Raw genomic sequence first — 125,128 nt, 5'->3', positions numbered from 1 at the left:
ACTGAATTATTGCATTAGAAAATCAGCGTGTAAAGCTTGACTAAGAGGAAGGTGATAAGGTAATCAGAAATTTGGCATACAGCTATATAGCTTTTCTTGGAGTTACTCTAATCTATTCTCAGTGTGCTTCTTTTTTGTTTGTGGCTGTGGCTTGCAGGATTTTAGTTCCCCGACCAGGCATGGAACCTGCGCCCCCTGCAGTGGAAGCGTGGAGTCTTAACCACTGAACGGCCAGGTAAGTCCCCACAGTGTGCTGCTTCTTCTTTTTTTTTTTTTTTAACCTTCTTCACCCTTCTCATCTATCTCAATAAACAAGCATCCACATGGAGCCCTATTCCTGCCTCTGTTCAGATACATTTTCTTATGATCGATCTGTATTCCTAGACCATTTAATTTGCCTGGTCAGCCTACTGCACCATCAGATTGTTTTCCATAAAAACATTAATGAACATATATACACTTATTTTTGATAATTTTTTCCAAAATTTTGTTTTTTCCTAAAACAAAAAGCTGAATCCACACTTTCTGATAGCAAGTGGACTAATTATGATTCAGACCCACTTTTGGGGGCCCATTAGTGGTTCATAAAAATCAATTTACTGAGTCACAACCAGCATTTCCAAAAATGAAATAAAATAGAATAGGAAAAACTATTAGAGGGTGTTATACATGGTAGTGGGTAAATACTGATTCATGAAAATTCTATTTAAGTTACTTATATACTGGCATGTACTAGGAGGCAAGATAAAATATTTCTCAATGTGAGCTGTAGTAAAAAATGTCTGAAACCTATTGCTTTAGCAGATATTTTTCTGGTTATTATTGTCTTAATAATTTAGCTACCTATTATTGTGGTTTCTTAGGGAGGAGGGAAAACCGGAAAGATCAAGATTTTAATAATTAGTATTGCTCCTTAAGGTAAAATGAAGAAGTAGAGATAATTCCTCAATGAAGAAATAGAATAAAAACTTCAGTAATTCTTTTTACAATGAAAAACTTTGAAGCCTAGTTCCTACAACATCCATAAAATTCATAAGGAAATGATCACATTGTCCTAAAATTACACTAATACATTAATTTGCTTAATTATTAGCTTTAAAGGTGAACTCACTTTTTAAAAACAGCTTTCTTGAGATATAATTCACATACTATAAAATTTACCCATTGAAGTGTACAACTCAGTAGTTTTTAGTATGTTCAAAGAATTGTGCAGTCATTACTACAACCTAACTTTAGAATATTTTCATCATCACCCAAAGAAAGCCCAAACCCATCAGCAATAACTCCCAATTCCCCACCCTCCCCAGCTCTAAGAAGCCACTATTCTATTTTCTGTCTCTATACATTTGCCTGTTTTGGTCATTTCATATACAGTTGACTCTTGAACAATGTAGGGGTTGGGGACACCTACGTTCCTTGCAGTAGAAAATCCGTGTATAACTTTGCAGCCAACCCTCCCTATATCCAAGTTTCCGCAACCTTGGATTCAATCAATTGCAAATTGTGTATTACTGTAGTACGAATTTATTGAAAAAAATCCATGTATAAGTGGACCCACACAGTTTAAACCCCTGTTGTTCAAGGGTCAACTGTAAATAGTACCATACAACACATGCAGTCACATATACATACATTCTTACTGTCTTTGGGGGCTGGCTTCTTTCACCAAGCATGTTTTCAAGGCTCATCCATGTTGTAACATGTATCAGTATTTCATTCTTTTTTATGGTTGAATAATATTCCATTGTACAGATATACCACATTTTCTTTATTCATCAGTTGATGGACATCTGAGTTGTTTCCACCTTTTGGCTGTTGTCAATAATGCTATTATAAATATTTGTGTACAAGTTTTGTGTAGATATATGTTTTCATTTCTCTTGGGTATATACCTAGGAGTGGAATGAGTCATACAGAAACTCTATATTTAATATTTTGAGGAACGACCAAACTGTCTTCCAAAGTGGCTGCACCATTTTACATTCCTCAGCAACTTATGAGGATACCAGTTTCTCCACATCCTCTCCAACTCTTGTCATTGTCTGTATTTTTATTATAGCTATCCTAGTGGATATGAAATGGCATCATATTATGGTTTTGATTTGCAGTTCCCTAATGATCAATTATACTGAGCATAGTTTCTTGTGCTTATTGGCCATTTGTATATCTTTGGACAAATATCTATTTAAATCCTTGGCACATTTTTTAATTGGGTTATCTTTTTCATTGTTAAATTGTAAGTGCTCTTGATATATTTTGAATACAATTTTCTTACCACAAATGATTTGCAAATATTTTCTCCTATGGATTGCCTTTTTACTTCTTGGTAGTGTCATTTGAAGCAAAAACCTTTTTAATTTTGAAAAATTCCAATTTTCTGCTTTTTCTTTTGTTACTTGCGCTTTTGACGCTGTATCTAAAAAGGCATTGCCTAACCCAGGTTTACAAAGACTTATTCCTATGTTTTCTTCTAAAATTTTTATAGTTTTAGCTCTTACATTTTGGTCTATGATCTATTTTGAGCTAATCTTTGTGTATGCTGTAAGATAAAGATCCAACTTCATTCTTTTGCATGTGGATATCCAGTTGTTCTGGCACCATTTCTAGAAAAGACTATTAATTCGCCCATCCAGTTATCTTGGCACTCTTGCCAACAGTCTGTTTACCATAAATGTAAGTGTTCATTTCTGGAATTTCAATTCTATTCCATTGGTATATATCTCTCTCTTTGTGTCACTACCACCAAGTCTTGATTACTCTAGCTTTGTAGTAAGTTCTGATATTGAGGATTGTGAGTCCTCCAACTTTGTTCTTTTTCAAGATTGTTTCAGCTATTACAGGTGTCTTCCATTTCCTTTTGAATTTTAGAATCAACTTGCCAATTTCTCCAAACAGCCCAGCTTGGATTTTTGATAGGTATTGCATTGAATCTGTAGATCGATTTGAGAAGTACTGCCATTTTAATAATACTGTCTTGTGAGCCACAAACATTGGATGTCTTTCCATTTATTTAAGTTCTAAATTTCTCTTTTTTGGGCTGCTCTTTGCGGCTCATGGAATTTTAGTTCCCCAGGCCCCCGGCAGTGAGAGCACCGAGTGGAGTCCTAACCACTGAACCACCAGGGAATTCCCTAAGTTTTAAATTTCTTTCTAATACTATTTTGTAGCTTTGTACAAAATACTATTTTGTAGTTTTCAGTGTACAAATTTTACACTTTTGTTAAATTTATCCAGAAGTATTTTATTCTTTTTGATGCTATTATAAATACAATAGTTTTCTTAATTTCATTTTGGATTGTTCATTGATAGTGTATAGAAATACATTTGTCTTTTGTATAATGTCTTTGTATCCTGCGATCTTGCTGAATTTATTAGTTCTAATAGTGTGTGATTCTTTAGAATTTTCTATATACAAGATCATGTCTTCTGCAAATAGATAGAGTTTTGTTTTCCTTTTCAATCTGAATGCCTTTTCTTTTTCTTGTCTTGACTGGAATCTCCAGTACAATATAGAACAGAAGTAGTGAGAGCAGACATCCTTGTTTTGCTCTAAGGGAGAAAGCATTGTCTCTGACCATTAAGTATGGTGTTACCTGTGGTTTTTTCTTAAATGCCCTATATTAGGTGAAGAGTTTCCCTTCTATTCTAGTTTGTTGGTTCTTTTTTTTTTTTTTGATATCACAGAAAGGTGTTGAATTTTGTCAAATGCTTTTTCTGTGCGTATTGAGAGGATCATATTTTTTCCCTTTATTCTATTAATATGGTGTATTAAGTTGATTTATTTTTGGATGTTAAACCAACTTTGCATTCTTGGTATAAATCCCACTTTGTCATAGTGTGTAATTCTTCTTATGAATTTCTGGAATTGTTTATCTTTTATTTCATTGAGAATTTTTGCATCTATATTTATGAGGGGTATTAATCTGTGGTTTTCTCTTCTTAAGATGTCTGGTTTTGGTATCAAGGTAATTCTGGCCTCAAAGAATGAAGAGGAAGTATTCCCTCCTATTCTACATTTTTAAAGAGTTTGTGAATGGTTGGTATTAATTCTTCTTTAAATTACCAGTGAAGTAATCTGGGCCTGGGATTTTCTTTGTGGGAAATTTTTAAATTACTAATTCAAAGTCTTTACTTGTTATAGGTTTATTCAGATTTTCTATTTCTTAAGTCAGTTTAGGTAGTTTGTGTCTTCTTAGGAATTCATCTAAGTTATCTAGTTTGTTGGCTGTTCATAGTATTCCCTTATAATCCTTTTTATTTCCATAAGGTTGGTGGTGATATCCCCTTCTTCATTTGCATCTTCTCTTTTTTTTTTCTTGGTCAGTTTAACTAAAAGTTTGTCAATTGATCTTTTGATCAATTTGATCTTTCTGAAGAGCAATTTTTGGCTTCATTGATTTTCTGTGTTTTTCTATTCTGTTTCATTTATTCTATGTTTACTATTTGTTTTTCATATAGTTCATGTCTTTATTTCTCTGTTCTTCAATTATTGCCTGCTTTTGTGTTAGATATTTTCTAGTGTACCAGTTTTATTCCCCTGTCATTTCTTTTACTATATATTTTTCAGTTATTTTCTCAGTGATTGTCCTTGGGATTATAATTAACATCTTAACTGGAAACGATCTAGTTTGGATTAATACTAGCTTAATTTCAATAGTATACAGAAACTTTGTTCCAATATAGCTTTGTTCACTCCATCTTCTTTTGTATAATTATGGTCATATGACATCTTTATATTTTATAAGCTCATGAACATAGTTTTATAATTGTTGCTTTACGCAGCTGTCATTTAAACAATATAGGAAAAGTTACACACACACACAGAACTCCCATTTATACTGTTGTTTATATTCACCTATGCTGTATTTACTTGTGTTCTTCATCCCTCTTTTTTTTTTTTTGTGAGTAGATGCATTCCTGAGAAAATAGGGGAAGCCCAGAAGTGAGAACCAATAAGGAAAACCAAATGTCCCTCCCTATACCGTGCTATTGATCTAGAAGGCAGAGGTAGAAAGTCCTTGGTAGAGCTTCCCTAAATGTGTGGTATGTCTGGCCTTTTCCTCCATATTCTTGGTACTCAGTATGGTCAAGGGTGAGATCTTTATCTTTCTATGTGGATTCAATTACTGTCTAGTGTCTTTTCATGTAGTCTGAAGCCCTTTATTATTTCTTGTGGGGCAGATCTACTAGTGACCGATTCTCTCAGGTTTTGCTTATATTTATTTGAATGTCTTCTCCATTTTGAAAGGATATTTTGCTGGATGTGCAATTCTGGTTTTTTGTTTCAGCGCTTGAAATATGTCATCCCACTGACTGCTGGACTCCATAATTTCAGATGAGAAGTCAGCCATTAATTTCACCAAGGATCTCTTGCACATGATGTGTCATTGTTCTCTTGCTACTTTCAAGATTCTCTCTTCATCTTTGGCTTTAGACAGCTTGACTTTGTGTATTTCAGTGTGGATCTCTTTGAGTTGATCCCACTGGAGTTTGCTGAGTTTCTAGCATGTGCAGATTGATCTTTTCCATCAAGTTTGGGAAATTTTTGGCCATTATTTCTCCAAATATTCTTTCTGCCTCTCTTCTCTCTTTTCTCCTTATGGGACTCCCATCATGCATGTTCTGGTTAATTTTCATTTCCTTATTCAGATTTTTAAATGCAGGCATAAATACTCCTATAGGTATACTCCTGTAGGTGAAACTGCTACGTTATGGTAGTGACATTAAGAACTTTGATAGCTATCACTATTTGCCTTCTCAAAAGTTTATAACAAGGCACTGTATATCAGCAACGTATGAGCAAGCCCATTTCTCTTAGGGACATTTTATTGATTGGAGGTTTTTAAAAATTATTGGATGAGGTGCTTATTTTCAGTTGGGCTGTAGTTCCTTAGCTGTATCTTACTGCCTCTCAGAATCTTTTTATCAATGGTGCTATTATTTCTAGTTCCTTCTAGAATCATCCTCAGAAAACATTCATGAAGAAGAAATGATGGGCATTATTTCCCAATGCTCTTTTGTTCTGTCTAGTTTTATTTCTCACTAAAGAGAAGTCTATTTGTTCTAAATTACATCTGTCTCAAATGCTAGGCAGAGCTGTGGCCTTTCTCTGAGCCCTCAAGGCCACGAGGAGGCTTATATTATAAACACAGTTTTGTTAACTGCTTTTTTTCCCACTCAACCACCTCATGTGAATATTTTCCAGTGAATTCTACAATTTATAATGGCTACAGTCATTCATAACTGCAAAAAGAAACACTAGTATTGCTCGTTTTGTTAGTTTCTGATTCTTCCCTGTAATAAATAACACAGCAATGATTATCAGCAACCTCCAGGCGAGCTGGAGCCCTGTCTATTTTATTCTTCGCTGTGTTGCAGCATCTAGCACAGAGTCTGCCTTATAAAAGACACCAATAAGCGTGTGTAGAATGAATAAGTGGTTGAATAACAAGCTCTTATGTATGTGTTATATGTAACAATACAAATGTGATTATTTCCTTCAAAAAAATAACCCAGAGGAGAAATTGATGGGTGGGTAGATCTATAGTTTTTAAGCCCTTGGCCAATGTTTTCAAATTGCCTACAGAAAGATTTTGCCAATTTACACACCCATTGGTATATAAGAGAACACCTGTTTCTCTACTCTGGCCAACTACTCGTTTGTTTAAATCTATGCAACTGATGGTTGAAGAACAAGGTATTCTTAACAGTTTTAATGTGCATTTCTTTTAGGACAAGTGATGTTGAACTTTTTAATGTCTTTCGCCATTTGCTCCTTTAACCAGCAGAGCTCATCACTCTGGGAGGAAGGCTGGTCTCTTTGAGTCATGGGGGCCACAACCTGGGGCTGCTCAGGGAATGAGAAGGCTGTTCTGTGACCGTCCCAACCCACTTGCTTCTCAGGCAATCTCACAGGGTGTCATCCTCATTGATAGGAAGAAAAGCAGGGAGAGGTCTAATTGTACCTTGCTTCTGGCACCACGACCTGGGCAATTCTGGTTTACCTTCTGGATCTTAGGAACTTAGCGGGAGGGCTCTCACTGCCACCACCTCCACTGACGTTCACCTTCCTCTAGGCAGACAGTCTCCAAGCTTTTTGGGTTTGGCACTCATGTTGGCAAACAATTTTTAAGCATGCCTTTTCAATATATGTCTGTTAACTAATAAAGTCTATATATGTCCAGTAATGTTAATGTATTAAATACATATAAAGCTATCACATGAAACTTAACATTTTAAAGGGTGAGATTAAAAAGATTTACAGAACCAGCAGTTCCAATGTTCCTTCTTGCTCAGTGATATTTCCCTTTGGGCTCCCTGACTTTGGAGTCCAGTGCTCTAGGGTATTTGTGGGAAAGTGGGTTGTCTCCTGTCTGAGCAGGTGAGTTGTTCACACAATTCTTAGGGAGCTAGACTTCCTTCGCCACTGTCCAGTTGGCTATATAGACCAGCACTTTTTATGGGGTGCTGTAGAAGGGCACTTTAATTACTGTTCCGTCAACTGCCCAGTGCCCTCTGATGCAAACATTTTATGAGGGCCAAGTGACAGTACTGGCTGTCTTTCCCACTCTCCTCATTATCTGCCTGCCTTGCAATCAGCAGCTAATCTGCTTATTCAAAGAAGACCATGACATTTGAGTAAAGGAAGGCAGCAGCGGGAGCCTAGTCAGGACCTACGCTTTGCTGTTAGATTTTGCATTACAATGATGGAACTGAGCAAAATATTTATATCACATCATACTGTGTAAACATGTAAGGTCTCTGTACAGAGAAATACACATGCCAAAAAAATTCAACTGAACTAATAAAGGAAACAATATGCAAATAAATATTATGAGACAATTTCTTTGTAGTAAAATTTACCATCAAATGCTTTCACGGAAATAGCTTTCCCCAAAGAAAGAAGAAAAATCCTCTAATAGACTTTAGTTGAAAACTTTGGTGTGGGGCACGGAGCAGTGCAGTGAGAAGGCTGATGTATTTGAAAGACCAAGGAGCTCTGGAGACGGACAACTGGATTTGAACTAGGTCTAGACCCCAAGCTTGCCATGGATTACAGTGTGACCTTTGACATTGAGATTTTTCTTTTAATAAGAGGAGATAATAATCCCCTTACCTTGCAATATTATGAAAATTAAATGAGAGAATGTCCACCAACCATTTTGCTTATGGTATTGCTCGATAAATTTTGGTGTTTTTTTTTTTTTTTGCCAGACCATGCAGAATGTGGGATAGTTCCCTGACCAGGGATCAAACCCACATCCCCTGCAGTGGAAGCACAGAAAGCACGGAGTCTTAACCGCTGGACCACCAGGCAAGTCCCTGCTTGTTTATTCTTTCCTCACCTTTTTTATTGTTTTTTTTTTTTTTTTTTTGCGGTACGCGGGCCTCTCACTGTTGTGGCCTCTCCCGTTGCGGACCACAGGCTCCGGACGCACAGGCTCAGCAGCCATGGCTCACGGGCCCAGCTGCTCCACGGCATGTGGGCTCTTCCCAGACCAGGGCAAGAACCCGTGTCCCCTGCATCGGCAGGCGGACTCTCAACCACTGTGCCACCAGGGAAGCCCCTCCTCACCTTTTTTAGACCATGGGAATTTCTTTCATGCCTGCTTATGCCCTAACTTCAAAGTTTGCCTCTTTTTTATTTCAGCATTAATGATGTAGCACATTTTTCCTAGAGCTGCTTTAACTACTTTAAAAATGTCTTAAATTTGAAACTTCTATTTTAAACGTCTCTGTTCTATTTGACCATTTCTAAGTCTGTAAAATGCAAACACGTGGGTTTATTCTGATGAAAGTTAGTGCATCTGCACTCAGCTACTTCCATAATGCAATTGGCATCAGAATTACTTTTAGCCTCATAAGCTGATTTTTTTTCTTTCTTTAATTATAGGTAACTCTAGTGTTCTAGAAATTCACATATCCAGCAAAACGCACACCCACACCCACTGAAAAACCCCTGTTTTAGGAGAGTGCTTCTCCACCCAGCTCTTTCTGTTCAGCTTTTCTGTGTTCCTTCTTCAGTTCTGCAAATACAGGTTTATATTTAGCCCCCTTTTGATTCTCCATATGTTCCTTCTAAAAACATTTCCTATTAAGGACTTTTCAATGGTTGATCTCTTGGAGAACTACTGAGTGAACATGACCCGGGGTAGGTGTGAGTGAGGTTTGTCCGCAGGTGGCATCCCGACCAAACCATGAGTCAAGGAAGCCCCTCAGGGAAAGTTCTGGCCCACAGCTCTCCCGTTTTTCCGGAAAACTTACTGCTGATGACCAGAGAGGGTCAAACACGGTGTGTGCGGGGTCAGTGTCACTTCCCTTTGCCCGTGTTCTCCACTCTGTGGGGAGAGTGAGTGGACAGCCAGAGGATGGGAAAGGTGGAGTTCCAGCACCACGGACAAGAGGTAGCCAACCTAGTGGCAGGGAGAGGCCAGCATGCCTACCTGCCCAGGTTCAGGGTGGGCAGGGGCTTCCCAGTCTGGGCCCTGGCTCCAGACTGAGGTCCTCTAAGGGAGATGACCCTGGCTGCCTGTTCTCAGGGCAACCATTTACGCTTGGCCTAAAGGACAGGAGGAGCGAGGGGAAGGGTTTTGAAGCCGGTGAGACTAGCCTTGGAGTCCTTCCACTGGGCCTTTGGAGTCACTCTGGGCCTTGGTTTCCTCATCTCTAAAGAGCATACAGTGCATGACTCATATGTGCTTTACTGCGGTGGTCTGGCACTGAACCCGTAATATCTCCAAGGTACACGTGTACTGCAATAAAGCAACTCGTGTGAATTTTTCGGTTTCCCAGTGCATATAAAAGTTATGTTTACATGACACTGCAGTCTATGGATGTGCAATAGCATTATGTCTGAAAAAACAACGTACATACCTTAATTTAAAAAAACTTTATTGCTGAACTTCCCTGGTGCTTCAGTGGTTAGGGCTTCGTGCTTCCACTGCAGGGGGCACGGTGGATCTCCCTGGTCCAGGAACTAAAATCCCGCATGCTGTGCATAGTTCGCCCCCCTCCCCCAAAAAAACAAACCTTTATTGCTAAAAAAAAAAGGATACCCATCATCTGAGCCTTCAGCAAGTTGTAATCTTTTTGCCTGTGGAGGGTCTTTCCTCGTGCTGATGGCTGCTGACGGATCAGGGTGATGGTTGCTGAAGGCTGGGCTGGCTGTGGATGTTTCTTAGATAAGACAACAGGGATGTTTGACACATCGACTGACTTCCTTTCATGAACGATTTCTCTGTAGCACGCAGTGCTGTTTGATGGCATTTTACCCACAGTAGAACTTCAACATTTGAGTCAATCCTCTCAAACCCTACCACTGCTTTATCAACTGAGTTCATGTAATATTCTAAATCTTTTGTTATCATTTCAACAATCTTCACAGCATCTTCACCAGGAGTTGACTCCACTTCAGGAAATCACTTTCTTTGCTCATCCATCAGAAGCAACTCCTCAGCCGTTAAAGTTTTATCAGGAGATTGCAGCAATTCAGTATCATGCTCAGGCTGCACTTCTAACTCTAGTTCTCTCACTATTTCCACCACATCTGCGGTTACTTCCTCCACTGAAATCTTGAACCCCTCAAAGTCATCCAGGAGGGCTGGAATCAACTTCTTCCTGACTCCTGCTGATGTTGATATCTTGGCCTCTTCCTATGAATCACTAACGTCCTTCATGGCCTCTAGAATGGTGAAGCCTTTCCAAAAGGTTTTCAATTGACTTTGCCAAGATCCATCAGAGGAATCACTATCTCTGGCAGCTGTAGCCTTAGGAAATTTCTTAAATAAGACCTGAAAGTTGAAATTGCTCCTTGATCCATGGGCTGCAGAATGGTTGCTATGTTAGCAGGCATGAAAACATCATTAATCTCATTGTACATCCCCATCAGAGCTCTTGGGTGACCAGGTACTTTGTCAATGAGCAATAATAATTTGAAAGGAATCTTTTTTTCTGAGCAGTAGGCCTCGACAGTGGGCTTAAAATATTCAGTAAACCATGTTGTAAACAGATGTGCTGTCATCCGGGCTTTGTTGTTCCGTTTACAGAGCACAGGCAGAGTAGATTTAGCATCATTCTTATGGACCCTAGGATTTTCGAAATGGTAAATGAGCATTGGCTTCAACTTCAAGTCATCAGCTGCAGTAGCCCCTAACAAGAGTGTCAGTCTGTCCTTTGAAGCCAGATATTGACTTCTCTCTAGATATGAAACTTCTAGACGGCATCTTCTTCCAATATATGGCTGTTCCTTCCATACACACAGAAAATCTGTGGTTTAGTGTAGCCACCTTCGTTATCGTAGCTAGATCTCCTGGATAACTTGCTGCAGCTTCTACATCCAGCACTTGCCGCTTCACCTTGCACTTACGTTATGCAGACAGCTTCTTTCCTTAAACCTCACGAACAACCTCCGCAGCTCCCTCACCTCTCTCAGCATTCATAGAATTGAAGAGAGTTAGGGCCATGCTCTGGATTAGGCTTTGGTTTAAGGAATGTTGTGGCCGCTTTGATCCTCTATCCAGACCATTCAAATTTTCTCTACACCAGCAATAAGGCTGTTTCGTTTTCTTACCACCCAGGTGCTCACTGGAGTAGCACTTTTCACTTCCTTCAAGAACTCTTCCTTTGCCTGCATAACCAGGCTAACTGGTGCAAGAGGCCTAGCTTCTTGGCCTCTCTCAGCTTTTGACATGCCTTCCTCACTAAGCTTGTTTCTAGCTTTTGATTTAAAGTGAGAGACGGCGACTCTTCCTTTAACTTGAAAACTTAGAGGCCACTGCAGGGTTATTAATTGGCCTAATTTCAATATAGTTATTTCTCAGGGAATAGGGAGGCCCCAGGAGAGGGAGGGAAATGGGGGAATAGCTGGTCAGTGGAGCAGTCAGAACACACACAATACTTATGGATTAAGTTTGCTGTCTTATATGGTTGAGGTTCGTGGTGCCCCAAAACTATTATAATAATAACATCAAATATCACAGATCACTATAACAAGTATAATAATAACGAAACAGTGTGAAATATTGCAAGAATTACCAAAGCGTGACACAGAGACACAGTGAGCAAATGCTGTTGGAAAAATGGTGCCTATAAACTTGCTCGCACCTATCTCATCAGCACATCTTGGATTCCCTTCCAGTCCTTTGTCTTTATCCTTTTGCCTTCATTTTCAGTTCTTTTCATTCCAGTTGCTTTGTAAAATTTTTGATTAATTAATTTTTAAAATATTTATTTACTTATTTATTTGGTTGCACCAGGTCTTGGTCGCGGCAGGCAGGGTCCTCAGTTGTCGCATTCGAACTCTGAGTTGCGGCATGCATTGTGGGATCTAGTTCCCTGACCAGGGAGCGAACCCGGGCCCCCCGCATTGGGAGCATAGAGTCTTAACCACTGCGCCACCAGGGAAGTCCCTATGATTAATTTATTAATTTATTTATTTGGCTACGTCTGGTCTTAGTTGTGGCACATGGGATCTTTCGTTGCAGCACGCAGGCTTCTCTCTAGTTGTGGCGCGCGGGTTTCGGAGCACGTGATCTCAGTAGTTGCTGCGCGCAGGCTTAGTTGCCCCGCGGCATGTGGGATCTTAGTTCCCCGACCAGGGATCAGGGATCGAATTGAACCTACATCGCCTGCACTGGAAGGTGGATTCTTTACCACTGGACCACCAGGGAAGTCCCTCATGCCAGCTGCTTTGATTCCAGTTTCACCCAGTTGATTCATTCCAATTGACACCAGTAGACAGTGGGTTCTGCTTCTTCCTTTCTAGATACTTTGTTTCCATCTTTGCTGAATGTTACCATATTTATTTACCTAGAGCTAAAAGCCCCTTGAAGAAATCACCACAACCACTGGAGGAGACGGGTGTTCCTGGCCTGGCATGTTCTGGAAACCTCCTTCCTCCAGCCTTCCTCAGCCTCAGTGCCCCGAGGGCCAGGCCAGTGAGCAGTGTTCCCTCCCCTCTCTGGGAGGGGACAACAGTGAGGAAACAGGTAATAGCAAAGTTAGTAAATGCTTCCTGTGTGCAAAGTACTGGTCTAAGCCCTGAGTATGGGGTAACCACCTTCCTCCTCATATCAAGTGGGCAGGGTCATGGTAAGATGCCCATTTTGCAGATGAGGAAAATGAGGCACAAAAATGCTAGTTCATTGGTCAAGGTCATGCAGCTAGAAAGGACACAGTCAGGAGTTAAATCCAGACCTTTGACTCCAAGCCTGTTTTCTTAATCCTTCGCTCTAAGGATACTCAGTAATATCCATTGCAGTGTTCAGTGAGCTCTTCCATACATCTCCTCCTTTGGTGCCCACGGCAGCCCTGTGTGGTGGGCATTGTCATCAACCCCATTTACAGATGAGGAAACCGAAGCTCAAGGCATGGCAGTGACTTGCCCGAGGCCCCGTGACTGGGGACTAGTGCAACTGGGACTCGAGTCCACATCCTGCAACCCCAACACCCCACTCTTCCCCTGCCCCGCCGTGCTGCAGAGCAGAACACTGGGCTTGTGCAGAAGTGGTACTTTCGAATAAACTGAACCCGAAGTTGCAGTAAAGCTAAGTAGGCAAGAGCATAGGAAGGAAGAAAGGCTAGTTTTCTGAGAAGCTGCAGCAGCCTGGGAGCCTGGTGGCTGAGTGGAGGTGGTGGGAAAGGGGCGAGACCAGAGACTGGTGCCCTGGTGGCCCAGACAGAAAGGCCTATTTAAGTCCAATGCCCAGAGAAGTCTGGTGTCCAGGGGAAAGGCAAGAATCTGGCGCTGGCCAGAGTCGCTCAGAGAGAACAGAACATGTCGGTTGGGCGCGGAGAGCAGCCAAGGGCAAGGGCAAGCCTGCATCGCTCTTATAATCTTGAATTTTTAGATAACGGGACTCTTGGACTTGTTTGAAGGCAAAAAGGATAGGCCGTTGGTGGAACAAGTTGGGGAGCAAGGCTCCCCAGAACTGGAGAGGTGACAGAATTCTTAGGGCCGGGTGGGGAGCGGACACCTTTTCATCGTAGGATGGACAAGAAAGGTGCAGCCAGAGATCACGCTTCTCTTTCGCGAACAATTTATCAAGGTGTGTGTGGACTCAAGTCACCTGCTGACTGTGAGTGTAGAGAGGACATTTTTGTCTTTCAAACACAAGTTCATTTAAAGATTAGGATCACAGTTGTTGTTTGGCAAATACAACAGCAAGTTATTATATATGAGGACCTTATAGAACGTTTATATTCTGTTTACATTACCTCCTAAAAACACACAACAAAAATATACCAGCTAAAGTGAAAAAGAGAAATTTATTTTCAGGTTACACCGGCATCTATAGGCCCTGGGAGCCCAAGTGCAGCCAGGAACCAGACACGATGGTTCTCCTGTCCTGGGCATGACAGGAGAACCTTCTCCACACACAGCACACTGAGAAGGACTCTGCACGGGCACGACTTTACTCTCTTTTGTTCAAGGAACCAGCCCAGACTGAAAGTATCAGTATTGTTTTTCTTCTTCAGGGAACAAAAAAGAAGAAAAACTGGCTTCAGGTAATTAGGGAATTTAGCGGCTCAAATAACAAACAATTCCCGGCCCACTGGATGCAGGTGGTCACACGGCACCACAGGAGGCACCTCTCCCTCCACTGGTACCTGTGCTGGCTCCAGTCTCTGCTGGCTCAGCCCTCTTGGGACCAGATGACTAACAGGAACTCTGGTTCTCCGAGAGTCCCAGCAAGTCTCAGGATGGGCTGCGGGTAAGCCCAGCGTTGGTCACATGCCCACTTCTGACCCACTCATGTCCAGATGGAAGGAAATGTTCATTGGCCAGACCTGGGACACGTGCCTGGTCCTAGAGCCACAGCTGAGGTCAGTCCCACCCCAGACACAGAACAGTAAGAGCAAACGCTACAGGAAGTTCACTGTTTTGCTGGGCACGGTTTTAAGTGCTTTAGATAACTCACTTTAACCTCAGCTTACCGTCTTTGTTTACTAATTTAATCAGCACATTATCCCCTTTTTATAGCTGGGGAAATTGAGGTGCAGGTGAACGTGTCTTAGCCAAGGTCTCACAGCTAGTTGCAGCTAAGACGCAGAGCTGGGATTTGACCCAGACTCTTGGGCCCCAGAAGCTGGGCTCTTGACCATTAGCAAAAGGGGACTGCTACCAACAAAATGGGAAATTGACATTGAGCTAACAGAGATAATAACAAGAGATGTCCAATAGCCACCCTGAACTCTCGCTCTGCAGAGGGAATTATTTGTCCAGCCCGAGTTGGGTATCCACCTTGGCCCAGGGCAGGATCACACTGTACCAAGGTGGCTGCATTTACTGTGACCTTGTACATGGACTAGTTCCAGAAAACAGGAGGGATAAAAGAATAAGCTCCCTTCTACCACTACCATTCTCTAGTAAGGTGTCATATGATTGGGGAAAGGCAATTGTAGTCACAGGGATAAAAATAAAAAGCTATCAACTAAAAGACCCTGGGCATAGTTATTCTACCCCTAAATTCTGCTCCCCGCAACGGGTGAGTGGGTAAGAAGGGTCCAAAAGCCTGCAGGTACCTGGGGGAACTGTGGAGCTGGAGGGGATGCCCAAGCATGGTCCGTTTCAGTTGTCTGGGTGCAGGAGAGGACCAGGGAATGAAGCCCAGTCCCGACTGCTATAAAGAAAAAGCACATAGGGTTCCCTGGTGGCGCAGTGGTTGAGAGTCCACCTCCGATGCAGGGGACACGGGTTCGTGCCCCAGTCCAGGAAGATCCCACATGCCGCGGAGCGGCTGGGCCTGTGAGCCATGGCTGCTGAGCCTCCGTGTCCGGAGCCTGTGCTCCGCAACGGGAGAGGCCACAACAGTGAGAGGCCCGCGTACCGCCAAAAAAAAAAAAAAAGAAAAAGCACATTGATTTACAGATGGTTATATTATGATTGAGCCACGTTGTGGATTTACAGATAATCCAAAGTGACACAAAAGCCCCACAAGACTCAGCTTACCGTCTTTAACAAACAATTCCCGCAAGACTTGTTTGCACATCTCCCACAAGACTGTCCTAAGTGGGAAAACATTCTTCAAGCCTTAGAATCACAGTTGGATAAAGGCGGTCAGTAGTTTCAGGTGATGCTGACAAGGGGGAGGGGGACAGGTGTGGGGCAATTAAGGTGTCATCATGAACTAGGGGGGAGCTCCAAAAAAGGATGACTTTACTGAAACTAAGCCACCCGCATTAAATGCTCCTACCTGTTTTGAAATTTCCGTCCCTTTCACACCTGTGTTCTGACAGCTTCTGCTGAGTTATACTACGGAACAAACCCCAGTCTCAATGGTTAGCTCAACAAAGGTTTATTTCTCATTCGTGGCTCACATATTTTATGGGTCGTTTGTGGTTCTGCTCCACCTGGGGATGGGGTTAGGGAGTGCCCCCATCTGGGGCCTGCAGGTCTTTAGCAAAGGGAAAAGGCGCAATCCTGCTGTGGCTCATAGGTGGCAAATGTCATTTCCACCCACTTTCTATTGGCCAAAGCAAGTCATGTGGCCAAGCCTGACTTCAACAGGGTGGGGAGACATCCCTCCTTTGGGAAGGGTCAACTAGGACAGGTCTGTAGAAGGCAGACTGGGTATTAAAAATAATGCAGTCTACCACATGCCCAATTTGTTTTCAAGGATTAAAATTTATTTGCAAGTATTCACGGGGAACCACTGGCTGTTTTGGTTTATTCTGATAAAAACAGAGCTGCATTAAAAAAAAAATAGAGGGCTTCCCTGGTGGCGCAGTGGTTAAGAACCCGCCTGCTAATGCAGGGGACACGGGTTCGAGCCCTGGTCCAGGAAGATACCACATGCCGCGGAGCAACGGGGCCCATGTGCCACAACTACTGAGCCTGCGCTCTAGAGCCCGTGAGCCACAACTACTGAGCCTGTGAGCCACAACTACTGAGGCCGTGAGCCACAACTACTGAACCATGTGCCTAGAGCCCGTGCTCTGCAACAAGAGAAGCCACCGCAATGAGAAGCCCGCACACCGCAACGAAGAGTAGCCCCCGCTCGCCACAACTAGAGAAAGCCCGCACCCAGCAACAAAGACCCAATGCAGCCAAAAATAAATAAATAAAACAAATAAATTAAAAGAAAAATAGAGCTGCACTTAATGTTTACGGAACAAGTAGACACTAAGTGTCTACATGAGTTGCATATGTTCCTAAACATTCTTTCTGGTGCTCCCTGAGCCAAATGCTACCAATCAGAACACTGGCTGGGCTAAAGGACACTCTTGTCTAATACTAACAAGGAAAAGCAAATGAAAACTTTCTAGATAAACTGTGAGTAAATATAATGAGGCAGATGTCCTATGTCAGTTTAGTGGAGTGCTGGAGAGGTTGGGAGGTTCGGTTTTGTTTCGTAAAGTCCTATGTATGATTTCAGCAGAAACCATGGAGAGCGGGGAGAAGGAATGGGGAAGGGGCACAATCTGTGACAGGCTTTATGGATGAGTAACCTGGGATCTTGGGATGTTTATAGTACAGGTAACCCTTAAGCAACAAGAGGGTTAGGGGTGCTGACCCTCTGTGCAATCAAAAATCTGCATATAACTTATAGTCAGCCCTTCCTATCCACAGTTCCCCTGTATTCTCAGGTTCAACAAACTGCAGGTCACGTAGTACTGAAGTATTTACTATTGAAAAAAATCTGACTATAAGTGGACTGGCATGGTACAAACCCATGCTGTTCAAGGGTCAATTGTAATTACTCAAGGTCATACCAATTAAACTGTCAGAGGCAGAATTTAAATTTTCATAGTTCCTCTGGCTCCAAAGCACATCCTTTTTCTTGTGCCCAGTGATGGCTCCCCAAAGGAAAGGAACAAAGAGGAAAAGAGAAAATAAGGAGACGGGAGGTTTAAAAAAAGGAAAGTTGAGAGGGAGAAGCAACACAGAGAGGTAGAGGAGGTAAGAAAGAAAGGAGATACTAGGAGAGAAGAAAGGAGAGGGAGAGAAGACCAAAAAAATACAAAATAAAAAAGGAAAAAATGAATAATAATATTGAAGGAGAAGAATAAAGTTGGAGGACTGATACCATCTGACTTCAAACTTACTGTAAAAATGTAGTAATGAAGACAGTGTGGTATTGGGGTGAAGGAACAGACAAATAGATGGAGGAGAATAGAGAGCCCAGGAATTGACTCATATAAATACAGTCAAGAGATTTTTGACAAAGTGGCAAAGGCAATGCAAGGGAGAAAAAGATAGTCTTTTCAACAAACGGTGCTGGAACAACTGGACATTCACATGCAAAAAATAAATCTAGACACAGACCTACACCCTTCACAAAAGTTAACTGGCTATGGATCACAGACTTAAATCAAAATGTAAAACTATAAAACTCCTAGAAGATAACATAGGAGAAAACCTAGATGACCTTGCATAAAGTGATGCTGTTTTAGGTATAATACCAAAGGCATGATCCATGAAAGAAATAACTGATAAGCTGAACTTCCATTAAAATTAAACATTTCTGGGGACTTCCCTGGTAGTCCAGTGGTTAAGACCCTGCGCTTCCACTGCAGGGGGCGTGGTTTTGATCCCTGGTGGGGTAACTAAGATCCCACATGCCATGTGGTGTGGCCAAAAAAATAAATAAAATAAATCAGGGCTGGAAGCCTAATGAGACACAAAAATGAGAAGTGAAACAAAATTAAACACCTCTGCTCTGTGAAAGAAACTGTCAAGAGAATAAGAAGACAAGCCACAGACTGGGAGAAAATATTTGCAAAAGACACATCTGATAAAGGACTGTTATCCAAAATATACAAAGAACTCTTAAAACTGAACAATAAGGAAACAATCATATTTTAAAATGTCCAAATAACAGGTACATGAAAATGTGCTCAACATCACTAATCATCACAGGAATGCAAATCAATGCCACAATGAGATATCACCTCATACCTGTTGAATGGCTATTATCAAAAAGGTAAGAGATAATAAGTGTTGGTGAGAATGTGGAGAAAAGGAAACCCTTGTGCACTGTTGGCAGGGATGTAAATTGGTACAACCACTATGAAAAACAGTATGGATGTTCCTCTAAAAATTAAAAAGTAGAACAGAATTACCATATAATGCAGCAATCTCACTTCTGGGTACATATATCTCTGAAGGAAATGAAATCACTGTCTTCAAGAGATATCAGCATTCTCGTTTTCAATGCAGCATTATTCACAATAGCCAAGATGTGGGAGCAACGTAAGTTTCATCATCAGATGAATGAATGAAGAAAATGTGGTGTGTATGTATACACACACCTCCCCACAGGGAATATTATTTGGCCATAAAAAAGAAGGAAATCCTGCCATTTTCAACAACATGGATGACCCCGGGGGTATTATGGTAAGTGAAGTAAGTCAGACAGACAAATACTATATGATACAAATACTCACTTAAATGTGGAATCTAAAAAAAAAAAAAAAAGGACTCATAGAGATACAGAACAGATTTTTGGTGGCCAGAAGCAGAGGATGGGAGGTGGGGGAAATGGGTGTAGGTGATCAAAAGGCACGAACTTCCAGTTATAAGTTCTGGGGATGTAATGTACAGAATGGTAACTGTAGTTAACAATACTGTTTTGTACATTTGAAATTTGCTAAGAGAGTAGATCTTAAAAGTTCTCATCACAAGGAAATAAATTGTAACTATGTAAGATGAGGGATATTAACTAAGCTTATTGTGGTAATCATTTTGCAGTATTTACATATATCAAGTCATTATGTTGTATACCATAAACTAATACAATGTTGTATATCAATTACATCTCAACAAAACTGGAAAAAAAAGATGCTCTACATCATATGTCATTAGGGAACTGCAGATTAAAACAACAGCAAGGTACCACTACAAGCCCATTAGAATAGCCAAAATCCAAAACACTGACGACACCAAATGCTGGTAAGGGTGTGAAGCAACAGGAACTCTCATTTCTGGTGGGACTGCAAAATCGTACAGTCACTTTGGAAGACAGTTGGCAGTTTCTTATAAAACTAAACACACTCTTACCATATGACTCAGCAATGATGCTCCTTGGTATCTACCCAAAGGAGCTGAAAACTTATGTCCACAAAGAAGCCTGTACAGGAATGTTTATAGCAGCTTTATTCATAATTGCCAAAACCTGGAAGCAACCAAGACGTCCTTTACTGGGTAAATGGATAAACTGTACTAAATCTATACAATGGAATGTTTGTCATTCAGCACTAAAAAGAAATGACTACCAAACAATGAAAAGACGTGGAAGAACCTTAAATGCACACTAAGCAAAGGAAGCCAATCTGAAAAGGCTACATACTGTATCATTCTAACTACATCACATTCTGTAAAAGGCAAAACTATGGAGAGTTAAAAAAAAAAAGTCAGTGGTTGCCAAAGGTTATGGAGGAAGGACGGATGTGTAGAGGACCGAGGATTTGTAGGAAGTGCAACTACTCTGTATGATACTATAATGCTGGATACATATCTTCTGCGTTTGTCCAAGCTCATAAGGTGTACACCACCAACAGTGAACCCCCATGTGTAAACTGTGGCCTTTGGGTTCTAATAATGTGTCAGTGTAGGTTCATCAATGGTAATAAATGTACCATTCTGGTGGGAGATGTTGAGAAGGGGGAGGCTGTGTATGGGGCAGGGAGTGTTTGGGAAATCTCTGTACAAATCTCTGCCAATTTTGCTGTGAACTTAAAACTGCTCTCAAAAATACATTAAAAAAACTTAAAAATGAATAATTGAGTAAAGCAAAGAAAGAAAAAAAAAGTAAAAGACCTTCACTGGTGACCTTCAAAGTTCACTTCAAACCATCTTTGCAGCCCCAGGTCCCAGTCTTCTAAGACCTGGACAGAGAGCGGGGCACGCCCCCAGCGGGATGCGAGAGGCGAGGAGAGGGGGTGGTCTAGGCCTGGCCTGAGCCTCTTACCGGTGGCTGGCGGGAATCACCCGCGAAGCTCTGAAAAACAGGAATGCTCGGGCCCCACAGCGCACCAGCTGAGCCTTTCCGGTGGCAGCGTCCAGCTCTGCGGAGTTGAAAAGCGCTCCAGTTCATCCTAACGTGCAGGCGGAGCTGAGAATCGCCATGAGAGAGCGGCGGCCGGTGGGGTCGCGGGTCAAGGTCCGAGAGGAAAAAGAAACCTTCCTGGGAGAACGATGAGCCCCCCGCCCCGTCCCCAAGCGCGGTCACATTCTTGGATGTTCACTCCAGCCGCGCGCTTCCCAGGGGCCTGCGGCCAGATGCCACACTCTCAGCAGCTCTCACCTCAAGAACAGGTGTCCCCAGGGCAGGTGCGCTCACCTTCTGCCCCGGAAGGCGGGAGACCCAGTCCGTGACTGGGGCCGACAGTGCGCCCCGCCCCGTATAACAATCCAGTCCCGGGAGCCACGTGCGGGCTCCACGAAGGGCTTGGTCACGTTTCCCACTCTATTGGCGCGGAGCGCGCGATTACACCAATTCGGACTTCACTTTGGTGACACGAATACAGATGGGTGTGACCACGTATTCTTCGGCGGGAGTTTTCTCCTATACCTCCTAACTGACCACCGTTAAAACTAAAAACAAGCAAGCACACACAGTGAAAAACACACACAAAAAAGGCGCGCGCGCGAGAACGAGCACCCATACAAGTGGACCCAGCGCCCGTCCAACGCCAGGCAGGTGGCTTCCGGGTTCCCGGTCGCGATGGCACCCACGGCCTCCGCTCACCACCCACCCCCCGCGCCTCCGCACCTAGCTCTCCCGGCCAGCTCTGCCCTCGGCAGCCAGAGAAACTGACTTGGGGGCCCAAATACCTTGGGGACACACGCGGAGGGAACACCGCCTCCGCCCCGCCGCGGCATCCCCGTTCCGGGGCCCTGCCCCACACCCGCCACTCCGTGTCCCCGGCGCTCAAGGAGCGCTTGTCGTGGGAAGGCGGGGGACCGGAAACGCGTGACCCCGGCGCGGGCCGCCCGCACGCCCGCCGGTCTACTGGCTCTCTGGCCCTTTAAGGCGGAGTTTTCCGCCGTCGACCTGGGGGCGGGGAAAGCGTCGCGCGCACCAGGCGGGGGCCGTCTCCCGAGCCGTAAGTGGAGGCGACGCGGTGCCGCGGATCGTAGGGTGTGGCGGGCCAGCGCCGCTGGAGGGGGGATCCTCTCCGAGCTCCCGCCCCTACCTCGCCTGTTCCCGCAGCTGCGGGCCCGCGGGAAGGACGTGCGTACCTGTCGGCCCTTCAGTGGGGCAGGCGGGGGGGCAGGTTGGGCGACTCTGGGGAGGCCTCCGAGCCGCGGATGCCCGAGTCCACGCGGACCCGGGGTCTCGCTACCCGCGAGCGACTCGGAATCCACGAGTGTCTTTCACGTTCAGTCTCCAGGAAATGGAACTGCGTCGACCGTGTATCTCCAGCCGGTGTCGTAAAGCAGGATAATCATACCGTTAACCCCCAGTTTAAGTTTAGGTTCGAGTCCGTGGTGGTCGCAATTGAACGCACCGATTTAGAGGGAGTGAGGGAAGAACAAAACACGAAAAAATGCCCTGCAGACCGCAGCGGGTTGCAGCCTCAGTCCACGCGGGCCCGGGCAGTTTAGGAAGCGGTACTTTCTCTGCGGCCCCGGGCTGTCACCTCCGCCTCGCTCACTCTTACCACGCTGCAAATTCCCTGAGTGGTTACAGCTGAGTGCATAGCCATCCCGCACCTTTGGCATGAATTCCCAGCGAAATCTCACTTCCCAGGAGAGCCAGGCAAAAGGAATTAGACAAAGGCTTCCCGCAACCGTTTGTTTTGAACTTGTAAAACGGCCTTAAGAAGCATTTGGAGCTACTAGAGAGATAATGCATTTTCTGGCTAGAACCTCACTCAGGATTCTTTTGCCTCACAGCTTTGAGCGAGCAGAGAGCTGGGCGCGGGCGAGATGGCCCTGGTGCCCTATGAAGAGACCGCGGAAAAGGGGCTGCAGAGATTTCACAAGCCTCTTGCCACCTTCTCCTTGGCAAACCACACGATACAGATCCGGCAGGACTGGAAGCAACTGGGCGTCGCAGCGGTGGTTTGGGACGCGGTAAGTAAGCCCCGGGGGCCTCTTAGCATCAGCCATTGATTATAAGACTGGTCTCTGTTTTTAAAAAGTAACAGCTTTATTGGGTTGTAATTCATATACCGTACATTTCACCTATTTAAAGTGTGTGTGTGTGTGTTTTTTTAAGTAAGTTCAGAGTGGTGCAACTATCTATCACTACTCAATTTTAATACATTGCATCACTCCACCCCTTCCAAAAAAAAAGTCCTACCCATTAGAATCTCTTCCCTGCTCCCTCCCCACCAAATAGATTGCATTTTAAGGGTGAATGAAGAAAACTGAAAGAAATTAAATGACTTACCAGTAATTTACCCAGCACGGAAGAGGGAGGACTGGGGCCCCTAGCTGTTTTGGACAATTATTCAGTTAGTTTTTAAGTTTAACATTGCACAAAGAATATTGTAAATTGACAAAGCCAAAAATGAAGATCATGTGTTTTCTTTAAGTTTTCCATAGTTGTAATGATCAAAAATTATACTATAATTGCTGCTTTACTTTTTTCTCTCCCAGCACTGTTTTTTCAGCTGCTTGTGCCAGAGACTTGCCCTAAGCATCTAGCCACACCTGGGATTCGGTGGGAGCTCAGTGAATGTTGGATAAATGATTCGTGTAGATACAATTTTACAATCTTAATATTGTATCAGGGGTGTTAGAGAAACACTTAGGAATAAAAGTCTTGATATATCGTAAGCCTGTAATACCACTTCTAGGAATCTAGTCCAGGGTAACTACAAGAAAAGTTTTCTCAGAAAGAGTAGTAAAGGTACATAACAGTGAGGAATGGGCGAATCTCCTACATTCTCACCAAGAAGAGGAATTGCTAAGTATGCTAATAGTATGTGGCCATGAAGAACAAATTATATTTTAAAATCACGTTAACAGTATACAGTGATTTACAGAGTTATATGCAAATGCTAACTCACACATCAAGTCCAAACCTTTGGCTAAAACTTCCCTTTTGATGCCCAGCTCCTCTGGGGTGACGAGCGTTAGGGACGCAGGAGAGTAGGAGAGAGGGAGGAAACTCCAGGAGACTTGGTGCTGCTCTGCTTTTTCCCTTCGGTTGTGGCCTTGCTGACTTGAACTTGGTTTAGGAACTAGACATTCCTTTAAGCAGAATCACAGAGACTGTTCATGTCAGCTCTACCAGAGTGATTTTATAAACCTTGAGTGTAAAAATGCTGTGACACAGTAAGAAATTAGCCTTCCCAGATTCAGCAGGATCCTATCCTGGGTGGTCAGTGTCACTGACCACTGCTGTCCCCCGTAAGGGCCTCTGGTGGGGCCTGGGGCAGCTGTGCTGGGGAGCTCGGTGTCTGTGCTTGCTGCAGGTGACCTCCCAGCAGCAGCTGAGTTCCTGTGTGAGCTGTTACACTGGGAATTGAACCTTGCGGTAGGAGGGGGGTATGTGATGTCTTCTTGGAGTATGTAGCCTGCTTGAAACCCTTCAGACCCTAAAGCGCTTGTTGACCTAAATTGTCATGCTGTGTTTTGACTCAGGCTATCATTCTGGCCACATATCTGGAGATGGGAGCTGTGGAGCTCAGGGGCTGCTCTGCCGTGGAGCTGGGTGCTGGCACGGGGCTGGTGGGCATGGTGGCTGCCCTGCTGGGTGAGTGTGACTCATGGCTCACTCCTGTGTGAGTGGAACTCATGGAGGGGCACCTTTTCCTGACTCAGAGCTCATTGTTAGTTTCCCTCTTACCGTGTTACTTTTTTTCCCCCTGTACTTATTATGAGTCACAGGCCAACTGCAGTGCTCTCAACTCCAGGAAAGCTAATTCCTTCTCCCTCTCTCATCCTATTATTTATACTTCTCACGGGAGATTGCTTTGCCCACTTCACTTCTGTGATGCCCATAATATGATCTTAAGGCAACTGAGTTCAAAGAGAATAATCTTATTTGTGTACATAGCTTTTTACTGTTTAGGTGCTGTCTCTGTACTCTCGGATTTAACCCTAGGAGGTCGGGAGAGCAGATAGTCTCTTACTTCATTGCTGAGGAAGCTTTGCTGGTTTTTTTCTTTTAGGGAGGGCTGGCCCCCTCTGAAGTTTGTACTGACATCTATTAAACAGTGTGCAGTTCTGAAATGATACCAAGGTTTGTCGTTTTTTGCTTGGCATACAGACATTAGTTTAGGCCTAGAGTATTTTTAAGCTTCATTTCTATTTTATAATTCATTGATGACTCTTTTCTACAACTTGCTCATACATTTCAAGCTGTGCGTTGATTGGATAGACCAGCCTCTGAGATACAATGTATAATATTCCCCACTTCAGTGTTGTCACCTGGAGCTCTTGTTAAAATGCAGTTTCTGCTTCTGTAGGTCTGGGGTGGGGCCTGAGAGCCTGCATTTCTAACAAGCTCCCAGGTGATGATGATGATGCCGTAACTGCTGGTCCTCAGACCACACTTGGGTGGTCAGGATCTAGAGTTCCATCAAGTGTGTACAGGTACTTGAGCACCCACTAAAGCCCCGCTTTTGTCCTGTCCTTTTTCTGGTAACATATCTTTTTCAGTATTCCTTTCTCTGTTTAGATTGTGCCTCCTGGGATTTGATGGGGAGCATGGGCAGGAGCGATGGGTGGACGTGTGAACATAGAAACTGATGCAGGTCCATCTGTCTGACACCACAGCACTTTCAGCCACTGAGGAGGACCTAGCCGATACACCACCTTTTGATCTCCTCAGGTTGACCTTATATTGTCCCCGTGTATGTTAGGTATATTTTTAATTTTCATTTTTCCAGTGAAGCTGGGATTCCGGGAGATTAAGCCACTTTCTGAAGTCCTGGTCAATGGTGACCTGAGACTCAAACCAGGCTTGTCAGACACAGAGGCCCAGGTTCTTTTCTTTCCATGGCACTAAGTCCCGTCTCTGTGACGTTTGAGAGGACTTAGCTGGAAGGGGAAATGAGGTTTCTTCTGTCTCCCCCTGAGAACAGGGCCTCCTCACTGCTGTCGAGACAGCAGAGCGTGGTGACCTGCAAAGGGTTAGAGGCCCACTTGGCTCTGACCTTTTTTTGTTTCAATTTAATTTTATCAAAGCATAGTTGATTCACAGTGCCGTGCCCACTTCTGCTGCATAGCAAGGCGACCCAGCCATGCATACATGCATTTTCTGTTACGGTCCATCACAAGATGCTGAATACAGTTAGTTCCCTGTGCTACACAGTAGGACTCTGCTGTCCATCCATTCCACATACAATAGTTTGGCATCTGCCAATCCCCAACTCCCAATACTTTCTTCCCCACCACCACGCCCTCAAATCCCCACACAAGTCCACTCTCCGCAGGCTCTGACCACCTTTAATTCTTACTAGCTATGTCACCTTGGGCAAGTTGCTGAATCTCTAAACTTCAGTTTCCCAATAAACTGGGGATAATAACCATAGTGACTGACTAACAAGGATCAAATGAGAGCATGCATAGAAATCTGTTAGCTCGCTGACTGGCACAAAGTAAATGCTCAGCAAGTGTTCTCTGCATTTTCATTTCTGATCTAGAAATCTGGATCTGTGGGCTTGGGAAAGCCAGCATAAGGTTCTTCAAAGACCATCACAGAGCAAAGCACTAGTTAATTGTTGCCACAAAAGATGGGGACTTTGGGAGGGGCGAGAACAGCAGAATGGCAGACGGTGTTCTTGTGGTTGCCCCAAAGCAGAATTAATTGCTCCCTTATTTCTCTTCCCCACAGCGCTCGGTGTTCTCCGCCCCAGCTCTGTCACATTTCACTTTAGGCAGTTGTTTCACGTGTCTGTCTCTCCTGGCAGGCTGAGGCTCCTGAGGAATGGGGCCATGTCTCATTCTGTGTGTCCTTGGCCCTAGTACAGCAGCTGGCACACAGTAGATACCCAAATAGTTCTGGAATAAGAGAAGAACTAGAAAATCATGAAAATTACTGTTTCTGTTATAAAAATGATAAAACTCTATTACAAAAATAGCCCTAGAAGCAGTCTAAAAAAAAGGAAAAACCCACCAAAGATTCTGCTTATTCATGACTTTGCAACATAATTACCATTAGCATTTTGGTATATTTCCTCCTATTCCTTTTCTCCATGCGTATTTTAATCATAGTTATAATCGTGATTCCATACGTGTGCCTATGTGTGTGCGTGTATGTTTTCACACATATATGATGTTTCATTTAACATGTCATGCACATTTCTCTGTGCTATGGCATGCTTTTCATGCTCATTATTTGTGGCTACAAAGTATTAGGCTGGAGAAATTTTGATGCTGAAACCTAAGAGTAAGAAAAAGTTAATCTCTTTAAAATGGAAACAGAACTAGAATGGGTAGTGCTTTGGAAATGTCAGAAAGAGGTTGATTGTTCCCCTTTTTAAGCTATTTTCATTTTTTGTAACCTTACTCATTGATTCCCGACTCTGGGGAACACCCACGGCGTGCCTGTCATGGTTTTAGAGCAGCAGGTCACTGCTCTCAGGAAGCATGCATTCTAACTCTAACTGGAGCGAGAGGGGGGAAAAGACAAATTACATTAAAAAGCCTCCCCCTCAAATGGTCAGTGATATGCAGACTGTTAATCTAGGGTGATGAGATTTTCTTGTTAAAAGAAAAAACAGCTGCTAATTCCTGGGCGGTTCCGGTGTTCTGGGTGTTGTGTCTTTATGGCCTTCATCCTCACCACAACCCGGCGTAGTAGGTCTACTTGGAGCTCTTTTCAAAGTGGCGAAATGGAGGCTTAATAGACGTCAAGTAACTTGCCCAAGGTCACAAGCTAATGGATTGTGGAGTTAGAATTTGAATCCAATTCTGACTCTCAAATCCTGGTTCTTCGTTTAAAAACCTCTTCAGCCTTTATACTACTTGAAAACTATTCTTAAGAAAAAAAAAATCACATCTTTAAGACAGGGTTCTGTAAGTTGGGTTGGGGTCAGGAATCTGGATTTTAAAAGCTTCCCAGGCGATTTGATGCCCAACCACGTCTAAGGACCGCTGTCTTAAATATAATGCTCAGCAAGAAATTGTCTTTTAGGGGCTTCCCTGGTGGCGCAGTGGTTGAGAGTCTGCCTGGGGACACGGGTTCGTGCCCTGGTAATTCCAGTGCAAGTCTCCACTGAACTTTCAACTTGTACGTTTAAATGAAAGCTGTTGATGTCTCTACGTGGCTATTTGTCAGCACGTGTTTAAACTTGAACTCTAATTCCCGTTCCAAACTTGTCCTTTCTCTTTTGTTCTGAGTTAGCAACACTATCCAAGTAGTCACTCAGGCCAACTCCTTGACCTGCCCTCCCTGCTGCCCACCCGGCCCTTGAGCCCTGCTGGGTCTTTTAACTATTTCTTGATTCCATTTCTCCCTTTCCATGCCCACTGTCTGGCTGGAGTGCTCATCATCTGTCTCCTGCAAGATTCTATCCACATTCCCACCTGACCTTTCTACCTCTGTCTTATCAAACCCACTTTTCCCAATAGCTGTCAGTGTGGCCCATGTAAAACGCAGAAGTGATGGGGTGACCCTGTGCCTTCCCATTGCCTGCAGGCCAAATCCCAGGCTTCTTAGTGAGGCTCTGTAATCTCACTTTGCTGACTTTCTCAGCACAGTTGCACTGAGTGAAGTTCCAGTGACACACACCCTGCCTCTGGCCTGTCCCTTCTGCCTTGAATTCCCCTCTTCACCTCTTTCCTCTGGTTAATGCCGCATCTTTCAAGTGTAAGCTCAGATTTCCTTTCCTTCCGAAATCTTTCTTCGACCTCTGCTCCTCTCGAAGCACTTTTCCTTTGTGACCACATAATTTCCTAGCACACCCATGTTCCTATATTTTACTCCCTACACTGCTTCATAATTACATTTATCTCTCTCATGAGACTCTCAGTTCCTAGAGGGCAAGGACTTTCTTACCCATCTCTGTATCTTTAGCACACACTCTGTGCTCCAACATTTGAATAAATTAAGGCGTTGCTTACAAAACTAAAAACTAAAAGTAATGACAAATGTTTACATGTTCTTTTTCCATTACCAAGTGAGTGACTGCAGGCTATGTTGTCTTATTGGGTCAGTTTCCATTAGTTTTTCATGAACTAAATATTGTCTCATCTCCCTCCTTACCCAGCATAAATCTCACGGGCAGTCATTTTATTACCATCTTCACGTACCATCAATACCCTGCACTTCCTTGCTTCATCCTCTTCACTGGGCTCAAAACAAGGTTACGTGCAGCTCTCCACTTGTTCCAGGCCTGCACCCAGGTAGCTGAATGTGGTTGGAGGAAACAGACTACTTCTGGGTCTCATTTTAAATTCCTGGTCAGGACCCTCTGGGGGGCTCTTCATGCTGCTGAGGAGTCCAGCTCTGCTCCCTCTCTGCTGACCTCCAGTCCTCCTTTCTCCACTTTCACTCTGAGCTGATGACATTTCTCCTTATTTTACTGAGAAGATTGAAGCAATCAAGAGAACTTCTGTAACGTCCCGGCACTGTCTCTAACCACCCCCTGCGTCTGCATCCACGGTCTGCCTTTGTTCCTGATGCTGTATGCAGGTGGACTGTGTCTCCTCCCCGGGGCCAGCCCTCTCTTGCCTGTTCAAGGGTGTTGTTCTGGTGGTTCTCTTTCCTGCATTATCACTTTTCCCTCTTTCTACCTGATCATTCTAATCAGCATACAAACTTGCTGTTATTCCTCCCATCCAAAAAGTAAAAAATAAAACTTAATAAGTGGCTGATTATAGTTCTGTAGCAGGAAATGTATAAGTTGACCCTGGAATATCTTGTCGTACCAGATAGCAAGGAAGCTATCGAGGATGACTGGGTTTGTGTCAAAAGTCCATTGGCAAAAGATAGACAATTTGAACATCGATAATGATGATGGCATGGGTTTAAATACATCAGATATGTTTAATGCATAGTTCATGATACAACAGCACTAAAGTAAACCCTATCTGTCATCTTTGGAGGATACTTAGAAACCAACTCTTTGAAATCTGGGTTATAAAAGGGGAGAGAGCAAAATTTATCCCGCCTTTCCTATTCAAACAATTCCTCTACAAAATGAATAACCAAGTAGTAATTGAAAGAAGCTTACTCAACAAATAAATGCAAAACGAATCTAATAAATTAAGGATCTGGGCATTGAGTATTTGTGGTTGCTCACATCACAAAAATAGAGCCTACCAGCTATTACAGCCTCTTGATGAAAAATACCACCACCACCTCTGAAATACTCTTGTTCAAAAAATCAGACTCAAGTCAAACAAATTTACAGGAGATACAGAGCACAGAGGAACATGTCAAACTATACAAATGGCATAATCAGCCAAATCTAAATTGTGGGAAACTACAGGACAGATGATTTGTTTCTTCCCTAAATTGCAGGAGAAAAATAAATAAATAAATAAATAAATAAATAAATACAGGAAACTGATAGATTAAAAGAAACTTAACACATCCTGTATACCCTTCACCCAAATAAACAAACAAAAACTCCCAAAACAAAACCACAGGCAAGATGATAATATTCTGTGAGCTGAATATTTGGGTGATAAAAATCGAGTAACTAGGGCTTCCCTTGTGGCGCAGTGGTTGAGAGTCCGCCTGCCGATGCAGGGGACACAGGTTCGTGCCGCGGTCTGAGAAGATCCCACATGCCGCGGAGCGGCTGGGCCCGTGAGCCATGGCCGCTGAGCCTGCACGTCCAGAGCCTGTGCTCCGCGATGGGAGAGGCCCGCATACTACCAAAGAAAAAATCGAGTAACTGGTTGAGGGAGTGATTGCCAGAGTCATGAGAGTGGTTACTGCTGGGTGGCCTGTGTTTGGGACTTGGCCTGTGGTCGGAGTCTGGGAGCTGTGACAGCAAGGAGGGAGCCTGCAGCTCGCCCACCTGCATCACTGTGGCCACCTCCTCACAGGTCTTCTTGCTTCTGGCCTTGCCCCACTGCTAGGAATTCTGTTAAAACCTAAGTCAGGGGCTTCCCTGGTGGCGCAGTGGTTGAGAGTCCGCCTGCCGATGCAGGGGACACGGCTTCGTGCCCCGGTCCGGGAAGATCCCACATGCCACAGGGCGGCTGGGCCCGTGAGCCATGGCTGCTGAGCCTGCGCGTCCGGACCCTGTGCTCCGCAACGGGAGAGGCCACGACAGTGAGAGGCCCGTGTAAAAAAAACAAAACAAAACAAAACCTAAGTCAGATCACTAGTACTTCTGCTCAGCACTCTCCAGTGGCTTCCCATCTCACTCAGAAAAAGCCAGCGCCTTTGTGGAACTTAACCTGTGAACCCCAGCTGCTCTGCCTCCCTCCGGTTACTTCTTTAACCTGTTACTTCTCTCATTTGTCTCCTCCTGCTTTATCCCTCCTTCCAGCCCCTCTGGCCTCCTCCTTGCCTGCCCCTATAGGCCTTTGCACTTGCTCTTCTACTTGCTAGGAATGTTCTTCCCCCTGATATGTATTCGGTTATTCCCTCACCTAAGTCACCTTCTCAGTGAGGCCTTCCCTTTCTACCCAACTCTCTTACTTCCTGATGTTTTATGTCTCTCTTTCCTGCTTTATTTTTTTCCTTAGTGTGTATCTCCAACTAACATACTAGATATCCTACTTTTAAAAACACCTCTTGCTGCCTATCTCCTCACTTGAATGTAAGTTCTATGAGGGTAGGGGTTTTTCTCCCATGCTGCTGGTAGACACTTGTATGTTTGTAGAATTGATGGACATTATGGGGAATGGTCAACTGACATTAAGATCCTACTGAAACTCCTGGAACACCTGGCAGGTTAGAAGTAGCCTCAGAAATCCCTGAGACAGGAGTTAGAGGAGGTCTCCATCTAAGAGCTATTAACAGGAACACTGAGGTGACATGCACAAGACCAGATCACTCCAGTATTCCCAACAGAGTGCTCTGTAGACTGTCAGGAAATCCAGAGGTAAAGTTCTAAGTTAAACCAGGAAAAGGCTGTCTGTGATTTCTGTTATCAGGAGAGATGAAAAGTATCACTGAATTTTGCTCATTGGGCAGCACTCTGTCTAGCAACAAACGGTCAAAGTGGTAGGTGCATGCATCTAACAACTTGCACATTTTCATAGTATCACACTCAGGACTGAGTCAGATGTCAAACTGAATTACATACTGTCCTAATGTTACATGTCAAGATAAGAAACATTCAGTATAAGCTGCCACTGAAATGGTCTGGGATCCTCTTGGGGATTACCCATGAAGATTACAGACTGAAGGATGCAGATGAGAAATAATTTTAGGAAAGAGTGAAACATAATTTTTAAGTTTCAGAATTTATGGGGTCAAAACCAAGCAGGATTACATGTACTATAGTGTTACTACAATGCAGATGAGGTATTTCAGGGCTGACCTTATGTGGTTGCTTCTCCTGAAGGATACCTACCAGTTCAGACTTCTCTCGGTCATATTGGTTCAAAGAGTTGGATCTCTTGGTTCATGGTAAACAACCCTCAAGAAACAGATTAATAAAATATTGCCTCATTCATTTTACACATTGCACGTAGAAACTTAGCACATAGAGAACATTACCTCACATTTTAACCTACAGTACTTTAATACAATCTAGTAATTTCTAACTACTATTTTTCAATAATTATATATGAATTGCATGAATACATATAGATGGTCTGCTTCATGACAGCATAAGGAGAGGAAGACTGAGATTTCTTAGTAGCCAGTTAATCTTTTCCTTGATTCTTTTTAAAGCTTTAGCCCCAGAAAGGAACCTTTCCCGGTTTATGGTATCTTGTCATCCTCATAATCGTTGGCTCCCAGATTTTTCATCTTTGGACTCCATTTTACCCTGAGGCCTACTGACTTAAAGATGGTGACCTAATGAATGAAGTATAATGGTAGATACCTGTGAAGGGTGGGCCACTTCTGTCTGCACAATTCAGAAGCATCAGCTAGCTTATCACCTGTATTTAATAGGCATAACTTCAGCAAACAGCAAGTGTGTCATAGAGGCAAACCAAGTTTCACTTTTACCTACAGGCAGTAGAGAAGGAGCATCTGGCCGTGGTTCTGACGTGTCACAGCTCTCCACAAAGGCATCATATTGTGTCTATGAGGTGGAATATTTAGAGACACTCACCCCGCTGTTTAACTTGATCCCTCTACCTATTAGTTGTACTGATGTGTGCATTACTTTCTGTCCCATGTTCTAGGTGCTCATGTGACTATCACGGATCGAAAAGTAGCATTAGAGTTTCTTAAATCAAACGTTCAAGCCAACTTACCTCCCCATATCCAGCCCAGAGCTGTTGTTAAGGAGCTGACTTGGGGACAGAATTTGGGGAGTTTTTCACCTGGAGAATTTGACCTGATACTTGGAGCTGATATCATATATTTAGAAGAAACATTCACAGATCTTCTTCAAACATTGGAACATCTCTGTAGCAACCACTCTGTGATTCTTCTAGCTTGCCGAATTCGCTATGAACGGGATCACAACTTCTTAGCGATGCTTGAGAGGCAATTTACTGTGAGGAAGGTTCACTATGATCCTGAAAAAGATGTACATATTTACAAAGCACAGAGGAGAAGCCTGAGGGAGGACTTATAGTTGGCTATAATTTATAAGAATGTTGTCACTGAGTGCGTCAATTAAGGTCTTAGACTGGGAATATAACCATATGTAATGAAATGGCTTACTGTACAAAGAGTCTAATCAAAGGTTCTCAAAAGGCAAAGCAAATGTGCAGTTTTAAAACAAAGCACTTTGTCCCATTGCTGTGACTTTTTAGTTACGTTTTACTCACTCTGAAATTCAATTAACATTAAAGGAAAGTGTGCAATTTTGGTTTATGTTGTTTCTGTATCCCATACTGCTCCCTCTCAATAAACAATTTTCACTGATGCTGTGATGAAGGGTTGGTATAAAGGCATCTTCAAAGCAGTGAGCTTGTTTTGGTGAGGCTAGATCCTGCAAATCATCTAAAACACATTGTAAGACATACGTTTAGCCCAGTTTTCTAATTTTCTGAGTATAAAACAAGAGGTTTGGGCTTCCCTGGTGGCACAGTGGTTGAGAGTCCGCCTGCCGATGCAGGGGACACGGGTTCGTGCCCCGGTCCGGGAAGATCCCACATGCTGCGGAGCGGCTGGGCCCGTGAGCCATGGCTGCTGGGCCTGCGCATCTGGAGCCTGTGCTCCGCAACAGGAGAGCCCACAACAGTGAGAGGCCCGCAAGAAAAAAGAAACACAAAAAAACAAAAAAACAAGAGGTTTAATGGACATTCCCTGAGCTGTTAATACTCTTGAAATCTTTTGTCTACTGCATTTAGGTCTTAAATACTTTTGCTTGTTTGAGATTAGGATGTGAGTTTTCTAAAGTCTCACATGCTTTCTGGCGTAATTTTGGATTTAGGTATATAAGCAAAGGTGTAAGTCAAAATAAAATTTTAGTTACTTTTTGATAGCATCTAAAATCTTGGACCTCTATGTGCTGGGAATAGGTTATCTTCAAATCAAAAGCTATAGTTTCTCCCTTCAGCTTTACCCTTTGTCAAATGTTGTTTTTGTATTTCTTTCCTAGCCTTTCCCTGCCTCCTTATACTGCATAGGATGACAATAAAAATAAGTTTTAAACCTCATCCCGCCATGGGAGGTTAGCTCCCCAAGTATAAGCTCCATCTGTATTGTACTGGTAATTGCTTATTCAATGTCTGTGCTCCCCAGAAGACTGTGAGCTTCTTGAGGGCCAGAATGCTTCTGCCCCTTTCATTATAGCCTCCCCAGTATCTAGTATATCATAACCAAATATTTGTTGATTGAAAAAGATACATTACATTTAGAGGGTATTGATCTCTGGGTTAATTGATTGCTACATTGTTTTATGATTATCTTTGATAGACTTTGTGAAGTCACACACATACCCTGCCCTTTTTTCACAATGTAAAAGCTTAAACAACAGCTTAAACAGATTGAGATCCAAAGAATGTTATAACCTCAGTATGGTATTTGGTACTAGAGATAGATTTCCTTCATAAACCCTTAGAAACAAGACCTCCTCCCTCTTAACCTTTTAGTGAATATTTTGGATGTGGAAACACCAAATACTTTGTTTTCTACACATATTTTAAATAGAGATTTGGCTTTAATAAAGATGAATTTAAAGTTCTGAGATTGTGATGTACCAGTTCAACCCAATTCTGATAAATGCACATGAAATTGAAATACCCACAGCTTACTGAATCCATAAAATGCCAGTACTGCACCATAGGCATGGAAGGTCTTTTAACAAAAGTAAAATGAAGGCCCTGCAATATCAACAACACTATAATGAAAGACTAATCCCATCTAGGTATATTAGAAATGAAGATACTAATTGGAATTCAGCTGCTTTCCTTTAACATCCCTGACTTTGGAGAGAGGTATTAGAATGTCTTGGGGTGTCCATGGAGTGGGCAGGGAGCCTGGATGCTTTACCAAGTGAAGGAAGCAGTGATCGGCTTCTTTTACATTTTCATAAAACAGTAAGACTCAGAAAAGGTTGAAGGTAATTCTTTCCCCTTGGCCTACAAATAGAAGAAGAGGTGAGAAAAATTCAGCAGAAATAGCTTGGTTGTCTAAGTGAAAATCAAATGATTTTTTCCTGGCTTTGAGTTCAAAATGTGGCCACAGGTCCAGTTCCCTAGGGAAATAGACTCAGAGGTGAAGGTTAAGGTGCAGAACGTTTAAATGAGAATGCTTTCGAGAGCGACACCTCTGACAGAGTAAAAGTAGCAGGACTGGGAAAGAGGAAGAAATTGGGTTGGGATGCGGTCAGGAAAGTCCTCAGTGGAATTCAGAGCTGAGATGGCCGGAAGCTGGGTATTGAGACAGGGGGTGGGATACAATACAATACAGATCCTTGTGTCGTCAGTCATTGGATGCAAGGAGCTGAACCTTGGGGTGAAGACAACACCTGAGAGACTCAGCTGAGAGCCATCAGCCACGAACATTCCCAGAAGCTGGGAGATGAGTGCTTCAGGGATGTGTGTGTGGGGATGGGGACGTGAGGCTATATCTGGATATTGTAGCGCATTGTCCACTATAGATGTCAACGAAGTTGTGACACTTGTTACTTAGGAGAAAAGGATTAATTTATCCCATAAATGTGCATTTTAAGTGTGCTTGTTTTGTCTTCAAGTTAAGGATAGAAATCTAGTCTCTGGACCTACTGTACTAAGCCTTGATCCTCACATTGCTCAGTTTCTTCAAACTGTTACACAGTTAACTTAGCCAGTGGGTATCAGTAACTTTCTTCCCAGTTAAAATCAAATACCATGGCCAAGATGCTAAGTTAAAATATACATCAGAGTCTTAGAACTAAAACTACAAAGTATGCCGTTGTCTTCTAAGTAGTTACCTCTTAAGGGTATCTTGCTTTAGTTCATGATAGAACCATCTGAATCCATGGTACCACCTTCAGATAGTTTCTAGCGGTACATTTATTCTTTTATACTAAAGGATCAGAATTATAATCAATCAAAATACTTTATCTAAGTGAACTGAACACTAGATTGAAAACTGAGGGCAGAGTAACATTGTCTGAAATGTTTCATCTTACCAGTTTATGCTCCAATAAGACAAGGACCGTACCTCATATTTATATTTCAAGTGTTAACAGTGACCTCTTCATAAAGGGAGTTCAATAAACATATACTCATGAAAAATACAGATTCCTTTACAGATCAGTTACCTTATTAAATTGCCTATTCTCAGGGATATCAAAATGTAAAGCATATTCTCAGTAACAAAATTGTTATGAACTTATATAAAAGATTCACTTCCAACATCATTTGTTTAATCTCTATGCTTTTATAGTGGTTGATAGAAGCATTTTCAGTCATTTTTGAAATCAAGAAACAAAAATAACAGTTTAAGATGCCTTTAAAAAAATTCAAGCACTCTTTTTTTATTGTTTTGGCTGCACCACCGGCTTGTGGGATCTTAGTTCCCTGACCAGGAATCGAACCCCCACCCTCAGCAATGAAAGTGCAGTCTTAAACCACTGGACCGCCGGGGAATTCCAGCAATTTAAGATACTTTTAAAAATCACTTTTTCATGTACCAGTATTGGTTAGAGGTCCTAGATATAGTTGGTGAAACAGACGTGTGATTTATTTTAGTGTCAGAGAAAGTCGTAATTTTTCTGCTCCCCAGAACCTCTACCAAGACAGAAGTAGCATTTTCAAGTTCTTTCACAAGAATGAGGTGAGACACTACAGTGAGTATTATTTCCCTGTTGTGGGAAACTAGAGACTTGGGCTCTCTTAGCACTGACGTGAACTGCAGAAAAAGCAGGGCAGTCCTCAGGGTCTTTTTTTTGCACCTTAAAAATTGAGGATTTGTTAGCTCAGAAGTTTCTGCTCTAAAAATCATGTTATGCTTTTCTTTCTACAACCAGAGAAGGGTTAAAATTTAACACTAGAAAGTATGGCATACTGAAAAATTGTTTCCTAGCTGAGAACAACTGTTACTCAGGGAGATTAGAAGGGAAAACAGTATAACAGAGTTGAGAAAAGGAAGGGCCAGCTTTCTTTTTTATAACTTTGTGTAAGGCTGGTTCTGCTACTTCTATTTTTTTTCATATAATATATATATGAAGAGAGAGACCATGAAGTTTAACATAAAAAAAACTAACCAACATGACATTTTTATTAATTTAGCAGATTAATACTGCTTAGGAAACCATCTCCAAATATGAAGAAAACCATACTTAATAAGTTTCCACTTTTCAGCATCTATCCTGGAGATATACTAACTTGTATATATCTATACTAACTTGTATATATATTAACAGTCAGCAGTTTCAAGCAATCTGAATGTCCACAAAAGAGGGTATTGGTTAAATAAACTATGCTGTATCTATACAATGGAATACTTCACACCTGTTAAACTGAGGTAGATATACATATAGTGAAATACAACTATTGCCAAGATACATTCAGTGGAAAAAAAGCACCATTTATATAAAAAAGGGAGAGGGAGGAGAGAAAAGACATTTACATTTGTGTGTATATGCACAGATTGTCACTAAAAGGATACACAAACTCACCCATTTGTACTGTTTAGTTTTTTTCCCAAATATACATATTACTTAAAAAAACTAAGTTAAAAAATATGAGAACATTATCAAGAAAGTGAAAAGAAAACTTACAGGATGGGAGAAAATATTTGCAAATCATATTATCTGTTAAGGGTCTAATAAGCCGAGTATATGCGGAACTCATAAGACTCAACAACAAAAAAACCATTAAAAACTGAGCAATGAACTTGGACACTTCTCCAAAGTATACAAATTGCCAACAAACACATGAAAAGATGCTCAATATCATAAGTCATTAAGGAATTACAAATCAAAACCCCAATGAGATACCACTTCACATCCATGAGGATGGCTTTACTATTTTTCTTTAAAAAAGCAAAATAACAAGTGTTGGCCAGGATGTAGAGAAATTGGAACACTCATACATCACTGGTGGGAATGTAAAATGGTACAGCCAATGAGGCAGTTTGGCAGTTCCTCAAAAAGTTAAACAGAATTATCATATGACCCAGCAATTCCACTCCTAGATGTATACCCCAAAGAATTGAAAACAGAGACCCAGAGCAAAAAACTTGCACATGAATGTTCATGGAAATAACTGCAACGTATAACAGATGAACAGATAAATTGTGGCATATACCTACACTGGAATACTACTCAGACATAAAAAGGAATGAAGTACTGATAAATGCATGATTATGTGTAATATCCAGAATTGGTGAGTCTACAGAAAGACTGGTGGTTGCCAAGGGCTGGAGGAGAAAATTGAGAGTGACTCTTTACCGAGTACAGCGTTTCATTTCGGAGTGATGAAAATGTTTTGGAACTAGATATAGGTGGTAGTAATACAACATTACGAATGCACTAAACGCCACTAATTGTTCACTTTAAAATGATAAATTTTGTTATGTGAATTGCACCTCAATCATAAAAATTACATTCAAATGCCTGGAAATTACCTTTCCTCTTCACTTGTTAGGCCCTCATTAGAATCCTAAGCCCCAGTTTGGTCAATATACTTAAGAAAGTTGTCGAGAAATTAAAATGCAGTGAGGGGAAGGATAATACTGGTTAAGGCAGGGCTTTTCTGGGTTTTTGCGTTTAGTGGATAATGGCAGCATCTGCAAGACGGAGAAGAACCAGCCAAAGGAAGAACAGATTTACAGGAGTAATTAAAAGTTCAGTTTGGACCTATTGTTTTGCAATCAAGAGTAGAGATGACAAATATGAGTCTGGAATTCAAGGCGAAAATTGTATAAACGTGTAGAATTGTTTCCTTGGCTGTGTGTCTTAAAGCGTCTTGAGGACAGGAACTTCTGTGCCCAGAAGTACGTTCTCAACAGGTACGTATTTGTGAAATGAGCAAGTGACAGCAAAGATATGGATGGAGAGAAGATAGGCGCTCTTTGCTTTTACTGGCGGTCCAAGCACCTGAACACGGTTTGCAAGGAGGGTCAACACAGGTCCCAGTTTGCTCAGCACAATCCTGGTTTACACCTCACACCTTCACTCTCAAAAATGTCTATTTGTACAATAAATTACGTGTTACTCTTTGTAGAAGAAAAAAAAAGGAATACAATTCATGTAATTCCTTCAATACAATGGCAGAGATAACAGGCTTAATAAACATCGCAATTAAAAAAATTCCTTTAGAACGCAACTGCTTATTTTCAGAAATTGAATCAATAGTACAGGAGAGAATCTTTTATTCTTGTGCTTTAAGCAAAGAGCAGATTAACCATATCTCCTCTCCTTTCCTTCCATTTTATGGTCACAGAACTTGAGAATTACAAGGGGAGCCAGGAAGTCATCTGTCCTTATCAGTTCTTCCAATGCAAAGATGCGTTTTATGACACTAGAGACAGCTGGCCATATGTCTCCTCCCATTGGTCGTCTCAACAGGGGAGTAACATCTCCAGATCTTCAGATAGGCACTGTTTAATCTTATTGAAAAAAGAAATCTTGTGCTAAAAACTAGGAATACAGTGAAATTAAGTAACTAAAGATATGTTCTTGTTGCTTGAGTTAGTTTTCTGTTGATGTGCACCACAAGCTCGTGATATATTCTAGCATAACTTTTGCCCTTTAACAAAAGTAATAAACCAAGTCCACAAAATACAGCTTGACACAACTAGCGAAAACCACAATGTAGAGATCCCATCCCAAAAAAGAGACTTCCGGAGTTTTTAAAAGCATGTTTATGTGACTGCACATAAATGTTTGTGTAAAAAGGGTATTATGACAGTTGATACCACAAAGATTACAGTAAGAAAAAGCACTTTATGACAATATTTCACAAATTCACAAGGATCACTTTAATATACAAAGCAATTGCTACCATTCTGAACACAAAGCAGCTAATATGTACATAGTGTTAATAAAATCCATTATAGCTCAGTACATTTTTCTTTTTACACAGATAAAGCACAAAAAGATTTAGGTAAAAAAAAATTAAAACAGGGATGTTTCTAGATTGTAGGGAATTTTATTAGAAATGTATTTCCCTCACTATAGTTACTTATTTAGTATTCAACTCCAATAGCAACATCAGAGTTAAAAATCAATACCCTGTTTTGTGCTGATAGTTCTGGGGGGAGGTATTCTTTACCCCAATCCTCAAGCAAAAACCAAAAAAATAAAAACAAAACCAAAACCAAAAACCCAAACAAACATCTTTCTCTCTAGAAACTTCCCTGATTATTTTGCTTCTAAAGTTTCAAGTGATACAGCTAGGTTAGAAATAATTCCTCTTCTTGGGGGGGATGACAACTGACGTGACAAATCAGTCAGGGATTTTACATGGAAAACGGCAAACTAGCACTCTTCTTTGCCATCCTAACCTATACTCACAGAAAAATGTTGACGAATTATTTCCCACTTTTAATATAAATAATTTTATTACATACACAAATTGGAGTGGCACCTGGATAAAAATACAATGTCTATAAAGCATATACCAATTCAATTTTAAAAAAATAAGAGAATAAAACCTCCCAAACACAACGATAGATCATTTCACTCAGCCAACTAACGTAAGATCATTACCTGCAGGGATTGTCTTCCTTCCCTACCAATTTTTTAACTACTTTAGATTTACTCTCACATCTCTGAGATGCTCCTCAGACACAAGCTTAGAAATGCCATACTTCTGTAGGCAAGTATTAAATAATGCCTCTATAAAGTAGGTAAAATTTGAATTTCCTACTGTATGACCCTTTCAAAAAGACATTTCCTGAAGACTGTTCATTTTCCTTTTACTTGCTGGTGAGAATAACTCAAAATGTATCGTGTTTTACCCAGCTAGGACCTGTATGCACAGTACCAGAATGCAGACAGGTCAATATTTTCTCTCTGTGCTAAACAACTCAGCCTGTTTATAATATCAAATTGCTTCACAGGCTTTGTTCTATTTTTTTTCCTATTTTAATTTTTTTAAAAAATAAATTTCAAGCTAAAACACCTGAAATATAATCCCTCCATTCAAACGTTATCTGGTCCCTCTTAAAGTTTGCCCCCTGAGGACACATACAAAGGCTTAAGTTACATTCACTAATCAATAAGAACTTATCATAAGCAGATGAGACAGATGGAACTTCAGCACCCTGTTTGATTTATTTGAAATTCTTCCATACTGACTCAGCTTCATGATATGTTCGACCGCTCAGGGATTAGTGCCTCTCTTAGCCGTTGATTTTAGAAAGTCAAGGAAACCAGTTCCTAGTACATACAGTGACTGTGCAGTCAACTTAAAAAAGTCAACATATCAACATTAAAAGTATTCAAAATGTATGTAAGCCATCCAACAAAAAGTTCTAGTTGTGCTTTGTACAACTGAGTGAACAAATTTATACAATTCTTCACCTACAGGCTTACTTAAGCATACCTCACTTTTCCCCTCCTCATCTGAAATCAGTCAAATGTGATGTTAACAAAGACAATTTAAAGTGAAAAAATTTAATCAAATTAATACATGTGTTCTCCATGATAATAATGATTAATTGCCTTGAGAAGTCTTTTACTGTTCTAGGCAAATTCAAGGATATCTTGGGATTCTATAAACAGTATTTAATGTTGGGGTGTGGACAGTCTTAAAATTGGAAATAAATATTTATTCACTTGAGTTGCTTTTCCTTCTATCTTTATCCATGATGAAAGACAATAAGATAGGGTTTGAACCCATCTTTTAATTAACTGGGCTAGTCTAATCTAATTTCCTGATATTTTTCTTTTACAGCATTTATAAGGCTAGCCTTTAGGTGTTAAAATATTTTAATCAATGAAAAAAGCTGCCATACAAAAAGCCACATGATTTGAAGAGAGGAGAAAGACAAAAAGTCAGATGACAATTAATTGATGAGGGAATTTCTCAAGTTTGCTAATACCCAAACAGGGTCATTTTTAAAAGTGCAAGTTACACCAAACATTTACAAAGAATATAATGTAAAAATAATCCAAATAAATATACAACTTTTGTATTAAGTCAATGGGAAACAATATACCAACAGCTTTCAGGGTTACAATGGCAACAAATAAAGCCTCTTGGAAAAACTGAAAAGGTGTGTTAACAGTTGTCTCTAAAACCCACTTTAATTCAAAATCTTAACTTTAAGATATTAGCCTTATTTTAATCCTGCAAAATTAAGCAGGCTTCTGATCTTCAAAATAAAGAGAACAATATATGCTGATAGCTGACTACAGCTGATCACAGAACTAAAAACATTAAAAATGAAATCTAGATTGAAGTCACTTAAAGTAAGTAAAAGCATCCTGGTTTAAACAAACTTGTTTCTTCCTAAGCCTTTGTATGATTCCACATGTCACCCCAAATGGTCAAAAGGATCAGGGATTAGGCCTGAGAGACAGAGATAAACTTCAGCCAGATGACTTCTGATCGGACAGCCTGCCTGACTGGCATTGTGCTTTCAGATACTAGCACTGCTGCTGACTTGCCATCAAGATACATTTTCTGACAAAAATCCCTGCTCAAATGAAAACACCAAAAATTCTCCCCCAGGATGATTTTTGAAAAATCAGTGGTACCTTTTAGAAGCTATCTTCAAAATGTTCTTACCACTGTTATAGCTGCCAGAGACAAAGCACAAAAACCAAATACTTTTTTGTGGGGGGGTGGGGGTGGTGGTGGTTCAAGTGACTAGTAACATATTTAAAAGTATCAAGCCAAAGAAAACTGACAATTAAAAAAAACCAGGAGATTAAAAAACATCAATCATGAGTGCTGGGGTAATTCAGTCCAAGAAACTACCAAAAGTGATGCAATAAAATACACAAAAATGTAAAATTTCATCTGACCTCAGTATACTATAATACTCAGCATTCCTGACTTAAGAGCTCTCAGAGCTTCAGATTATATACTGTATGTATATATATATATATGTACACATATATTATACAAATGCCATTCCCCCCCCGCCAGGAATATCTAAATCAACAGAGCACCTATGACAATATTATGGTTGCCAATATGGTACTTGAGTTTGAAAAATGAACTTAAAAATTACATCTGATATCAATTTTTAATAATGTGAACACATTGGATCTAGCCCTTTCTAAACCACTTTTCAGTTAAACACTATCAAAGCTTGAAAACTCATAAGAGCAATATATAAAAAATAAACCCCTCCCACTTCATTTTTATTAGAGTTAATCTGTCCTATAGATAAAAGTGCCACATGGCCCTATATTTGCAAAGTGAGCAATACCAAACTTGCTATTTTCTAGGCAAATCAGTAGCATACGTACAGATTCCTATGATGACATTTTTATTCCCTTTTGGCCAATGAAGAGAAAAAACATAATGTGGCCACATGTTATTGGCTATAAGATTTTTAAAAATTATGCTGTTTTCTTAACAAAGATTCTCAAAGTTGCATGCTTAAAAACAAACACCTTTTTCCCAATTCTCTTAAAAAAAGTTTGCTCAAAATATGCTTAATTTCTATCTGTATAAACTGAAATCTTCAAATCTCTCCAATGGTCTAAACAGATTTAGCAACAGAATACATTTCTTACCTCACCATTAAGTAACTGACTTCAAACCAGTGCAATCAGTCTTTTATAACTTATAAATGCAGCCAGCTAATATGGATGTGACTTGCCTTGATTTATCAGGGACTAAGAGGACCACCAACTTTCTAATTAAATAGAAAGCCTCAACTTTTGAAAACATTTAACTTGCTAAATACTAGGCAATTTTCATTTATAAAGCTTATGACTTTTAAAATGTTCAGGTCTGACATTCTGCCTCAAAGAAAGACTTCTAGTTTGTGAACAGATCTGTGATTTTGCTTGGTTTCTATTAAACCAGTTTTGGAAAATGACACATCTATGCAGGTATACAAATAATTTTTACACTATAACTTTCCCCATTAGCTCAGCAGGATAAACAACAAAATTTACAGTCGTTTGAAAGCCTTCTTGAGAATCTGGCGAACTGTCCAGATATAAGACTACATCACTCAATTCTTAGAATGGTGCTCCTTCATAAACTCTGTTCATCCTTGAAAAAAGACAACGGTTTGTTACAAATAAAAATATACCATTTACAAATATTAATTAAAAATCTTACTTTTCAAAATGGACTCAATAATTAACACCCATATCTGCATATTTTGTTAACACATTAACAAACTTAACTTTTAAAAACAACCCATGACTAAATATAAAACATTAAATTCTAGACTCTCTTTTAAAAAAGGAATACCTTCTCAAATGAGAAATTATAATCTAACATTATGTCAATCTCCAATTTTTCAAATCCACCTCAGTCTTATTTTTTTTTAAAGGGTAACTTTTAAATTTATCAAGCTTAGTGAATAAAATGAGTATTGGTAATTAAAAGTAGTACTGGAAACAATGTGTGATACATACAAATACAGACTGTTTATAGGTAAGGAATTAAAACAGGTAGCTCCTTTACAGAATAACAAAGGGTATATATAGCATATTGGAAAGCTAAAGCATAGCTATCCTTTTTATCAATAGAAAAAAACAACAAAGATATGTTTTGCAAGAATGACAATCCAAATATTGTAGTACAGCAGTCATTCAAATATGTCTGAAGAAAATTATTTTCCTTGTGCATATCTAATACTGTACTTTAAAAGAACTATATCCTTATAACTTCTTTCATTAAAAAATTCACTACTCTGTTAAAGTATGTTAATACGGAAAAGATTTAAAATCAGTATTTTTCTACAACACATAACATTTTATAAACAAATACAGCACTTTGCTTTAACATCTTGAAGGCTTTCCTGTTGGTGGTATAATATAAGTGCAAAGGGGAACAGTTTAATTAGAAAAACCTTTTAAAGTAAATGAGTGACAATATAAATATTTTTGAAGGCGATGACAAAAACATTTATTTAAAAACCTTGTTATATAACTCAAGGGATTGGTTTACTAATGAGCATCTTTTTACTAAGAATTTAGTACTAAACTAAAACAAGCTTTGTACTTTTACTTACTTTGATTTAATTTAAAATCAAATACCATGCTTTTTCATTCAGTTGGTTACTTCTTTTAATGTATTCAAAATGTTGAACACATACAGAATTGAATTAAGAAGCAACAAACTGCCCTATGGAAGAGCTGTAGTTAATACAGAATATTTTTAAGAACCAAGGACAAGTTTTCAGTATTGAAGAGAATGTACATAGAAAGCACTCCAAATTCATTCTTAATTTCTTCAACACCATCCTAAAATTCTTTTTTTAGAGGGTATGTCTCTTAACAATCTTACATAATTCACAATGAAAATGTGAAAACACGTCAATTTGGCAATCAACACGTCTTCATTGCACCTACTTACTTTATGCATGCGGCCCACACATTACTTCAGCTCAAGAGGCTGGGGTAATTCTGTCCCTAAGGCAATCAAGGAGCTCAGCACAAACCTTGAAATCATTTAAAAAAAGATTTTCTTTTCCTCATTTCCCCCATCAATTTACAAGTAAACAAATTATTACTTCTTGAAGAGGGCGGGGGATAAAAAGCAGAAGTCTCTTCATGATTCGTGGTGCTGAAAATTTCTTGAGGGGAGAAGTGGAGGCAGGTGTTGGAGCATTCACAGTTTAATGCAAAAGCACAAATGAATGAAAATTCTGTAGTTGCTTTCAGGCAGTTTTGCGCATAGAAAAAAAGAAATGTTTAGAAAATAAATGTTTATTTCGTCTTTCTGGTTGTGGCCAAGCCAGTCCTTTTTCCACCATAATAGGTGAAAATTTAAATCCCAAATTAATCTGATTTGTGGCAGTAAAGGTCCTTAAGTGCTTTTAGCTCCTCAATCAGTGTCTTGTTTTGGTTTTCAAGCACTGCCACTCTGTTTTCTAGACATTTCACATATTCTTTCTTCTTTCTACGACACTCTCGTGCTGCTTCCCTACAAGCAAAAAAGGACAGGAAAACTTATGCAACATTTCTGTATCATTTATTTTGCATTGATAGACTACATTAAAAATAAAAGATTTAGCTCAAAGCAACAAATGTTTTAATATATTATAGATTAGGCATTTGAGAAAAATAAACAGAATGACTTGGAAATTGTCTAATGTAAAATTTTAACATACGATAGAAAGTTGATTAAAAAAAAAATTCAAAGCACCAGTTTTAATTGATGGGGCATAAAGGTGGCAAGCATTTTCATACTAAATTAAGAATTACTATATTTTGGAGTAGAATACAAAATTGAAATGAGCTTTAAATAAAAAATAAAAAGAACTCTTTAGCTTGGAGAGTGCCTCTTAAAGTTTCTCAAAAATTTCGATCTAAATATTTTTAGATAGAATGAAAAGATTCTCCTAGTGGATTGTATGGGCGAAAGGACAGATACACAGAACAATGAAGCATGCTAGACACCCCAGAAACAAACCTATACAAATACAGTCAATTAGATTTTGACAAAAGTACCAGGGCAATTCCACAGAGAAAGGATAGTCTTTTTAACAAATGGTGCTGGAACAAACAGGTGTTCATACAGAAAAGTGAACCTTTTACACATTTCACACCTTATAAAAAAGTTAATTCAAAAGGGATCACAGACCTAAATGTAAAACATAAAACTATAACATTTGATACAGAGCAACTGGAACTTTCATACATTGCTGGTAGAAATGCAAAATGGTACAGCCACTCCGGAAAACAGTTTGGCAGTTTCTTATAAAGTTAAATATACACTTACCATTCCATCCATCCAGGCCACTCCTAGATATTTACTCAAGTGAATTGAAAGTTCATATAAAAACCTGTATGTAAGTATTTATAGTAAATTTATTCATAATCCTCCAAAACTGGAAACTAAGATGAACTTCAAGGTGAATGGATAAATAAACCACATCCATACAATACCAGGGATAAAACTAATTCCTGATTCATGCAACACTATCAATGAATCTTAAATGCACTGTGCTAAGTGAAAGAAGCCAGATCCAAAAGGTTACATACTGTTTTTATATGAGATTCTGGAAAATACAAAACAAGAAGATGGAAAACAGTTCAGTGGTTTCCAGGGGCTGGGGGAGGGGGTAGAGGCTGACTACCAAGAGGTATCACAAGGGATTCTTTTTAGAGTGGTGTAAATGTCTGTATGGCACTGTGGTGGTAGACACATAACATTTTATGTCTGTTAAACCCCACAGAAATATACAGCACAAAAAGTAAAGTAATGAAAATTTAAAATAAAAAACAGGATATCGGGGAATCCCAGAATTGAATGTAGATGCTCAGAAATCTAACTTTACTATAAATGTTTATGTATATGACATAAGAGAGTGGAGAAAAAAGAAGCAGAGCTAAGTAACTTTGAAAACAGTGCTTTCACTGGTACTTTAAGGCTAAAAACAGAAAGAACTGTACATAAATGCTATATTATAAAGTTGTTTCTCACAGGGGTACAAGTTGGCAATTATGGAACTATTTTATATACTAGAGTTTAACAAATACATAAATAAACCATCTTTCGTGGGAAGCCAAGTTTCTGTCAGAGAACGAAGTTCAAATAAGCAAAGGGGGGAAGGGAAGGCTAAAATAAGCCCTGTGGCTACAGAATAGAGTCAGAGGGATCAGTACAAACATATTTATTATAGTAATGTACACGTACAGAAATATAGTTGTGTGCATACATGGGCCAGTGTACACGTACACACACACACACACACACGTGTATATTTCCTAGCTCTGTCCTTTGAGAGGGCCTGTGAAACCTCAGTAGCAAAGAGCACAACTACTGCCTAACTGATTTCTAAATACCATTTTCCAATGAAAGAAACTAGGACTCACTGAATAAATGGCTGATTTCAAGGCTAAAGCAGGGAAAACACAAGATGAGAAGTTGAACCCAGATGATCTTGTAGGGCCAGAAAGTGAAGACGTGCTTGAAGAAAAATAAGATGCCATCTAAAGGACACAGGAACCAACTTGTAAGAGCTCCCGATGGCCAAAACTGGAATAATCTTATCATAATAATATTGAATTATAGCCCAAAGAATATAAGGTAAGTATCTATAAGACCGTACTGATATAAATAAATATGTGGGGAAGGGACAAATTTTCCTTATAGAAGAATTCCAGTTAGTAAATGTAGAAGGGATGGGGAAATAGAAAATCCTCATTAGAATATCACAGTAATAATTACTGCAGGAAAGATTCCCCTGTGAATACTAAAATTAGTGGGGAAAACTTGAAAGAGAGAAATAAAATATTTGCATAGTCTCCAAGCAACTCTGCGAAAGTAACACCAATTACCATGTTGGTTTTCACCTATGACCACAAGTTCTTTGATACTCTCCTTTCCAGGAGGTGGAGTTTAATTCTCCTCCCTTTCTAAATCTGTGACTTTCTTCTAAGGAATAGTGTGTAAAAAGAGAAAAATGATAACTGCAGCGGGAACACCTGGACAGCACTTTAACTAAGTGATCAAAGTTAACATTGCCAGTAATGAGTCATGCTGGTATGTGCTCCCTGATATGAAGTGACAAGAAGGGCAGACTACATCTCTGTGGTATTCTTCCCCCAAATCCATTACCTTCATCTAATCATAATAAAAACATCACACAGGCCCAAAGTGAGGGATATTCTGAAAGAAACTTAACTACTACTCTTCAAAAGTGGCAAGCCCATGAAAGACAAGGAAAGAACTGTCACAGATTGGAGGAGATGAGGAGCCACGATGACTAAATGCAATGTGGTACCCTGGACTGGATTCTGGAAGAGAAAAGGAATAGAAGTGGAATAACTGAGGAAATTCAAATAAAATGGACAGTGCAGTTAATATTACTATACCACTATAAAAAATACTATGTTAATTACTATACATAGTATATGACAGAATGTTAATTTCTTAAGTTTTGACAAACACAGCCTGGTTATGTAATATGCTAAACTTATAGAAAGGTGGATAGAGAGTATCTGGAACTCTGTTCTATTTTTATAACTGTTCCCATAAGCTAAAATTATTTCAAAATAAAAAAATAAAAACTGTATACTAAAAACGTATTATTTATCTTTGCACATATATATTAGGGGAAAAAAATTATACTCCAGAATGTTAACATTTTGGGTGGCACAATTAGTGTTGAGTAAATATTTTAGCTTATGTTTTCTAATGTGCTTATAATGAGCATGTTTTACTTCTGTAATAAAAATAAATAAAAATGGGATAATACATATTCTTTGGTAACCTGCTCTTTTCCACTATGAACATCTTCCCATCTCAATAAAAACACATCTGCATTATTAACAGTTGGTTTTATACAGTTGAAAGGATGTACCTTAATTTATATAGCATACACTTTAACTGGTTTGAATTTTCAGGTTTTTTTACCCCATTTCTAATTCATTTTCTTTGAATCTACTTATTTATATCCTTATCAGTCTCCTGACTTTGTTAAAATGTTTCTGGTTTATTGTTTGCTTTGCTACTTACCTTTTCCGTGGCTAATCAGAGGCTTTCATATTTTTAGATGGTCAAGCCTACTTAACCTTTTCCTTCATTACTTCTGCTCTTAGGAAACCTATTAAATTCTTCCTGCACTCTAAAATTGTAAGACAGAGGTGCTGGGTTGTATTGCTTCCATAATTTTTTACTCCTCCCTCCCTGTGGGAAGAGCACACCATTCCCATTTCACTGATGTTGGGCTTGTCCTAGCCTGTGCTTTGGCCTATGGTACCCGAGTGGACAAGATGTTCACCACAATCAAGCAGGTGCTTCAAAAAGTATTTCCCCTTTCCCTTTGCTACAATAATGACAGGACTCAAAGAGTTGCTCCTCCTTTGGCTGGGAGCATGTGGAGGAGAGCCATACCATGACCTGCAGCTGCCGAAATGTAACATAAGTGTTGGTTTTTTTAAAATAAATAAATTTATTTATGGCTGCGTTGGGTCTTTGTTGCTGCACGCGGGCTTTCTCTAGTTGCGGCGAGCGGGGGCTACTCTTTCTTGAGGTGCGCGGGCTTCTCTCATTGCGGTGGCTTCTCTTGTTGCACGGCACGGGCTCCGGTAGCTGTGGCACATGGGCTTAGTTGCTCTGCGGCACGTGGGATCTTCCTGGACCAGGGATCAAACCCGTGTCCCTTGCATTGGCAGGTGGATTCTTTTTTTTTAAAGAAGATGTTGGGGGTAGGAGTTAATTAATTAATTTTTGCTGCGTTGCGTCTTGGTTTCTCTGTGAGGACTTTCTCCAGCTGTGCAAGCCACTCTTCATCGCGGTGCGCGGGCCTCTCACTATTGCGGCCTCTTGTTGCAGAGCACAGGCTCCAGACGCGCAGGCTCAGTAGCTGTGGCTCACGGGCCCAGTTGCTCCGTGGCATGTGGGATCCTCCAGACCAGGGCTCGAACCCGTGTCCCCTGCATTAGCAGGCAAACTCTCAACCACCGCGCCACAAGGGAAGCCCAGCAGGTGGATTCTTAACCACTGCGCCACCAGGGAAGTCCCTGTTGTTCTAAGACACAGGTTTTTGCGGTATGCGGGCCTCTCACTGTTGTGGCCTCTCCCGTTGTGGAGCACAAGCTCCGGACGCGCAGGCTCAGCGGCCATGGCTCACGGGCCCAGCTGCTCCGCGGCATGTGGGATCTTCCCGGACTGGGGCACGAACCCGTGTCCCCTGCATCGGCAGGCGGACTCTCAACCACTGCGCCACCAGGGAAGCCCTATCTTCATTTTTGAGTAAATGGCAATTTGAATGTTATAGAATTTGGGGAATCACAACTTTTTCTTATCAAGTTTAGAAGACAGGCTGTGTTTGAGGCACATAGGGACATTTATCCTAGTGAATATGTTCAGGAGGAGAGTGCTTCTCTAACTTTTCCACCTAAGTAACCATAATGGCAGAGGAAACTAAATATGGGAGCACAGTCCAAAGCAACTGCTGCTGGTGTGAATTATATCTTTAAGTTTACCTTAAAAATGTTTTTTCTCTCAAATTTTTGAGCCAAATAAATATTCAAGGAAAGCATTCCATGTTCGCCTCTTGGTGCTACGTACCTCCAGCACACTGCCATGTGTTCTTGTCTGAGAGGCAGAGCAGGAGATGATGGTTGAATCTGACAGGTAGCAGGTGCACAGGCTTTGGTGCCAGAGCAAGGCTCATATCTCAGTTCTACCCATTTTTTAAAAGGTGTGACCTTTGGCAAAATATTTACCTTCTTTCTGAACCGTATCTCCTCTGTAAAGTGGACATAAGCTTCTCTCTCATTGTGGGCAGAACTAATAAAATATGTAAAGAAATGAGGTATCGTGTCCAGCACATACCAGGACCTAAATAAATAATATCTCAAGGGAAAGGTCAAAGTCAGAGTATATATTAGGTGGTATCAACATATAGACGATGCCTGAAATACATAGGTATGGATGAAAGTTTCAAGGGAAAATTTGAAAAGTAGTCAGAAAACCAGGTGAGTAAGCCGAAGAAGAGTTTAGAGAAATGAGCAGTCAAAAGTGTCAAATACTCCCAGTAAAGGTAAAATAAAATGAAAAGAGAATACTAGATTTGCCAAATGGGAAGGTATCTGTACCTTTTAATAGACACTGGAGTGGTATGGTGGGCACAGAAGCCAGATTCTAGTGAATGGAAGTTGAAAAAGTAGAAGCAGCAGGTATCTGGGAATAAAGGGAAAAGGAACTATACCAGAGTCAATGGGAAGTTTCCTTATAGTGAAATTAAATCCAAGCCAAAGTATTTTATTAAAGAGTTCACAGTAAGTCAGGTGGCTTCCCTGAATATCTCAAGCAAGCAGAGGTTGTTAGGAATTGTAGCTCTGTGTTCCGTGTCCCCAGCTTGGCGTGCATGTGGCTGGTGTGTGTGTGTGGGGGGGGGGGGGGGGGGGAGGGGGCGGGGCGGGAGAATCATAAATCGCACGAAGAGGAAAAGGAGAATTTGGTATGCCTGTCAAATTAATGTGCTTTCATAAATGGGCAGCCCTCTATACACCAGAGCAGACAAGAAGCTGCAGTGCTGCCTCCTCACCCACTACAATTAAGCTGCTTCTTAAGTGATTTCTGTGTAAGGGGAAAGGTTTCTGTTCCATAGAGCCAAACTACACAGACATAATCTGAAGTCCTTTGTTGCTTTCATAATCAAGAGATGTATTTTTTACCTGACTGCTCTGTTGTGTCTGCTGAGAACTGGTTTCTTCAGTAAATGTTCTCGTCTTAAACTTTATAACCTAGCCTTTACTTGAGACTTCTAATCAGACTTGCTTCTAATTTTCAAAAGGGTTACTTACACATTTCCTTACAAACATTAAAAAAGTTTAAAACACAGTTTAATTTATATTTTAAAATACATTTAAATATGAACACAGCTTTTATGCTTCTGTTTATTATTGTAGCTTACTTAAAATCACAGATTGATGGAGCACAAATGAAATAAGTTACTCAGCTTGTTTCCAACTCTTTTCCTAATAATCTGGAAAAAACTGTGCCGTTTCTGCCTAGGTGTAATTCACCAACATTCTATAACAGCTAGGAATATTTTAGGAATGAAAGAGGTTGATCTAAGCTGAAACATGAAATTGCACAAAAACAGACACTTCAACAGAGCACTGCAGTTACAAAGTGCTTTCAAAGGAATTATCTTACTTGACCCACATATTTGACCCCCAGAGTAACCCTCTGGGTGCGTAGTGGGATCCTGTTTTACAAAGGAGAAAACTGGAGTTTAGAAGGTTATGTTCTTCTAAAGTCACAGCAAAAGGGGTAGATCTAGGACTTGAATCCACATCCTCTAAGTTCAACCTCTATGTTTCTTTCACTTTATCACAGCAGTTGAAGAATCTTGAGGTGAAAAGCAGTGGAATATTTTCACTGTTTCAAACTTTTAATATCTTTATTTTCATTTTCTTTATTTTGTCTTAGGTCATTTCTATATCTTAAGCTAAATATTTAAATCCTAAACTAAATAAATAAAAATACTAAGGTAAATGTAAGTAAAAAAATTTTTATTACGTTTTTTTGATGACAAAGCCATTTAGAGCTATGAATTTACTTTATGGGAATAACTTTCCCACATTTAATAAATTTTTGATATGTAGCATTTTCATTGCTGAAGACTAGTTCTATTTTAAGATTTTTGTCAATAATAAGATATTCTCGGCATTAATCTATTTTTGAAGAATCTTTCTTTAGGTGTTAAATTGTTATTATTTTGAGTAAAGATAATATGCATTAAAACTTAGACTGGCCATCATACATTTACCTATTACAAATACATTTAATATAAATAAAACTTAACACTTAATTTTAATATATATATATATACATAAAACTCTTAATCTTAACAATACTACTCATGAAAAGAAACAATTTTAAATAACCTAGTTAGTTGGTTGAAGCAATAGTGAAAACATAGCAAAGTTGTGCGTTAAATCTCCCATGGGGAAATTGCATGAAAGAAAACTATTCTATCATCAAAGATGGACCCATAATCCCATTAGCCATCTCATAAGTGCAGCTTATGAGAAGCTAAATAAAGAAGTTTTAGCAAGATCCATCAATTTTACCAGAAAAATATCTCAATGCAAAGATCCTATTGTCAGCAGATGTTAAAGACACACATCTGGCAGAATCTGAAAATATGCCTGACCTACAACAATATAAGTAAATGCAATGTATGTACCTGTTCTTCATGAGGCGAACCTCTCTCTTTCGTGCTGCTTCTTCAGCAGGTTGTGTAGGAAGTGCTGGGGAGGACGCCATAACAACTCCAGGGGCAATGGTGCTAGTGGGTGCTGTGCGAATCTGGTATGTTTGTACATCTCCAGAGGCAGCTGAAAAGAAAAACAGTGAGCATGGTGTAAGACACTGAACCACTGTGACTTGGTAAAACTACGTGTCAATCATCAATCTAAACATATATTTTGGATTAAAAGGAAAAAAAGGAACAGATGATTCTGACTAAAATGTTGAAAGAATCAGCACTCTTTGGGACATTACTCAGAAATTAATTCCCAATTTAATGTATTTACTAGTATAGTCACTTGGATGAAAGAGGTCTTAACTTATGTCTGCTGGGTCTTATATTTATCTTTCATTGGAATGTAGTTCTATTCTGTTGTTAACATGCTTACCAACCTTAAGTCTAAAAGGTAAGTGGGGCACAGCCTGGATGATCTTCCTAGATAGAGTATAGTCCTCAATGTCTTCCTTTGATATTGGTAAATTCATATTAAAAAATTTCAAGTAGACTCTTGCCACGACATAAAAACGACCATGATTTTTCATAAAATAGCAAAATGGAAGAGAAAATAAAGCATAATGGTCAACTATTATAAATTCCTAATTGTAACAAAACAAAGTATGAAAAAGTGTACCATTTGATGCCAATTATATTACTTGTAAGCATTGTTTTAATGTAAATGATAACGGCTGAACAAACTGAAGTTTTACTTTTCTAACTAAATGATCCATCATTTGTGAAAAGAAAAAGTCTCTATTTGTCAAATCGCTTCTAAAAACAGCTTAATAATATGCCCTCCTAGGAATAAGAAACCTAACATTATCTGAGAGAATTTGAAGCTCTTTATAAAATCATCCATATTTGTTATTAATATCAATTAAAATGTGTAGTTTGAGTGGAAAAGATTTATATACTAAACATGTTACCATCTTCAAACTGACGTTCAGAATTCAAATTCACTGACATCCTGCTTTACAATTTTTGAGTACCTGCATGTAAAGTGAAAAGTTGTTTTACTCCCATTAATAAGCAAAATATTATCTTCTTCAAATATTATTTGTTTAGTAACAGAAAATATTCTGTAAATACATTAGGGCCCTTTAAATAAATTATGACTCACTAGTTGGTGTTTTAGAATTATTCAAAATTAATCATCCATGGTGAAGGGGCACATCTGTCATTACCTAACAGAGGCAAAACATATTTTTAATAAAAATATTTTAGAAACAGATTTATTATTATTTCCTTAATATGCAAATTTTAAATGTGGCATAAATCATATTCTTAAAATATTCAAGTGAATTCAAAGAAAAATGGTCAACTCCCATCCATAAAGATTTCTGAAACAAATAGGAAGAAAACAAAAAAATTAAAACAAAACAAAACAGAAAAAAGCTATTTCTATAATTCACCATGGATTTAACTACTTTTGCTCATAGACCAGGAGACTTACACACTGGTATAAGATTTTTCAGAATATAATGCTATCCTTTGAAATAGAAAATGATGATCTTAGAAATGAAGATGTAAATTTCTTTTGACTTAAAAGCAGAGGAACAGAATTTTGAACCTCCAAAGATTCTTATCAGTGATTTAGTACAACTTTTCATTTGACACATGAAAAAAAAATGAGGCCCAGGGAGGCTGGGTCTTACTCACAAAGGTCACAAAGTGAATCTATATATATTTAGATTTAGAATCTATCTTTTTTTAACTCCTAATTTTATTTTCTTTCCCTCTAACCTACCTCATTTCTCCTATATCCAATAAAGATAGATGTTATATTTTTAAAACTGAAAATAGTTGTTTTTATGCCATGACATTTTGGTCCAATTGGAATAATGGAAGAAGAGTTCATGGAAAACAGTATCTATAATGAAGAAAAATAAACTATATTTTAATAGTGCTTTGCAGTATCATACTTACTTTTTCTGAGTCTATAAAATTTTAACTTTTCAAAGAATTTACCACACCTGTGAATTCTGAATTCTCTTACCTTGAACAACAACTTGGTTGCTGGGCACTAAGATCTGCTGTCCATCAGTGGTCTGTGCATACTGTAGGATGGTAGTACCCGGCTGAGTGGCAGCTGCATTGGTCATGGTTAATGTCTGCAGGCCCTGTACCCCATCGGTACCATTGTTAGCCAGCTGTATTGCTCCTCCCTGGGTAATGGCAACTAAAACCCAATGGATTTTATTATTACAAGTTTAATTAATACCATGTAAGTCTTATACACACACTAAATTCAAAGCACAATAATTTGCAAGGCATAATCTAGGAGAAATTATTACAGCAAATAACATCACCAAGAAGGATTTTGTATACTCAAGTAACTTTCTGCTCAGGAAACCTATATCCAATTTCAAGAATACAAATGTACTCTATGAACATTATAATTTACAGTAATGTCAGTTAACAAATAAAAAATGAGAAAATGTTAAATTCCACTTGAAGTTACTTGGTTCACAAGAAGTACCACTCTGTGACCCACACTTCCTTTATTCTGGCATTAACTACATAATATTTTCCTTCTCTACGTTCATGTACTTATTAGCACAGATATGGGCATGTAACAGGCACCCAATAAATGATTATTTAATTCATAATTAATAAAGCAGTTCAGTAGTGCATTCTGTTCTCTAACTCGGTTAGCAATGCATGAAGTGTAACAAAAGTCCACTCAATGGAACAACGGAAATGTCCTATGGAACTTAATTATCACAGACCTCTTGTGGAGTTTAAAATTAGAGCCCAAGATCATAATTTAGAAAAAAATATTTTACTGCTATTTCTAAGTTCAAGCATTCTCATGTAGGATCCGTTGATTATTCACTAATTAATCATACTTGTCATTTATCTTTTACAAAGGAATCAACTTTGGCTCATACTAGTAGACATTTCACTTTATAAAAAACCTCAATTAACCTTTATGCTACAGTACATGTAAAAAGTTAATAAGATACTTTCCCTGTTAAAAGTTTTCCAAAAAGAGAAGGACTAAAAATCACAATATTACATATAAAATTGCATAATGGATTTTAACTAAGTCAACATGTCTGATTTGAGCATGTTACTTTTTGTCTGTTAGAAGGAAATTAGTTTGGGATCAACTGTCAGCTAGCTCTGGGTAACTAATATCCTGAGTCATCTATGTATGAAAAACTGGATTATTTACTGTTCAATCAAGAAATAATAACCGTTAATGGCTGTGATTTGGTTTAGTAAATAATACTTGTGGAAATTAAGATACTGGCATATACAATCTACCCACATTAGCTAATCCCATAAATTTTACTTATCTTAGACAAGGAGAAAAAAAGGAATATGTAAAAACTATTCTGAGATTAATACTTCAGGATAACTTGAAAGAATCAGGTTAACAGAATCAAACCACAATTTCTCAAATAGAGTTAATAAGCAAATTCCACTGTATTCAATGCACACAACTTTCTTCTTGACTACATACCAATGAACTCAAGGTGGGAGGAAAGAAGGAAACTAGAAATCAGGAGATCTGGGCTCTAGTCCAAGTTCCATCACTAAACTGTTATTTGAATCTGTTATCTCTTCTGTAAAAATAAAAATATCTGGTTCTAGCCACTAAGTACAATTGTTATAAAAATCAAATGAGATCATGTATATATGAAAGTACTCTGAATAACTCAAGTCTGAGCCTATCAAACATTGTTTTTCTCTTAATAGTTATATACTTCATATTCCAAAAGGACTTAAGATAGCTTTCAATAAAATAAGAAGAAAAAGATAGAAATCAAGCAACTGATATATCTTTAGGTGTGTATAATGATTCTACCACAAAATCTAGAAGAAGGAAAAGAGTATAATTAAACAAACCCAGCTGAGATTCTGAGGAGCCACAATGAAAACAGTTTCAGTTAGTGAAATAAAATATGTTTTTCTAACTAAGAATAAAATCTCTCAAACAAGACTTTATTATCAGGGACTGTGAACCAAGTAATGGACAAAACTAATAATAGTATTAGTTAAAAAAAAAAAAACAATTTATTGAAGGAGTACAAATTGGTGTAGCCACTGCGAAGGGTAATTGGGCAGGCTGGCTTGGCTTCAACAATTCCACTCTTTAGATGCTATCCCCACTGACAGGACAGGATACTACATATATAAAAGAATGTTCAGGTAGCATTGTTTCAAACAGTAGAAATGTCCTAAATATTCATCAGTGTGTGATTGTTAAATAAATTTTATATTTTACAGTGAAACACAATGTAGCTATTAAAAGAAACTACATACATAACTATATATGCATATATTTGTCTATGGTATATAAATAATGTAGGTCTCACTTGTATAAAAATACATGACACATGTATGTATAAACAGAATGAAAAAGAATGGAAGGATATATACCAAACTCTAATGGGGAGGGATGGAAAGGGTTTTTACTTTTTATTAACACTAAAAACCTCTACCATTTGAATTTTTACAACCATATATTTCTTTTGTAAGTTAAGAAACAAATAAATATTGTATATGTAAGTGGTCGTTATACTGATTCTTAACGACAATCAAGAACATAATGTTAAATCAGTTCCATCAAGGTCCTATGTGCACATACAGAGAATAAGGGATAAAGATAATGTATAAAGCTTTTAAAATCTCAAAGTATTAACCTCTAAAACTAGCAACTGTCAGTTGCCAAATTAAACATCTATTTTTCTCAGCTTCACCTCCCTCAACTTCACTTCCCTATTTGAGATTTTGATATGCCTCTTTCCTAAAGAGCATGCTTTCTATTTCTAGTTCAAGTGAGAATTGCTGTGGTGAGTGAATCTGTTACTAACAGGAGTATGCTGTATCCCTCAAGCGTGGTGAAGTTGAAGAAAAAAAAGTTCACATATCAAGGTCTTAGAACACACACCTTGAATAACTCAAATTATTTGGATATAAGGCTAAAAAATACACACATACATATAGATAGATAGTATCTATTTCTGCCAACAAAGAACTTAAGAAGGAAAAGAATGAGTGAACTCTAATGAGCTTACAGAATGGACAAGAAGCTTAGTCAGAAATGCCTGCCTTCTACTTACTATTAAAAGTTTCAGCTTTGGTTGAGCTAAAAAGTCTGCTACTTGTTTTTAATTCAGTTGGAATGCAATTAGTTATACAAACCAAGGCTGAGCTGTAAATGGAAAACTATGAACTTGGGAGTCAAACTTTTACACATATTTCTGACACAGACTACCCCAGGGCATTAGAAAACCAATGCAGCAAGAGTTTCAATGTGTACATTTAATTTGTAATTAAGGAAGACAGGGAGGAAAACTATATAATGGGTAGCACTGGATTTAATGAACAAATCAAAATGAAGACATCAATGTGTGAGGCACTTTGGGAGGCAGAAAGATATTGGGAAAAGAGGAAAAAGGTACCATTCACACAAATGCCTTTGATCAAACAAAAGCAGAACTCAAAAGTTCTTTATAACAGATTTAGGTGAAAGATAAGAAGAGAGACCCAAGTGTCAGAGACATCAGAGAAATGGAAACTTTGATAATTCTGCAAAAGAAATCTTTGCTTTCTGTGCAACAAAAAACAAAGTGCCCTCTTAATTTCAGCAGTCCTTATGCTCACATTATTACAACTCACTACACTACCTTTTATCTTAAAAGGAATAATAATTAAATGTGCTGGTAGACTGCAAACAAGCCTCTCCACCCCACCGTGAAACGTCAATATGATTTAAAAATGCTACTTTTAGAAAGAAAGATGAATTATTAAAATAGATGAATAATGAGACCATTTTTGGCCTTAAACATAATCAAAGAATGATTATCTGAAAAACTCATGTTTTCTATTAACATCATATGCTATATGAGGACTGAAATACAGAGTTTCAAGCAGTGGTTTGAAAAACTTGTAAGACTCTCCATGCATCTGCACAAAACAAAGGGCCATTTAAAGGTCTTACATACCTAAGCAATCCTAACTAAACCCTGAAGGAAAGAAAATACTTCTGTTACAAAACTTTGCATATAAGTAAAGGAAATATAATGACAACCAAGATTTAGAAAAGAGCTGGCACTTATAAGATTACTGTAAGGAAAATGCAGTCATTAGTTTTTCATTGCACTTTCCAAAACAGAAATATCTATTACTCACTATACTGTCCACTGCTAGTTTGGTAAATCGGAGTTGGCACCGTTACAGTGGTGATGGCAGGTGCTGAAGTCTCCTCTTCAGACTTCTCTTCTTCAATCCTTGGCACTCCTGGTGCATCAGAAGATAAGTCATTCAAAATTTTCCTAGAAAAATAGAGAACTATATCAATTAAAACAAAAGTAACATTTACTGGCTAAATACAAAGAAGAGGAAAAGATCAGAAAACTGGCAGAAAGCTGATAGTGCTTAAGAGAGAATTTTTAAATTTTACAGTTAAAAAATTTACAATAATAAACAATAAAATTTGCAACAATAAACTAAAAATGGATCAGGGATGCACATGTCAAAACCATATGAGGACTAGAAAAAACAGATGCATTTCTCTTTAAAATGAACATAAAGAAAGACTATGATTCAAAATCCAGGTACAATTAAAGAAGAGATTAATAAAACTGACTACAGGAAAAAAACGCTTTTTTATGACAAAGAACACCAAAAATAAAGTCAAAGATGATCAAACATACTAGGAGAAAATGTTCACATATATTACAGATAAAGGTCCAATATCCCTAACATACAAATAACTCCTGAAAACTAAGGGGAAAAAAAGACCAAAAACCTGATTTTTAACTTCTCAACTCTCAGATTGGTAAAAATAAAAAAAAGTATAACAATACAGTCTGTTAGCAAAGCTGTGAGAAAATACATGCTCTTGTATATTGCTGTTAGAAGTATAAAACTGGCACAACCCTTATGGAGGGAATTTGGGAAACCAAATGTGTTTACACAGCAATCTTACTTCCAGGAATTTACCCTTAAAATATACTTCCAACAGTACAAAATAAATATGCATAGGATTAATCATGGCAGCATCGACTGCAACTGCAAAAGACTAGAAACAATCTCCATGCTCACATATACGAGAATGGTTGAATAAACTATGGCTCATCCAAATAATGGATATAGCATGGTACCTTTTGTATACGAATGAAGGTGAAATAAGAAAATAAGAAAATACTTGTGTATCTGTTCATCTGCTCAAGAAAAAAAGTCAGAAAGGATAAACTAGATGGAGTTCAATTTGATTAGTTATCTACTGGGGGTGGGTGGGAAAAAAGTAAAAAAGGATGGGTGGAGGGACACTTCTGAGTGTGTGTGTGTGTATATGTACAATTCTGACTTTTGGAACCATGTTAATGTTTTACATATTCAAAGAAAGAAAGTAATTATCAACAAGGATGGCAGAAGAATTCTAAAATGGAAAACAAACAAAAACAAATGAATCTTACCACATTTCAAATGAATAACATAATCACAGAAGAGGGGAAAAAAATACTAACCCAAGTAATTTTTGAAATCTTAAATTTCTAACAAACCAGTTTGAAACTTAGCCTTAACCATCTACCAAAAATTTCCCCCTTATGTAGTTATTGTAACAAATTACATCTTCATGCCTTGTGTGTTCATTAACAGATTTATAATTATTGTTTTATGCATTTGCCTTTCAAATCATGGGAGAAAAGAAGAGTTACAAAGTAAAACTATAATAATACTGGCTTTTATATATTTATGTATGTAATTACCTTTATTGGTACTGTAGAAAATATTCTTACAGTTGTTTTTTTAAAAAAATAATTCCCCAGATTATATTTCTCATTTGTAAGATTTCTTACTCATTCTTTTCCACATCTGCCTGTTCCTATTTAGTAAACTTCTATTTTTACTGTAAGGATGGTTTTCTCTCTTTGCAAACAAGATACAAAACTATTTTAAACAGCTTGGAAACTGACAGCTGGTCAATACATCATGATTTGGGTATCACTGTTCTAGAACACTTGTTTTTCAAACTTCAGTATACAAAAGAAGCTCTTGAAAAGCATGTTAAAACACAGACAGATTCCTGGGTCCCCTCCCTAGAGATTCTAATTCATTAGATATGGGCTATGGGCCTGAGAATTTGCATTTCTAACCAGATGCTGATTTACCAGTCTGGGCTGTGGACCATATTTTGAGTAGTATTGGTCTTTAGAGCAATGTTTTTCAAACTCAAGTCATAACCCCTATGTGGGCCATGAAAACAATTAAGCATGTTGCAACCAACATAAACAATAAATAAAAAACAGCTAAGCATCACACATGATAAGGATGAGTATTGCTTTGTATTAATTTTTGCTTCAGATCCCTATATATAGGTATATACGTGTGTGTGTACATACACACCTATATATAATGAAGAAAGAGAGAACTGTAAAGATATATTCCTTATTGTGGTTTAAAAAAAGTTTAAAAGCTACTTTTCTAGACCTACAAATAAATCTACTTCTCTTCTGCACGAAGCCAGCAATCATTCTCAGTCTTTTTCTCCAGTTTTTCAAATTGTTGCTCCAGACCATCCTGGACATTCTCCGCTCAAGAAAGTTCACTTTCTCTTAAAGTGTATTCCAAATGTGGTCTGAGCAGTGGGATTAATTCCCTCCCTTAATCTAGACACTAGGTTTTTTTTTTTTTTAAACCAACATAGCCTTACAGCATATTGGCTTTTTTGGCAACCACATCTAATCAATGATAATTAAAAGAGCATAATTATATTTTTTAGATGAATTCTTAATCCAGAATCCTATACTTGAATAATCGATTTTATTTTAAACTCAAGCTCAGAAATTTTACAGTTATCGCCAACATTTCATCCTATTTGTTTCAATCTATTTCCCTTGGCTGCTATGATCTTTCAAGGTTCTTATTCTACCACCTATTAGGGTACTTAGCCCTTTAGTTTCTGTCATTTGCAAATCTGATAAGCACGGCCTCTATGTTTTCAGCTAAATTGCTGGTAAAAATAGCAAGCCAGATGAGAGCAAGTGAGAACCCTTCAAGGATTTCCTCTGGGTAAAAACTGATCACTATAAAGCTGGGCTGTTCCAATAAAAACCAGTATGTATTATTTAATTCCCATTTCTCCAACTTCACAAAAACATCCTAAGAATTTTGTTAAAGATCTTGTTATAATCAAGACATAGAGGCTAGGTTTCAAGAGTTCATAAACCAAAAGCAAAATAATGGTATACTCCACTATGGAGGTTTGATTATAAGGGAAGATATTATCATCTTTCATAAAAGTTAACGCTTTCTCTATACATGTGTGGTCTCAGGCATCTTTTATTTGATTCGTAACTGAAGTGCTATATAATGATTTTTGCTGGGATATACACTATAAGCCAATTAAAGGCAAATAAAAGATTTTTTTTCAACATAAAACTCATATAAGGTCTACAGCTAAGATTTGCCTAGAATTTATATATAGAGAAGCCATGTAGCTTGTTTCTTAGTACCAGGTTGAATCTGCTTCAGGATCAAATATCTTATATACTAACATGAGATACATTTCGAAGTTAAAAGATAAAACTAGCTATATTTTGAAAAAATTATGAGTATAAATAAAGGTAACACATACTTGGTAACAAAGAATTTCTTAAGACCTCAAAGTCAATTTACAGGTATTTATTTAGGGTCCTTAATTTATTTGTAAGGATAGAGAAAAGGGCTAGCTTAGCAGCCAAGAAAGTGGGAAAAAAAATTTCAACATCCCTTTGAAAAACAGAAATATATATAAATAGAAATAATTCAGGCTAAAGCAGGGAAGAATAAGTTTGAAGTTCATTAAACTCTGAAGTAAGCTTATGAAGATTTGTGGAACTGCTCTTCCTGGAGATATTTAATATGGAGCCAATTTCTACGTAGTATTAGAAACAGTTTTGGTCCATCTTGGAGGCAAGGCATGGATTTACACAACTTTTGTAGCTGAACACAAAACTACAGTAAGGTGCCCCTAAAATTAGGGAATATCAGCAAAACATCACCCTGAACAACTATTAAATTAACAAGCAGCTATCATGCTAAGTACCATGGCATAAGAAATGTGTTGTGTAGTAGGTAGTGTAGCCTCAGAATTGACATATAGCTAGAAAATGCTATAACCTTATCAAATGTATTCCAATCTTTTTAACAGAAAAGCAGCAGCCAGCAAAGTCTACAAAAACAGAAGAAAAAAAAAAAAATCAGTGTTTATCCAGGACTGTTCAGAGTAAGAAGTGCTCTTATTCTGTACAGTAAGGTTCTACTTATTTGAGAGAAGCAACTCAGGATGAAGAGAAGTATTCTGTATGGTCCTGAATCCAGCAGCTCATTGGCCTTCCGACATCTCTTCATCTGCAACTACATAAGGGTACCTTTATACTTCTGATTCTAAGTTCATTTAACTATTAATTTTCCATACCTGTAGGAAGGCCTCCTTGAAAGAATTTCTCTTCGTTTTTGGGAATCGGTTACACTATCCACTGACTCCTGTGAATCTTCACTTTCTGCAATAGTTGAAATCTGAAAATAAAGAAGAACTTTATCTTGATAATCAAATTTAGTTCTCATAAAACTTTTATGAATTTTAAGAAAAAGTGAAATACAAAAGGACATATATAAACCTTATATGTGATTCAGTAGAAAAAAAATCAGTTTTTATGGGAGACAACCATACCATCCCTTTCCTCTCCCCTTTACTCATCCTACAGAAGTCAGAGGACCTAAAATTTTTTCGTCAAAACCAGCCTAATCTCTTTCAGGACTTCTTGTAATCAACCCAGAATGTATCAATATTACTTGTCAGTTGTTTTCTTACAGTTGTTAGAACAAAACTACCAAGTAAAATAAAGTTTCTGACATGAAAGAAAGAATAAACGACTAAATATTTGGCCATTAAGTCTAGTGACTATACAAATATTTTCCTTTAACTACTGGGTAAATAGTTTTGAATGTATTTACAACTGTACAAGTAAGATCGGTGATCCTTCAACCGTGTTCCAGATGGTTGTTCCTAACAATTTTGGAAGAAGCCCTCTGCTACATATAGACACGTTTCAAAGTTGGCATTCTACAATTTTTATTAAGCAAAACTTCAAGGTAAAGGACTGTGCATTTCTGGAAAGTATCCTTGGATTGAGAAGTAATAAAGGTAAGTTGAATACAGATTTTACATGGGATAATAACAGCAACTAGCATTTACTGAGAACTTACTATGTGCCAGGTGCTATGCTAAAGCATATACATATATTACATTACTCAGTACTCACTAATACTTACAGGAACTTTACGTGCTAGATAAGTACAATTATTATGTCCACTTTACAGATGGAAGAACTGAGGCACAAAGAGTTTAAGTAACTCACCCAAGTCACAAAGCTACGAAGTAGTGGAGTCACTGTCACACTTGACATCTCAATTCTAGACAGCCTTACCAGCATCAAAATCCTGTTGGTTCCAATCTCAAACCAGTTTTGTCAGAAGCAGCAACCCAGGAACGTCTTTAGACCATTTTTAGACTAGAAGTTCACTCATCTAGGCAAGCTTGTCTGTCAAATTTATACTGCCAAGTTTCTCTAGTCTAATCAGCAGGAGCCTCCTGCTCCTTCCTGAACTAGGTGAGCATCATGCTGTAAGAGTGAGAGTTAGATTTAGCCAAGGCAAAAGGGTCTCTGTAGGTTAGCTCCCTGAACAAAATTTATGGCAATGGCAATAAAAATGAACACATTTAGAGGAACTTGAGAAATCAAGTATGTGGTCTGAGCCTAAGGGTTCTGGACAGCAGGTACTCATTTTCACAGAGCTTTGTGATAGACACTCACTTTAAAATGAAATTTGCTAAATCTAGTAATGCTTTACAAAATATGTCTATAATAAAGTAATGTATGTGCCCCTCCAAACACTTTAAAGTATAAACGGTATAGTCTTATAGACCTAAAAATTAACAGGTAACACTGAATGAATCCAGAAATGACTGATAAAAAGATGGACAAGGCTGAATTTAGTCTGTGACTCTCTATAGAGTAATAATGCTATAGTTACTGCCAAAGGAGCACCCAGAACAATTTCCTACTTCTGTAGCTGCTGTTAACTAGCCCACTCAGCATAGTCTCTGCACAGACTTTCTCATAGATGTAGAGTGATGAGTTGTGAAACAGCCTTAGCAGAGAGTCAGAATTTCGAGGAATAACAAGAAGACTGAACTCAAAGTGGATAGTATCCTGACAAGTGTTTACCCTCATTAATGCTTCTCAGAACCTTAGTTTCTCTATTGTTCTTTCTGCCTTTTTTTTGTTTAACCCTCATTCTTACAACCTTCTTTTAAGGATACATAATGACTTAGGCACACTTTCCCAAGTTGAAAGTCATTAAAACAACAATTTTAAAGCACGCTACATAAACCACCCATAGGACAATTTTGAAATGAAATAAATTATCATTGCTTATTAAATATATGGCCCTTAATTTTTCCCCCAAACTCAATGGATCTATTGCTCCCAGTAAAACGAAAAGCCCCCCATTCCTCTCATCTGAAAGAATTTGTCAATTCATACAAAAGGAATTAACTTATCACTCTGTCGTGACTGCAACTTAAAAAAAAATTGAAGTATGATTGCTGTACAATATTATATAAGTTACAGGCGTACAGTACAGTGAGTCGCAATTTTTAAAGGCTATATTCCACTTACAGTTATTATAAAATATTGGCAAAAAAAATATTGGCTATATTCCCTGTGTTGTACAATGTATTCTTGTAGCTTATTTTATACATAATAGTTTGTACCTCTTAGTCCCCTACTCCTACATTGCCCCTCCCCGCAGGTAACCACTAGTTTGTTCTCTGTGAGTCTTTTTCTTTATATTCACTAGTTTCTTGTATTTTTAAGATTCCACATATAAGTGATATGTACTGCAACTTGTTAAATGTAAAGGGAATTCAGAACTATTCAGTACTACATAATGAATGTAACATTTCCTCTTTGGGGGAATACTATCCAGAGAGAACTTAGAATTAGGAAGTCAACTCTTATGGTCTATCTACCAAAAAGCAAAAAAACCCAACCCCACACCCCCAAAACCAAAAACAAATCAAAAAACAAGAAAATCCCAAAACCACTGAACCCACATTTCTAAGACCATTAAAAATCATGCCAAAAATCCTTTGATAATAAACAAAAGTTTATATGTAATAGGTTATTAAAAATACCCACATGAAAAATTATATCCCAATTTTAAGTATCACAGTCTACCATCACATTTCAACGATAGATACCCTTCCTCTGGTCCTCACCTCCTGTCACCTCTTATTAGCCCCTTCCTGAGCTCCTTAAATAGGTCTTTAACCATGGCCACTTATATGTTAAGAAATTTTCAAAAAGCCAAACCACCACCTGTACATGTAAAGTTTTACATCTATATTTCTCTATTTTCTCTTAGTTTGTTAAAAACCCATATATTCTGTTTATAAGGGGGGGAAAAGTCCTATTCTGATGCTATTTGAAATTTCAAAATAAAATATACAGTGACTAGAACAAAATTTAAAAAATGGTTGTATTAGATGTTTTCTCAAACTATACATGGTACCCTGGAAACTTAAGCACTTTTCTTGGGTAGAGTTCAGACTCAGGTTTAGGTACAGTTTTTACTCACTGGATCAAGAAGTTTAATAAAAGTCTAGAGCAATAATCTCCAAACTCTTCTGATCTGCAGATCTCCCTTATAAATTAATTATAAGATTATAAATTAATTATAAGAATATTTTATATAAGCATATATATTTATTTACAAGTTTTATCTATATCATAAAACAAATTAATTTTTAAAGAGGATAAGTATAAATATTAAAATACATCTGTTAATTTCTTAAAGATAAATCATTTAATATTTCGTAACAGTGAGAATGATGTGCTTTAATATGATTAATTAAAAATCATTTAGTATTTTGTAACAGTGACTCAAAAATCTGATTCTAAGCTTGGACTTTCTGAAATGTGATTTAACATCTGCTATTGTTTAAAACAATCATTTTTCATTTTCATCTGTCAATTACACAAACTTCTGATGAGATTTACTAGTATATTTTCATCTCCCTGGCTCTTGGTCAGTTATTATATGCTAATAAAAGGTTTTATATTTTAACAAATAAGTTCAACACCTACTGAAACTCTAGAAGACTTCTGAATAGTTTAGAAACTCTATTTCCAGAGTTTTGAAAGTATATAGATTTGAGTTTTTAGGGTACAAATTTACACTGTTTGCAGGTAAAAAAAAAAAAAAGTATGGGAACATTTCCAAACTTCTATATTCAAAATACTCTGTCCACAGCACAAGTTTCTTTCAAGATACAGTTATTCTCTCATGCATTGTTAAAATGCCACTTTCTCTCAGAAAGGACAGTTGAAAGGAATTTGTTTCTTTCAAAAATATCTGTTAGGTAACATATCCCTTGCAAGTCATCCCTTGCTTGCCATTGTTAAAAAGAGCGGAAACTTTGGAATACTTTTCTTATGTAAAAAGCAAACAAGTAAACTCATCCTTATGTTAAGCAACTCAAGTACTTTGCTATATGATAATCACTGAATCTCTATCTTGCACAAAAGATTTTTATTGTTGTTCCCATCACATCATGAAGTACTGTAAAGACTGTATCAGAAAGTTCATCTCCAACCGCTATCCCTCTTGCTCACTCTATTCAGGCCACTTCTTGCTATTCTTTGGTACATAAAGCATACTCTCACTTCTGAGCCTTTGGACTTGCTTTCATTATTTGTATGGCTTAGCCTCCTTCACTAGTTTATAGTTTCACTGCTCATCGTGTTCCCTGACCACCCTACCTAAAAAAAAACACCCTTCCCTCCACATCATTCTCTATCCCTTTCTCCTGCTTTAATCATCTTCCCAGCACTTAATCCTCACCTGACACATTTTATTTTTTCATTGTCTCTCTTCGCTCAAATGTGATCTTCATGAGAATAGAGAAGTATTATTTGTTCACTGCTGTCTTTCATATCACCTAGAACAGTGACTGGCACATAGCATGTGACCAATAAAAATTTACTGAGGAAATGAATGTATTAAAAATGCATCCAAAACTAACAAGTGAGGATGCCACTGTTAACTTCTATACATTTGTGTAACTCCCATTATTTTTGTGGGAATTCTTACATAATCTGTGAGATTTGATGTACATATATACATAAGGATAATGTTAGGGCACCAATGTCAAGCCATACATGAAATATTAGTAGTTTAGTTTCTAATACTCTGAGATGAAAAAAGATAAACAGAAGTCTTATTCTCACATCAAGAGAAATGTACCTTGTATATTTTGGAAATGCTGTTCTAGAATACTAATATTCTCCCATCGAGAAGTTTGAGGAATCATCTCTCTCCTTGTTTGATCACCTCTTCTGATATAAACCACTTCCTACTTATTAATGCTAATCACTGTTAACCAGCTAACATTACCATTAAAGTTTAATAGCTTCTCCATGGTTTAGGGCCTTTAAAGAAAAAAATACTGTTTATGTTTCTGTTTGTAGAATTCAGGCTTTTAATTATAAGCACAGCTCACTTTGATGGAAAAATCTATTTTTGAAAAGATGAATACACATTTCTATAAAGTTAATGGTCATATAACCCCAGGTCCAAATTATTATTATTACTCTTACCACAAAGTAAAGATTAAAATTAAGAATATAATCAACAATTAGGCATCATATATTAAAACCAATGTTTGTAATCTTAGCAAATTTTGTGATAATTTTTGTGTGTTCTTTATAGAAAGATCTCCCACTGTAAGTGAAAAAGAAAAAGTAAAGGTTAATGTGGAGTCTGGAATCTAGGTCTCCTGACTAGCAGGTCAGGTTCTTTCCACTATCATCAAGAGGAAGATAAGAGCAGGGAATTAGTAATGGCATACATAGTATGAAAAACAGTTAGGAAGCATTCAATGAAATAAAAACTGAGGCACAGGACAGGAGACTATTGTTCAGTCAGTGTGGTTCCACAGAAAAATCAAATTCTTCAGTCTTTACCTGGACTATACTGTCTCCTACTCAGTAACAACAAATTCCATTCCCAATATCTTTCAGTATGGAAATGCACAGAACTTGATGATTTTATATCAAAATATTCTTTCTTTTTTCTCCACCCCCCACACCGCCCTGCCTTAAATGTCCAAGCAAACCAAAGGCACAGGGACAGAATGAAGCAGAGGTGGGTTAACAGTGGCTCAATGACTCAATAGTATGATATGGCTGACAAAATCTGGTATATCCTTTGATGATACTGATAGAATGCTTATAGGACAAAGGAGGGACTTCTCCCCTCTCCAAGTATCAATCAATCTGGCTACTAAACTCAAGGAAAACACCAGAGTTCTCACCCACAAGAAGACAACAAGGATGGTGAAGAGGAATCAAAGCTATGTCATATATAAATGGCTGAAGAAAAACAGGCATTTACTTAGTCTGGACATTTTTTTTAAATGGGAAGGATGTGGAAGATGGGGAAAAGGAAGCAGCCCAATAGAAAAAGAAGTTAAATTTGCTTAACTAGTTTCTGAGAATAGAATTGGGACCACTAGGTAAAAGTTTTAGAAAGATATTCTGGTTCACCACAGGAAAGAATATTTTAGCAATTACCCCCAATTATAAATCAGTTACCTCTGGAGATAGAGCATCCTTTCTCTGAAAGTGTTCAAGTAAAGCTGGACTGCCATTTGGAGGAGGAGAGAAGGATATTATATAGGGAAATTAAGCAACAGACTAAGGGCTGGGTAGGTAACAAGTTTGGCCTAGACCTAGAAGATCTCTTAAGATTTTTATTCAAACCTTGAGTTCTATGTTTACAGAGAGGGACAAAGATATAAAGAACAATTTCTCACCTTCCTTTCTAAAAATAGTTCTCTCCAAATCTAGGACCTAGGACTCACCTGAGTTCCGGAGAAAAGTCTTTTTAAGTCCTTACAGGAAGACTGTGAAGCAAAAAATATGAAATGGGAGGCTGGGGTTATGGCCTACTTGAATGAACGTTCAAGTCTTTTTTTTTCCCCAATAAGCTCATCGAAAAGATGTATACTGCCCTAGGTTCCCTACAGTTAAGTAGAGGTTTACACACCTTTATTCCCTTTGGATACAAACCAAAGGAACAATCTTTCCAAAGAATAAGATAACATGTATGGAAAAAACCCCTGATTCTTAAAGTGCACTTTCTGAATATATCATTTCAAAGTTATATACTCTAACTTAGAATCCTAAACATAGCTGGTTTTCTCTACATTCAAATAATATCTTAGGTAAGGTTATTACTTTTTCACAAGGGTTATTTTTTCCAATTGCATGTTTAGAAAATAATTACAAAGTTATTATTTTTGTATCTTAATTTTCCCTAACTGAGGTACATCAGCCTTATAGTCTCTCCCAACATTTCCACTTTATCCCATATACTTTATGATTTTTCCCATTCAATTGTTTTCCTTTTTTAGTTTAAGAAAAAGTTTTTTCTTATATGTCTGTTCTTGTGTATATATGTTCCTATACTTAAGGTGACTACAGATGCAGCATATTCCATAATTACTGTAAAGTAAAATAAACTCTGAACTAGATATGTTCCTATTTTCATAATGAAAGGAGAGAGATATGGCTATAAACAACAGTTATGAAAGTAGATGCAGAACTTTTTATACACATACCTGAACTGTCTGGACTTGTGGAGACTGAATAACTGATGGCTGGGCCGCCTGAATAACTCCATGGACTTGAACTGTCTGCCCATTGGGTAGCTGTACTAAAGTTACGGTGGGAGCAGATGATGTTGCATGAGCTGCTGGCATAGATACCTATGGTGTTGAACATGGAAAAAAATTACCATCACAGATACCTCCTGGGGAGTACTCATGTTTAGTAAGAAACAACTCTTTGGCAGCAAAAGGATGACCCTCCTGCTAGGTTAAGTATTCCACTGGTGTGAAAGAAACTAATCATTAAACTTAATATTCTTTTTGAAGAAAGACTACAAATGCTTCCCATGCCCCCTACTTTTAAACTCCTCCCAAATGACAAAAACCAAAAAACTATTTTAATGTAACATCAAAATATATAACACAGACTTCCTTTGAACACTAAATACCACTTTATTTGTATAGTGCCTTACATTTTCCCACCTGCTTTCATATTCAGTTTCTCATTTTGCCCTTCGAAGAAATCAGACTGGTTAGAATAAGGGTTATCTCCATTTTAGAGACAGAAATATGAAGTGCTCCAAGAGATTAAGTCACTTACCCAAGGTCAAGAGATATGCTAGCTTTGAAGAAACATAAGTCTTCAGAATATCATGTGTTAAATAACCCATGTTCTAAAACATAACTGTTCCCAAACTTGGGCAAAACTTAGCTACTAAATCTAGAACAAATACATATCTTACAGTATACAGCATATTTATCTCTTGTAAACTAATTACAAGTATGCCTTTCATTAATGAGAAAGTGTTAATAGATATTATAAACTGAAAATTTCTATCCTCACCCCACCCACTGAACTGATAATAATTGATATTTCAAGGATTTATTTTCCTCTTGAAGAAATAAGGGAGCAGAACTGAAAGAATATGAGAAACCAGTTTTCTCCTGAGGCACAAAGGCGGCAGATTTAATGACTCAATACCCAGGTTAGAAGGGTTCTTAAGTCATACATGTCTATCAGATGGTATTTACTGTTCCTGTGCTTGAATGCGTTTGGGGGTAGCAATTTTATTTGTTCATTTGGTAAAGTTATTGCGGATATGTGTCAGAAACAATGTTAGAACTGAAACTACAGAAATGAGAAAGACATAGGTCCCTGCCCTAAACGAAATTATTAAGGCATGTGTATGAAGGAATGGGGAAAAGAACACAAATAAATATAATTCAGTGAAGTAATGAGGTTTGCAAAGGGAAGAATGGACACACTGAGGAAAGCTACCCCGCCCCACCCAAGAGGAGGGGAGGCTACCAGGGAAGCATGTGAATTTGAAATAAAGAATACAAGTAAGGCACGTTATTATGATTTGCAGGGGGGAGGCACAGAATTCCAGGCAGAGGGTAGCAATGGCAAAAGCAAAGAGAAACAGCAGTGTCTGTAAATGGCAAAGAGGGATGACCAGCAGCCAGTACTACTGGAGCACATAAGTGTGTTACTATATGATGTAGGAAGTGTGGAAAGATGGAATAACAGAGGTAGGCAGAGGCCAGATGGGCTAGTCATGAAAAATCTTACATATGTTACGTTAAAGAACTTGCATTTTACCGTGAGATTGGGAAAAGCACTGAAGGGCTTTTGAACTCCTGAATATCATGGTGAGGCTTGCATTTCAGATAGATCACTTTAATTTAGTGGCAGTGTGAAAGACACTTATCTCAGAGGAAGAAAAAAGTGGAGGTGAGACCAACTGAGAAAGTTTATATATAGTAGTAAGGGTGAGATGATAAAGGCCAGAAATTAGGCATGAGTTGTGGTAGGGATGGGAATGAGAGAAGTGATTTAATGAAAATTCAGGAGGCAAACCAGAAAGGGCTTTATGAATGACTGATTGAAGGAGGTGAGACAGAAATCAAAGACGACCCACATATTTCATGTTTGGGTGAGAATTAGTAGACTATGCCATAAAGAGAGAGAACACAAAAAGAAGCTTATGAGTGGTTGGGGCAGTGGTGGAAGATGATGGAACTGATATGATATCTGAATTTGTAGAGATGTTTAGCAGGCAGTTAAATATTTGACTATGAAGCTTGGGGGAGATACCTACTGAAGGTAGAGGCTAAAACCATGAGCTTCTCCTTTGGACAGTTAGGAAGGCCTTCCTTATCAATCGTTTTTCTGGCTACTATACATCTTATTTTTACCTTGTTTTCAAAATGTGGTCCATGGACGACCACCATTAGAGTTATATAGGGTGCCTGTTTATAAAGTCAGAATCTCTGATGAACCCAAGGACACTTTCGCCTACGCCAAAGTTTGAGAACCAAAACCATAATTTATTTAGAGTATCCCATCTCAATGGAAAGCTCTTCTAATATTTGAAGCAATTAGTACGTCCTCTTCTCTGAGTATTCTCTAGGGTAAACATAACAAGCTCACTCAACAAATAATCCCTTTTCTACCCTAATTATTCTACATAATGGCTACTCTCATTGTAAGTTTATAAAATACAGATATACCAAAAAAGAAAAAATTGCTTATATCCCTACCACTCGGAGTTAATCACTTAATATTTCTGCTGTAGATATAGGTGTTTTTAAAGATGCATATATACACTCAATTTTTATAACACTATCACAGAATCTACTTTATCTTTCAAATCCATTCTAAATATCTCTTCATACCATTAATAGTATTCTTTAATGATAAAGAATGGTATAATGGTAAGAATTACATAATTTGTTCAATAAATCCCAACAAATTATTGGAATTAAATTATTAGTAATAATTAATTAAACAATAATAAAATCACTAACTTAATATTATTAAATATTAAATTACTGAATATACAAAAAATTATTATTGAATATTTAGGTTTTCAAATTTGCCTATTACAAGAAAGTTATTTTACAACAAAATTGCAACGATCATCCTTTTACCCAACTCTTTACTTAAAACCATCCATAAAAATTAACATTCCCATACTCAAAACCAACATTGTTTTTTTTTTCCACTTAAAAAAAAATCTCTGTAAATTCTAAAAGTAAAATAAGGCATTTCATTATTGTTTTAGATCGACTTTCTTCCTTTACTAGTTAGGCTGAATTTGTGTTTTTACTGTTCATTGATCACATCACAATGGTCTTGGACTTGAAAATTTTATTATATATTTCTAGTATTAAAGACTGACAACCAAAAAATAACTGGTATCAGAATTGAGAGAAATAATGTCAAAAATGTATAATATATGTGTTAAGAACTTGGATGAGCAAGTAAAATAAACTCTGTAATTAGGTATTAAAAAGAACAACAACAAAAAATATAAATGGGAACAGACACTAGCTTTCCTAAAACTCAAATATCATGTCATTCCACTTATCAGTGATTATATGCAAATTGAACATGTGCATATAATTTTGTTCTTTCTTGAATTTCCAATTAAGCTTCATGACACTGATTTTGTTTTTATAGGCATAATCACACCAGCAGAGAAGAATGGGAAAGGAGGTAACAGTAAGAGTTTTGGAGGCTGGAAATGGATGAATGGTAATGAACTTGGAAAACCTCAGAAGGCCAACTCATGAGGCAGAGGCAGGGACAGACTGATTTCTGCCACAAAGTCCTTAAGAGGCTCAGGATCTAAGGCACCCCAGAAGGCAGAGTGAAAGGAAAGGCTGAAAATAAGGAAGGCTGATCGAAGGTCTTTGAAAAGCAATTGGATCCCCTCTTCAACTCTCTGTGGAAGAATAACTAATCTATACCCCATGCTGACAGAGAAATGGAGGTTTATTTTCTGGATAGGTGGTTTCTTGACTGCCTAACACCAGCCACTGCTGAGGTGGGTACTAAGTCCCAGTCCTCTTCCCTCCTCTGGCTCAAAGGTCTTTACCTATAAGCAGAAGATTAGTAAAGCTTTTCTCTGCAAATGTGACCAACACTAAAGGGAGAAGAAAGACTTAAGAGATAGAGATAATGACACAATAAAGATGTAAAAAAAAAAAAAGAGATAATGACAGTGGGATGCCACAATCATCCTACCGTGAAGCTCACAACTCAGATGTTAGGCCCCAAAAAGAGCCACAGAACTACCAATACAGGTTTTTGGTTCCCTACTTTTAAATGTAGGCAGAAAACCTCGAGTTATGAAATACTCAAGGAAATCTTCTGATAGGAAAGATGGTGACCAAAACAGATAGAAGGGAGAAAAGGTACACAGAAGAAAATCTATGTGGAAAGAAAACTTAAAACTTAATTAATATTATCAGAGGTAAGAGAAAATACTGCCTTTGTGAAACATAAAGAGGATGCTATTAAAACACAAAAGGACTATTCAGAAAAAAAGGGAACTCTTGGAAACATGACAGCAGAAATAAAAAAAATCTGACAGATGGGTTGAAATGTGAAGTTGAGAAAATCTCCCAGAAAGACAGAGACAGAAAACAGGAGAGAAAAGATGAGAAAATCAGAGAAACAGTCCTATAGGTAAAATATCTGGATCACAAGAATCCTAGAGAGAAAGGAGAAAGAAAAAAAAATCATCAACCAAATAAAGAAACTGCCCAGATTTGAAGACCCGAGATTCCACTAAAAAAAAAAAGCCCACTGAATACAACTGCACAATGGATGAAAACTGCTACAAACCAAGGCCTTGATGATGAAATAGTGAAGCACTGCTAACAGAGAGATTTTTACAAGATAACAGAGATACAAAGTAAGAAATGGATTTAGTCTTTTCAAACAGCAACACTAGAAGTTGACTGTGGATCAATGCCTTCAAAATTTGAAAGAAAAATGATTTCTTTACCCAGTCAAACTTGCTCAAGGGACCACTGGAAACAAAAACTCCATAAGAGAAAGACAGTAGGAAGAAAGGAATTTCCAGGATGACATTATTTAGTGGACGTGGAGGACAACCAGACCAGAAAATGATGTCCCAAGAGATAGATATGTTGAAGGTTGTCACCACCAAGATCCCTGCTGGTATTATATCTTCTTTTTACCACAGGGCTGAATGCTTGGATGAGCCCATATTCTTATCTGTGCACATTTGCCTTGACCATGTGCTAATGAAGTCCTGATGCTCTTACCTTCGTTCCCGCACCTGCTTCATCTTGAGTACTTTTACTTCATCCCTAAATGTATTCTGCTTTGCCTTACACCTGAGGGCTGGAGGTGGGTCCAGGTGATCTTAGGAGAAAACACAAAGCAGCCCACCGCTTCTGACTACATTCCTGCTGGAGGTCTAGTATTTGGCCCATATTTTAGCTCAGTGTGGTAACCACCTGTGGTTAGCCCTCTATATCCCAAGACCCACTGTTGCTCATGACTCCTCTAAGAGAGCTTTTAAACTCTCTGTGAAGCTGAAGCTCAACATACCAGAGCCTTGGCTAGGATTATTTTCTTTTGGGAGCTTTCAATCTGAAAGAGGCAATGTCACATTTTCTTACCTAGCAGGTTATTGTTTGCTACTTGGTTTTTATATTAACCACCTTTCTCACTCATATATATGCCAACAATTATTAATAAAATAAAACATCTGAGAAAAAATACACAAGAACAAAAATGAGAATATAACCTTAGAATGCTTAAGACAAAGACAAAAATGAAAGAATCATGAATCATATTTAAAATATACAGGGACAAAAACTATCATCCTTGAAATTTACTTGTGTGTCAATTTATTTGCTTATCCTATTTTTTAGTTTAAGCACATGTAAATTTAGCCTTTCAGATTATCTGCATTCCCATGCTCCCAAATAAATCTATATGACATGAAAAAAAGCAGTTATCATATTAGGTTTTCTTCCTTTAAGAGACAATCTACCCATCAGTTTAAATGTAATTACTTCTGAATTATGTCACTACAAATAGTGTGTTAGTGTTTAACAATACATTTTTCTGTTATGTTACTGAATCAATACTATCATTTCTAAAATTAGGCTAATACTAAGTAAATAGGAATTTTGATATTCTAAGAATCTTTCTGCTCATTTTATGTATATCTCTGTAATAAAAACTAAGTTCTCTTGTTTAAAACATATTCCTCTTAGAAGAGACAACTTGGAATCTCTCCATGTATTTTATACCTGGGCTAATGTGGCAATCTGTGGCTGGGCTTGAACTGTCATTTGCTGGCTTTCAGCTTCTGTTACAGCTGCATCTCCACTCTGCTGGTTCTCTGCTCCAGATTCCATGGTCATTTAGTTACCTACAATAATATGGAAGAGTGTTACAAGCACTACAGTGCTTTGTGCTTTTGTGGTTTTAAAGGCAATTTTCAAGTTGTAAATAAGTATATGTGGTGGTTAGGTTAGCAGATGCACTCAGAAATCTAGTTAAACTATAATGTAGTTGAATTATTGTCAGACTTGTCCAAATATGCTGAGCTAAAAAGTTCTAGTATTTTCAAAAAAGAAAGAACTTTTTCCTTTGCCATTTCTTCCCAATGGGATATTACTCCATCTATTATAGAAGACGGGATTCCTCTCTTCCATGAATCTTCCCAACTAACAAGGGGAGGAAGGGCAGCAGCATAATTATAATTTTTTCAAAAATGTATCAATCAGGTAAGGAGGGAGGGTAGAGAGTAGAAGTGAGTTGATGACAGGGTCTATGAGATACTGGCTTCAAGGTACCGCCTATATGGGTATTCCCTCCTATTATAGGGAAGAAACAGAAGAATTATAAGCTACTTCCTTGGGAAATTATTGGTGGTAGGACAAAATAGCCCAGGTTTCAACAGCCCAAGTTATTGGGCATCAAGGTAGAAAGGTGGGATTAATAGACACAGAGTCAGACCTCAAACAACTGAAAAGGTTACTTTGTGTTCTGACTCCTTACCCTATATATAGTGTGCAACATTACACACGTGTGTGTGTGTGCGCGCACACACACACACACACACACACACAATAAAACACCTTTTAAAATTTTAACTGCAAAATTCTGGATAAGTTAACCAAGGCTGATCTTTCTTACTTTTTGGAAGCTGCTTTGCTAAGAGTTTACTATATTTCTTAGATCTGGCACTGGATGACAGCAAAAGTGAAGAGAAATTCCTAGCAGCAGTAGCTGCTACCTTGAGGTTAGGGAAATTGATTATATATAGCAGATATAACTGGGAAAGCAACTGTGTCTAAAGGAGTCACAATAAAAGGGATTACTTCTTATTTGTGTACTACTGTTACCATTCAGTACCTAGCATATTACCTGTCAAAAATAAATTTAATAGTGAGGACTACCTATGGTGATTCCATAAACAACACAAGAACTCCAATGCTTTTCCAGAATTTATTACATTTATTTCATAACTCCGACATCAAAATAGTCACTGATCCTTATGTGATTATTACATGCCATCAGAATGTATCACATGCTAACATTTTGCCATCATTCACAGGATTCTATAAAAAGAAAGTGTTTTTACAAGTGACAGTTAAAAATGAAAATATCTCTGTAGAAATGAATATAAATAATGTAGAAATACAGAAGCCACCAAACAGATGACAAAGGAAAAGATCAACAGACGACTACATAATTATTTAAAACGTTAATATGACAAAAGCCACCAAGACAAGTACACAAGGAGAAAATATCTGCTACATAAAATCAACACAATAACATCTAGAATACAGAGAAACTACTAATTCAGTAAGAAACTCTTATTGGCTAGTTCACAAAGATATATGTTTCAAGGATGGAATTTTTTTTTATAATAGCAGAAAAATGGAAACAAGTATCCATCATTAAGGAGGACCATTAAAAAATTAAAGCAATAAAAAATAATGAAGTCTATCTATAATGTAAAGACACATAAAGCTTTCCAAGACAGACTGAGTGAAATGGCAAGTTATGAATATACTATAAAGTAGAAGTCCATTTATGTTAAAAACAAGTAAAACAAATTGTTGTAAAGGTGTATGCATGAAAAGAGGTATGGGAAGTTATAACTGAATCATAATAAGTGGTGGCTCTGAAGAGAGAAAGATTTGATAGAACTGTATAGGATGATTTTCACCTTTTACTTGTTACATATTTTAGTACTTTACTTTTATTTTTCTTTCTTTCCATAAGCATGGATTCAGGATTACTTGCACGATTAAATAAATTTTAATACCAGAAATGACAGATAACATTTTGAAACTCTGAACCAAAAGCTTTACTTCAGTCATGATTTTGAGATATCTGCTAAAATTTTTTAAATCTGATACTTTTTATATGAAATTAGTATTTTTGTTTAAGATTCACCTAAACTGTTTACCCTACATTTCCAAAGAGTAAAAATAACTATTTAAAAAAAATTATCAAATAACTTTATTACCCTCTGTGATAATTCACTGAATTGTACACTTAAAACCTGTGCTCTTTTAGACTAAAAAATTTAAGAAAGACATCAAAAATAACAGAAAGCAACATCAATAGCAAAATAGTTTATGTATACTAAATACTGTCCATATTTTTGCTCTGGAAGAAAATGGCACATGAAAGCAAAACATCTAATCCTAGTAACAATAAAATAAGTAAATGAATCCATTTGAGGACAGTACTGAGTCAAGCTAAATAAGAGCAGAAACCCGCAAACTTTTCTCTATCTTCTCCCCTAAGTCATCAATTTAATGAGAATGAGAAGATAAATACAAATTTATCATCATAATACTTCCTTTGTAGAGAGAGAACATGCAACCATTTTTGAAAGACTTTAGTCGAAGCCACATTTTTTTTAACCTATGCTGTCATCCATATAGTTTCACTCCACCATTTGATTAAAAGTAATCCAAAGCACAGATCATATTTCTTTTGTTTTTGTTTACTTTTCAGTATGTCAGGGCTACTTAATTCTTTTTTTTTTGACATTTAAGGTATAGGGTATCATTACAACTTTTTGTTTCAAAAATTAAAATATTTATGACTCTATAATAATAAAAGAATAAAACCATTAGCTAACATAAGTAATTACAGCTACAAGGACACATTCAAAATAGGAATGTGATTTGCATCCTTCTTCCCTCCCCAACTAGATAATATTCTTTTTACTTATTTTTTACTTTCTTCTAAAAACAAAGTGTGGTATTTCCAATGGTTAGCATCCCCCATGTGAATAAACTGCCAGTGTTTTATTATCATTTCATTCAGGCAGACTACCAATCCTTTTTCAAGGTGGGGGACGGCCTTCTTAATTAGTTTGAGTAGATATCAACCACTTGGGCAACAGTATAATTACTGTGTCTCATCAGATAATTCAGGCCTTCCTCAAAGTACAGGTGAGAATTACTTACAGAAAAACAATTTGTTTTAGATAAGAAATTCAAAGGACTCAACTAAAACAGAAACCATTCTTTTGGTTTTCACCTTGAGGGTACTGAAATAGCAGTCTCCAACTAAACTAGCATTTAACACGAGCACCTTAATTATGACTTTGAAAGCTTTTACTTTTTTTGTTTGTATCTTCAGGTGAAGAGAGAAGAGATGCTATGGTATAATGTGTACAGTCTTCAATTTTTCTATTAACCCAGGAGCAGTCTTAGCCAGCAGAGCAGTACTTCAGACACAGGATCAGTTACTAGACCCAATATGTAGGTTTCCAAAATTACTCAAGAAAGGAGACTCCTAATTCATTACACAAATGAATGCTTTCTGAGAGTGCAAAAACAAAGAAAGACTGAATACTACTGTAAAATTAAAAAAAGATCAGGTACATATGAACTCAGAGGGAATGTTGTACAAATATTGGACCTGGAATATTAGAAACAATGAATCTTAGAAATCATGAAAGATCTAGTCTTGACAGTTTTGTGAAGAATTCTTAAGAGTTCTTCCAATAATTCTGAATTCCAAAATTTATTTGGGATTGATATTTAAGATTTAGGTATTTTAATGAATTTATCCCTAAAAATTTACATAATTCTTTGAAAACTATGAACTTAAAGCAAATTTCAAAAGTGTCACTCCTAAAAAAAAACAAATTTTAAAAAATAAATTCACAAAGATACATGCCATTTTGGGACTTCCCTGGTGGTACAGTGGTTAAGAATCCGCCTGCCAATGCAGGTGACATGGGTTTGAGCCCTGGTGCGGAAGATCCCACATGCTGTGGAGCAGCTAAGCCCATGCGCCACAACTACTGAGCCTGCGCTCTAGAGCGCGCAAGCCATAACTACTGAGCCCATGTGTCACAACTACTGAAGCCTGTGCACCTAGAGCCCATGCTCTGCAACACAACGAAGAGGAGCCCCTGCTCGCTGAAACTAGAGAAAGCTCGCGCAGCAACAAAGACCCAATGCAGCCAAAAGATACATGCCATTTTGCTACAAAAAGATACATGCCATTTTGCTACAATGGTCTTCAGAGTTCTAACTCATAACATGAAAAATAAAAAGGGAGTGATCCTGCAGTATTATGCACCCAATCTTGAGCAAAACAAAGAATGCTGTTCTAAGTAGTTGGGAAAGACCCTAACATTTGGTGGAAAGCTGGATCTGTCACCAAGTGGTCGTTGGAGAAATTAAGCTTTTTGTGTTCCAGTTTCCTCATCTGAAAACAAGAGAGATGAATTAAAAGATCTCTCTCAATTTTTAAGTGCTCTGATCTTAGGAACTGACAACACAAGATATATGCACACACACACATAATTATGCAGACCACTTAATAAAATTATATATTATTTCCTTTTAGTACATAGTTCATAGTAAAGAAAACAGACTAAGAATAGGTCACCTAGCCTCTCAATCTTGGGCAAATATAAAAATATTACCATTCACATATATTACAATATATAAAATTTATCAAACAGTTTAATAGTCCCTTTTCTTAATTTTCAAAGAGGATAAAGCAGCTTTTTCTTTCCATCCTAGAAAGCTTCAAGAAATTTATCTAAGACTGTATCACTTTTGTACCTTTATAAAGACAGTAGATATTTAAAAGTTTAAAACATAGCTTAGATAAACATCCCAATAAAGTGTCAAATGACTGCTTCCATGATATTTAAAAGGAGAGTATGCTGTAATAGTCAAGAGTGCTGGAACGCCAAAGAAACACTAGAGACAAATACAGTATTGATAAATTTGGGGATTTATTTTCTGATAAGAAAAATGGTATAAGCAAAGGCTTAAATTATAGTAGGCCTTTAGAGACATGTGTGAGTCGGTGCCTGGTGCGTGATCTTGCATAGAAGCAAGGATAAAAGATAAAGAAAAAATGGTCATCCCAAGCCAATCAGCAACTACCTGGGCAAAATGAGAATATGAGAATGATGTCTCTTAAAGTAAGTCATTGGTAGAATTTTTATGTTGCAATGTATTTTACTTCTACTTTGTAAAGCAATATATCCTGAGGTAATTCACCACAAGTGAATAACTCACTTTTCCAAAACCAACACTATCTTCAATTTTAACAATTTATATTATATACATTATACTTGTATTACAGTATCATATCTGAGCATTTATATGTCAGGAACTGTTCAAGTTACTGGGGATGAAGAAATAAAATTTTAAAAAACTTTGTCATTGTGGAATTTATATTCTAATGTGTGGAAATAGCAGAGAGAAAGTAAACAAGTAAAATGTGTAACAAATCAGAAGGTAAGATGTGTTGGGTAAGAAATAAAGCTGGGAAGGATATTGGAGGGATTTTCAGTATTATAAAAGGAGACCAGTAAAGCCCTCATTGATAAGGTAGCATTTAAATTCACTTACCCAGCACCTGTATAGAACTATACCAAATCAGGGATAAACTGCTGGCAGCACTAATTCTGTATTTTCTGCCTCTACCAAGTCAAGTCAACTAAAGGTCATCATCAAAAAAGAAAGCAAGCCCATATCATCACTTTTGCTAACAACCATTAAGCAAAAGGAGAGAATGCTGTAAATCTTCACTTTGTTCTTTTTCCTAAAATATTTTGACCTTTAAGAAGTGCCCAAGTCCTTATGGTCCTAAACATTCTAGTTCAAGTTTATGAAAAATAAATCCATCTCCCTTACAACTTAGTTTACTTTTTAATCCCTTAAATCTATGAGAAATTTAATCCAGTCTAGGATGAGAGGTAAGTATTCAGAGAAATGCACTGTGAAGAAGAAATAATATATTCATAATTAATAGAACATATGAACATATGCTGTGGTTTTTAAAATGCAAATGACCTTAATTATAAGCAAGAAGAAAAACTTCCCCTGCACCTAGCAAGTGGGCGACGACTCCTGAACTCTCCCATCAATCTGGAAGTCCAGGGATTTAAGGAAATCACATAAGCAGAAGTCTAACGTCTCCAGGGTGATCACAGCAAAAGTCACATTTGGGCACATGATTTTATAACTAAATGACTAGTATGTTGTCATAGGCAGATATACTACTAAAAACATTTTGCAGCAGTATACCTAAAAACGTCTAGGGGTGATGTACAATACTTTCTACAGTTATTTTGTACCTGTTTTTAGTACTTTACAACTGCTTGAAAGCCTTGCTAGCACATTCTCACACCTTCAACATGTCTTGATTAATATTCTATAAGTGTTATGATTAATTTACTAAAGAGAGTGGCAAAATGCTCAGCTGCTACATAAAGGACTCTAGCTTTCCAGGACTCAATGACTATGTTGCACTGCCTCTTTTCCTCTACTTTTTTTTCCCCTGTATGTTTTTTGGTTGTTAACCTTGAAATACTTCATTTATCTTTATCTCGTATGTCTTATCTAGCAGAACTGAGATGTATGCAATCAATACTGGAAATTTAATGGTCCAGGTTTCTGATGCTAATAATAGTCTTTTGCTATTAAATACACCATACTTTCACTGAAACCAGCTAGGAAAATAGCATATTCAAATGCTGCATGTGTACATATACATGTGTGTAGGTACATATATATGTACACATTCACACTCCCCTCTCAACACACATATCAACTTCAACTGTAAGAACCTTATTAGATTAGACTGATCACACCCTAGCAAAATAAGGTTATATACATACATTTTTAGGGAAAGAGAACAGCCAATGTGATAAACTAAAATAAACTGGTATCTTTATAAAGCTAAGTAAATTCTGACATAATTTTCAGAAAGTTTCCTCTATGCTCCTACTAAGGTCTTTCTCCCTTAACTAGAATGCAAATCCATACTTTAGCCTACAGTCTAGATATTAGAGGAAGGCAAGGTAAGTTGTATATGAAATTAATTTTGTGTGATCTGAATTTGGTGAGATTTAATCATTTATGAGACAAAAATAAAAGCTTGAAAATTTGTATGTTTTAATAAATTCTTTGTATTAATAGTAAATGCCAGTACTCAACTACCACTACCTAAAAAGAAGGCATACAACAATGGGGAATCTTTTCAATGTTATTTAATAAGACTATTTCCCTGATTTGTTTATTGGACTGAACTCAGAGAAACTGCTTTAATTAAGTTCAAGATTTGTATGTTATGATTTATTGCAGTTTTGCAGAGCATTTAAATGCTATTTTTAATTTTAATGCTATTTTTAATAGGTGAAGTTATTTAAAAATGTGTAGCATGCTCTATAAGAAAGATACTGTCCTCAAAGGAAGTACTTAACAGAAGTGAAGTAGGATTTATAGAAATGTATTGCATGATTTATGATATAGCCATCCTCATATCCTAGTGCGACTAATTCTACAGTATCTTTCAGTAAGAAAGCTTTAGTGATTTCTCAAATCAAAGTTACTATTATTTTTTTAAGTACTGGCAAAATGTATTTGCCTTGTTTTCCTTCAGGTAAGACTACTCATGGCTCTGAAAGGAGCCTTCACATATCTGGTCACCAAGAGACAAACAGTGTTGCTGAGCAAAGCAGCAACTATGACTATGCATTATTTTAGATAATAACATTTTATCCCAACCCTTCTTTGCAAACACACATCTGATACCATTTTCACAACTTGAGCCTTTCAAAGAAGTGACCCTATATAAATTTCTATATATGAAGTTCTACTAAATAGATTTTTGAAGCTGATTTTTTAAGGAAAAAGGCATTATGCACCTCCTACATACAGTTACTTTTAGAAAAGCAATTTCCGTGTTGTCTAAAGAGTGAAACTGTCTTCAAATTTTAAGTTCTGCTTCATAAACTAGCTCAAGGTTAATACTGTAAGGACCTACAAAAGTTATGCCTTGAAGTTAAAAATTTATAGCCTACTATTCCATTTACTCAATAAAACCCCAGGGACTATGTGAAAATAACTTACATTGAAATGGAAAATGAATGTCCAAGTGTTTTCAAAAATAAGTTTATAAAGTTAACGTTTATCATTTTAACAGTTCTGTTTTGAGCTAAATTTTAAAATGCTATTCTTGGTGAATTATTTACAAATTAGACATCAAAGAGTGAAAATCAGTTTTCCTGAAGTGAGACAGCACATGTTATATGGTGGGAGTCATAAGACAGGAATTCTGGTTTCAGCTGTGACTTCACAGATGGAGAACTAAAGATGTTAAGAGATTTGTAAGAACTTCACAAGACTGTTCAGGGCTATACCACCTAGCCTCAAATATTATAAAAAGTGAAGAAATATTTGACAGCAGAACTGCATGAACTATTAAGCAACATGCTAATCATTTTAATTATGTCTTGCTTACCAGAAAAATCCCAAGCACTCAAAGCACCAAGGGTATATTGAACTATATCTTAAAAATTAGCCATGGTTAATCTACAAAGTTGAAAAATGACATGCAGATGAGCAAAGACTTTACGTACAGTTTTGATAAAGACTCACTTCAGGTTTAGGTATCTTTATCTCTAATCCTGAAAGAATCAATGCTGAATCAAGTCCAACATTCCAGATAAATGCACTTCTTTACCAATCAGGCAGTTTTTTCTGGTAATCACTTTGATTAATACAATCTCATGCTATTTTTCATGTTTCAGAGGTGGGAAGTATTAGTAAAGCATCAGAATTAACTAAAACTCAAAGGAGAAAACTTTCTTTTTAAGCTATGAAAAACGAACCTAATTTCCTTGGCTTTTAAAAAACAAATCTGTAATTTCAGTGTTTTAATTGTCTAATAAGCACTTATGTCTGCTTCCTTTAACCTGTGCAACTCAAAAGGGGGATTGGTTTTAATCTTGCCTTTTAAATCTGTGACCCTCCAAGAGGGACTCATTCATTATAAGTAAGTTTTCTGTGCACATTACATAATAAGTGTTCTGCCAAAAACTATGAGGACTATAGTTTAAAGCAGGCAAGAACCTTTCTCTCAAAGAGCTCACAAGCTAATAGTAAGAAATGAAAAATGTATTATATACATATAAAAGAGCTAGGCAAGTATAAACTACCATCAGTTTACCTATAAAGTCCCTCCAAACAAGTATTTAGTTAACAATGACTTCAAACCATAAACTTCTATTTTGAAATGATAGGAAAACAATGAATTATGGAAAAAAGGAAAGCAAGAGCTGGCTATTTATGGTAATCTTTCTGTTGATGCTGACCTAATAAATAAGATAATGAAATCAATATATTTTTTCAAGACCGTGGCTACTTCCTTCAAGTGAACTTTTATAAACCAAAACTTAACTATTGTTGAGGAACAAAAATTTCTAGTAATCATCAATAAAGCTAGAACCTTGGAAACTTTCTCCACAAAGAGATAATGCTGTTAATATTCAGAGTGATGAAGACTATGCTTCACTGTTATTTCTTGCCCAGGGAAAAGGCTCTACCAGTATGTAAATTTAAGTTCTCCAGAGCTCAGTTTAGTCATCTGCAAAAAATGAAGGAGTTACTACTGCCTTCATGGTAAAAGTTTGCTAAGTGTGAATTCCCCCCCAAATAGCAGAATTTATGAGTAATATACTACACCCACACAAACATAATAAATTCTCTCATAACAAATAATTTGCAAAATATAGTATATTGAATTAAAATGTTTCACTCAAAGTTGTTATTTCTTGATTTTTATCTTTGCTTCTTTTGGTCAGTCACTCAACTAAGGGATCTGGACACAGGATAAAAGAGAAGACCAGAGCAGGTGGGGTGTAACTCCAAATATGCATTAGCAGATTTAGTTATTTTTCTAACTAAAAACTAAAACTAGATTTTAGTTTTTAGTTAAATAGTGGTGTCCTGTTTGCCTGGGCTTTCAGAGATATTTAGAAAATGTCTGTTATAATTAAATAAGAATTTATGATGTCCAAGATATGACACCAAAAAGCACAAGCAACGAAAGAAAAAAACAGAACTGGAAATTGTCAAAATTAAAAACTTTCGTGCCAAGAAAGTGAAGACAATCCACAGAATGAAAGAAATTTTTATAAATCATATATATCTGCTAAGAAGTTTGTATCTAGAATAATAAAGAACTATTACAACTCAATAAGACAAATAACCCAATTTAAAAATGAGCAAAGGATCTGAACAGACACTTCTTCCAAGATATATAAATGGCCAGTAAGTACACAATAAGATGCCAGACAGCATTAGTCATTAGGCAAATGCAAATCTAAATCACAATGAGATACTACTTCACACCCACTAAATGGCTACAATGAAAAATAAAAACAAGTGTTGGTGAGGATACAGAGAAATCAGAACCCTTATATATTGCTGGTGAGAATGTAAAAAGATACCACCATAGGTCTGACAAACAGTCTGGCAGTTCCTCAAATAGTTAAAAGTAGTTACTATATAATCCAGCAATTCCACTCCTAGGTATAAACCTAAGAGAAATGAAAACATGTGCAATAATTGAATGTTCATGGCAGCATTATTCACAACAGCCCCAAAGTCCAAATATACATGAATTCATGAATAAAATACTGCATATCCATAAAATGGAGTATTATTTAGCAATAAAAAGGAATGAAGTCCTGACAGATTCAACATGGATGAACCCTGAAAGTATTAATATGCTAAGTAAAAGAAGCTCATCACAATAGAGTCCTTTGATATGCAATGTTCAGAATAGGCAAATCTAGAGACAGAAAGTGCATTAGTAGTTGCCTAGGGCTCGGGGTATGGACAGATTGAGGCGTGATGGTTAAGGGATGTGGAGTTTCTTTTTTGATTAACAAAAATGTCCTAAAACTGACTGTGGTGATAGGTGCACAACCTTGTGAACATGCTAAATAACTACAGAACTGTACACTGGAAATGGGTAGACTGTATGGTACGTCAACTGTAGTTCAACAGTGCTGCTAAAAATGAATCAATGATGTCCAATTTTTAAACTGCAATATAATCTATCATGAAGGAGAAAGGATTAAGAGTCAGGATATCTATATTTTAGCCCAAAATATCACACCATTCCTGTTTATGTCGTTCCTCCTCTTACATGAATAACTTAAAGCTTCCTGCCTCACACTCAGGGTTTCTCGTAGTGTGGATTTATAGTTAATGTGACACTTTCTTCACCTCACCAACTTGTGAACATATCAAGTTCACTCTACTTCCATGTCTTCATTTTTGTTGTCCATGCCACTGCTTACAATATACTCCCCTTTACTACTACCTTCCAAGTTCTTCCATATGCAATTTGAATACTATCTTTCTCACAAAACATTTCCTCACTGAACGCCTTCTCTTCTAAACTCAACAGTCCTTCAAGATAGCAAAAACTGATACTCTGCCACATATAAATCATTCTTTCTTATATTTTTGTCACCTCCACTATACTGTGAGTTCCATGAGGGCAGTAAAGCCACATACAAAGGCTTTACTGTTTATAGCAACTAGAACAATACTTCATTTAATATCTATAAAAATACCTAAATGAATAAATTTTCTCGTGATTATTCCACCAAATACAAAAAAGCTAATGGTCAATAAACATTCACTGAATAAATGACTAGATTGATAAATGGCAGGAAGTAAAACCATAACAGCAAACAATAAAGCTGCTACTGACACTTTTAAGGAAATGATACCCCTTTAAGAGTACAGAATTCAAAACAAGCAATAATTTTCACTTCAGTGATGAAAAACAAGATATTTCTGAGTCTCCTACTGCTAATCGCTTACACAAATAGGGATAACAACTCTAAAAATTGTTATTCAGCTTTGTTTAGATAACAAACACTTTTAGTTACATCTATGCTGTCATATAATTATAACCAGAAACTCACATGCAGATAACCAGCTCATTAGGAAAAGAGTTAAAATTGAAGAAAGAGGGCTTCACCAGTAGCGCAGTGATTGAGAGTCCGCCTTCCGATGCAGGGGACACAGGTTTGTGCCCTGGTCCGTGAAGATCCCATATGCCGCGGAGCGGCTGGGCCCGTGAGCCACGGCCGCTGAGCCTGCACGTCCGGAGCCTGTGCTCCGCAACGGGAGAGGCCACAACAGTGAGAGGCCCGCGTACCACAAAAAAAAAAAAAAAAAAAAAAAACCTGAAGAAATCTTAGTTTCCAAGAAGATTCACTAATCTTTGGGAAGACATTTTCTATTACCATTGGTATAAATAAATTCTCAGACATACCCTCTACTCTGACACCAAGGTCATTAGTTATTTTAACTTCTCACTTAATTCTCTCTTCTCCAACCAAATGTCAGTCATTACTTCTCTCCTTTAGGAAAAAACTTACCATCGATCCCTCAGACCTCTTACTCTCCAAACCTTGACTGTTGATAGACTATTCAGAGTCTAGATTAATTCAGCCAGGAAGACTTTGTTCAGACAGTCCATCTCATTTATGGTAAACTTTTATTACTTTACTTCAACCCTGAGAAAAAGCAACTCAGGCATTTCAAAGTTTAACAAGGGGTACTATTGTTAAGTTGAGATTCATGTAACTAGCCTCAAGAATTGATTAAATACATAAAGGTAAATTTTTCATCACTGGATATGTAAAATACTGTCTTCTACTTATCTGCTGGAATTAACACCGAAGTATGAATGATAAATCTTCCCCTCCCTCCCTTCTTATTGGTAACCTAGGAGACAGGTGAACAAAACTAGGTAAAATAACAAAACGTATCTTTCCAGGGCCAGGACTGGCAGAGCTAAGAGAAGAATGCAAAACAAAATAAAATAAAACAAACAGGACGCAAGATAAGACTTTGTATATACTAAGGAAAGAGGGGCATGCTGGGTGAGAAGAGAAACAAATGGCTATTCTTATCTGTGTTTCAAATATGTCTCAAAAACCTACATTTACAGATTGATAGTACAAAATAAATTTAAAACCATACTTTCTTCTTACAACTCCAAAAAGTTTAACCAGACTAAGCACATATAATGACTGAGTTAGCATACGTATTAAATTGGCAGAGGAAAACAAGTAGCCATTGTTCTAGTTCTAGACCTTTACCTCTACCCCAAAAGGCAATTCACTGATACAATGACACTGTGAGAAATCATTTAATTCCCTGGTAGCCTCCAGATATGTTCCAGAAGAAAACTTTTCTGCCTTTACAGATTTCAATTATCCACTCCCCCCCCTCCCCCAACCAAATCTAGAAAGATAAGTGCTTTGTAAACATTTTAGTCACTGAATGGGCAAAAATAGCATGTATTAGTATTTTATATAAAAATACTAGTAAATCCTCAAAATAATAGTAAGACAATATTCTTTCATTAAAAGCTTTAACATATGTAACTGTCAACGTAAGCACACAAAGAATGAGATACACCATAACAGCTTCATTTAATGATTTTTTTTGAAAGATAAGGGACTTTTTTGTGTCCCTGCTGCTAGAGTATTAGTTATCATTTTCTAAGCTTAATCAACTTAAAAAACTTACAGCATGTGTATTTTAAAGATAAATACACTAACAGCATGTATATTTAAAATGAACTATAGTTAAATGCTGCTTAGAAGGTCCAAAAAAGAAAGAGAGGTACTGAAACTTGTTTTGTTTTCTAGTTGAAATGAGTATTACTTGGGTCAACTGGTTGACCAAGGACTTTCACAGTAAAAAAAGAAAAAAAAAATTATCTCAGCAGTAAAGTCTCAGTAGACAATCATACAGAAGAAACTCACCATTTATTTAGATATCAAATATAAAACTCACTGATAATGACACTAAGAAACATTAGAAAATCATCAAAAAATAAGTTAATGAGTATATAAAAAATTAACTCGGAGAAAGCTAGTACACTAATCAGGATTACTGGGTAGTAATAGTCCATGAGAATAGTCTGTTTAATAAAAGGTCTGGACTACATGAGATGGTCTTTCTCATTCAGAGAGAAAACTATAGACTATTTTTGGTTGAAATAACAGAAGGAAGTAGTTTGTTCAGGGCTATAAGAACCACAACAAGAGTTAAATTCAGATTAAATTCACTTTGAGACTTAAATCTTCTACAGCTTGCTTTCCTCTTCATGTACATCGCGATCATTTTAATAAAACTTAAAAAAAAACCCTGAAACTAAAAAGGTAATTAAGGCAGTTCAAATAATTTCCAAATTGGCATCTCTCATTCAAACGAAATCTTTCATTTAAAGAAATAAAGGCATAATGACAGCATTCCTTACTTTAAATGGTCACAAAAGAGCTAAAAATAAAATCAGCTCACCAACCGGTTAACAAACACAGGTATATCCAGATGATGAGGTGCCTCATAATTAAAAGAATGAAGCTCTTTATGTCCTGACACAAACCAACTGCTAAACCATGTTAAGTGAAAATAGCAAGATATATGAGTGTACATAGTATACTATCATTTGTACAAAAGGGATGGGCGGGGAGGAGAGTACATACATATTTGCTTGTGTATGGACAGAACACCTCTGAAAGGAAAAACAAGAAATTGGTGCCACTTGGGTGACTGGAGGGCAAAACACATGACTCCCTGCTGTATTACATCCTATGTGTTTTGAATTACGGACTATCTGAATGAATTATTTATTAAAAAAATAAAACTGGAAATACAAAACATAATCCTTTCTTCCATCTTCAGGTGTGATCTCTCTTTCCTTTGACTGCTTTCTGATGACATAATACTCTGCATTGTTAGTCATCATGTCCCCAAAAGTTCCTTGAGGGTAGAGATATGACAATGTAATTCATCTTTGGATTCGCTGCAGCTTCTGGCCCAGTGTATTAAAACACAGTAACAATTATGATGAATAATTTAAAACATAATAGGAAACACTTGTTGAGTACTTGTGACATGCCTCATGTTTAATATGCATTAACTTATTTAATTCCCACATTTGTATGAGCTAGATATTGTACACTTATGACCAAGCAAATTGAGGTATGGAGAAGAAACTTGCCCAAGGTTCCAAGCTAGGAAGTTAAAATAAACCTTAAAAATAAATAGCTGTCATTAATTGAATCCTTAAGGAAGTACTTTATAATTATCTCACAATGCTATAAAGTAGCTTTATCAGATAAGGAAACTAAAAAGATCAAGAAACTTCTTGTAGGTCACAAAATTCCTTGAGGGTAGGCACATGATAGTAGTGGCAACAGGAGGATTCAAACTGGCATGTGATTCCCAAACCCCATGCTCTTTCCATTAACTACATTCTCTGTCACAGTAAATGCTAAATATTTGAAGTACCACAAACTGTGTCTCAAGTGATAATGTAGAGATGAGTTCATACATGAGTAAGAAAAAAACCAATCTTTTCATTTTTTCCATTCCCTATATCCTTAAATTCAGATTTGAGCTCTAACTATTCAATAAAGAAGCCATCACTGGAGGTGACACTGTAACATGAAGAAAGATATGCTTACAAGATTATGTCACAGGCTGGCTATAAACAAGTCTACATAACCATTCCTGATAAGATACTGAAATGAAATTATAAATTTCAATGATACATTGTAAGCATTAGGTTACAAGTAAATAATTTTTTTCTACTGTGTAAAAAAAGGAAAAAGATTTTTAAAATGAAGTGAAGTGGGAGATATATACTTGGTTTTACTGCAACCATATTATACCCCCCAAAACAAAACCTAATGTCTTAGAATGAAAAACAAAATAAAGCTACTTCTCTATGAAGAAACAAAAAGTCTATTAATCAGATCTAATCATGAAAATGAATTTCAGAAAGCAGAAAAAGGAAGGTGCCATTTTATGAATCAGGTTTCTAAGTTTCCTTAGGTCCTTATGTGGAAAAAAAAATCATTCGAAAAGTGTAACACTAAAGTCTTAAATTCCATAAAAAGTGTCCTTTTAATATTCTTCAGTCAATTTGTGTCAAAGACTCATTGGCTTTCTGAATACATGTCCATTAAAAAAAGGTTCAAGCAGATTTAACTGTAATTTCTGCTGATCCCTGGGAGGGAGCAAAAGTATAATTTAGTAAGAAGCTCTAAATGAATATTCAAATATTAATGAATATAAAAGTTTAAAAAGTTTCACCTGAGATTACTAAAAGAATTAGATTATGAATTTATAAATAAAATTTTCTAAAAAATCTTTTGGATAAGACTGAAGAAAAATCCTATCAGAAAACTTTTTTTTCTAATTCAACAAAGGAAGAGTCATTGTCATATAGTCTGTTACTCAACTTATGCTGGTTTGCAGAAAACCCTTAAGGAAAACCAGTAATCTATAGTATCATCAAGACCATAATTTCCTCAGTGTTTGGAAATAAAATCATCTTCCCAATTCTTATGGAAAAACTCTTTATTACATCTTCTTAATTGTTTCTTGGTAATGACAAATTGCTAAGGTGGTTTTTTAAAGACTTGCAATACAGCAAAGTAGGTTTTGGAAAAGTGACTTGCAAACAGAAAATCAGAAGACAGTGCTTCTACTAACAATATTTATTCCTAACAAGAAACCTTGTATCAATCACAATTCTATCACACCCTGAGACAGGTAAGTATTTTAAAAACAAATAACCTGTTCATCTTTTGCATCACTTAAAATAACCATTTTGGCTTTATTTTTTAATTCAGGAAATGAGTGTAAAAGATTTCAATAGCTGGCAACCAAAAGTATCTTTTATACTAACTTAAACCTTTAGAAGGCAAAACTGTTGCAAGCTAAGGCTAGCATGAAATTCTAACTTCTGAAGAAGGCAAGACAAACTTAAATAGGTCATATCCCAGGTCCTTTAAAAACTGTCTTTTAATCTTTGATGTGTCAATGACTTTTTTGCTGTCCCTCTTCCCCAACAGGGAAAGAAAAAATAAACCTTGCGACTTAAATTATTGTCGCTCTGGGGCTGGGGTTACCTACCGCACGCTAGACTAATAATGGATACTTTTAAATGCCTATTTTTAGAATTAGTATTAACCAATCTCTTGTTTACATTTAGACAGAAAGATGTGCGAAACATGGCAGGGGGTACATGGGGAGATCCAGAAGACCCAACACCACGGTTGCCCGCCCCCCCCAAAAAAGGTGATGTAAAACAAAAGTACATCGGCTAATATGTTTCAACGAAGTGTTTCAAAATCTCTCAAGTGATTATTCCCTTATTGAAAAGGGTTAAAACCGAAACTGTTTTCAAACATCAGCTTCCCTTTTACAAGATCCCAACAGTTTTTAAAAAGTTACTACCAATATGTTTTTCTTAGCACCCTCTTCCTCCCCGAAAGAATGCATTTCCATGACTACTGATTTTAAAAAAAGAGGGTGAGGATAAAAGTCAAAATTATTTTAAAAAGCGAGAGTTCTCATTCCTTCATGTAAGTAGAAAAACACAGAAAACATCTTTCCAACGGGGTGGGAGCAGGGGAAAAGGGCGTGAATAAAATACAGTACGAAAGGAAACCTTGGGTTTCGAACTTTATTGCACAAAGAGAGAGTGGAGAGGAGAGTAGGTCAGCCGGAGCAGCGCTTCCCCTCGCGAAGCGGGCATGCAGACAAGGAGGCTACCGGGAAGGCAGACACCTTCACCTCCTCTGCCCTCAGCTGTCGCCTTCTTCCTCCTCCACCCCCCGCGGGCACCCCGGCGGCGCTGCCCGGGCGGACGGCGGGCCGGGTCGGGGGCGAGGCGGGCGGCGGGGGCCGGGCGGGTGGAGCGGGGGGCAGCGGCCGGCAGGGCCAGGCCGGCGGGCGGCCTCTCCCGGGGTGGCTTCGGGCTCTGGGCTCCCGGCTCCGCGCCGGGCCCGGCTCGACCCGGCGGCGGCGGCGGGAACGCGGGCGCCAGCTCGCCGCGGCCGGCCGCCCGCACACACCCCCGGCCGCCGGCTCCCACCCCGCCCGCCGCCCCCCGCCATGAGCGCCGCCGCTGGCTGCAGGCAGAGTCGCTGCCGCCCCGGCCGCCGCTGGCTCCAGTCCGCCGCCATTATTCTTTGTTCGCTGCGAGCGGCGGCGATGGTGTGGGGCTCGGGCGGAGGCTCCATCTTTACCACGGCCCCTCCTGCGAGGGGAAGGCCCCGAGCGCTGGTGTCCGGCGCCTCCCCGTCCCCCCTCCGTCCCCCCGGCTCTCTCCGGCTCCTGCCTCCTCCTCCTGCTCCTCTTACCGGTGGTACAAGCTCCTCCGTCACTGCTTTCGTTCGCGGCCCGGATCTCGCTGGAGTTTTATTCTCTCCCCCACGTAACACACCGCGTCAAACTACACCTCCGCCGCGTCACTCACCAACACTCCGCTTCTCCCAGCCGCCCGGGCCACAGGCAGCAGCAGCCGCCGCCGACTGAGGACTCGCAGCCAGGGAGCCAGCCAGCGCCGCCCAGTGCCGAGTGCGCAGCGGCCGCGCACGGAAACAGCCGAGCTCGGCCCGGAGGAGCTCGAGCGGCCCCGCCCTCAGCGCTGGAGGCGGAACTTGCCGAAGACCTTCGAGTTCCTTCGGGCACGGCGGAGGGCTTCCGCGGGGAGAGGGAAGGCGGAGGTGGTCTGGGGCCAGGGGTGGGGAGGAATGATCTAAGCCCCCCTCCCCCTCCCCCTCCCCTCCTCCCTCCCCCGCCCTGCCGCTTATCGATGGATAAAACCGGCGGCGGAAATTTGCAGGAAGAGTTAGGGTTTGTGTGTGGCAGGGTGGGGAATTCCCGAGGGGTGTCGACTGCTCGATGGAAACTCCCGCGCGGGCTGCCCTTGCGGCGGTAAGCGGCGGGCTCTAGGGCGGCTGCGGCGTGCCGGGTCTGGGTCCCCGAGCGCCGCCAGCCCCGGGAAGTTTCAAACGCTGCCGGGACGGGGGAGACGCGCCACTGGGCCGGGGCCGCGCCTGAGTGCGAGAGTACTGCGAGCTGGGGAGGAAGGCCTGCAGCGGCTCTGCGGTCGCCCCCGAGGCCTGGGGCCTGGGCTGGACTCTGGGACGGTAGGCCGCGGCGCTGCGCCGGCGCGGCCCGGGGGCGTCGTTGGCCCCTGTGGGGAGGGTCTTCCGCCCCTCTGGGCGGGCTGGGCGGCTCTGCTTCGAGAATCCGCTGAGAAACCTGGCGCCCGCCGGCGGGGCCGTTCTGTTTCGGGGGACGGAGGCTCTGGGACTCCGGTCACCTTGGCGGGGTTCAGTACAACAGCGAGGACGGCCAGGCCTGGGGGGCACATCTTCGGCCTCCGAGCCGTGACCTGCCCTATCCGAGGTTGCTCTTCTACACTTTCGAAATGTCTTACCTTCCTCCTCCACCTGCCCGCCTTTTTTTTTTTTTTTTTTTGCACCATCCTGTGTCGGTTTCTTTTCACAGCCCGTTTTCTGCAGCACAGGGTTGCAGCGGCTGCACCCTTTTCTTCACCACCCACTCCCCCTGTGAACCCGCAGTGTGACTTCCGTTGCCTCGAAGCTACTGAAACTGCCCTTTCAGAGGTCACCCGAGACACGATACCGACTTTACCATTATCCTTTTTATTGAACTCGACAGTCCTCTCCCGGGCTTTCATGTCTATTGTAATTCACTTTCAGTCCCTTAAAGCAAACATGTTTTAGGAAGCCGAGAGGGTCCAAAACAGAGCTCCGTCCCTTATTGACTTACTGTTGAAAAAGAAAGAGTTCCCTAGCCTGGTCCTGTAGATCCCCTCGTCCTTTCTCTTTGGGCTGAGGAATATCCCCCTTTCCTTCTGTTATTTTCAACCTTTTCTTCTCAACCGGCGTTTCTGTCCAGTATTTGAACAGTCTCTCATTTTTTGGAAAACATTTTTCTCTTTAAATCCCTCTCTAACCGCGATTGTCTCTTACCCCGTGGACGTTCATGTCCCAGTCTCCTCAGCCCTCTCCAGTCTAGTTTCTGTTCTTACCACACACCTGAATCAGCTCTGAATTGTCACAGACAAGCTTCAGGCCTCATTTACAAGACCTCATTCTGGCATTTTACACCATTGCCCACAGCCTCATCCAAATATTCTCTGCCCTCTGCTCTTGTTTTCTTTTACCTCTCTGGTTGTTCTTTAACAACCGGCTTCTCCTCCTTTAGCCAACTGTTAAATATTGGAATCCTGTTGAGCTTCATCCTCTTCTCGAGTCCCACCATGTGCATTTTCCTAGGTGGTCTCATCCTCTTTCCGGTGGCTTCAAATACCCTTTGCCAAAGACTGTCCAGCTCAAAACTCAAGCCTAGATCTTGCTTTTGAACTCTAGATTCATATTTCTAACTGCCTGTGCTACACTTTCATCTGGATGACTTGATGTCAAACTCAACCTCTTTCCTCCAAAAGCCTCTTCCCGTAGACCTCGGATCAGTAAAGTACAGCCTGTCCATCTACTCAGTTCAGAAACCTAAGACACCTCCGACACACATCAGAATCACCTAGACCTGCCTTAAAAAAATAGGATTTGTGGCTTCTCATCCCACTCTAGTCTAAGCTACATTCATCTCTTGCTTGAAGTTCTGCACTACCTACCATGGAGGTCCTACAAAACTGCTCTTGGCTCATTCCAATCCATTTGCCATACTGCAGCCAGAGCAAATTTTAACAAATACAAATCTGATCAAGTCACTACCCTGCTTGAATTCCTTCAGTCCTTCCCTTTGCTTACTGAACACAATCTTAAGTCCTTGTCATTAAGGCCAGGCCCTCCATTATCTGGGCTCGTCTTCTTCCCAGCCTCCCCAGCAGTCCCTCTAGCTCTCTGCACTCCAGCCATGTTAGTCTTCTTATTTTTTCCAGGCTCTTTTCTCTTGTTCCCTACTGTAAACTCTCACCTCAAGGAATTTATACATGCTATTCCCTTCCCCTGAGATTCTTTTCTGATTCGTCATACTTGTAATTATTTGTTTAATGTCCATGTGTGGTCTGTGCAGGTAGGGACCATGTCTGTCTTGTTCACCACCAGAATTTCTCTCTTCCCATCCCCAGCACAATGTCTAGAATGTAGTGGTGCTCAGTAAATATTGAACAAATAATGAATATCTCTACGGTCCTGGGAAAAAATCCTTAATATTTTGGGGTTCAAATCCTGGTTCAGCCACTTACTAGCTGTGTGACTTGGGCATATTTTTCATTCTTGCGCCTCAGTTTTCCCATCTGTGAAATGAGAAGATGATAATAGCACCTATATCATAGTGTTACTGTGGTAATTAAATGAGATCATTCATGGAAAGTGTATTTGGCACAGTGACATGTAATAAGTGTCTATTTAAATGTTGCCTATTACTAGCTTTATTTGTATATCTCACCCTTGTGTCAAATACATTTGCAAAATTGAGCTTATTATCTTCCTGCTCTTCTTACCCTGGCCCTATACATGATATCAAAATATTAGAATTATTTGCTCATAACCAATGCTTCTCATTCACCAAATACAGTAATTTTTTATTTAAAAATTTCCGTATATTCTTCTTTTCTGTTCACACTGATCGTCATTTAGGGCCTACCTCTTCATGCCTTAGTTACTTTGCTGACTTCCTGGGTGCTTCCTAGGTGCTAGTGGGACTGCAGGCCCACTTCTCCTATTCACTTCTGCCCTACTCTCAGACCAGTGGGCCTCAAACAGTTATTAAGTCATACTTTCTCCTTGACTTACGCTCTCCTGGCCTCTGTTTTCACCTAATTTTGTTCATTCACTCATTCAGTCATCCAGTCATTCAAGTGCAAGTTATTTTACTAAATGCTTTGGATATACTTTAGATTTGAAATGTAGTCTCCCAGTTTCATATATGTGCTCTGGCATCTCCATAAACCATAGAAATGAACTAGAAATGTCAAACTTTAGCATCCGTTTTTATCTCTGGGACTTGAAAGCTACTCCCACTTTTGACTCAATTTTTCAATTGGAAAACAGGGTCAATATTGGGGAGATGAAAGTAGGGAAGAACACATGGATGTAAGTTGACATAGTATAAGGTAGATAAGATGGCAAAGGGGGAAGGTCTCAAGAGATGATTATAAAAGGCTTCAAGGAGAAAGTGGTATCTGAGAGCTTTTTTCTAACCACGGCTTCCTTTTCCTGTTATTTTTCTCTCTTGCTTCCGCTGTTGAACCTAATTTTCACCCTCACTGTGAACTCAAGTTCCATGAACACTGCCTATTCTAGTTCATCACCTCTCAGGACTTAATTTGTTTTTCTACCTAACCCCAAGGCCATGGTGACCTATTTTGTTTATTCTAAAAATACCTGTTGAGCACCTATTTTGTGCTATGTACTACAAAACTGGGGCTATCGCAGTAAATAAAACATTGTTTCTGCTCTCAAAGGTACTAGCATAAAATCTTCAACTTCTCTTCTTTCTGACATTTCTCTTTTTTGTTCACTCCTTTGTGCCCTCATCTAGCGTCATGGTTGTAAATACAATGCCCATGCTGACAACCCTCAAAATTATATCTTCCCAAATCACCCTCCCAAACTTTAGACTCATTTAAACAACTGCCTACTCACACCTCCACTTGGATGTTGTCTTAGCCTTGGTTCTCCCAGAAAGCAGAATCTGAGGCAGTCTTCTGTGCTCTTATTTTATTAGGGAGTACAATCTTGGGGAAGTGAGGGTAGGGAAAAGTAGTGAGTCAGGACAGGAGGTTAAGATTCAGTCAGAGGATGCTAACACTACCCTCCTCTGCAACATACACATACTTCTGTTTCATGTGGGCACCAAACAGACCCCTGTGTGAGATGTGTGGCCTGAGCATGAGGCAAAGCACTATTGGGTCATTACTGCCTGAGGTTGGTTGGCCATGGCAATGAAAACAAAATAAGTGGTAGAAGACCCTACAGGCAAGGAGGCCAAGAGGATCCTAGGTGATACAGAGGTGTCTAATAGACATCTCAAACTCAATATGTCCAAAACTGAACTGATTTTCCCCCTCACATCTGCACCTGCAGTCTTTCCCATCTATATTGCTGAGGTTAGAAATCTTGGAATGACTCTTAATACCTTCCTTTCTCTCACATCCCACATCTATTCCCGTAGGAAATCTTATTGGCTGTACCTTCAAAATATATCCAAAAACTGACTACTTACCACCTCCACTGCAAGTGAGCTGGATGTATAATACTTTCATCTCTTATCTAGATTACTGCAATTGCTTCTTAAGAACTTCCCCCTACTTCCGTTGCCGTACACCAGCCACTCTTCTGCCTTAGCACCTGGGGGCTGTTTCAGTGCTTAAAATGCTCTTTTTCCAAATATCAAGAGAGCTAACTCCCTCACTCCTTCAGGTCTTTGCTGAAATGTCACTTTCTCACTGAGGCCTTGACAATAATACTTAAAATTACAATTTGACACCCACCTCAATCACCCCTATTTTTTCTTATGGCACTTATTACCTTCAAATATACTGTCTGTTTTACTACTTTTTTTTTTATAAATTTATTTATTTTTTGGCTACGATGGGTCTTCGTTGCTGCACGCAGGCTTTCTCTGGTTGCGGTGAGCAGGGGCTACTCTTCGTTGCGGTGTGCAGGCTTCTCATTGCAGTGGCTTCTCTTATTGTGGAGCACGGGCTCTAGGTGTGCAGGCTTCAGTAGTTGTGGCACGTGGGCTCAGTAGTTGTGGTGCGTGGGCTCAGTAGTTGTGGCTCACGGGCTCTAGAGCGCAGGCTCAGTAGTTGTGGCGCACAGGCTTAGTTGCTCCGCGGCATGTGGGATCTTCCTGGACCAGGCCTCGAACCCGTGTCCCCTGCATTGGCAGGCGGATTCTTAACCATTGAGCCACCAGGGAAGCCCTGTTTTACTACTATTTATGTTTATTGTTGACTGGCTCCCTTGCTAAAATACACGTTCTGAAAAGCATTATCTTTCTTTTGTTCACTGATGTATCTCAAACACTTGGAACCATGCCCTGACATATAATAGGTGCTCAATATATGTTTGTTGAATGAATTCCCAACTTGCTTGTGTTCAGGTGGTTCATTTTCTTGGTTGCTTTTGTAATGAGCAGGAATATAATAGTTTTCTTGGTTGCTTTTGTAATGAGCAGGAATATAATAGTTTTCTTGGTTGCTTTTGTAATGAGCAGGAATATAATAGTTTTCCTTCTTATTTGGTAAGATTTCCTATAATCTTGATGTAACAGTTATCAATAAGAATTCCTGGAAACAACTGAAATCCCAAACACCTATCTATAACAGCAAAAAAAAAAAAAAGAAAAAGGAATGACCCAAATGTCCCCATACTAAACAGTTAACTATTTAATTCAACTTTTGTCCCTTATATGTACTCATACCTCTTTTAACATTACATGGGAACTATTCATTTGTTTGTCTGCATCCTTTATTGAACCATGAGCTCCCTAAAGGCAAAGTTGTGTTTTGTTGAACTTGCATCCCTAGTAACTGACATATAATAGGTGCTCAGTAATGTTTCTTGAATGAAAGAAAGAATGAATGGTTAGAGTTTTTCCAGCACTGGTCAAGGGAGCGGTACCCTGCCCAAGTGATTCAAACATCTGATCTACTTAGCAGTTCTTCCCCTGCAGTGTAGATGGATGCTTGAGAGTCTTCATAATTGGAAAGAGCGCAAGGTGGAGCTGTTGTCAGCACGCATGATGTAATCCTGTGACTTTAATTGTACTTTCCCAATAGTTTTCCAACAGAGAGGAGAAAGCACTGATCTGTTACATCTATTTCTGTTCTGTTTACCAGTTATAGTTCCCTATGTAAATTAATATGTTGCTTCTTAAAATTAATCTTCAACAACAGCAACAACAAAACTCTCCATTTCTACTTTCTCCTCTAGCTACTGTCCCATTTTTTTGCTCTCTTTACAGTAAGTATCTCTGAAAGAGTTATATATTTACTGTCCCAATTTCTTTTCTCTCATTTTCTGTTAAATCCACTCCAGCTAGCTCTTGCCCTCAGCATTCCACCAAAACTGCTCTCCACATTTCTTAATCCAATGGCCTGTTCTCAGTGGTCTCACTTAGCAGCACTTGACACAGTTGATCGCAACTTCCTCCCTGTAACACTTTCTTCACTTGTTACACTTGTTTCTTCAGTGTTACAGGGCACTTCACTCTCCTGATTTTCATCGTGCACTCCTGGTCATTGTTCTCAATCTCCTTTGCTCACTGCCCTCTCAATATTGGAGCGTCCCAGGTCTCTGTCCTTGGACCTTTTCTGTTACTATACTCTCTCCCTCAGTGTCTTATTCATTCTTATGGCATTGGATATGATAAATATGCTCACAACTCCCTAGTCTCAGATTCAGCCTTGTATATCCAAGAAACTCCGCATCTCTACTTGGGTATTTAATAGACCTGTCCATTTTATTAAACCCAAAACCAAACTCCAGATCTCGCCTCCCCTCAGAAACCACCTCTGCCTACAACCTTCTCTATCTCAGTTAATGGCACCTCCATCATTCCCATTGCTGAGGGCGACTCAGCAGCTCTTTTACACCCCACATCCAATCTGTCATCAAATCCTCTTGTTATCTCTTCAAAATATGTGACCGCTCTTCCAATCTCCACTGATACCAGCTTGGTCCAAGCCGCTGTTACCTTTGATTAGGATTCTACATCAGCCACCCTTAACCTTCATTCCTTTCTCAGCCCAGCAGCCAGAGTGATCCTTTTAAACTTTAAAGCTGACCACACCATGATTCTGTTCAAAACTATCCAGTAGCCCCCCATCTCACTCAGAAGAAGCTGTGATTCTTACAGTTAGGCCTACAAGACCCCACTTCCTCTCTGATTTTACTTTCTGCTCTTCCTACCCTACCTTTCTCTGCTCAGAGGCCTGTTGACCATCTTGCTGTTCCTCAAACACTTTGGACCCACTCCCCTCAGGGACTTTGCATTTGCTGTTCTCTCTGCTCAGGATGCTCTTTCCAGACGTTTCCATGTCCTCTTCATCTCCTCAGGTCTTTGCTCAAACGTCCGCATTTCTGTGAGGCCTTCCCTTACTACCCTGATGAAAACTGTTCACCCTACACCCCACCTCTCTCTTTGATCTTTTGCTCTGCGTATCTCCTTTTGCTACTTAGTTTTCCTCCATAGCACCTGTCACTTTCTGGTATGTTATCTACTTAGCTCATTTATTGTGTTTGCAGGTACTTTTGTCTCTTTTTTCACTGCTATATTCTTAACATCTAGAACAGTGTCTTGTACATAGCTGGCACTCAAATGTTTGTTGCGTGAACGAAGTTGAAATTCTGGACTTAATCTCCCGGCATTGGTTTGTGTAAACAGGTCTCTCTCAGTTTGATCATCTCTGTATGCATCTATAAATATTGTTTCTGTATTGCAGCCTGAATCATGGTGGGTCCACCAAAGTTTTGCCTTCTTGTGGGGCTTGATTTCATCATGGCCACGCTCTCTGCCATCTCTGTCTCAGTTCCATAGAACTTGAAAGAGATGAAGACCTCTTTGAAGCTTTCTGATCTTCCCATGTCTCAGAGTCAGAACTGATCGGGAAGATTCTGGTTGCTTCTTATTTCTATTCTGAGGACCAGGTGGTTAGCTACTAGTACTGCTGCATTCTTGTCTTCCTTGTGACTGAAAGCAGTGCCATGTAAACAAAGTCAGATGGCCTCTTATCCTCTTGGAAATTTACAAAAGGCCAGTGGTTGGCAAATAAAACTGGTAGCAGCAACAAGTGAAGATTTATTGAGCTCTTACTTTGTGCCAGGCACTGTTTTAAACACTTTTGATTTATTAACTAACTTAATCCCCATAATAACTCAATGAGGAAAATATTAACATTAGGAACATTTTATAGATGAGTAAGCTGAAGCATGGAGGGGTGATGAGATAAACGTCTCCGAGGTCTTAGAGCTAGCAAGTGGCAGAGTCAGAATGTGAACCCAGACAGGCAGCCTGGCTCCAGAGCCTGCGCTCTTAGCCACTGTGCTCTGCTGCCTGGTTGTAGAATGAAAAGTGGGAGAGGGAATTTGCTTTGAGAAGAAAGCAAATTATAATTCCATCGATGTGAGTCTGTCATTCTGAAAGCATCATTGTAACACAAGCACTTTCTTCTCATGTCAGTTCTATCGCCATTTTCATGCATGATACAAGAATTAGGCTAAAAGCTTCCACGATACCTTGTCACTCTTCCTAGCGAATGAGTAGGCTCCTTGAAACACTCTGCCTAGCCACCCCCTTTCATTTTTGCTTCACTAATTCCTAGTCTTTAGCTGAGCTCTGAAGGGTGTGTCATGAACTCTGAGTACCCTACCTAACTCCCTACCCCAAACCAACACTCTAGTCTGATTTAGGTGCCTGAATTCCATATTTTTGTTTCTGTCAAAGCACCCATCACACTTGGGACTTCCCTGGCAGTCCAGTGGTTAAGACTCCGTGCTTCCACTGCATGGGGCAAGGGTTCGATCGCTAGTCGGGGAGCTAAGATTCCACATGCTGTGCAGCGCAGCCAAAAAAATAAATTAAAAAAATGTTGGCACTTCCCTGGCAGTCCAGTGGTTAGGACTCCGTGCTCCCAATGTAGGGGGCAAGGGTTCAATACCTGGTCAGGGAACTAAGATCCTGCATGCCACATGGCATGGCCAAAAAAAAAAAAAGTAACAAATGTGGAGGAAAAAATTTTTTTAAAAAGTACCTATCACACTACTTGTCATTATTGGTTTAAATGACTAGTTCTGTGCTAGACTGTAACTTCGGTGGGGGCAGAGATTGCATCTGCCTTATTCACTGCTATATCCTTAATACCTAGCATGGCGTTTGGCACGTTGGAGGAGTTCAATAAAATGTTTTTTTAATGAATAAAAGTGATATTTCTATAGAATATCTGCAATCATACCCATGCATTAAGGTGAATTTTCTTATGGCCAGACTAGTCCATCTTTTTAGAAATGCGAGAGATAATTTTCTTTCAGTCTGCCTTCCAGCTGTTGGGTTTTTATGTTAGCATTTCTTATGCCATAATGCTAGTTTTCAATTAGTGACTGTTTCTGCTTCAGATTCAACTAACGTTCAACTGTAATGTAGCAGATGTCTCTCTGAGGTCTTTCATATATGTCTGCTAATTTAAATTAAGACAATTTCTTTGGGTTTCAGCTTCTTCAGCTACACAGCCAAGATACCTGATTGACTTGTGCAAGATCAGACTGTAAGTTTGAGAATTGGGGTTTGAATTTAGAACTTCCAATTCTAAATTTAGCTTCCTTTTTTTCATATGTGATGTTGCCTTTCTGTTCCTATCTCTGATTCTTGTCTACTAGTCTTTGGTTAGCACCCATATTACTGAGCGACAAGCATATTTGATAATCTTATAAGCACCTCCTTCAAAAAAATTTTTCCCCACTCCTTTGTTCTGTTTTCCAATTTTATTTATTTTCTTCCCATTTCCACTCTGCCAAATTCTCTCCCAAACAGTGGCACTCAGGGTTTATGAAAACATTTCTGGGGCCTGTCCTAATCTCATGTATGGATTAAGGGCTTTAGTGATATTTGGTTATTTCTATTATTATTCCTATACTATTATCATTATCTATTTGAGAAAAATATATGAGAAGAATCCCAGGAATTGGAAACAGGACACATACTACTTGGGCTCCTGATCAAACAAGGTGATTGAACACATACTTTTTGCTTTGCTTATTCCTGGCACCCCACAGTAAAGGAGGAAGGAAAGTATAAACCCTTATGATAGATAGAATAATGGTCCTCTCATAAATACTCATGTATTAGTTCCTGGAACCTATGAATGTGTTATCTTACTTGAAAAAAAGGACTTTGCAGGCGTAATTAAGTTAAGGATTTTGAGCTGCGAAGATTATCCTGGATTATGTGAGTGGGCCCAATGTAATCACAAAGCTGCTTATAAAGGAAAGAGGGAGACAGGAGAGTTAGAGTCAGAGAGAGAGAAATTGGAAGATGCTCAGCTGCTGGCTTTGATGATAGAGGATGGGATCACTAGCCAAGAAATGCAGACATCTTGTAGGAACTAGAAAAGACAAACAGATTCTCCCTTAGAGTTTCCTCGAGGAATGCGGCCTGGCCAGCACCTTGATTTTAGCCCACTGAGACTGATTTTGGGCTTCAGATCTCCAGAACTATAAGATAATAAATTTGTGTCTTTTTAAGACAGTAGGTTTGGGGCAATTTGTTACAGTAGCAATAAGGTACTTATACAAGCCCTCAAGGACAAAAAGAACGGAAAAGCAGACAATGGCAGTTGAGAGAATTCAGCACATGCTTAGAAGACAGGATAGATGGAGGAAGGGTAGCTGACTTGGCAGAGTGGGAGAAGCTGGTACCTAAGTGTCTGCAGAAGAGAGACCGGTGAGAAGGAAGCCAATTTGCCTGACAGAAATCCAGAAGGGTTCAGGAATTAGAGGCCATGCCTGCTTTATCCCATTTGCAGAGCCTGGGAAAAGAGTACCAAGAGAGGCCTACAGAACATTTGTCCAAATATTTAAAAGTTATAAATCCAGCGAACAAACTGCTAACTAAAATATATTCAATCCTTCTATCTTGAGAAATGCGGAGAAAGGACCTCCATTTGGGGGTACTCCTGTGAATTTAAGGAAATTGTTCTGCATGAAAGAGAGAAACCAACTAACCACCAAACAGAAAGTCTGATATGTATGAATGTATTGAGATGAGATTTAAACAAGTAGTAGAGAATTTTGAATTGGTGATATGCGCTTAGGAAACTAAGTAAACGAAGAGAACAATACAATTATTAACTCCAGGGAAAACAAAAGGTTTGGCAGGAGAGGAAAAGTATTCACAGTTATCATATGGCTCAAATCTAACTAGAATACAAGGTCCCAATAATGTAAATACTCATTATTAATCTAATTAAATTTATGATATATAGTGAAAGGAGCACGTATGTGGTGGGCATGCAAAGAAGGAGGAGAGTAAATCCTCATTTCCACAGTGAAAATCAGTAAGTAATGCCTACAACAGAAATATCAAGTTACCACCATTAAAACATGTGTGTAGAGACGTGAAGGTGAATTCCAAAGAATTAGCTAAAAAAATTCACAGTGGTTATCTCTGGGGAACGGTAAATATTCATTGAGAGAGCTTTGACTCTGCAAACTTTGAGCATGTATAACTTTGATACAACTAAATTCTTATTTAAAAGATGATCTTAAGGGGAATAAATATTGAAGATTCTTTCCTAGATTTGAAAAACATGAGAATTAAGATTGAAAAAGATATTCAAATCTCTTGAAAAAGGCCCATATCAGAGCACACGACCACAACCTATTAAAAGCCTCTGGCAGGGGATGAAGGTACATACAAAGGACTAGAAATAAAAACAACAGTGGTCTTCTCAACAGCATCATTGGAAACTAGAAGACAATGTCTTAATGCTTTGTGATTCTGTGGGAAAATTATTTCAAATTCAGTATTCTATTATTTTCAGACATATTAGATCTTTCTTGTCATGAACACTTCCTCAGGAAACTACTAGAAGATGTGCATCACCAAAATGAGGTGGTAAAACCAAGAAAAGAAGATCTAGGAGTCAAGAGTGTTATCTGTCGGCTTAGGCTATGTTGCAGTAACAAACAATACCGAACTCTCCGTGGCTTACAATACAGGTTTCTTTCTTTTCACCCAATGTGTCCATCGTGTAGTTCTGCTCCTTGTCACCTTCATAATGGGACCCAGCCTGATGGAGCATCCTTTATCTGGGAAATTGCTAGTCTTGTGGCGGAGGGAAAAGAGATGATAGATCTCTTAAGCTTCCACCTTGGAATGTCACGTGTCATTGGCCAAACAAGTCACATGGTCACTTCTGAGTTTAACAAGGCAAAAATGTCAAATCCTTCCATAGGATGGAACCTCACAAGTCATAACCAAGCCTGACATCAATGGGGCACATATTGATATAATCGACCCCAAGGCAGGAGCTGCAGATATTTCAAACAGTAGTACAGTCTTTCTCAAAGGGAACCCCTGCATAGAAGGAGGCAGAGGGAATACCCAGGTCAGCAGCTGTGAGAAGAAGAGAGCCCCAGTAGGAAGGTCAGACCGGGGGGAGGGGAGATTGGCATTAACAGCTTTTCCGACAGGTTTGATTGTTAGATAGCTGCCACTCTGAGAAGGCACTGGAAGACAGAGTTGGGGTAGGAGACTGCTGTTTTCTCATCGGCTTTTTTTGTTTGAAGTGAGATCTAAAGAAATATGTAATATAATAATTTAATATAAATTTGAATTATTTTTTAAATGGATAGAAATTTAGCTTTACTTTGATGTGTTTGTGTGTGCTTCTGGGATGTATATGTGTCCTGTGTTTGTGGATATGTGTGTGATTAAGATGGTCCTTTTCAGACTGTAGTTGGGAATAGTTTGTTACCCATCTGCCACAAGGTGAGTATAGAAGTTGAGAATAAGCATTTATAAACTTTAATAGCAGTTCGGCAGAGTATTTTGTGTCTGTTGAAATCAATCATACAAAATTTGGGGGTTTATGTTTTGTATATTTTGGTTTTTTTTAACTTACTTTTCTAGTAACTCATTTCTATTGTAATTTACAAAAGTTTGCAGTAGATTGGAATTTTTTAAATTTGGTCCTTCACCACAGATAGTTTTAGAAGTACTGATTTAGAGTATAAAGGGAAGGATTGAGGATGAATATATTTGAGAATTATTGTGCTAGAACAATCCGCAAATGACCAATGCCACATTTTCTGACCATCCTTCTTCCTCCACAATTACGAATATGAGAATGTTATGTAGAAAGAACAGAAGCATATTGAGGTCAGCATTTGCTGTCCTTCCACAATAAAGTTGTTTATGATATTTTCCTCTTCCTTCATCTTACTCTCTCAATAAAGCACCTGGAAAGAGACCAGAGAAAACAGTGGTATTTTCCAAGAAGCCATGGGAAACAGCATTAGTAACCCCGAGAAGGTGGAGACATTTGACTTTCTAAGGACAACTGCTTTCTTTTTTGCAGTCCTATCCAAATTCTGCAGTTTTGACTGCAGTACTCTCATACTAGTGTTAATAGTCAAATATCTAAGGCATTAGTAATAATAACATAAAAAGATAGGGTTTCTCTTGCCTTTTTAACTGTCTTACTAGGTTCTTAGGTCCTTTCCCTTCAGGCTTTATGCCTTTGCTACCTGATGCTTATTCAAAGAAAGCAAGGAAAACATCCACACTAAATGTCTTTTGGGGCTTAAAAACTGATGCTTACTGTGCTGAAGTAAAATATAATTTATCATAGGATGTACTTCAGAAGTACCAGAGCACATTTCTTCTCCAGAAGAGTAACATTTCTTTCAATACATGGATAAAAAGAATGAAGTGGTCATTAATTCTATCAATCTTAATGCTGATGTTCACCTTGATAAAACTTTTCTGATCTCTGTATTAGTTGTGGTTCAGTCATGTATGTTGCCTTGGTGACACTGGAAAACAACACAGCTGATTCATACCCTGACAGGAATTGCTACTCCTAACTCAGGTACAGGATACAGGGGTTCAAACTGCACTCTAAGAAGCATCCCATCTCTGCATAGTGAAAGGCTATTGGAGGTTCGCTTGTGAGGTAGGAGTTACTGTATCTCCTAAGACTGCATCAAGGTATCTGATTTTTGTGTTCAGATACTTAATGAGTGATTCTCAAGTTTTCTATCTTTTTCACACACAGTACATTTCCATCAGCATCCAAAGATGGAGTGGGGGAAGGGACACTGTCTATTTTCAAAAGTTCCTCCCAGCTAGACTTTTACCCCCCTCCTTCTGCAAGGAATTTAGAAAGAAGTTACTTGTTTGAATATGTAAGGATGGTGGGGAAGGAGAGAATAAATCTTTTCATCTGTATACATCCCAAGGCTGCAGATGAGAATAAGAACCCTTAAAAATCTCAGTGTCATGATTGCCAGTGTCCCTTCTTTGTGTAGACAGTTCTTAGCAAAGAATCTAGTCCTGTCAGCTAAATTCTTATATTTTAGTATTTGACACACTTTTTTTTAAGGGACCTGTCAAAAATGACAGTGATTTGGTCTATGTTTCTGTAAACTGCATTAACGACAGTGTTACTTCTTCCCAGGAAATATCTTCTTGCCAACTGAATTTAGAGGATGCACTTGCTCATGCCTCCTTGCACAAGCAGATTTTATATCATTAGGGTCTTGCATTTGTAGATCAGGAAGAAAAACTTTGTTTCATCGTAATCCATTGGTTTGAGCAGATACTGTCACAGTTCTGAGATCCTCTTAAGAGATCCCTTAGTACATGTATTCTCAAACTATGAATGAGGGTTATAAACATCAGTGAAACGGAATTGAATTTACTAGAATTTGGTGTGCTTACAGCCCTGGTTCTTATTCTAGGTTCACAGAGTCTCCCCAACTAGACTGATCCTTTTCCAGGATGGACTACATCCCTTTTCCCCCCACTCCCTACCCTCCAGTACAGTTACCCTGTGTAGATTCATATAATGAATCTGCAAATGTTACTGTTTAATATATTATTGTCTAATACTCTGTAAATGTCACTAACATCTGTTCTATGGTACATTGCTAAATGGTTTTTGTAACTGTGGATTTTGAGCCCAACCAGTAGAATGCTTTTGTAATTGTGTGTCAGAGTTTCTCGTATTTTTTCTGGGAAGCCGGAACTGAATCATTTTCAGGACTTTTGTATAACCTAGTGTGTCATCTTTAGTCCAAGGTTAAACAAACAGCGTATGCTCTTGTGGCCTACGTGATACAAGGTATGAGAGAGCTATAATCAAAACACTCCCTGAGTGGCTCACTGCAGCTCAGGAATGTTTATTGGAATTACCCGTAATACAGCGTGAAGCCGAAGGAGTTGAGAAAACACCCTCTCTTTCTTTCTGTTAGGGCTTGCCCTAAGTTGTAGCTTCACTGTCAGAGCTTGCTGCACACACAGAGGCAGAGCACTGGCACGTGAAAGGAAGTAAATCACCCATTCATGTATTGTCACCCTTTAGACTGTAAGTGCCTCAAGCCCAGGGACAAAATTTTACTCATCCCTTTAGCCCTGCACCTCCTTCTATGCCTGTTTTTTGACCTGATCAGAGGGAACCAAACAAAACCCAAAACACAAAACCCAGGACAGAAAAGACTGGAATTAGAGGTCTATGTGTAGCAGAGAGAGCAGCCATGCTTGGGGTAACATGTGGAGTATGTGTGGAAGACCCATGCTAAAGATTTCATTCTTAAAATTCTTAAAGGTGAGGAATTATTAAATAAGAGGCTGATAATATTTTTTCCAAGGGGAAAAAAACAGCAAAGCACAAAGATCATATGGGACATACAGAAGACACGTAAGTTTTCTTCACTATTTTGAGCTTTCTCTTAAACGGGGTGAAATTGGTAGCTACTTCATAGGATTGTTGTGAGAAGTGAAATAAAAATTTCCATATATAGCACTTAGCACTGTCGCTGGCTCATTGTGGCTAGTAAATGTTAGTTATTTTTATCATAATATTTCATTGTATCCAATTAAAAGATATTTTTTGTGTCACTAAGAAAAACACTCCCCGTTAAACTGTTACATGGTGATTTCTTATCACCAAAATTATTTTCTATTTCTTGAAAATTTAGGTCTATCTAGATGGATTTTTAAAATAATATTTTATTCTCAGGTCATACATGAAAAGGTAAATGTAAATAAATTATTTGAGATATTTCTAGAACTTTTTCATGTTCAGAGTCTAATTCTTCAGAATCACGTTAAGACTCAGAGACATTAATTTCTGTGTTTTTCCTCACAATGTTGTCTGTGATATCAAGTATTGGGAATTTGAAATGGAGCACTTCTAAAATGTGCCCCTCTGCTGAATCCCAGATTTTCTTTCAAACCACTGACACCCACTCTTCTTGTGCTTATTCCGTCTTACCAGAAAGTATCAACAGCACATTTTCAGATAACAACCAAATTCTATTCTTTCGTGAATTCCATGGAAGCATGGTCTTCCCATGTTAGTTCATGACACCTCCATCGTAGTAGTTGCTCAGGACGAAATCCCTGGAGTCATCTTTGGCTCTCCTCTGTTTGTGATGCCCCACATCTGTTTTACCATGACGCTAAATCCAAACTCTGGGTCTCATCTACCCCTCTCTACATTACTTCTCTGGCCTGGGGCATCATCCTCTCTCACTTATAATTACCTCCTAATAGGTTTTTCTGCTTCTGTCTTGGCTCCATTACAATTTTATTCTCCACATAATGGCCTGAATGAATCTTGCAAAATAAGTCAGATCATGTCTCTCCACTACTCAAAACCCAGCAATAGCTCACCATTTCACATAGAGTAAAAACCAGTGTTTGTAATGGCCCCCCAAACCCCCATGACTGATGCTCCCTGCTTCACTTCTCTCTTCCCCTCCTAATCCCTTCTGGGGCATTTTGCTCCAGACTCACTGGCCTCCAGGCTTTTTCTCAAACTCACCAAGCATATAGCTGCCTGAGGGTTTTTGCTCTAATTCTTTCCCCTACCTGGAAGCCTCCTCTTTTGGGATCTACAGAGATAATTCCCTCACTTCCTTTGAGTCTTCGCTCAAATCTCCTGTTCTCACAGAAGCCTACCTTGCCACCCTAATTAATACTATAATCTGAACCTTCCTCTGTACCCTAGTCCACCCCAGACCCCTTAACCCACTCCATGTTTTCTTTTTCCATAGCACTTATCATTATAACATACTATAAAATTTACTTACGTATTATAGTTTATGTATCATCTATTTCTCCTCACAAGGGTAGGCAACTTTGATTTGTTCACTGATGGTTCCCAGGTGCTCAGAATGGTACCTCATCTGCATTCATTCAATGCTTGTTGAATTTTACTGAATGGTGATAAATCCTATTACTGAGGTCCATGCAAGGTGCCATGGCCCACAATGAGCAGGCTAAAACTTTGTGAAGGACCTAATGCCTCAGCTGAACTTTTAAGGATAAATACAGTGAGGCAGCTAAAGGAATCATGAGAAACAATGAAGTTACAGATGCAAAATACTCCTTTAGGTATTGTTTCAGGTGGATATTTAGATTGGACTCTACCTGTTGATTACAGTTCCGGGCATGAAAGTCAATCCCCATAGGTAATACATTTTGCAAAAAAATTTCAACAAAGCTTATTTTCATCTCGGTGTACCACGTTATCATAGTGAGCATGGATAACATTTCATGGTCAGACTGCATGGGTCAGGAATTAGATCAATCGAGGTGCCAGATCTTTGTTTTGATCAACAGAGTAATCAGTAATGAAAATGTTAGGGTTCTGCTAACCAAAATAGTAGTTAAGGAAGTTTACAGTCTTTAGAAAGGAATGCAGTGACATAGAGATTTTTCTCATTTGAGGTGTTCTTTCAGCATAGACCAGGGATTGTCCTCAGAGATAGAGCCTTATCTATTTTGGTACATGGGGTAAGATACAAATTCACTCTCAATCAGCTTTGTAATTTCTGATGTATGACTTATGTGTTCTTAAAAATTTATGCCAGCTAGTCGCTTCATATTTAAATAATTATTCTTGATAATTAGATGTCAAGCTCAGTTGTTTCTAGCTGTTGGAGGAGTATATGTGCTGTCAACATGTAAATATAACACACTTTAGAGTTGTGCACGCTTTAAAATGTTTGCTTGTGCCCTTTAAATTTCAGTAGACAGATACAAAGCTCTTTCTCCCTTCCTAATTTTGACTCTTTTCATAGAATCACCTAAGCTCAGTCTCTGGGTGGCACACAGTAATCAATATACGTTATTTGAAAGACTGAATCAAATATATTTTGATCCAGAAGAAACATATACTCTAAGCCTTAGGGACTTGGGGAAACTGAACTTAATGTACTCTTTTGTATCTGTAAAATAGGGCTCATCATACTTCCCATCCGAGTCTTCATGAGAACTAATATACGTAATAAGAGTTAATATATGTAAGTCTTTGGCATATTTCTTTTATTAATAGACTTTATTTTTTAGAACAGTTTAGATTTACAGAAGTGAGCAGATAGTACAGAGAATATATACCTACATCTCCTCCCCTCACCCCATCCCAAGCCTGGTTTCCCTATTATTAACATCTTACATCAGTGTGGTATATTTGTTACAATTATCGAGCCAATACTGACATCTTATTATTAATTAAAGTCTGTAGTTTATTCAGATTTCCTTAGTCTCATTTACCTAATGTCCTTTTCTGTTCCAGGATCCCATCCAGGATACTAGGTCACATTTACTGGTTGGGTCTTCTTACGTTCCCTGTGACAGTTTCTCAGACTTTCCTGTTTTTGATGATTTTGACAGGTTTTAGGAGTACTAAAGGTACTTTAGTATATTCAGGTACTTCAGGTATTATATTGTAGGATGCTCCTCTATTGGAATTTGTCTTTGGTGCATTTTAAGGCATGTAAAAGTGTTAGTTATTGTTATTGTTGCTTCATATTTAGATTATGTTGTGGAACAGAGGTAGGATGTGATGGGGAGATAGTTTTGCTGGACGTAAAAGAAAGATTATTTGAGGCTTGGTCATTTTATCAGTGCTTAAAGACTCTCTGGAAAAAATGTGGTTTTCCTACATCCATTCTTTCATCTCTCCATTTGATTCAGTAAATATTCACCAAGTCCCTGTTGTGAGGGTAGAAGTGTGTTGGATGCTGGGGATTCAATGATGAACAAAGCAAAACTGCCCTCACGGAGCTTCTAGTCAAATAAGGAGACAGCTAATAGGCAACTAAAAAATTGAACAATCTAAAGAATAACTTGTGACAAGTGAAGAAAAAATATTCTTATATTAAAGAACATCTCAGCTGGTGAGGGGAAGGGGGGCTACTTTATTCGAATTATATATTAGTTAGGAGCAGATTTAACTGTGAGGGGCAGAAAACTTTAAAAACAGAAGCTTAAGATAGGAATTTCTCTCTCATGTTCAGGAAGTCAGGGAATCAGTCTAGAACTAATGTGGCAGCTGCATAGTATCAGGGTCCTGGGCTCCTTCCATATTGTTTCTCTGCTGCGCATGGATTCATTTCCCAGGATCACTTCATGATCTAAGATATTTTCCAGGGCTGCAGCCATCATATCTGAATTCCAACTAGCATGAAGGTGAAAGAGGCAGAGAAGGGAACACCCACTTTCCCATTTCTGCTTACTTTTTGCTGGTCAGAACTTAGTCGTGGCCTTACCTAGCCTCCTTACCTAGTCTTTATCCAGGTGGCCAGGTATACCAGTTAAGCATCAGAAGTGTTACTGCCATAGAACAGTGGTTCTCAAACTTCAGCGTGCATCAGACTCAACCTGTAAGACTTGTTGAAATACAGCTTGCTGGGCCCCACCCCCAGAGTTTCTCTTTCAGAAGGAGGCCAAGAATCTGCATTTCTAACAAGTTCTCATGTGTTGTTGATACTGCTGGTCCAGGACCACACTTTGAGGGCCACTGCTGTAGAAGAAGCGGAGCATGGATATTGGGAGAGTGGTCTCTGATTCGGAGCATAATTTGGACTTTGATCATTTACATTTTTGTATTGAGACAGATTATGCTTTCTGAGGCCAAGTATTTCATCTCTGGTGTACCAAATCTGGGTAGCTGTACACAATTCAGTCATTTTTGTATAAGGTCAGTATTTTGGTTATCTACTGGTAGGTAACAAATTACCCCAAAACACAGTAGCTTAAAGCAGAAATTTGCTTATGATTCTATAGGCCTGCAATTTGAGCAGGACTCAGTGGAAAAGGCTTGCCTCTGCTCTACATGTGTTGGCTGGAGGATGCAACATGGCCTCACTCACATGTCTGGGGATGGCTGTCAGCTGGGCACCATGGGGCTCCTCTAAGAGACTCTGTCTAGCAGTACAGCTTGGACTTCCTTACATGGAGGCTTGGGGCTCCACGAGGATGCCTAGAAATCACACTGAGTCCCTTCTGCCAAATTCTGTGAGTCTGTGAGTCAAGCAAGTCACAAAGCCAGCCCAGATTCAAAGGGAGAGGAAATAGACTCCACTTATTGATGGAAGGAGTAGCGGAGTCACATTGAAAACGAGCATGCAGTTGAGGGGAATTATTGTGTCTGTCTCTAGCAATAGTCTACTGTAGTCAGGGCTGAGAATGTCTATATTACAGCAGGAATCCCTAACAATTGTAAATATGGACATAGACCTGTCAACCATTGTGTTTTACCCCTACCAGGACCAGAGTATAATGTGGATAAGACATTTCCAAAATATTTTTGTGCACCGGTAGAAAAGAAGTATGACAAGATTAAACAGGAGTTTAGAAAGGATTTTTTGGTTATTGAAAACACTTTACCATACCTTTATCGACCTAAAAGTTCACACACGAGGAAGAGAACACAAGTTGTAAATAAATTCACAAATATTTTTCTGCTGGCCTTTAGACCCATGGCTCTTTTTTTTAAAATGTTTTTCTTAAGTTTTGAATTTATACAGCATGTTCTTATTAGTTATCTATTTTATACATATTAGTGTATATATGTCAATCCCAATCATCACCCCCCCCACACTTCCCCCCCTCGGTATCCATACATTTGTTCTCTACATCTGTGTCTCTATATTTCTGCCCTGCAAACCGGTGCATCTGTACCATTTTTCTAGGTTCCACATATATGTGTTAATACGATATTTGTTTTTCTCTTTCTGACTTACTTCACTCTGTATGACAGTCTCTATGTCCATCCATGTCTCTACAAATGACCCAATTTCATTCCTTTTAATGGCTGAGTACTATTCCATTGTATGTATGTACCACATCTTCTTTATCCATTCGTCTGTCGATGAGCATTTAGGTTGCTTCCATGACCTGGCTATTGTAAATAGTGCTGCAATGAACATTGGAGTGCCTGTGTCTTTTTGAATTATGGTTTTCTCTGGGTATATGCCCAGTAGTGGAATTGCTGGATCCATGGCTATTTTGACTGAAAGTAGTGATCTCAACTTTTGAAAGTCAGTATCTTAAAAATAATGTTCTCATACCCGTATAACAGGAATTCATACTCTAAAAGAGGTCAAGTTTATAGTATATTTATACATAGTATCATTTAGGACATGGGTAAGAGACATTCATCCCCCTGTGAAATCTCTACAAGTTCCTGAAATTTTCCAAGGAGTGGTTCATTATTTGTTCCAAGCATTGCTCATTTTCACTGGATTCTTACATAGCAGATACTTCTGGGAAGGGGAGGATAGGAAGTCAGTAGCACTGTACTATGAATAATTTAGAGGAACAGTCTTCTCAGAGAATTCTGAGAGTCCTGGATGCCTTTGGAAGAAGGGGTTGCTGAAGCAGGAGCTAGGTGACATGGGGAAGGGAAGGATGAAGAATGGTAAGATGGGGTACTGAGCCACACGCCTGCTGCTGAGGTGGCATGCACTGGGCTTATGTGATGTTAAAACAACTGATTCCATACCAGCTCTTTATTTTAGAGAGAATATTTTGTTCCTATAATGTGATATTCATACACTATTTGTGTTTTTTCCCTAAACACTTCTCCACAAAGAATATTTCTTTACCCTGAAAATAACTCCAGCCGCCTGCTCTGAGGTCCTTCTCTAATAATAACTTTTAGCTGTTGTGCTTTTTCTTTGGAACGAGGTATCTGTTCCAGCCCTTCCTTCTCACCCTATTTTCCCAGGTCGGAGAGACAGCCTGGCATTCTGTTGGACCTCTGAAGCTGCCAGTCCACTGTGGGAAAAGTCCAGCTTGGGCGGAGACCATGCTGTTTGTTTGCCAGGTGTTGAATTGACCGCAGGGCGGAGCTGCCCTGCAGCCTGTGTTTTCCTTGTTTGGATAGCAAGCTTATTTACCTCTGATTTTCTTAAGGGTCTTTCATTTTAACCTTTGCCTTTACCCAGTGAAAACTAAATCCAGCTCAGAAGCCCTGATGAGTTACATTCTAGGGAGCTGCTTTTGTTTGAGGAGCTAATATAGTGCGGGACTGTGATTTTATTATTCCCACAGAAAGCAAGAGCCTGTTCTGTGGTTCAGATGAAAAGCTCTGTGACTAACAAGATTCTTTCTTCCTTTTCTCCTTTTTTTGGGTTACATTTCTCCCATTAGCTGCCAGGTCCTTTTGCGACAGTGCTGGCTGAAGTGATTTATCACGTAGAGAGAGTGAAGGAGAAGTGGGAACTGTCTGGTTGCCTTTCACCCCCTGACAGCGGGGCTTCTACTCCTGCCATCAGGGCAGGCCATCAGCCTGCCAGTGAGGTGGTGTGAGCTGAGGAAAGGAGACGTGACTCAGAGCTATTGCAGCTCTGGAGAAGTCCCTGGATGCAGGGCAGTGAGCCAGTGGGTGCAGTCTGCCTCCTGGTTTTCCCTCCTAAAGCCAAAGGCTCTTGAAAGCCAAGACTTAGTTTGTCAGCCAAACTAGAGATGGGTGTCCTTCTGTGGTAGTCCTGGGGATCTACTCAGTATGGATTTTACAGTTAGCCAGAGCCTGTTGTAAACTGGAACTAGAGCTGACCAGGCATTTTTCCTCTCTTAAGCCTCTGCAAAGGCTTCCTTCCCCACACCCCAGCTGGTTGGCAGGATCCCAGGGGATACCCACAGGCTGTTGAAGGCTTCTTGACGTTGGAGTATCCCATTTTGCACTCCGAAGTCACTGTTTCCCCAACCACTTCATAGAGACAAGCACTTTTTTTTTTTGGAAAATATGTGACAGTTTGACACATCCAATTAGTAGCTTAGTGTCATGACAGTAGCTGAAGAACCATGTGATAAAAGCATCTCTAGTCTTGACAGCTTGCAAAGGTCCACCTGAAAAACAGGTGAGCCATGGGCAAGAAATGTATTGGAGGGAAGTGCTAATTTGCTAACAAGATAGACCAACAAGATGTCAACAAGTAGAGAACAAAAATACAATCTCTGGTATCCTCTTGGAGAAATCTCTGCTGATGAGTCCTCCACCTTCCAGCCTCTGTGCATGGGCTCCATCCAATGCCTAGAACTGCCCCAGTTTCTGAGCCAGTCCTGACAAGTAGGAACTATAGCAGTGTACTATAAAAGTGTTACCAGGAAAATAGAAACCATGCTGAGTATTTGAATTGGGGGAATGTAATGCAGGTAACTGTTTATACAGGAGATGGAAGAGCTGAGAAGCCGAACAATGGATGGCGAGATAACTCAAAGAATAGCAACAGCAGGAAGCCACTGATACTTCTGAACTGGAACTCAACAGGGAAGAAGTGCTCTTTTACCAAAGTGCAGGAGGCACGAGGGTCATCTGGTAGAAAACCACTGTGGGACTGTCTGGTGGGAGTTGGAGCCACAGAGGAGATGGCAGAGACACTGCCCTATGCAGAGAGGGAGGGGGAGAAATACCCTGGGAAACATGGCTCGCCAAGGGTCAATCTCCTGGAATCCAGAGCAGAGCAGCAGAGGGTGAGGGCTAGCCCGGGCAGGGAGTCCCATGTGGATGTGTGTGGAAGGGAGTTCAGAATCAAGTCTTGCTGCGTGTGGACCTTGTGTCTTCAGTGCCAGGGATGACTCCTGGCTGCCATGAAATCTACCAGTAGCAGCACCTCCTGTCATAAAATAGTCTGGTAGAGTGTAATGGTTAAGATGTACAGTAGAGTTCTTGCTAGGAATGGGGGGCATATGAATGTATGCATTTTTTCAAAACGCATTGAACTATAATCTTTAAGTTATACCTCAATAAAATATAAAAATACAGAAAGAGTATTAGGCTCTGGAGCCATACTGTCTGTATTTGCTACTAACTAGCTCTTATGGACTGAATTGTGTCCTCCCCCCACTCTCCCCCCACCCCCAAATTCCTTGTTGAGGCCCTAACTCTCAGTGTGACTGTATTTGGAGATGGGGCCTCTAAGAAGGTAATTAAGGTTAAATGAAGTCATAGGGTGGGGCCCTCACCTGATAGGACTGTGTCTTCATAAGATGAGGAAGATAAACCAGAGATCTCTCTCTCTGTGTGTGTACTGAATTAAAGGCCATGTGAGGACACAGCAGGAAGGCAGCAATCTGCAAGCCAGGAAAAGAGGCTTCACCAGAAATCAACCTTGCCAGCACCTTGATCTTGGACTTTGAGACTCCAGAAGGCTGAGAAAATAAATTTCTGTTCTTAACATCACCCAATCTGTGGTATTCTGTTACAACAGCCCGAGCTGACTAATACACTAGCTGTGCAACTTTGAGCAAATCACAAATCTTCTGTCAACCTTAATTTCTTCATCTCAAAAATGGAGATGGTAAAAGTTTTCCTTCATAAGGTATTTGGAAGAATTAAGTGAAATAAGAGTTTAAAGCACTTAGCACGCAGTAAGTATGCGTATGTAGCTCTTACTGTTCATACCCCTGAATTTCCGCCTCAGTATCCCTCCCTGGAATTCCAGGTCTCATCTGTCATCAGCTGCTGCCTCCCAACCCCCTAGCCTACACGGGGTCTTGCTGGTCCTCTCCCTGTGTTCTGCTGCTGGCATCCTTCAGCCACCACTTGGGGTCCTGCTGGCATCATTCACCTGCGTTTCTCTTTGCTGTCAGTGCTCCACTTGCTGACACCATCTCCACTCTCAGAATGTCGTGTCCCTGTGCTTTTCTGCTTTGGTCCATCTACCAAGTGGCTCGTATGGCTGACCCAGCTGTATCCGTTTCCCACGACCCCATCCCCTCTGGTCCTGGCTCCCTCCCATCAGCCTGTGTGCTTAGGTTGGCCCAGCACACTTCCCATCTTCCTTAGCGCTCCAGGCTGTTTACATTGACTCTTGAAGCTGTGGCTGCTCTAGATTTTTCTGTCTAGAAATGCATTGGGCAGGGTAAAGGGATGAGCTTGCTTTGCAGCTGCGTTTGCATAGCAAGCACACCTTTATGTTTGTTTGTTTGTAACTTAGATTGTGGGCTTATTGGGTTGGATTTTAGGAAAAATAATGGAAACTATATGTTTAGGAGGGTAGGGGCCATGGTCACAGGCCGACTGGATACAACTTCCCAGCATTAGTTCTTCACTCAGCACTTATTACTGCTTTTATTCGGGCCTTGGGATTTGTGGTTGTCTGACTGAGGTTTGTTGGGTGGTTTGTAAGCAGTGGCTCTCAGGTTTGCGATGACTCGTGTATTAGTTTTCAACTGCCACACACCTCAAACTCAACAGCATCAGACAACACACACATTATCTCAGCGTTTCTGCAGCTTTTAGTCTTTTAAAAGTACAAAAATGATGCAAGCTGGTTATAACAAGTTTAAACATTAAGAAGTTTATAAAGTAAAAATGATACATATGTCCTTCTGACTCCCCTCAATTCCACTTCTCCCCAGAAATAACTGCTGGTAGCCATTCAGTACATGCATTCATATTTTTCCATGCTTAGATGAACGTACACTCATACACACATACGCACATTTTTTGTAAAACAAGAGTAAGCTCACACTTAAATTAGGCAGGACTTTTGTTTGCAAGTGATAGAAACTCTACATCGAATATTTTAGGCAAAAAGAGGAATTCACTGGCAGAAGACTCTAAACCACAGGACACACTCCCTCTGTCTTTGTCTCTGCTTCTCTCAGACCAGAATTCTCTACTAGCTGGAGCTCTCATTACCAACCTCCCCTGGCTTCTCCACACAGAGAGCTCATCCCTCTGCCTTCGCCTCTAAGTAAAATACTCCCAAGAAGTACTTTGGCTGTAAATAACAGCAAACCAAACTATCAGCAACTTAATAGGGGCTTATTCTTTTCATGGAACAAGATGTCTGGAGGTAGATGGTTCTGTAGCCCAATGGTGCCATGGTTCTGGGTCAGTTTCTCGCATTCTCTTGGTCTTCCCCTCATGGTTGCAAAATGGGTGCAGCAGCTCAATGCATCATTGTTTCCCTTGACAATGTCTTTTTTTTTAACCTGACTTCTCTCAGAAGCAAAGCCTGAGAGATGAAGGCTGTGTGCAGGGACTTGGGCGATGCTTGCGGGGAGCAGGAGAAAGGACGGGGGGTGAAGCAGGGACGGAGGGGCAGCTAATGTAAGGGCGCCCTACTGAATGGGGCAGTGCTGCGAGTGAGCTAGGGCTAGATCCTGCTGGCCTTACGAAATATATCTCAGGACTGGGGGACCAAAGAGAAGCATTTTCCTATTGGTGTGGAAACGAAACAGTACGTCAACGAGCATATTTTCCAATCAGTGTATGTATATGTGGTATACACAGTTCATAGCTCATAGTATTTTGCTATACAGATGAGCCACCCTTTGCATTTTCTCCTATCAATGCACATTTAAGTTGCAGCCCTGCTTTTTTTATCAAGTTGCCATAAGCACTGAAAGGGGCATGGCTTTTCCTCTTTTTCTTTTTTCCAATCCCAGGACTGAGGAAATTTTATCCCATTTCAAGGTTTTGGCACCTTGAAAAATATAGCAATATTTCATCTTGCCAAAACACAACTATTTCAGACTAACCTATTCAGAATAAAAATAGAAAAGAGGTAAAAATAGCTTCTAAGTAGCCAAATAGATGTCAAACAGTCACAAAATCCAGTGGAGTGAGCAGTGCTGTGTGTAGTGTCACTCTGGTTTTGTCTTAAATCTCACACATTTCACTTGTAAGAGAGGGCTTTACTGGGAGCCTATTTAACGTTTTACTTACAATTCTAACCAGTGTGGTATCCTAGTTACTATTTCCACAGCAAACGAGAAAGGGAAGGAAGCTGCTAAGGAAGCCACACTGACAAAATCAAAAAGTGACCACTGACAAGCAACAGAGGAGGCAAAAAAAACAAATAACAATAAGGAAAAAAACCTTTAAAAAATGTCATAAACATGCAAAAGAATATCCTGTTCTATCTACTCTATGGGACAGTAAATGGACTGAGGGTCACAGCCAAAAAGAATTGTTAAAACTGCATTCAGAGTGCTCTTTACAAGGCAAGGGAATGAATAATTTATTTTATGCTGTTATATTCTTTCATGCAGTATTGACTCAGTATGATTATTCTTTATGTGTAATATATTTTAGAGAGATTTCCCAATAAGGTTTAAAGTGATGAAAAAAAGTTGATTCTAAAACCTCTGGGGAGAGGGTATGGAGAAAAGGGAACCCTCTTGCACTGTTGGTGGGAATGTAAATTGATACAGCCACTATGGAGAACAGTATGAAGTTTCCTCAAAAAACTAAAAATAGAACTACCATATGACCCAGCTATCCCACTACTGGGCATATACCCTGAGAAAGCCATCATTCAAAAAGAGTCATGTACCACAATGTTCATTGCAGCACTGTTTACAATAGCCAGGACATGGAAGCAACCTAAGTGTCCATCGACAGATGAATGGATAAAGAAGATGTGGCACAGATATACAATAGAATATTACTCAGCCATAAAAAGAAACTAAATTGAGTTATTTGTAGTGAGGTGGATGGACATAGAGTCTGTCATACAGAGTGAAGTAAGTCAGAAAGAGAAAAATTAATACCGTATGCTAACGCATATATATGGAATCTAAAAAACAAACAAAATGGTCATGAAGTACCTAGAGGCAGGACAGGAGTAAAGATGCAGACGTAGAGAATGGACTTGAGGACATGGGGAGCGGGGAGGGTAAGCGGTGACAAAGTGAGAGAGTGGCATGGACATATATACACTACCAAATGTAAAATAGATAGCTAGTGGGAAGCAGCCACATAGCACAGGGAGATCAGCTCGGTGCTTTGTGACTACCTAGAGGGGTGGGATAGGGAGGGTGGGAGGGAGACGCAAGAGGGAGGAGATATGGGGATATATGTATATGTATAACTGATTCACTTTATTATACAACAGAAACTAACACACCATTGTAAAGCAATTATACTCCAATAAAGATGTTAAAAAAAACTAAAATAAAACCTCTGGGGGAATTTTACTCTCCAAACAACCATTTTCCATGGAGTTTTAGCCAAGAAATTTCTTGCAGCAAACCAATTGGGCAGCCAGAGGAAATGATTTCTCCACCTCTCTGCACAAGGGGGCGATGTGCACCAGCCTTTGCCTCTAATTCAGGCCAGCGGTGCTCTTGTCTCGAGTGCACTTGCACGGTCACCATCCATCCTGGCACTGTGACGGATTAAGCTGGGTAGGCAAATATTAAAAGAGTTTTATCCATCCTCCTAGAACTTTTCCAGAAATGTTAGAGGTGAGCTGGAATGGAGGGGGCAAGAAAAGAATCCTTTACCAGGAAAAAA

General features: G+C 38.9%; 2 protein-coding genes across 8 annotated transcripts; one reads left to right on the top strand and one right to left on the bottom strand.

Moving 5' to 3' along the window:
• The first annotated feature begins 22,032 nt into the window (after positions 1–22,032).
• On the top strand, positions 22,033–34,104 carry METTL21A (methyltransferase 21A, HSPA lysine). 3 transcript variants are annotated; one of them, XM_082840864.1, is made up of 4 exons: positions 22,033–22,047; positions 22,841–23,020; positions 24,539–24,650; positions 33,167–34,104. In XM_082840864.1, the coding sequence occupies exons 2-4, from the start codon at positions 22,874–22,876 to the stop codon at positions 33,562–33,564; spliced, it is 657 nt and encodes a 218-aa protein (XP_082696990.1). In that variant the 5' UTR covers positions 22,033–22,047; positions 22,841–22,873; the 3' UTR covers positions 33,565–34,104. The 3 variants fall into 3 exon arrangements, with proteins under 3 accessions (XP_082696990.1, XP_082696988.1, XP_082696989.1); XM_082840862.1 differs by lacking the exon at positions 22,033–22,047 and adding an exon at positions 22,059–22,175; XM_082840863.1 differs by lacking the exon at positions 22,033–22,047 and adding an exon at positions 22,199–22,555.
• A 6,146-nt stretch (positions 34,105–40,250) lies between these two features.
• CREB1 (cAMP responsive element binding protein 1) lies at positions 40,251–96,391 on the bottom strand. 5 transcript variants are annotated; one of them, XM_082840822.1, is made up of 9 exons: positions 96,222–96,391; positions 77,983–78,104; positions 71,914–72,060; positions 71,155–71,196; positions 64,642–64,742; positions 60,369–60,511; positions 56,221–56,403; positions 54,165–54,315; positions 40,251–46,435 (listed from the first exon to the last, which is right to left on the bottom strand). In XM_082840822.1, exons 2-9 carry the CDS (start codon positions 78,094–78,096, stop codon positions 46,291–46,293), a joined length of 1,026 nt encoding a protein of 341 aa, XP_082696948.1. In that variant the 5' UTR covers positions 78,097–78,104; positions 96,222–96,391; the 3' UTR covers positions 40,251–46,290. The 5 variants fall into 5 exon arrangements, with proteins under 5 accessions (XP_082696948.1, XP_082696949.1, XP_082696950.1 ...); XM_082840823.1 differs by having other exon boundaries at positions 96,338–96,357; XM_082840824.1 differs by lacking the exon at positions 71,155–71,196.
• Between the last annotated feature and the right edge of the window lie 28,737 nt (positions 96,392–125,128).

Source organism: Leucopleurus acutus (assembly GCF_964270905.1).
Source record: "Leucopleurus acutus genome assembly, chromosome: 6".
Taxonomy (NCBI): Eukaryota; Metazoa; Chordata; class Mammalia; order Artiodactyla; family Delphinidae; genus Leucopleurus; species Leucopleurus acutus.
Note: the sequence above shows the minus strand (reverse complement) of the source record. Positions and strands in the feature narration are given on the sequence as shown.

Bases quoted from the DNA above. Each gene is read 5' to 3' on its own strand.
- CREB1 (XM_082840822.1), bottom strand. From the start codon at position 78,096: ATGACCATGGAATCTGGAGCAGAGAACCAGCAGAGTGGAGATGCAGCT. The intron at 71,197-71,913 runs GTATGTGTATAA...TTTGCTTCACAG, and splicing joins CACAAGTCCAGACAGTTCAG to TCTTCCTGTAAGGACTTAAA. The intron at 60,512-64,641 runs GTATGGAAAATT...CTATTTTTCTAG, and splicing joins TCAAGGAGGCCTTCCTACAG to GAAAATTTTGAATGACTTAT.
- METTL21A (XM_082840864.1), top strand. From the start codon at position 22,874: ATGGCCCTGGTGCCCTATGAAGAGACCGCGGAAAAGGGGCTGCAGAGA. The intron at 23,021-24,538 runs GTAAGTAAGCCC...GTTTTGACTCAG, and splicing joins CAGCGGTGGTTTGGGACGCG to GCTATCATTCTGGCCACATA. The intron at 24,651-33,166 runs GTGAGTGTGACT...CCCATGTTCTAG, and splicing joins CATGGTGGCTGCCCTGCTGG to GTGCTCATGTGACTATCACG.